At 38.0% G+C, this 144179-nt stretch overlaps 2 protein-coding genes and 1 long non-coding RNA gene across 3 annotated transcripts; 2 read left to right on the plus strand and 1 right to left on the minus strand.

Annotated features, from left to right (window-relative positions):
* The first annotated feature begins 2288 nt into the window (after nucleotides 1-2288).
* On the plus strand, nucleotides 2289-42907 carry frk.L (fyn related Src family tyrosine kinase L homeolog). Its single transcript, XM_018263287.2, has 8 exons — nucleotides 2289-3052; nucleotides 22081-22202; nucleotides 32146-32309; nucleotides 34327-34495; nucleotides 35523-35681; nucleotides 38841-39022; nucleotides 39624-39783; nucleotides 42124-42907. Exons 1-8 carry the CDS (start codon nucleotides 2670-2672, stop codon nucleotides 42336-42338), a joined length of 1554 nt encoding a protein of 517 aa, XP_018118776.1. The 5' UTR covers nucleotides 2289-2669; the 3' UTR covers nucleotides 42339-42907.
* An 8237-nt stretch (nucleotides 42908-51144) lies between these two features.
* cfap206.L (cilia and flagella associated protein 206 L homeolog) lies at nucleotides 51145-66593 on the minus strand. The gene is made up of 13 exons (XM_018263285.2): nucleotides 65741-66593; nucleotides 64642-64750; nucleotides 63885-63968; nucleotides 63054-63144; nucleotides 62401-62589; nucleotides 60460-60618; nucleotides 60063-60271; nucleotides 58935-59054; nucleotides 57682-57880; nucleotides 55317-55457; nucleotides 55031-55224; nucleotides 54414-54557; nucleotides 51145-51429 (listed from the first exon to the last, which is right to left on the minus strand). The coding sequence occupies exons 1-13, from the start codon at nucleotides 65773-65775 to the stop codon at nucleotides 51196-51198; spliced, it is 1908 nt and encodes a 635-aa protein (XP_018118774.1). The 5' UTR covers nucleotides 65776-66593; the 3' UTR covers nucleotides 51145-51195.
* A 56095-nt stretch (nucleotides 66594-122688) lies between these two features.
* Nucleotides 122689-125019, plus strand: LOC121393706. Its single transcript, XR_005961276.1, has 2 exons — nucleotides 122689-123624; nucleotides 124030-125019. It is a non-coding gene; the product is annotated as an uncharacterized LOC121393706 (long non-coding RNA).
* Nucleotides 125020-144179: the final 19160 nt, after the last annotated feature.

Consider the following 144179-nt stretch of genomic DNA (forward strand, 5'->3'; position numbering starts at 1 on the left):
TAAATAATGAATGTAAATTACAAAAGTGCTTAGAATAGCACCCTCATCAATTTTACATTCACTTATTATAAAAGTTTATTTATCCTTTTATTGACAATTACAAAAGTGCCCTCCTGGGGCCAACCAACTTCACCTATTTATATCTGTCCCTGTATACATAAAAACTCCTCTTACCTTGAACATTAAACCATACATATTTAAAAGGCAAATAATTACATTTTATACAGAGAAACAGGTAAAACAAGTAGTGCAATGAGGAACTAACATTTTTTTAATATCCATGGCAGGAACATAGCATGTACACAGAGAAAAAGTATCTTAAAGAGGCTGTGCTACAATTTAAATAATAATAATATAATCCAATTTGTTTCCTCAGTGATCTTCCTTTTTCCCCACCATCTTGACAATATTTGCCCTTACATTTGACTTCTCTCCCTCCCTCCCTTCCTTTACCTCCATCCTTCACCATCATTTCTTCTGCTAATGCGTTTGTGCTTCTAATATTAAAGCTATATGCAATTTTGGTAAGGGTCTTGTTAGTTATATAGAAGACTGGCATGAAAATGTGGAAACAAGGAAAAGAGATATATCGAGCAGCTGATGAATGGAGATACCAAAAGGTTGTGCCTTAACATGTGCAAGAATTGCTCTAGTCCAGTAATTCCAAGCAACAAGATACTATGTTAAATATTGGATTATTTGGTAATATTCTATGGGCAATGATCTGGGACTTTTCTGATCTTTTACCCTTGCTCTCTTGACAAGTAGGGGACATTGGGTTTAGGCCAAGGAAGCATTTATTTCTTTTATGTCACCCACCTCATGAAAAATTAAGGCTGTTTCGTAATGTATACAGTATATAGAGATGGGACAATATTTTTGCCTAAATCAGCAGCTAATAACATGTAGGGGGGAGTCAGTTCATGATGCTTTCAGGGTAACCCCCTTGCCCTAAATCAGAGTAGTCCACGTTTACATGAACTCCAGTATCTGCCACGTTTGCTTTATTCTGACATCATGGGGAAATCAAAAGGCAGCATGATGTCATGAAGTGGAAAACTCTCATCTGAAATAAAACGTTGGGATTAGGACTGTGAAAAATGAATCTGCTGCTATTTTTTCTCTTTATATATTGTGTTTTTCCAAAGAATCTGCTGCTTTATAAATAGAACCCTTTGTGTTTGTTTTGATGGAATATGGACTTTCTGATCAGTTACTTGAACAAAATGCAGTTGAATTAAACTGGATTGGTTAATCCTCTTTGACGCGACAAACATGGATTCATTTAATAAACACACAGTTGCCACTGTGCAAGATTTACCTACATAAGCACAAGCTATCATGAGATATGTATATGACAATTTCAATTAGCTTTCAGGTTGCTATGGTCTAGTTACCGTAGCAACCAGCCAGTCATTTGAATGAGAGACTGGAATATGAATAGAAATATGACAATAGAACTATAGTCTCTCTGAGCAATAATTTTTTTTGACTGCTGGGTTTGTGACCCCCATTTGAAAGCTGGAAAGAGGCAGAAGAGGAAGGTAAATAACTCAAAAACTATAAACAAATACCACCTTAAACATTTTTAAGAACAGGACATTCTATAGTATGCTAAAAATTTATGCAAATTACCCCTTTGATGCAGAAAGATAACTAGATTGTTAAGGAAATAATACACAAGTAAACTAGTACACACTGTATAATATTATGAAAAATGTTCATGTGAAATTGACAATTAATTTTGCTTATAAATTTGTACAGATGCAATTTCCCCTTTTTTGCCCCAGTTGAAACTTCTGGTTTTGCTTTTTACTTTACATTACCTTTTAGACTATATTCTTCTGGCAAAGCAGGTAAATTAACTGAACGAATGAATGTAATAGTGCGCATGATTGCTAAGCTATTGCCCTTTACACTATGTTTGTAGTCATAACATTGCCAGAAGATGTCACTACTAGATGTCATACTAGCATTCTCTCACATAACAGCTTCCAGGTATTTAAGCAGAATATCTGGAGATAAACTTTCAGGCTGCTTTGAAATCTGATATTCAGTTCTGTATGCCGGTTTTATATTCTGTTCTCCATTGTTTTCAGGAATAAAAGTATAGCTTTTCTCGTTTGTAAAGTTTTCTGCGCTGCTAGTCTGTCTCTACAACAGATAAATACCTGTGAACCTGCCAGAAGGCGTTGCCTTTTCTGGTTTGACAAGTGACACCACTTGATTTTATAATTATTCACTGGGGCGGGACTAGGAATGAGAGCAAACGTACCTTAACCAGGAAGTAAGGTAAACACTTACATCAGTATTCTCATACAGACAGCACTACGTGTTAGCCTGTCATTCAGTCAAAGAAGACGATGCAGCCAGATCCAAAACCCCAGCACGGTCTCCGCAAAGAAGAAAAATTAATTTCCTAAGAATATTTTCATTTGTAATCTTACTTTTTTTGTTAATAAAAACCAACGGCCAGATACATCTTTTTTTTTTCCCCAAGTGGATAGTTGCAGAAGACATCTGAACTCATTCCAAAGCCTGTATGTTTTTTTGTTTTATCTATGGACAGCCAGCACCAATGATAATACAATCAGAATGGCAAGAAATGTTTTTTAGGAATTTCTGCTATAACTGTACCAGAGGATTTACTGGAAGAATTAATCTCAAAGATGGGAAACTGTTGCAGGAAGAATTGCAGCTGCCTAAGCGGTGTGCTACCCTGTGTCTTTAACAATGAGAAGAGAGCGACTTCTTATACTACTAATGATATTGTGATTCAGAATATACATATAAATACTCAACATGATGGTCCACAGCTCCCGCCACGTTTTGAAAACCGGAGAGAACCGCAAATAAATACTTATGTGGCGTTGTACAGTTATGAAGGACGGACACCTGATGAGCTGAGTTTCAAGGCTGGGGACAAAATGGTCATCTTAGACACCACTCATGCTAGCTGGTGGAAAGCTAAACTTTCAAGGACCAGAGGAAAAACAGAGGGATATGTCCCATTCAATTACGTTGCTCCTGTCTCCAGCATTGAGTCTATGCCGTAAGTCTTTCCTATCTGTTATTAGAGAATGGTAATCTCATTCTTTGGATGGTTTATATATATATATATATATATATATATAGAATATATATATATATATAGAATATATATATATATATATATATATATACATATATATATATATATATATCGATATATATATATATATATATATATATATATATATATATATATATATATATATATATACTGTTATAAAAACTCCCTTGACCCCCAAAGCTCTGTAAAATAAACCTTGGCCTTTGGGAATCCTGGTGTTGACTTTGACTTACAGGCCCCTTGAAAAAAAGGGGCTCAGAAGATTTGTAGACCTATTTAACCCTGATGGTAGTATAGGGGTTCCCCCCTCAAAGCAGTTTATCTAATTGAGTGCTGAGATATGTAACTCGTATGTAATTCATTGGAAAAACTAATAAGGGGGAATTCTTAGTTTGCCACTTAAGGGGTAAATAAGTTACATAATGTCCCTAGCAGCAACACTGATGTGTTTTCCTTTAAGCATTTATTGTGCCTTTATTTGTGTGTCATTTAAATATTGTAACTTCACATTGCTGTGTTTTGGGCCATGAACATCTGCAGTCTGTTCATTGTTTTACTTGAAGACTAAAAGAAAACTTACGGAAATTACATTTACAAATAAGGTTAAAAGAAGTAAACAGTGAGATGACAGGCCCCTAGTCATTATGAGACCTAACAGTTCCTGGATTTTTGCATGATGCCTTACAGTTTCTTTTTATAGTTGCTGCTCCTTTTGCTAGGTTTTTAGAAAGACCAGCAGTAAGTATTTAGGTTTTCATACAAAGTAAAATGAAATTCCCAGTGTAATTAACACTGCCCTATTTAGAGCAGGTTTTATGTGATGCATTATCGTTTTAGAGGTAAAAGGTCAGACTCATTGGTCAAATTGCCACTGACACATTCTATGAGTACTTGGCCTGTAATCTGACCTCCTTAGGTCCCTAGCAAAAAAGATTTCCAGATCCCCCCCCCCCATGATGTATGACTGCAACCTGCAATCCCTCCACTCCCTCCTGTGCATATATTGTTATTTGGTAATATGGGTACAGGCAGGAACTGAGGTTAGTGGAGACTATAAGTCTTTACCAGGCTCCCCCTATCCTTAGACTCCCCTAAACTTATGGTATCTGCTTCCTGTATTGTTACACCACTGATGAGTACAACCTCTTTAAAGTCAGGCTAAGTTTATTGCTACTGGAGAGTTCTGGAGTTTTAGGATTTATTATTTTCTTTTATGTGGGAGAGTAGAGAACATGTAAAAATAATGCATTGCTTCGGGGCCAAATTTACCCCATGTAGCCAGTCTTACTCTATTTGTAAAGCCCTTTTACTGAAACACACAAGTCTTGTCTCAAGATGGGGACACAATCTGAACTTACATTTCTCAGCCTTCAAAACTTTCCAGCCAGGGAAAAAAGGCAAAACAGTTCACAAATACCTGGTAGGGTAGAAACTAATCAGGAGTCATACACTCAATGGATACTCAGCTGGTATTTGAATGTCAGGAGGAGGCAATTATATTTCAAAAATTACACTTTGTACCTGTGACCTTATTTCTCAGGAAATGTGAGGCGGAGCCTACATGCCATTTTTTTTATCTAAACCACATACTCATGGATGGAAAGCAAGGGGGTATCATATGCAGGGATCAGAATGTCAGTGCACTCTATGGTGAATGTGCAGTAGTTAATTTTGGGGAACATTGTGGGCTATGTAGTATTTTTTAAGGATGCTGTGCGATACTGTTTATGTAAAGTATTGTGATTAAATGTAATTTGCTATGTCATGCATTTTTGGCACACATGATGGACTGGTGCCATCTTTCCACATGGCTTTAGCTGGCCATACTATCCAGATTTGGTTGGGCAGGTCCCTTAATTTTTTCCAAACTGCCTGACCATGTGGGTATATACAGTATGGCCTATTGGGGTGGCATTCTGATCCTGTGATCCATCCAAGTGCAACGGGGATTATCTATTGTTCCTCCTCTTTTCTTTTGGTTGTTACAGTTGTTCAGGTGGCCTGGACAGACTTATCAATACAAAGGTGGCCATACCCCTGTATGACCTCTCTCAATCCATAAGAGGGTGTGGGTCTGATCTGCTGGAAAGCAGCACACCTTACAAATATATATATTAATACCATTGCTACATCTCAAAGTTTCTTTCCAACACCATTTTATTGTGTTTTTGGTGAAACTTTTTTTTCTTTTGAGTGTATTATCCACCAGGTAGGCACTACTGCAGGGGTAGCAAATTACAAGAACAGCTCCCCGGAACTCCCCCAGAGGCTGCACCCAGCTCCTAGCACCCCCCAACAAACTGCATAATGCTATGATCTGTAACAATTGGAGCATATTGAGCATTGCCAATCCACAAAGGCTAGAGCCCAGCCATTGCTGTGTGATGCTAGAGACCAACTGTGAGTTTATTCTGACACCCTGGTTCATTCGCTACCTACAGGCCTTTCCATGTGTTTGCTAGGTCATATGACTAAGGATAATATTCCCTGTCAGTACTAGAGCTAACTATAGCAGTGACCTGTAGATACATCAATAGAAAGGTCTTAACAAGTTGACTCGCCTAGTATTAGAAGGGGTCCAGGTGCACTGCCTTGAACCTTCAGCCAGGGGATCAGATCAATATGTATTATAGTTGAACAGGCACTCAGAGAACCTTTGTTGTTTCCAGGGGCGTAACTTACAGGGGAAGCAGAACCTGCTGCAGGGAGGTATAGGGGCTTGTCCAGGAGGTATAGGGGCCCCATGAGGCCCTAATTCATATACAATTTCAATAAATATTGGTAAAACAGGTCAACCTCTAGATATTTTGGGGACCTGAAAATATTATTTGCTGTGGGGTCCAGTAATATCTAGTTAAGCCACTGGTTGTACCTTAGTGTACCTAATGAACTACATTCTTAATTTTTGTGTGTAAGACTATTCTCTGAGTGCCTGATCTACTACAATACAGTATAGCAGTGATCTGTGACAAGCAGGGGCAGCCAGCACAGACAGGGTTGGTGAAGGTAGGGCTTCTTTCCCAGCAACATCAGAATTTACAAAAGCAAAGAAAATCTGCCTAAAATATCAGTTAAGTAATCCAATGATGCTCATATACGCGCTTGCTTGGGTATAAAACTTGACGGGTGGAATTAGGTGCAAGTAACATTCAAGAAAGCACTCAAGGGAAATTTAGATCTGGCACTGCAGCTAAGTAAAGTGTTTGCTTAAGGGAGTTATAAAACACTGCGTATCTTGTCAGCGCTATATAAATAAATGATGATGATGAACTCTTCCCTAAAAGTGTTGCATTACTCAAATATTACAGAAGCAGATCCACTCCATGCCCCAGATCCATTGATTTGCACTGAAAGTACAGCTTCCGAGCTTAAAACATTAGCATCGGAGCAGGTCAACTGGGGGGCTGCCTTGCTAGGGCAGCAAGCATTATTGCATTTGCTGCACTAGTAAAGCTGAATTTCTGTTTTAAAAACCAGAACCAGCGTACATTCAGTTCCAGTATCAATGTCATATAAAATCAAAGGTCAAAAGGAAGGATGATTTTGTTTCATCAGTATTACGGCATAAGACTGCTGATGCATTCCCTGAAGCACATGGAGAGGCTAAGGGCCACCTTACCTAAAAGGGATTAAACAGTGCCTTTGCCTTGTCAGCTTCGGTGGCGTAGCCTATATCAAAAAACTTTTTTGGAAAGCCCCCAGCTTGCCAGTAGACACTTGAATTCTGGTACCGAACCTGAGGCAGAGAACAAACCTCTCTCCCACCTGATCTGCACATGCACGTAGACCGCATTGCACTTATGACAATTGTGTAGGAGAGGAAGTTGAGGGTCTTGGTAGTACAAAACTAGGTAACGTTTCAGTGCTGGCTTAAAATCAGTTTTTATTCTTTTATTTCTGAATCCAGATTTACTTTCTAGGTTAGAGAGATACACAGTACATAATAGGCAAACAATTATAAAACCACAAAAAAATACCAAATACAAACTGATTCATAGCATTAATGTCTGTATCATTCTAAAAAAAAGAATAATTAAAACATACTAATTATTTCAGCTTGAAGTAGAAAATGCTAAAGAGTTTAGTTGAGGTGATACTTAAGTTTTAGTTTCAGCACATGTCCTTTGATGTGAAAGTGTTATTAAGCTCAAATGCACTACACACAATTAAATACAGGTAAACCTAGGAGTGGAAATGCAGTATAGCAAAATAATGACTAAGGTAAATGTGGGTGTATCGAGAATCCCTGTGTGTATATATATATTACTTTAATGTTTAGCTAGGCCAGACAACAGAAACTAGTTTGTTCATTTTATTAATGTTAGGTGCTTTCTCTATATGTCCTGTATATGTAAAATAAAATTATCCAAAATGAAATCAAAAAAGGTTTTTTATTTATCATTTTAAGCTATGTCAGAGGAGAGGGGAGACCTACATGCACAGGGAACACAGAGTTATGTGGTTAATCATTAAGGCAGGGTGCAAAGTGCATAAAATTAAGTAAATTGTGTCCATTTTTATGCACCTGGCCTTCCTGATCATAAATTAGCTTTTATGGCTTCCTATTGTTGCAAGAGGAAATGTTGCATATTATGTCATACAAAATGTGATTATCACTAAAAATATTGATGCTTGTACTTACACATTTAATGATGTTTACAATCCATTTAAATAACTAGCAAATTGTTCTGTCACTATTAGTGATGGACGAATTTGCAGAAAAATTTGCAAATTTCCTGCGTCTCGTTTTTCACTGGTGGCCGCGTCCATCTTTTTTTGACGCTGGTGAATTTTCGCGGGAATATGCGCCTGGTGAATAAATTCGCCGATCACTAGTCACTATATTCTGATCTTATATTATAAATATTTGAGGTAAGCACCAAAATGCACAAGAATTGTGGGATTATGCCCTTGTGGTTGCTCCTTCTTTGCAGTTGTTAGTCAACATATTCATTACAGTTCTTTAATCCTGCAGAGGATATGGTAATTCAAGCAACCCTTATTGTACAAAACAGGCAAATATATTAAATGCTGCTGTGTGTCTGCAACACCCCATACTTCATAATATTCCACAGATACATTTTTAACTAACTGAGCTGTAAAAATCCATGGTGGCAAAACAATTCTATTGGGTTTACTAAATATTTACCATTAATAGGTTTTAAAGAGACTTAAATACTATCATGGGAAAAAACATTTTTTTAAAAATGAATCAGTTAATAGTGCTGCTCCAGCAGAATTCTGCACTAAAATCCATTTCTCAAAAGAGCAAGTTTTGAAACAGCATTTTGAAAAAAAAAAAAAAATTCCCATGACAGTATCCCTTTAAGGTATGGTGAAATATAACAGGATAAAATTATTGTGCATGGAATGAGGACTTTTTATCTAAGCACAGTAAAAAGAGTACAAAGTGCACAATATTTGCTTTTGTTATCTCATTAAAATTGCTTGGCAGCTTATGAAACATAAACCCTGTTCTTGCATGGGAATCATTATAAACTGGGATTATTTTATTTTGATTTAGATACTTTAAAAGCTGACTCAGAAGCCATGATTTGGTGGATATGTTTTAAACACAGGACTAATCGGAATGCATCACTACTAGTCCATGCCAATGAATATGTTATGTTATATACAATTTTTATATTTTTCTATACAATGTGCAGGTGTATTTCACCAATTTCCTCATCTCTACCATGTTTGTTTCTACAAGCCGAGGTCATACCCTAATGTCATTAGATCACACCCTGAATTACTTATGATATTCCAGGCTGGTTTATTGTTCGTACCTGATCACACATCATGGACTGACAGAAGGGCTTTGTGAGGATCTCAAGAGGATTATAATACATATATGGATACTTAACTTATCAGTATCACTCTGGGTCAATGAATCAAGGAAAATCATTAAAATCAAGGGTAAATCCCCAAGCAATATTTCCATTAGATAAACTTAAAAGAATGGGGTAAAGATTTCGTAAATAGTTATATAGAATAATAAGAATATTAATGATAAAGGTGCAATTTGGTTGGGTTGCCTTTAAAACTAAAAGCTTCTCCCCTAATAATTATGTCTAGTGAACCTAGCCACAATTTAGATCTGAGGGGTTCAAGACTGCTACTCTACAAGTGTAACTGTATGTTTTGGAAGTTTGTCTGTTGCATTTATTACACCATATAGAACTAGCGGCTGTATATGCAGGGCCACGTTTGACTACAGGTATGGCACAGATCAAAGTGCGACCAGAAACATGTAATATTTGGCACTGGCACTAATTAACTTTGCAGGCAAGCTAGATTCTACCCTCTATGGCCAGGGCTGGATTTACATACCAGGCCGCCCTAGGCCCAGGCCTTGGTGGCCTTTCCACAAATCCAGGCCTGTCTATGGCACTAAAATAGTTAATTCTGTATCTACATTCCTATGTTCAAGAGTGCAGCAGCCCATGATGTCCTAGACTGGACATCTGCCAATAAAAGTATTTTTCTTTCACAAAAATTCAGTAGTCCTGCCAGATGAGCAGATCATTGCAATCTAACCATGGGATTGTGTATAGCTGCCTTAAACCAACTTCAGGGCACAGCCCCCTATTTTTTTTCTACACAATGCATCATTTTTCCCACAATTAATCAAGCCAATAAAATTGCGATGGACCTGATTCATTTGAGACACTTAACAGTATCATAGTCCCTCTATCTATCTATCTATCTATCTATCTATTTACTATATATAAATCTCTATGTATCTCTATCTATTCCCACAATTAATCAAGCCAATAGTCCCCCTCCCTACCCCATCTCATATCTCTCTGTCTCTCTCTTTTTTTTTGCCAGAGCATTAATCACATTGAATATTTCTCATATCAATTTTCATGAGAGTGTTGAAAGGGAAACACTCACTGATGAGTTCAACAACTTGTGTCAGCTGACAGTCATGTGGCTCCAGCCAATGTGCTTCTCCAAAATATTTATTTAACATATTCACAACTGATGGCTGATTCATTGCTTACCTGATCCTGGCATTTGTCATTTGTGTCTTTAATTCAATTATTTTATTCTTTCACACGGCCACACACCAGGGGTAATGTCGTAAAAGGTGCATAGTTTGCACCTAGTTTACTCTTCAACTGTTTGATTGCAACCTTCTGACTGGTTGGCATGGGTTAATAGATTTTGGCACACGTTGTGCCTTTTATGAAATTACCCAAAAAGCAAGCAGTGGTAAAGTAAGATATCTTTAGCTAAAAAAGTTGCTCTGAGAAACCTGTTTTTCAAGGAGCTTTCCATATTTACTGCTGCTGCCCTAAGGTATAAGATATTTAAGATGCTCCTTAAAAAGCTTTAGTCTCATATCTCTCTCTCTCTCTCTCTCTCTCTCTCTCTCTCTCTCTCTCTCTCTCTCTCTCTCTCTCTCTCTCCCTCTCCCCAATTGTCAAGCCAAACATGAATGTGCCATACTTGAGTCAATTTACTAAACCACTCCCTTCCTGGCAGACTTATCATAATGGTCTTATTTATTTTCAGTCCATCTCATGTGACATTTAATCAATCATCACAAAACAGTTTCTAATTTTATTGCCAGAGCATTAAGCACATTGATTATTTCTCATATCAATTTTCATGAGGGTGTTGAAAGGGAAACATTCACTGATGAGTTCAACAACTTGTGCCAGTCATGTGGCTCCAGCCAATGTGCTTCTCCAAACTATTAATTTAACATATTCACAATTGATGGCTGATTCATTGCTTACCTAATCCTGGCATTTGGGGTGCAACTTTTCTACTGTAAAGCTATATGGATCCTAGTCAACCAATTGTGTAACCATTCACAACTATAACAATGTAAAGTAGCATGTTCTGTTGGATTTGCTTCTCTTTAACTGCTTTGCTCATTTAGAATATACATTCTAGTTAGTTACTTAGTGTATTCTGTATTCATGTAATGACCACTGAAATATTGCCTCTTCAAGTGGCACAGATTTAAATGCAGATTTACTATTCACTCTGTAAACAGTTCATCTCCAGATGAAAATGCATATGCTGCAGAGAGCTAGTAAAAAAGAGAAAATCCAATTGTTTAAAGTCCAGAGATGCAGGAATTGAAAATCTAGAAAATATCAGTAATCAGTATAGGAAATGGTTCCTATTTCTAGCAAAATGTTCATATTATTTTTCCAAACTGTTAGGGAATGTGTGAGACGTTTGCTTTGGGGTGAAGTGGTTTCAGCATTAAAAGAGATAAAGCTAAAAGAAGTTATTGTAGAACAGGGCAGAAAATGTGCTTGATTATAGGAATGGTGTAAACAAAAGTTAATAAACCCCTAAACCTTGGAAAGGTGATCTGTTTTACGCACACATATTGAAATTATGCTCCAAATCAGTTATCATGTAACTTGGATAATCTAGAAACCACGTAACTTGCTGTTTCTGAGTCCCACTCCCTGTCCCCTCACACAAAATTTGAAGACTCTCAGGGACTGTGTCTTGGTTGAACAAGAGGGATTTGGAAACAGTCAACACGGCTTTAAAAGGGGAGGGGGGTTCAAGATCTGGTATATCAGGTTGTGTTTTAGAAATGAAAAGACATGAAGGTGGCTGATCAGTAACCCTATTCACAGAAGCACACAGGTAGAGGAACTTCAGATCAGTCTGCGTAATATATTCCCTCAGCCACAGTTTCTGGAAAAAAGCTGTTGGGCTTTTTGAAGGTGGCGTCATGAAACTCACATTCCTTTTTGTTCACTCATGCATGTAAGGAGCCTTCAGCGTTGAACTTTGTGCTTTGCATCCAATCATCTCTTACTGGAAAAGCTAAGATTCCGACTGCCACTCACCACTCACAAGCACTTAACACACCCCAGATCTAAGCCACTGAACTTGCTGGCCAAGTTGCTAATATTAGCACATTAACTATTTATTCCAAAGTCTGCTAGACAGAAAATGTGACACAAACAATGTAGGTTATACTGGTTATATTTGAAGATAGTTTTAATCAGTTGCACTGCTTACCTTGGAATGTTTCATTAAGTCTCAACAATTAGCAAAGTATGAGTCGGTAAAGGAAGTTTATACTGAGATGTTGCTGCAGGTTTCTGTTGACATGAATAAACAAGTAAACATGTATTATTTCTAAGTATAAAAGATGAATCCTGTCTGAAAAATAATCACTACAAAGTTGAAAGTGGAAGTAAGCATTTCATTTACATAAAACTCTTAATTTTGTACAGTTTTGTTCCACTGCAGAAAAGTTGCAGGTGGCAATATTTTCCCACTGCAATTTGACATGTAATCGTTAATTATTGTAGATATGAATTGCTTTTGTAAACTTTTTTTTTATTTTAGGTTTAAATTATATCTACATAGAGGAATGGGATCCGTTATCTGGAAACCCATTATCTAGAAAGCTCTGAATTACAAAAAGACCATCTTCAATAGACTCGATTTTACCCAAATAATCCAACTTTTTAAAAAAGATTTACCTTTTTTCTGCAATAATAAAGCAGCACCTTGTACCTGATCCAAACTAAGATACAATTAATCATTACTGATGATTTTCTAGTAGACCTAAGGTTTTAATTACGGAAAGATTCATTATCTGTAAAACCCCAGGACCTGCGCATTCTGGATAAGAGATACCATACCTGTATTACATTTTGATTACCCAATGCATAAAGATAGGACACAGATGAGGTTTTCATTTCTGATTACTTTACACTTTTTTCCAGTTTTTTGCTGAGGAAGCTGTTGTAAAAAAAACAAAACACATCTCTACCTTTATCTTGATGTCATTTTTATTTACCCCCAGGTATAATCACTGGGGGGTGGAGCAAAAAAAAGGGTCAGGCACCCCAATAGTGATTCTAGTTGATTAGTTCTAACTCAGTTTAATATCATATTTAGTTACATTCAACTTTAAAATCAAAGAATGTTCATTAATTTATAATGAAAACCTGCATAGAATGATACTTTTTAGGCTAATATGCTTAAAAAAACAATGTTTCATTGCAGACTATGAATGGTTATTTAAGGTTAGGGAAGAAGTATTACTGCTTCCAGTCATAGTGATAGATACAAATATATACAAGGTTCCAGTCCTATAAGTTTTACTGACTATATTGGAAAATAAATCCTGTTTATGGTGCCTTTATTTTGTAATAGCCTGGCTACAGAAGTCATCCCAGCAAACTTAAGCAGGGAAGAAAATAGCCACTGTTTTTATAACACAAGCACAGGAGAGACCAAGCAATAAAGCTTTGTTTCATTGTTGTGTGTTTTGATTGGTTGCATAGAGACTTTTTAAATTGTATTGCATGTGTACACAAAATGCTTTATGATGGTTGCATTCTGTAAGCAAATGAAAGGGCACAATAAAGAGATTGCCATCTCAGTGTACACAATAAATTAAAAGTGAGGGTGCCAACATTTCAGCAGTTGTTTAAGACACTGGGGAGCTTACCATAGTGTCAACACTATCACCCCAGGAAGCCAGAAACCCACTAAGTATCAGGCAGAATATGCAAGTAGTAACAGTGGTTTTTTGAACTAATGACAACCAATAAAGCTGGATGCAAATAAAACACACTGACTGGAAAACATTAAAGCCAGCTGCCAATAGAAACACCCTTGGTAACCAATCAAATTGTTGCATTCATTGTTCTACGTGCAGCTGACTGAAAAAAGCCATTCACTGATTGGTTGCTATGGGTATCTGCCCTCGGGCAAATTCGCCCAGTGTTGATAAACGAGCCACACTAACTGGCACTCCTGCCATTGAAACTTAAATTTTATTTCTTATGCAGAATATTGTATGCTTAGTATGGACCTCTCATTACTGCAATCTCACTTCGGTATAATGCCCCAATGAGCCCCCCAGGTGTACCTACACTCAAAATAATACCATTGATTTATTTACAACTAACTACAGAAGTTGCACAATTCTCTGTAGTGTCATTTTTACACTAAATTGAAACATATCTATGGCGCTGGGCACCTTTCTAGGCAAATCTTGTTACTAGAGTCAAAAACAATAACAGAATTAGGGTGAGGTCACATGGTACGTTTTTACTTTGTATTTTTAAAAACACACGGTCGAATCTAAATAAGCACAAAATGAAGCCCTACAAAAAATAATGGAATACGCACTATAGCAATTCCCACGGGGCTTTTGTGAGCCAACATCCGCTTCATGATGCAAGTATTTGTGTTTTTCATCAGAAATGCCAAGGAAACTCCATATTAATAAACATATGGGATACGCAGGTATGGAAATACATTTTGATTAAAAATGCTGCATATTTTCATTATGGTGGCAAAACTCTTGCAAGATGGATTGCGCATATACGTATTTGTGGAGTTGTATGCTGGTGATGTCATTACGTTTCATATTAACGATCAGTCTGGCTACATTTAATTACATTGGATAAGGAGGTAATTCCTGCAAAATGAAATGTTCTCCTAGCCACCAGTTTTCTGGACATCATAGATCTGTGTTGCAAATAAAACTATCATTGGATCATTTTAAATATATAAGTAACTATTTTACCAAATAAACTAAACAAATTTGCTAATGTTATTTTACAATTGACTCTGCTATGTTCAGCCATTTTCAATTTGTTATCAAAACAAAGTCCCACCTGGTTTTTGGTATTCAACTGAGGGTATCAACTTGCAGATGCCATATTTCTTTAGCACTTCAAGCTAACCAAGCATGCGCCATCTTTAGACTGCCTCTTCCTCTGCCCCCATACTACACTAAAGTCCCAGGCAAACAGGCACTAATAGAAACCCTATCTTACATTCCGAAATTAGGCTGGGTCAAACTGGCTGTACACAAACTGATAAAATTTTACTAAATTATACAGGTATTCATTTACATGGCAAAGCACTGTTTGGGATATAGAAAGTTTAATAATCTAATCTTCTGATCACCACATTCGCCTCACAGATGAGGAAGTGAAAAGGAGCCTCAGATAATCAGAAATATACTGTATGGTATAGACCATCTTTTTACACTATCCATCTTCTTAGCGCTTTGGCCAATCGCTCTAGAGCGAATAGGACTGTCCCACCACAACTGTGCATACCTCAACCCCCCCCCCCCGGAAGAGGAAAAGTAATATCAGACGAGCTATTGAAATGCAAGAGCAGTTTCTGTTGTAAGATATTGCACATACTTTTGCCAGTTTTTTGGAGCATTGTTGCTTATCTTGCTATAGCCAGGGCTCCTGTATTTTAATAGCTAAAATGACTACAGCATGACTACAGGGGTTCCATAAAATTGTAGGCTGACATCCTTTAAGTAAAAAATACATACAGGTTAATGCAATTTGGGCTTTGTACATTCCAACCCCACTACAGTTCATGACTCACTGGTTCTGTAGAAGGAGGTCACCACCTAGTACTATAGTATCAGTTGATAGTCTTATCTAAATATGTTCAAAGGCAACTTTTCTATTCCTCAGTATTTAAAGCTTGTGTTCTACACATACCTCATATGTAGTACATGCATACAGTGCACACAGTTTGCCCAGGTGCAGTAACCCATAGCAATTAATGAGATGTTTGCTTTGAGGCAGGTAATCAGTAAATGCTGCCTATTGATTTGATTTGTTGCCAAAGGTGACCTGCAGCAAACTTGGAACTTTTTCTAACATAACCCTATTTTTTGTTTTATAGGCCTAAAAATGGCTCTTAATTTGTACATATATATTATTTATATATTTATTCATGTACAAAAAGTGCAAGTGTTAGGGCATATACTATGGGGGTTAGTTATCAGAGGTCCAGTTTGTGAGGTTTTTTCAACCTCGAATAACTAGAATGTTTGCTTATTTATGAAAAAACCTGAATGTAAAAAAAATCGAATCAATACAATCGGGGGGGGGACTTGAATGCTCAAATTTCTCAAGTTATCGGCAAAATAAACTCGAATAGCTTAAACCACAGGAAAAAAAAAAACAGAAAATCATGAGGGCTAAACACATCTTCAAATGGTTCAAGGGACATCTGCCATTGACGTCTACATGACCTTGACAGGTTTTAGCAGAAGTATTTTCAGATTCCAGCTTTTTGCAGCTTTGGGGCAGAATGAACTGAAACTATCCTTGAAAACTCTCATTTTTCTGGCAAAAAACAACTCAACCTTTAATAAATAACTCTCCATATGTTTAAATAAGTGTGATGTAATTTTTAGGTTCGAGCTTGTACTTCCACACAGCTCCTGAACTGGTGGGGCAGTGCACAAGTGCTTTACCCTGTGGTAGAGAAAGAGTAAGGCCAGGCTGGAGGATTCTAGAAAGTATATGGAACAGAACTAGGACCTGCAACATCAGCTGTGAACAATTCCTGCCTTTTGTGGTTGGTTCAAAAGCCATTTACACAATAAAATTTGATGGTCCTTCATTTAGGCAAGGTGGTAGAACCCTCTTGCTCCAAGGCTAAGAATAAAGGGAGAGTTGCTCATGACACCATGTGTTCAGTTATTTGTGTTTATCACCTGCTCCCTCCTGGGTGTATTTCCGGTTTTTGTATTGTGTAACCATAATAGACGAACAGATATATTTCATGTATTCAAGTGACTTTTAGTTGTTGAAAGACTGGGCTGTGCAGTGGAAATCCATATTTGTTAGGTCATGTCACAGGTATTTTTGTGTATTTTGTTTTCTTAATGTTCCCCTTTGGCTTGCTCTCTTCTTTGACTAAGGGGCATATTTAAGATGTATTAGGTGCACATTCCTCAATCCCCCAAGATCAATTCAATTAAATTACCTATTATTTCAACAATAATTAAGATTACCTTATGAAACAAAAGGGCAAATTGCTGTTGGCTCTTGCTTTAATAACTTAATGATCTCTTGCTATGGATCTTTGTAGGAATTAGAAGTTAATGAGACACAACATCACTTACACATCACAGAGTTTTCTGTGCTACTGTGCCCCATGGTAGTTGTAGGGTTTACTGTGCCAATTGATATGTCTCGCTAAATTTCCACATCTTCTAGCCATAGCCTGTCCCTAAAAATTTTTATTAAACAATCTTTGTGTCCACTGCAATTCTGCCCAATGCAAAGGTTTACGTTCCATAAAGCATTTTCAAAGTGGAGACGCGTGATTGTTATTTCCATTCCATTCACTGGGCGCAAGTCTGGTGCCCCTATTGCAGAAACCCAATGTAGGAAACCCGAACTAGGTCCATGTTATCAGTAGCTCCAGAGTTCCCCAGTGTCAGTAGGCGCAGACCATATATCAGCAGAGTCAGGACGGATGCTAAATGTAGACCACCATAAGGAAGTGCAGGAGCATGTTTGGACCCAACCTTTATGAATTGCAAATCGACCCCTTAGACGTTTATAACTTTAGCTTCATTTCTAATGCATCTCAATTGGCATCTAAAACGATTTGCAAGACTGCTAGTAACAGGTAGTCAATCCAAAGAATAACTGGCTTTTACCCACTATTCTTCTGCCATTAATCATAAGCATTATTGTCCCAAAGCCATAAGAGACTACTATACCCACACAGTTGTGTTTAGCTTTAGTACATAGATGTCCCGGGGGCTTGATAGAAAGTAATATCTTTAAACATGCTATACAGGGAATTCACTGTTTGGCTGCCACATGCAAAAATGCTTCTTTTGATTAAGCTGGTTCAGTGGAAGCTATTTGGGGATCGTTTTAGTTGGCACTAAAGATGCATTTTGAATTTTACTGCCTAATGTATATGATATAAAATCAATGCTTAATTTAAAACCCTTATGTTACAAGCATTATTGTGTTTACTAATTGTGTATTATAACAAATAAGATGCCCCAAGCTATGAAATGTAGGGACATTAGAAAAGCTGGAGTTTAGTGTGTTCTGAAGTGACTTCTAAAACTCTTCTTTTTTCAAAGTAGGGAATGTATTATCCCTTGCATATATGTATACAAAACAAAAGTCTGCTTGTCTTGGATGAAATTATTGGGAAAGTTCACCTGAGCAAAAAACAAACAATTTAGAATGACCACACAAAGGTTAGCCTGTGATGCACAGAAGCGTCATTGTGCCACTTTCTGAATATCAATAATGACTTGCATTGCTGCCTCAGTACAAACCTGTCATTCTGGTTTAGGAGAGGAATCTCTTACTTCAGTTGGAATGAGGAAGTTTTTCTTATGTTTAGCATTCTTCCAGTAAGTGCATTGTAGCAGTAAGTACAAACCAGTTTTTTTCCCATTCAGTTTCCTGTAGTTCATTTAGTTCAGTTAGATCATAAAAAGCCATTTTTAGCCTTAAGATGTACTGTATTCACCTTGGGTTGAATATTTATATATGCCACTAACCATTCAGATCAAATAAAGTAGTTAAAGAACAGATCAGATAATGTTCTGCCCCTGACATCAATCGTATGAAAGTTATAACAAGTATTTCGAAGTGCTCTACCCTCCTATATTCACCTGTGTAGGTCTAGGTGCTAAACTGGAAGACCTTTGCCTGCAAGCCGGGTCCAAATTCCACATCCAATAGAGAAAATCCAGTAGCACACCAGTAATGTTGAAAAATCTTCAGTGTTTTATTTAGCCCATATAAACACACAAAGGGCAACGTTTCGGGCCCAACTGGACCCTTTATCAAGCCTCGATTGATAACCCTTGTTATCAATCGTATGAAAGTTATGTCTGACAAAGCTGGTGACAGTCTCCCACTGATATTGTCAGATCGGCAATACATGCAGAGATATTATAATTATATATAATTTTCTAACTTGTCCGATTAACTGAACAACCGAAACGGAGATTTGTACGATCAAATATTTTGGTCTATGGCCAGCTTAAAGTGGCCCTGTCACCCAGACATAAAAATCTGTATAATAAAAGTCCTTTTCAAATGAAATATGAAAATCCAATTTCTTTTTTTATTAAAGCATTCATAGCTGTATTAAAAATATCAGTTGTAAATCAAATATTGCCTGCCCCTCCTCTATACCTTAGGCATTTAGGCTTCCTAAATGTCACTGCTCTCCCTACATTCCCCCAGTTCTCTTAACCATTTAATTGTGTAGCCAGGGCATGGGGATGGACGATGGGTCCCCCATTCTGGTGCACAAACAAGATTCTGAGATGATGCAAGGCTTGTCTTAATAACAGTGTCCACAAAATGGCTTCTGCCTGCTTGCTATAATTGTGAGTTCCCAGACTGATGTAAACAAGATTTAAATCATTTATACAGTGTAATTAAAGTTCATTTTCCTTGACTAACATGATAAATTAGGATTTGGAATCATTTTTATAGGTAACCGGTCCCATTTAAGTCTACTAGAAAATAATTTAAACATTATTTAAAGCCAAAGGCTGGCTTTGATTCCAACAAGGATTAATTGTGTCTTAATCTGGATCAGGTTCTTTTTTATTATTACAGAGAAAAAGGAAATCATTTAAAAACAAATTGCGGATAAAATGGAGTCTATGGGAGTTTTCCCCTTAATTTGAAGCTTTCTGGATAATGAGTTTCCAGATAATATATATATATTATATATACACCTGTACTTGAATAAAGCCCTTTCCAGCATGTGCACTATATATATACATGTTTACTTTTTCTCTCTAAAAATAAGAGTATCTTTCACTTGATGGAAACTAAGCTGCATGAATCCATATTGGTGGCAAAACAATCCTTTTATTTAACGTTTAAATGATTTTTAGCAAACTGAAGATATAGTGCCAAAGTATGAAAAAATAATCTGTATCTGAAAAACTCCAGGTCCCAAGCATTCTGGATATCACAAAGGAGTTTGGAGCTAATAAAAACAACAAAGAAGCATTGATCACGCATGTGTGCACACAATTATATAATTTGGGTAATTGCTCTACTGCTAATATAGGAATGACATAGGCTCTGGCAATACATATACCGTAGGTTTGGGGGTTGTATTTCTGTGGCCACACTGTTTTTGTGCCTATTTTCAAGAAGCTGCAAAAATACAGAATGTCACTACTTAGAAGGGACACTCAACTACATGAGTTGTATACATGTCAACTACTCAAGTGGTGACCACATAAATGAAGACAAGAGGTGTATACAGAGCAGATAGGATTTTCACCTGAGAATCCCCTTGCATTCATTAGGGGTCATTTACTTACCCCATCTCAGTTTCTAAAGTGCAACTGCGGACACAGTCGTCATTTACTTTTATTCACAATGCAGAATGTCCCCCCATAATTCCAGTGTCATCATGGAAGCCAGGGGGAGCAGTTGTACTTAGATACAAATTGCATGCAATTGTGCTGAAAGTTTTAAATGTCCAGTTGGTATCATTTTGTGTATTTGGTGAGAGAATGATGTGTGCTTAGGGTTGCCTCACCCCTTTAAAACTGAACATATATTGAATCCACAGCCTGCATGACTAATTAGCAATTAATTTAGATGCATGCTGCCGACTGAACTGATTTATGTGCAGCCATGCATCATGCATCTAAATGAATTGCTAATTAGCCATGCAGGCTGTGGATTCCATGTGTGTTCAGTTTTAAAGGGGTGAGGTGGCAACCCGATGTGTGCATCCAATTTTCTGCCAATTCATCCAGGCCACTATGGGAACCCCAGAGCTACCACCCCGTTTGCAGGTAGATCATGGTTCCCACAGTTGCCTGAGTCAGTAGACACAATTGTGCTCAATTTGGAACAGGAGTCAGGAGGAAGGCTGCGGTGCTCACTGATTGGTTGCTACAGTTTTCTGCCCAGGTGCATAGTTTCCAATTGAGTTCCAAAGTTTTATTACAACTTTATGTAGAGGCATACAATACCCGGCATTGCACCCGTGGTGTGGTTCTCCTCAGTGGGGGAGAGAGATCTACCTGTAAGGACCAGTGATCTACTTAATACTCAGAACCATCACCACCAGTTATGTATACCTGGGTTAGAGTGGGGGGGATAGTAGGGCACAGGTGGTAGATGGGGTCCCACAAATAGTTTTTGAAAAGGAGAGGCAAGCAGGTCCAGTTACACCCCGCTTCATGTTTTTTAGCAGTGCAACAGAAGCTGCAATATGCATCAATGCTTTTGTTTTCTATAACAACAAGGAAGCAAAGTGAAAATATTTTCAGTGTATTTTCAGGAGCGCAAGGAAAGCAATTTTACTTGGCCTTTGTAGTTTATTGGAATGTGAACGATACCTTTTTAATGTCTTGCAATTGTAGTTTATATATAATATGCAAGAACAATGAATAGCCTGTAACGTTAAACTGTGCTTAGTGATGTTATCAGTTATAATTGATACTTTACTTTATCCTTTATTTATTAAGGGGATTTTCACCTTTAATTTAACTTTTAGTATAGTATAGAATTATTTACCTTCTTCTTCTAACTCTTTCCAACTTTGAAATAGGGTTCACTGACCCCCATCTAAAAAACAAATGCTCCGTAAGGCTATATACTTTTTTTTTTGCTACTTTTTTTTACTTTTTTGTGTGTTTAAGTGCTCCAGCACTTGCTTCCCTGCCCATAGTAATTGAGTCCTTTGTTTTGTCTGCTATACAAGTCATAGCTGATGCTGCAATTACTATTGTTATTGCCAAAGGAACTGTCAATGAATTAAAGAACCACTCTAAACAGCAATGATGTATAGTTATAGTAAAGGTATGGGATATTATCCAGAATGCTCAGGACCTGGGGTTTTCCAGATCATTTCATAATTTTGTGTTTTCATACCTAGAAAATCATATAAACAATAAATACACCCAATAGGCTGGTTTTGCTTCCAATAAGGATTCATTATATCTTAGTTTGGATCAAGTACAAGCTACTGTTTAATTACAAAGAAAAAGGAAATCATTTTTTAAAATGTTGATTATTTGGATAAAATGGAGTCTATGGGAGATGGCCATCCAGTAATTGAAAGCATTCTGGATGTGTTTCCGGACACAAGATCCCATATCGTTACTACATATTCTACATGAGCAAACAGTAGCCTTATTTTGTGAATTTCTTTTGCAGGTGGTTTTTTAAAGACACCAAGCGAACAGCGGCTGAAAGACTGTTATTGCAACCAGGCAATATAACCGGATCTTTTTTAATCAGAGAAAGTGAAAGCCAAAAGGGTGAATACTCTCTTTCTGGTATGTATACATTTTAAATCGAATTCAACTTTTGGTAGGTCAGGAGATGTTTTGCATGGACCTCAATTGTAATTGTAGATTATCCCATAACAATGTTACTGTATTGTTATATAAAAAAAAAACACATCATCTATAAATGTGACAGAAGTATTCATTTTAAATTTTCCAGTAAAAATGCTGTCACATAATTACCCCATTTTTTCACAGGAATTGGTATTCAAGCTGGGCTTTCAAAAGTATCTCAAACAGGCTACGACCATTGCTCCAAGCTCTTCTGTAGGGGAAATCCCCCTTTTGGGAAACACTCAATTAGATTTTCTTGACTAATTAAAAAAATTAAATTAAATTTTAAAAAAAAGTTATTTGTTTGTTCTTATGTAGCCACAGCACTTATCTCTTCAATGTTGCAACCCTGTGTAGTAAATGATCCTGCAGTGTCTTGCAGGATGAGTGCCCTGGTCCTGAAAGAATTTATAGAAGACAGCACCGCTGTTTTAAATGGCCTTTCAGTTTTAGACAAGCTCTGGATATCTGTTACCTAGAAATTCAATATTACAAACGTGTACCAGTTATAGGGGTAAATTTATCAAAGAGTGAAGTTCCGCCACTACAGTGAAATTCCGCAGCTCTCAATTCATTTCTATGGGATTTTGAAAGGCGTATATATCAATGGGTGAAGTGAAAGTTCACCCTTTGATAAATACGCCTATAAAAATCCCCTAGAAATGAATGGAGAGTGGCAGAATTTCACTCTAGTGGCGGAACTTCACTATTAACTTCACTCTTTGATAAATATACCCCATACTGTCTACATAATTCTAATACAACTTTTTCATGGTGCAACCTTGTAACCCTGAGGGGTTATGAAGGAGGGAATCAAGGTGATGCAAAGTACAAAAAATTGGCACGAATTGGAATGTTTTTTGTACACAATGCACATCCATTCCCCACTTTTTTTTTTTAGCAAATATTGTTGTGTCAGGTCTGTGTGTGCAGATAAGAGACATTCAAGGGAATGCCTGTATCCTATTGACATAATTACCATTACATTAAAAAAAAAATCCCCCCAAAAATATAGACTCATAACTCTTATTCATAAAAATTCTTGTGTACTTATACCACTACCATGTGACTGGAACAGGCACCAAAATGGTAAAAGCGAAAACTAGACATCACTCTATATATGGGAGAAGTTCAGGTCATTTTGCTCCATACTGAATCTCAGTCAGGGACCTGCAATGAGTGGCAGGATGCAAAGAGCAAAACACATGGCAGTTTGTATTTGTATTTTGCACCTTGCACTACAATTCTTACATGAGGTCTATTTGCTCCATTTAGCTTCTGTGTTGCCATTATAGTTCACGCTGTCTTGTTTTCTAGACTGTTTCTTTATCACCACCCTTGATCCTCTGATTATGTTATAAACCCCCTAACAAAAATCAAGAGGGGTATCATACCTCCCAACTGTCCCGTTTTCGCAGGACAGTCCTAATTTAGACAGCTCAACCCACAGTCCCAGATTGTTACTGAAATGTCTCGACTTTCTCTTTAATCTCCTGCACTGAACAGGCAGAAAGGTTACAACATTTCTAACTTAATTGGCTTTTGGCAGAGAGTACAGATTAAGTGGCAGGTGCACTTGGATACTTTTGTAATAATTTAAGATAAGCAAAGAAGCAATTGTAACAATTTAAGATAGGTTTCTTTGGGAGCTGCAGCTTAAAGGGAAATTTCACATTCATTAGCAAAACTGTAATAACACATAAAAACTATAGAAATGTGTTCAAATTACATAACCTACTAAATTTTGTAAAATTAACATGGAAATTGGACGGCGTGGCCACAAAATGGGCATGCTCTGTCCGACAAATCTTTTTCTATTCCAAAATGTTGGGAGGTATGGGGTGTGTGGCCTAGTAATCCAAAGGGTAGTTTGAGATTTGGGGTATGGCCAGTCAAATAGTGTTGTAAATGGAACTATGGAAGTATCCATAACAAGAAAAACTCTTTAATTTATCCATCACAGAGAGAGAGGCTATACAATTATGCCAATGTTGCTATTCTCCAGTGCTTAGCATTTTCTGCCGGAAAATGGGAAATTCTAAAGTCCTTTTGAGTTGGGACTTTCATTTTTTCACCAAATGAAGCAAAAACGTATCTTTTTTTCCATATGGCTGGCACAGAACAATATAGAGAACTGGAATTATGATACAGAAAGTCTAACTGAGGAAGGGATCCGCATGCGAAAGCTTTAGAGCTTGTTATTTGTAAAATCCTTAGAAGGGAATGATGTAAAACACACAATGCCGTTCTGAGTTTGCTGCTGAGCTGAGATAACTGCAGTAGAATACTTGTCTTGTTAATGAAGAACATTTTACTTACAAGAAATTCATCTGAGTATACAGAAACAATTAATGGAATAATAATTTCCTAACCTTGGAATGTAATAATTTAATTTAATCATTTACATGTTCAGTAAGAAAAAAATATAAAGATGGCAGTGATCAGATTTATTTTCAAGCCGTGCTAACACACCCGCTTACCGTGCTAATTAACAGTGTCTAATTGTAAACTGGCAAACGCAATGAAGATCTATTATAGACATCTTAATAATCTGAAAGGAACAAGTTGCATTTGGTTACACAAGTAATATCCTATTAAAACTCCATTCATTCATTTATGACTGAAAAAGTTTTCATTGAAAGATACCATTAATTCCCAGCCGGAGGCAAAACCAATAGGATATTTGGCTTTTAATCCTAAATTTCTTGTATTAAAATTGGATTGAAAATGAAATTCTAATTGTACGCCTATAAATAAACCATGACATAGTAATTAAAATAGCAAAATCCAATTTTTGTTGCCGCACAGTTATTGCAGCACATTTGTCATCTGATAAAATAATTTCCTTGCTTGGATAAGTAAAGGGTAATAAGGAGCTAAGTGCCATTTTGAGCAGCGACAAGCACCTTTCGCTAGCTTTTTATGCAACTATTTTAATTGGTATTTTGCCCTGTATGTCCATTTATAACTCTAAAATCGGTAGAGATAAGATGTTCACAATTCGAATACAAATAACCAATAGCAATTCCAAAAAGTAAAAAAAGACTTCTAAATGAAGTTTTCGATTTTAAGTTTTAATGAGGCGGGCTGTCTTTATCTCCTGTACTGGTCATTATTTTATTACCCTTCTTATATGTCTACTTCATAAATTCTTGTTAATCATAATAAACTGCAGGGGTCTTTTTAAGGATGATCTACCCTATTCCAGGTTCACTTTTATTCTTTGGACTGTTTTATTAGACTGAAAGTAAAACATCATTACTCCTCACAGCATTAAACTGCTGACACGTGCCATTAAATTAATAAAACAAACTGTATCAATGATAAAAAGCAGCATAGATAAACACGTCACTTATCTGCTGACCTTTACTTTATTAGCCAGAATAAACATAGTAAAAATATATCAGATCGGCTAAAAAAAAGAAGAGCGCCAAGAGCTCACATTTCATATTATAAGATCAATGAGAATAAAAACAAGGTGCCAGGGACTGTCTAATTGAAGATTTGCACTTTAGTGCTGTGAAATGTACAAAAAGCTATAATATGAAATATTAAACAGGGAAGAGCTGATAAGCATGCTACAATTTATAGCTGATGTTGTGTGGCTATAATCCAAATTGTACTGATTAACAACAAGTTATATTTCATCTAGTAAAAAGGAAGCACAGTTTAACTCCTTGTAACCCTTTTCTGGCACACCCTTATACAACAGAATCATACCCAGCATACACATGGCACATACCATTGGGAACCTTAGGAAAATCTCACTAGGAAACAAAGTACAGCATAGAACAACAACAATAAATGTATATTTAAAAAAATGCAGCAGGCATCTAATACAGTAGTACACCTGCAAAAGGACATGTGAGGGTCTGTCTAATTATAAGTAAACAGTACAAGCTGACTAACATAGTCTTTTAAAATGACAATCCCATAATTAACTCTAGTTGAGTTCCTGGAACAAGGTCCCTTCCCAAGAACAAGGTCCCTTCCCAAGAACAAGGTCCCTTCCCAAGTACATACAGCACCCTACCTGTTCTTCTGGATTGGCTGCAAGAAGTCCTTTATAGCCTCTGGTAGACCTGCTTCTTGTTTGGGCACCAAGACCAAATTCTTCCTGGGTCCTTCTTTCTTCCCAGATGTCCCTTACTTATTAAATATTTGCCAAAGGCTTCGTGTTCTAGGCATGTTTGGTATCCCCTAGTAAAGTACAAATTGTGCAGGTTTTAAATGGAATCCATTCCATTGCCTTGTGCTGTCAGGAGAGTGTTGTCAGCACAACACAATAGGTAGAATTGTGAATGAATTAATGAAGTGTTTATTTCTGTAAAATAGGTGCTAAGTACTAACAGGGATTAATGCACAGGTCCCTTAGGCTATAGCCTAAGGGCCCAGTGTGATTAGGGACCCATATATATATGAGAGTGTGTACAAACATGAATCTATGTGTGGCATGAATAAGGGTGGGCATAAGTAGTGGATATAGTACTAAATCACACTAGTGGCTTGCACATTATTCCCCATACATAATGAAAGGCAAAAGGCTTTTCCAGGATCAGTAACTCATAGTAGCCAATAAGATGTTCAGTTTTACACAGGTGACCAGTACATGCTATGCTATATATGATTAGTTATTGTAAGTGAAAATAACTGTAGCAAAGTTTCCACCTTATATCACATAAACCCCTAGCATGCTATTATTATTATTATTATTTTTATTAACAAGTATTTATGAACCGCCAACATATTCTGCAGCACTGTACAACAGAAGGGTGTATGCATCAAAATTACACATGCATATACTAACTAATACAGGAGTTGCATAAGGCCCTGCCCTGGCTACTTCATTGTTTCATGCTTTCTAAAGCATGACTGTCTCTTTCAGACAGCTACAGCACATCCACCCATAATATCTTAATGCTCCAGTAACATAAAATTTCTCTTTTATGTCTTGTGGGTGGCCAAAATGGGCATCTGCCTGTAGATGGCTGCTTTAATATGTTTCTTGCTAATATGTGTTTCATATTGTAGATGGATTTTATTGGCAGACATGGACTGGAGACTTCTCTTGACCAAGTTGGCGGCCTATTTGCCTGTGTATGTGCCCAGTGGGGGTCATTTCTAAACAATGGGCAAATTTGCACCTGGCAGAAGCCCATTCAGATGATTGCTTTCAGTGCTCAACCTGCAGCTGGCTGAAAAAATCGAATTGCTGATTGGTTGCTATGGGTTACTGCCCAGGTTCAAATTTTCCCAGTGTTTATAAATTACCTCCATTGTTAGCAGGGAGCCTGGGGGATTTAAGGGACATGACCAGTACCAGCCACACCTTCTCTGATGAAGCAAAATGGCAAATGTCCCTAACTTTTTACTTACCCCTCGGTGCAGATTCAGGGATCGGAGTTCATGGCAGCCATCTTCCAGGTCTTCGTGTCTTCTTCTGATGCTTCTGCAAATTTCCGTCAATTTTGTCGCATGCGCAGTTGTTGAGAACCGGGAAATTGGTCCAACTGCACATGCGCCGCCACACCGGTCTCGTTGTCAGATTACCAAAGACTCGGAAGATGGCTGCCGTGAACTCTGAATCTGCATCGAGGGGTTAGTTAAAAGTTAGGGCATTTACCCGTGTTAGCAGCTTGACTGGCGGGGGAGGAGGAAGGGGGGTCTATGTGGGGTAGAGGGTAGGGTTTTTTTTAATAAGGGGTTTGTTTCTCCTTTAAGGACACACATCTCCCATGCACCCTCTTTCTTTCCTGCCCCTATGGCGTTAGATTCATGTGCTTTCAGGCATAGAGGTGGGGACAGAGATAGAGTGCAATACAACCTGAAGAAGGGGGGGGGAGAATACTATTTGATATGGAAAATATCCTTTTTCTGATTTCTTTGATCCTTTTAGTTTCCATAGTAAAATCCAAAGGCTTATGCAGTCACTAACATTACAAACAACACATCTGTTTATATTTGGATATGGTAATTCAGCATGTATAGAAATGCCCATAAGCCATAGAATATTTTGTACTTTTATCTATAATCTTATAAACACATTCTACAAATAAAGTCATTTTCTCTGAACATCACTTCATAAACCAATATACCTTGTCGTATTTCAAATTATGAAAGGTACAATTAAAAAACAAATCAAGAAAACAAAACCATAAAGCACAAATATAAATTTCAATTTCTAGCACAAATGTACTCAGATTCTAATTAAAATGTTTATTGAAGCTGAACAACACCTTTATTGTATTTCTATATCTTTAGAAATGACTGTGTACAAAACTTTAGATTTTTTAGCCTCACTCCAGCAGAACTCTTGCATTTCTAGTCTATGGGAAAAGGATGATTAAAACGAAAACAAACACAATGGTCATAGAATGGTGGCTTTAAAATGAACACATAAAACTTTGTACATTAACTCTCCCTTTTATCCACTGAAAAGGTCATGGTCATAAAAAATCCATTTGTATCTGAAAACAGTGCTGAGTAATGTAAGAAAAGAATTGCAGTATATGCCTTTTATATACCATTTTATTGTGGTCGACATGAACTGCTCAGATAGTGTCGCTGTTGTTTTAGGGTTTTTTTCGGCTTTTGCAGCCCTGTGATGCCTCAAAGAGTAGCTATTAAGGTCTGCTCATTTAAATGAAACTGATGCAAAGCAGGGATTAATTTACCAGTTTTTTTTTAATACTTGCCTGTTTTCTAGTTTGCAAAACATTTATAAAAGAGTTATATCTAATATAAGTAATTCTAAAACAACTGGACTTACCAAGTAATCATTGAAGATGTTTCACTACTCATCCGAGCAGCATCTTCAGTTCAGCTTACCATCTTTAAATTCTTGAAGGGGTTCTTTCTCAAATAAAGAAAAAATACCCCACACTTTTTCACTGCTAGTACTTTTCCTTTTTATTTTTAGTAAGAAGGTAAAGTTTTTGCCAACCTTTATTTCAGGGAATTCCGCAGAAGGGTTTAGATCAACTAAGGGTTAACGGGGAGTTCAAGTTTATAGTATTTGTCTGCAGTTCAGTAACTGGCCAGGGGTTTCAGGGTTCTCTAATCTTTAAAATGTTAAGCCGCCACATGTCCTATCTCTTTTGTTCCCCACTTGCTGAAGGGGGTGGTATGCTGGGCCTGAGGCAGAGGTAGTTGCCTCAATAGGTGAAGTAGGTGCTAGGAAAGTTTTGTAAAAGCTCACCCTAGGAAGGCAGGATTGGGATAATTAGTAGAGCAGTCAGAGGCTTCAACAAGGAGGCCAGGAATGGTTAGTACCCTGCAGTGTTACCCGTCAATATAGAAAGTCAAATGGTAAGGCTCAGGAATGGGGGATTCCTGGAGCTTCATATAGCACTGGTATCTTGTTTACTGATCTTTGAGTAATACTTCTCGGATGTTGTGAACACGACTGCTATAATTATAAATTATAAGAGTAGCTTTCAAGTCATTAAAGTGTTTAATCATGAAATTATTAAGATTTTACCAGCTAACAGCACAAACAAAGAGATTGTGTAACATTAAGTCAATAAAGAGTTATAAATATTTTTTAATTTTAATCACTGGCACCCACATTATTTGGGAGATCAGCTATGGGTGTGATTTAGTGTGTTTAACCCTTCCTCCACAAGTACAGGAAGGGTCCATCTGAGTAAAAGTGTTGCACATAACACAGACTCTGCCTGAAGTTGCAGGGAGTTGTGACTTGCCTGGCCAAGTTTAAGGGTCTACATCTGAAGGTAATACAGAGTTTGAGCAATCCATCTTCAAAAAATATGTTACATAGACATAGCAGTGTCTTCAGACTATTTTTTAGTTCAAGTCTCCTTTTTAGGTATTAACATGGGGGCGAATTTACTAAATTCGCCAGCGTGACGTCATTTCGTTACTTCGCCGATTTACTAACGGTTGCAGGAGTAACTTTGCTAGTATAGGCGATAGACTCTATCGGTAATGCGCTCCGTTACGTCTGCCGAAGTTGCGCTCTGTCGAAGGGATGTAACTACGCAAATTCACTATGATGCAGATTTTAATGAACGTTGCCTCTTGCGCCAGACTTGCCTTCGCCACTTCAGACCAGGCGAAGTGCAATAGAGTAGATAGGAATTCCTCAAAAATATTTGAAAAGTCCCAAAAAACGCTGGTTTTCATTTTTCAGGGTGATAGGCTGCAAAAGATCGTAAATTTTTTCTGGAGTACCCGGCTTCCCCCCTATATATCCTTACATATGGCCCATAAACTATACACTGAGATCATGTGTAGGGCAATATTACAACTCTATTTTATTTTATTAAGGTTTCCTGGGCTTGTGTAGTGTAATGTATTGTCTGCAACATATACGTCAAATTAGCATATTATATATGCAAATTAGCCAACGCTAGTGCAACTTTGCTTTGCTTGCCGCAGTTACGCTAGCTAAACTTTGTCAGCGTTCGGCACCCTGAACGCAACTTCGGATTTTAGTGAATTAACATTGTCCTGTTGCTATGTGAGCGAAGCCGTCGCTGGCGAATTTTCCGTGTTTAGTGTACTTGCCCCATGGTCTGCTAACTGGTCATATATATGTATCTACTAGGTTTCCAGGGCTTGATTCTTACAAGAAAACATTTGATCGTAATAAAGCTAATAGGTAGTTAATGTGGAATAATATCTCTCTGGTTGTGTTTGATCAGCAAAGCTCTCACCTTATTCAAGCTGGCCTATGAGGAAGGCCTACTCTGGAAAAGTATCTGGTTGGAGGCAAACTTTAAAATCTGATGCTAGGGCAGAGTACTTTGCTCAGTGTCTCAAGGGATGCACATATAATAAAGTGCATGTAGGGAAATGCATGCAGATAATGATGGGCTGCCCTTATTATTGCCACTTCCATAGGAGCAAGCCTGCTATGTAAGTGCCCATTTCTAATGGGCAACTCTTTGGGCTCCATACAGGAGGTTACAATTCTTGACACCTTAAAAGGAAAGGAAAGCAAGGTGCATTTTCTAGTATGATCTTGAAAAACAAGTTCATCAAGACTGAGCTGAAATAAACATATAAACATATGCAATATATGGAACTGTCTTTTGCACTGGAATTCCTTCCACTGTGAAAGTGGCCAACCAGAGTTTTCCATGCTTGCATTTGTGCCACGTTTACTGTTTCTTTAGCTATTGCTAAATATTTTATTGTGCTCTAGGTTATACTACTGAAAATTTCGATTTTAATGCTATTTTTATTGGACTGGATATTTTGCCATTTTTTTGTAGTTAGTCCAGTTCAGAGTGGCTGGGACACACTGATTACAAAGCAAGTACAGGTATGGGATCTGTTATCCAGGATGTTTGGGACCTGGTGTTTTCCGGATAAGGAATCTTTCCATAATTTGGATCTTCATACCTTAAATTTACTAGAAAATCATGTAAACATGAAATAAACCAAATAAACGGATTTTGCTTCCAGTAAGAATGAATTATATCTTAGTTTGGATCAAGTTCAAGGTACTGTTTTATTATTTACAAATAAAAAGGAAATACATTTTAAAAATGTGGATTATTTGATTATGATGGAGTCTATGGGAGAAGGCGTTTCTATAATTCGGATCTTTCTGGATAACGGATCCCATACCTGTACAATCTTGGTTAGTTGGGAAGTGTTAAATCTCACTATGGGCTGGTAAAATAGGTGGTTTCCCAATGTGGAACCAAGGTTGTGCCTGTAGGACAGCGTGCCAGGTAGGTTGAGTGTGAATGGGTGTTTGTATACCAGTGCTGCTGGTAAACATTTCCACTTTGCATTGCATAAGTATAAAACAATAATTATATGTATAAGTAGAGCATATCCTCCTTCCTTGAAACATAAATGTGTGCATGTCTATAATAAATATACAAATATCATATGTATTTTTCAGTGTTCGATGGAATTGCTGTGAAACATTATAGGCTCAGAAAATTGGATGATGGTGGGTTTTACATAACTGCAAAGAGTAAATTTATATCTATGAATGAGCTTGTGGAATATTACGGTAAAAGAGAGGAAGGACTTTGCTGCAAACTCTTAAAACCATGTCTAAAGGTAACGCATTATTTAGATTCCCTCTGCTTTCTAGTGTGACATTGAGAAAGTTATTTTATAGGACTTAGCTTCCACTGGCCTGGCCCAGAGGAATTTTCGGACCCTCTTTATAGTACAACATTTTTAAAAAATAATGAACCCTTATGGGCCTTCATATTGGGAAATACAAAAGCAGGACTGGCACACAGATGCAAAGCACACTTCAGCAGTGATTTAGACGTCGGGGTGTGCCCCTTCGTCAGTTCCCCATGTTTGCTTTTCATCTTTGTGCCAGTACTGCTTTTGTTCAGCCTGTTAGAGGAAGTTGTTAATCTTTCCCAGCACTAAGCACCTGACTAGAATTGGGAAAAAGTAAATAGTGGAAGCACTGCCGGAGGCCACTTAAGGAATCCAGCTCACAACATTTAGGACTAAACTGTGCATATCCAGGTTGAAAATAAAAGAATAAGTATGATATGTAATATTTTTCCTATTTAAAGACAGTAGGGAGAGTAGTGCTTGCGCCTACCCTCAAAGCAGAATTCACTTTTCCTAAAAATGACTTGGAACAGAATTTCAAGAACATATAAAAAACTGATCCTGGTTAGGGTGAGATGGGCTAAAAGGAGCCAAACGCCCTTCACAAGCAGTCGTATGCAAAAGTAAATCCTTCTGAAATCAGAAGGTATTTACTTGTCTCATGCCATACACATAGCACTGCCTAGATACCAAAAACAAGAGTTTTAATTCTCCCATAAGGCATCATGAACAGAGACATGCAAATGACTCCTTTATGTCCCTTTGGCCAATCATGCATCCAGAACCGCTGGTTTTATAGCACAGATACAGCCTAATGGTTCAGAGCCATATATCCAAACTTGCAGACGCCTGTTTCATTCTTGTTAGATCTCATTAGTGCAAGTTATTGGAACATTGCTTGTGAGAGGTAGGACTTGGCGAGTAGCAAAATAGAGAAGGCTGTCTGCAATTTTGGAGAAAGCACATGCACAGTGTTTTCATTTTAATAGAATCATTCTATAGAAAAATTCTTCTTACTGCAGAGCTGATAATGTATTTGTTATGGGAGAAATCCACTGAAAGTCAAAGCTGGCCCCCTTGCGTTTAAACTCATTAGTTGCCAGTTAGTTCTTAGTGTGCCAGTAGTGCTATTTATCTTTATCAATTATTTACATAGTAAGGCCCATTTTATGTAACTGCAATGTGCAAGACAAAAACAGCTGCAAATAGGTTTTTACCCACAATGCATAGTCTTTCTTGCAATTCCAACATTATTGCCCCTGGTAGAGACGAAACACGTCGGCCCTGTTTCATGGAAGACTTTGGCAGGGTCTTGCTTATATGGCAAATATCAACAAAAGAAGGAAGGTTAAATTGAAAATATATAAAGAAATGAGTAATATTATAAGGTAAATAGTAACTTGTATGATGTGGATTTCCAACAGAAATACCATGGACAGTGAGGCTTATTTATAAACACTGGGTAAATCTGCACCTCGGCAGGAACCCATAATAACCCAAAGCATTGTCAACTAGCGCAGGTAGTACACTAAAGCAAACATCTGATTGGTTGCCATGGTTTACTGCTCAGGTGCAGATTTGCCCAATGGTTATAAATGACCCCTGTCCATATAGGCCCAGATTTGTGGCGAGGCCACAAAGGCCTGGGCCTAGGACGGCAAGTTGCTTACCAGACGCTAGCTAGACCGGTGCGGGTGGCGGTCGCGTGGCCTGGCGCTAGGACCGCGTGGCCTAAGGATGTCCACTGCTGAAACTCAGCCCCGTGTACATACATGTACAAGGCCTTTAAAAAGTTGTCTAAAAACAGAACATGTTTTCAATACCTATATAGTGAACTGACTTAGAGTTCTATGTGTTTGATGCACGGTAATAGAAGACATACTGCACTTTGAAATAAAGGATTTATATCACTCTGGCCCAGTATATACTGTACAAGTCATGTGGGCACCATTTACATAGTATATACAAGTCACTTAACATTTTTCCCTTTTGTTGCTAGACAGCAATACCTCTTCCTCCGGACCTGTGCTACAATACTGCCGATCACTGGGAAATTGACAGAAACTCTCTTAAGTGTTTAAAAAAACTTGGACAAGGGCAATTTGGTGAAGTATGGGAAGGGCTGTGGAACAATACTATACCAGTGGCTATAAAGACATTAAAAACAGGTACGTTTCAGAACTCCAAGGTGATTTCTGATACCCTTATATTTTTCAGTAGGTTGCATTTTGTACCAAACACACTTTGTCTGTTGTGTATAAAGATGCTGATCGCTAAAAGGAAAGTAACTGTTAGCTATTTTATACATTTTATACAGCCTGTTCACTGATGGCTACCGAGGGAAGAATATAATTGGTTTCATATCTTTATATGGAAATTAAATTGCCACTCTCTCTCTCTCAATGTTTTTCATTTTTTAAAAAAGGGGACCAAAATGGGTAATTCAACTTTAAATTAACTTCAATTGGACTTACTATTTTTTTTTTTTAAGTTTTTGAAGTATTTGCCTTTTTCTTTTGACTCATTCCAGTTTCAAATTGGTGTCACTGACCCCATCTAAAAAAACAAATGCTCTATAAGACTACGAATGTATTGTTATTGCTACTTTTTATTACTCATCTTTCTATTCAGACCCTTCCCTATTCATATTCCAGTCTCTTATTTAAATCCATGCATGGTTGTTTGAAATTGCAACAATATTTATAAAATAAAAGGTTGTTGAAATTGCAACAATATTTATAAAATAAAAGCTAAATAACTCAAACACCATCAATAATTAAAAAATGAAAACCAGCTGTCTCAAAAATATCACTTTCTACATCATACTAAAAGTTAATGTGAACAACCCCTTAAAGTCACAGAAATACTGTAGCTTTGTAGCTCAAAAATATGTACCACTGTTATTGACTATTTTATATTGTCGGTGAAAGTTTCATTATATTTTGGCCGAAGAAGCTGGCCCACTCTAAACAGCACGGGAACCCATTTTTTTGTGTCCCAACCAATAATGTTAAAAACCTCTGCCATACATCAAAATATTTAGCCTTTTTTCAGGATAGAAGGTTTGTGGTGCTCTTTATTTAGATTATATCAGGCAAATGAAAGTATTTACACATGACTGCAGTGCCAATAGTTTGTTATTATAAAGTGTTACTAAAACCGCTACTTAATTTCCTTCTTTTCTGTTGTTGTCAGGATCCATGAATCCACAGGATTTCTTACGGGAAGCACAGTTCATGAAAAACCTTAGACATCCAAAACTTATCCAACTCTATGCTGTTTGTACTTTGGAAGAGCCGGTATATATAATAACTGAACTCATGAAACATGGAAGTCTGCATACTTATCTTCAAAGTGAGTATTGGATCTGGAACATAACTGTACAGGTATGGGACCTGTTATCCAGAATGCATGGGACCTGGGGTTTTCCAAATAATGGATCTTTCCGTAAATTGGATCTTCATACCTTAAGTCTACTATAAAATCATTTAAACATTAAATAACCCAATAGGCTGGTTTTGCTTCCAATAAGGATTCATTAATCTTAGTTTGGAGCAAGTACAAGGTACTGTTTTATTACTACAGAGAAAAAGGAAATCATTCTTAAAAATTTTTTTATTATGGGGATGTCTCTTAAATAAGCAATACTATCTCATTAATATCTCAATTCAGGCAGTAGAAAAAATATTAAAGAACCAGCTTTGACTGTGCCTACTAGATGAACCAGTACCTCCAATTAGTCACAAAAAATAGGATACATACATTAATGGTATCTGATCACCTTGCTGTAACCCTAAAAACTATGCATGCTTCCTTATCAATACAAGAGTGCAAGATGGTTTAAAGTTATCACAAAGCAATAGCTATCCATCCTGGCTGCAGCGACCACCAATTTGTACTTTGGTGCAATCAGATTTCAAGCTCATAATCAAAGCTATTAATAATTGTAGATTTTCAGGGATGTGCAGTCCCTCTAGTCAGTAAAATGCACTGAAGGGCAATTAAGGAATAAATGTTGGCACAAAATTAGCATAATGGACGATGCTTATGTCAATAAGTTTAGGAAATAAGCAAGGATATGTGATTTTCTTGATAGATGTATGGCAGTGTTTAAGTGAGTGAAAACTAGTTAAAGGATAAAAAAAACTTACTTAAATCTCTACATCCAGAAGAGGGCCTGTCTAGAAGTATTGATGTCAATACAATTTGGTACTTTTTTTGTATTCTAGTCCAAAATGTAGGTGTATCTTGCAAAATAAATTTGAGACCATTCCTTGGTTTGAGCCATATGAAAAGTCATACAGTGATTTTGACTCATGCAAACTTAGCTAAAAATGTACTTAAAGCCAGCTATAAGACATGCTACATCGAAGAAAAGAGCAAGAATGTTTGAGAAGCAAGTTCATGTACTGCCTACCAAATATTATTGTTAGTGAAGGAGCAGAACAGTAACACTGCTGCACAGAGTAGATGCCCCTAGTTTTCTGTTCCATCCTGGAAAGAGCCACTGCTCTTTCTGAAGTATCACTTTTAAAATATACCCACTTTACCCTGGGCAGAATGCTGTACAAAGGCCTACCACATTCCTGTTTTTTTTTTTTTTTAAATGGTTGTTTTTCTTTCGTTTCTGTATAATGTCACAATTGGTTTGCACTGCACAAAATTCCAATAGCTAAAAGCTGTGGCATACTCTGTCACTGACCCATTAAAAAAATTGGACTAAGAAGAAGTGCTTGGAAGGAAAAGAATGAGTTTGCTGAGAAACTCCATTAAATATTTCACCATTATTGGACATGAGATTTTTAGCTAACTCAAAATATCCAGAAAAGGCCTTTACCTTGAGAAATGTTGATATTCTTGTCCAAGCTAAGGTCTTATTACTCAGTATCAGGAAGGTTGTGAAATATTGCAGTTTCAGGAAAGAAAAGTGAATACAATATAATGAATTGCTTTGGCAAAAACAGAACCTTTCCAGCTAATAGGAGGATACCGATTACTCAGAGCTTAAAATATAGCATTAGTCACAACCGTATAAACAACTGATTGCTTGCTGTGAATAACTTTTTTAATGTGCTACATCACATATAGTACATACTGATGAGTACCTGCAGCTCTAGAAATGATAAAGCCTACAATCTGTTAGTTCATTTGGTATAAGGAACTGCCTAAAAGTCTCATTCTTTAGTGTGTGGTATTGTGCTTAGAGACTGTGTTGGATTCCAATGTTCCCTCTAATGTGTCATAGGCCTTGTGCACAACTGTGGTCACTTTTAACCCGTGTCCACAAAAAAAATATATACAGGGCACCTTTAAGGCAATGGTGGGCTCAGGGCAAAGATCCAATTGGTCTGCTTGTATGCAAATACAGTACATTAACAACCTGAGGTGATCTGTACCTGATAGTATTAGAATCACCATAATCTGATACAGATAATAATGCAGATAACAATTTAGAAAAAAATGTAGAGAAGTGAGAACAAACTTATCTTGACAAAGGGGTGTGGTACCAAAACATGCACTTCCGCATAATTATTTTGCAAGGGTTTAACCTTCTTAGAGCTGCTTTGTGTGTCTGTGAATATCTGTTACCTAAGTGGTAAGAGCACCGAGCCTCTCTGTACCTGGGAAGGCAACGGTGTTCGGTAAAATCCTGTTCGGATTACCAGTAAGTGAGACCTAGCCGTGAGTTTATAGACAAGTACAGTGTCTGTAGTTATACATATATTTATATAGTTACAGTATATTTATATACATAGTTAGAATGTGCTGCAGAATATGGCGGTGCTTAAAAATTGTGTCGCTTTACAATATCAGCATTTTAAAAACTATTGCTATTTTAATGCAAAGTTGTAAACATGGTCACTTACTACTGAACCTAGGTAGAAAATAATCTGTGGCAAAAAAACGCACGCCATAAAGTAACCACCACTCAGTCTTTAACTTCAAGGGATAGTATAGTAAACAAAATATAATAAATATAATTTTCAAAAATTACATACTAATTTAGAAAATATATTAGTATTTATCAGTTACTTATCAGAAATATAAATTAGTTTAAATGAGCTAAACCTTCTGCTGCAGTTTAGGTGACCAACCCTAGAATATTTATTAGTAAACACATTCAACTACTATGCTTCAGGACTAACTAAAAATATAACAAGGCAAAGGCACTAAGCTGTAAACAATAGAGGACTATAAGTAGTGTTTAAAGTTAAGGGAAAGGAACAGATCAAGAATATATATATATATGTGTGTGTGTGTAAGTATAATTCAGACTAGAGTGCTGGAAGGAGTGAATGGGAGACAAGTGGCACACGAAAAAGGCAGATAACCATAAGCGAAAACAAAATAAAGAATGGGATCATGGATTAATTTGGGAATGGAGGGGGGAAATAAGGGAAAGCACATACAGTAGATAGATAATTAATAAGAAAATGATTAACAGAATAAAGCATTTTCTAATTTTTATTAAAGTGATCCCTAATAATAAATATGCTGGAATTTGTTTTGCAGATGATAATGGAACATCAATCCATATTCCTCACCAGGTGGACATGGCTGCTCAGGTGGCCTCAGGAATGGCTTACCTGGAAACACAAAGCTTCATTCATAGAGATCTGGCAGCCAGAAATGTGCTTGTTGGTGAAAACAGTGTTTACAAAGTGGCAGATTTTGGCTTAGCCAGAGTTTTTACGGTATTGTATATCTTAACATTTTAAGGGGGTTTCTAGGCACTACTGTTTCTCAATTGCACTTTTACTAAAATGGTTGCTGTACTACAATTCCCAGAATACTTTTCATAACATGTTATCAAGGGTTAAAGCATGCTGGGAGCTCTATTCCAGCAACATCAGGGATGTATTTTTAAAGCAATATTGCTTGTTAAAAATGTTCCTAGTTCTCTAGGGCCAGCAGGTCTGTTTATATCTGGCTCCATGTTCTTTGTTCCCACAACTTGAGCTTAAAGCTCCAAAATGTTCCTATCACAGATCAATGGAATAGCAGTTTGCCCTTCCTCTTGATGCTTAATTGTATGAAGCAAATGTAATCTCCTTATGTCCCATATCAGAAACAAGATATATATATATATATAGAAACACATTTTGGGAACCAATGAACAAGTTGGTACCTTTTGATATCTAATATACTGTGCTAGCCAACAGAACAACTATCCTAACGCACATTATATATTTCACGTACCAGAATGTTATGTGTATATTTTATGTTCTATAAGGTATTGCTAGTTTAAACATCGTCTATGTAACGTCCTAATATATTTTCTATTGAAACTTTAAGGGAGATGATGTTTACGAGGCAAAAAATGATACAAAGCTTCCTCTGAAATGGACAGCACCAGAAGCAGTCAAATACAATAAGTTCACTGTTAAGTCTGATGTCTGGGCCTTTGGCATCCTTATGTTTGAAATAGTGACATACGGGAAGATGCCATATCCTGGTAAGTTTGTGTTTGATAACACAGATATTTTTCCCCAGGTTTGTTTCTTGATCTCAGTTTTTTTAGAAGAATCGGCTGTAGTTAATTTTGTGAAGATGTGCACAATATACCACATGCAACTCATAAGCAAAGTACATTTCAGCTAGGCATGCACCAAATGGTTCGGGATTCAGCCTTATCTCAAGGCTTTTTTTCCAGGATTCGGAATTTGTTGAATCCTAAATGCATTGCCAAAGTGAATGCAAACCCTTAGGAGATAAAGGTGAACTCCACAAAACATGCAGACTTTTCATGATTTTAATGGTTTCTGAATGTTCCCTAAGCCTAGCCCCCTGCTCTCCTGCTGATCTTTCTGACTACTTTGCTGAGCTGGCTGACTACTGTTACTTTGTATCAACAGCCTGCTGTCCTCAGCCTGCATCCTCCAAATCCCACAATTCCCTGCATATGTGATTTAAATAACGAACAGAACATCACAGTGCAATGCATTGTGGGTTATGTAGTTCCTGCATGCTGTCTGTAAGCTGTGGAGAAGTTGTTACAATTTATAACATCAGTGTTTAGTCCCTCCTTCCCTGCCAGGATTTCAAATTATGCAGAAAGAGGAGAACTGCTAACTAGCTGGATTTCAGCATAGAAAATGGAATTTATTCATACTTTTTGAATAAAACAGATAACTGTGATGGGTATATTAGGGGTTTCTGTGTTATGTGGGCCTCTTTATCAAGAGTTCCCCTTTTAACTATGAATTTATCTGGTCAATTTTTTTTAAAAAAAAACTTGAATTTTTCAAGATTTATTGAAGCCCGATGCTGCAAAAAGCCAGAATCAGACCTGCTGAGGTTGTGTATAAGTCAATGGCAGAGGTCCCTATCCCAAGTGGAAGTTATTGTGGTCTGCACTGGGTTTAGCCTGAAAATCTGATCATAACGGGCTTTTGAGGCAAAAAACAGAAAAAAATGTACTATTGAGTAGGGATGGGGGAATTTTTTTGCCTTGTTTTGCCGCAAAAATGATGCCCATAGACTTGTATGGCGTTGTGTGTAAAAAAAAATTTTCGATGCGCAACAAAATTTTTGTTGACGCCAATAGACTTTAATGGGCGTCAGTGACATTTTGCCGACGGTGAATTTTTGGCGAAACGAAACAGGTCAAATTTGCCCATCCCTACTATTGAAGGAAAAAGCCGATAAAATTGCACAATACGATTTTTCATATGATTTTTTCAGGGTTTTCTCCGAACCAATTAAGTCAAGCTTTTTAAATAATAAAAAAGGTTTTTTAAATAAAATAATGAGATAAATTTGATTTTAGTAAATAACCCTCCCCATGTCATCGGACTTTAAACCAGCTATCCTATAGGCTGTAATTTTATGGGGGTTTTGTTTATATTATAATATGAAAATTAGGATTCGGATTACATTTGAGATTTGGTGTGATCTTTTGCGATGGACTCAGTATTTGGTTTATCTGATAAATATGGAAACATTTTTCTAATAGTAAAGACATAAAAACAGTCCAGTGCCAGCTAGGAAATAGGTTTCTCCAAGCTTGCCAACAAATAACTAACAATTACTAATAATTAAACAATAACTGTATTACAACTATAATAATTTAGAACTAATTATAAAGACAATAATGGGCCCGATTCAATTCAGTGAGAAAAAAAGTTGCTCACATGAAAACTCATGGACGAGATTCCATTTGAGATGCAATTCAGTTCAGAAAAAAGTGTCTCACTGTTTATCACGTGAAAACTCACGTGATCTATTCAAATCTATGTGAAAAAACTGGAACTAGATTAAGAGAAACATTTTTTCTCTCCTTGAAATGAATCTCATCCATAAATTTTCCTGTTATAAATAATGAGATCATTTTTTCTCACTGACTTGATTCTAGCCCAAGACATAAAAATGAAATTGTCACTTTTTTGCAGCACAGCTCTGCTGTTGTCAACATCAAGCATTATTGTTCCAGCAAAAAATATATTTTTGTTTGTTTCCCTTTAAAATGAAGTACAGGATAAAGAACTATTTTCATGACTTCCTAGAATTTTCTGATTTCTGTTTCATTTAAATCCCTTAATAAGAAACTCAGCGTGAGTAGAGCAATTACAAATGTGGCTTACCTGCAGTCTCTCTACAGTCTCTCTAGTTGACTAATTTCATGTTTTTTAATTGCTTATCAAGGCCTCTTCATGTTAACACAGGAGACCAGGTCATTGCTTAGTTAAAGGGATCCCACTGAGCATGTTGATAAAAATGATTTGCTTATGTAAATTTTAAAATTGCATGGATTTTTTAAACCTATTTGCTTTGTTTTTTTTTTTTAATCTTGCAGGTTTAACAGGAAGACAGGCATTGGATAAATTGGAACAAGGTTATAGAATCCCAAAGCCATTCACCTGTCCTCATGACCTGTACGAAATCATGCTCCAATGCTGGAATGCAAAACCAGAAGAGAGACCAACATTTGAAACATTACAGTGGAAGTTGGAAGATTATTTTGAAACAGAGGCTTCATCATATCTTGAAGCAAATAGCTTTGTGCGATAAGCTCCAGGGAGAAAGAAGACCATGTGGCCAAAGACAGTATAATAATCACGACATTACACACATGATAGGGAAATTGTGGCCCTCATTATAGTAGACTATGAAAGGAAATGACGGTCGAAACAAATATCATTTCAATGTGTTATTGGATTAGTACACAGCTGCAAGAATCATCTACATTAGCTTCTGCAATTTTTGTAACCAGCTCTTGATTTTAGGAGCTGATCCAACATCTTAAAGGAACATAAGTGGCAGCTACAATACCTGGTCATAGTGCACTTTTTGGAGCTTCCATAGCTGGTGCACTTTTGGGAGCCATAACATTAGGCTCATGGTCACTTTTGGGAGCTACAATATCTGCTCCTGGTTCACTTCTGGGAGCTACAAAATCTGCCCATAGTGTACTTTGTAGGTAGATGTAAGTATGAATAAAGCAATCTCATGTAAGCTTTTTTTCTCAGTGATACAGGAGAAATATGAATTACTTGTTAAAGACACCTTTCAGAACCCAGGTGTGTTGTTTACAGAGGTTCCAACTAATATTAAATCTGCAGCCTGGCTTTAACACTGAACACTTTATCACTTTTTATTGTAGAATCTTGGTTGATTACATTTTAAGGGTTTATGTAATAAAAGGCACTAATGGGGGAATTTAATGTTTCATTAGCGCAAACAACCTGCGCAAAGATGCTTGCGAATGTTAGCGACCATGTTTGCGTCCTTTTTGACTGATTAAAGACCTCACTGCAAAGTTTATGAAAAAGGGGCTTTTGAGAACATTTTGCAGTGTATGTACTAACATTTTGCAAGTGCAAAGTCTTTTTAGCGACAAAATATTTAACGCAACTCCAGTGCAGGTGTTAATGCTAAACCTTTGCTTAGTGAAAATGCACAATGTAATATTCGCCAGCGACTAATTTTACATTGCAAGCAGTGGTAAACATTCGTAAAGATGCCATTTTAAATAATACTTGCTGCTTTTAATCAGATTCCCCCAGGAACAGTAATTTATAGCAGCCGATAATCAGGTAGAATTTACTGGCCATCTGTTTAATAAGCAACATCTTATTGGTTGTTATGAGATACTGCTATTGGACAACTTAGCGCCTTTTATTACTTATTGTTTATTTTACATTTCTGATTATATACAGAAGAGTTGTCTTTGAGACTTTTCTGTGCCAGTGTGATATGTGACCAACTTAATTTGTTAGCATCTGAGCGCTGAGGTGTAGATTAATGTCTGCCAAAAATGTATATGTAATATTATCAACCATAATTATCCCACCATAGTTTTCTGTATAGTTTTAGCTGAAAAGTACAACTTTTTAAAATATTTTCGAATATTCACTATATTGTATGCATAAAGCCTAAAGTTCTAAATCATTTGCTTACTCTCTTTGAATAGAGGGTATAATGTATTTTCAGATAGCATTCAGAGTAGAGGACAGGATGCCTGATGGACACCTGCTGCTTTTCTAATGAAACCCCAGATAACTTATTGCCATTTGGTTGTTTGCCAAATATAAAATCCATCAATTACAGTCAGGCCCTGGGTGCAAGCTGTAGATTCTGGCAAATGCCAGAGGGGCTGCTGTAAGATGCCATAGACAGTAACTATTTTTGGGCCTGTGGGGGCTGTTTGGGCCTCTGTGTACTTAAAATGTCTGGACCTATTTTGCATCTTGGTCCAGGCCAGTTCTGCAATAAGTAAACCACTTGTATGTCTACCAACTGCACTTTGCTCATGGGGTATAGTGAAAAGACTCTCCAGGGTTCATCTACTATGACCAAGCACAGTAATCCATTGCAACCAATCAGAAAATGACTTTTATTACACTACCTCTATTAGACTGATCTAATTGCTGATTGGTTGCTAGGGCTTACTGCAAACATTGTTGATCTGTCACATTGTTGATCAGCATCACAGATCACAAGCAGGGCAAGTTCATTTCTATAGGGTTGGCACACAGGCTTGTGATTTGTTAAATCTGTATGCAGGAATGTAAAAACAGGAAAACATAAATAATAGAGAAAAGCTCAAAGAGCAGAAAAACCAAAATAGAGCTTTAGATTCTCTTTAAAGTTGCTATAAAATGAAGAGTGTATATCAGTCTTTTCTTTTTTTTATATAACAAGGAAACTTTATATCTCAGGAACATTATTTGTAATCATTAAATATTGTTATTGTTCAAAAATATAAATGGAAGAGTAAATGATATTCAGCATTGTATCAGCCCCTACTGGATCAGATCTTAAAAATATGTATTTATATATATATATAATTTCATTGCCGCTGCATTAATCTTTTTTTTTTATAAAGGAGTTTTTATTGGTGCACAGCAGGCCTGTGCATCAATATGTGAATTACTATTGCACTTGTTACAAAAGTGAGTGCATGACTGGTCTCCAGCCCACTGAAATTCATGAAAGGATGCAAGGATTTCGTACATTAGTGCCTTCACATAAACAAGTGGTAGAATATAATGAAACCACATATGTAATTAACCTTGCAAGAAGAATGCCTCCTGTGCTTTTGTATATTGAAAACTCAGTTTCTTTGTAACCTTAGTGAGCACTTGCTCCAGGTTCAAGGATTTGTATCTGACAGAACAGGTGGGTTGCATATGAATGCTTACTGCCTTAAAACCTATTCTTCTTCATAGTTCATTTGGCTGAACGTGGAAACATGTTATTTAACTTAATCTACATACATATAGGGTCTGAATGCTAAAAACTCGAAAACATTTTCGTCTTTTTCTATAAAATCCGAATGTTTCATGGAAAATAAAACCTCAAATTTTACGAGATGTATTATACCCAGAGGCTGCAAAAAAGTCAGAATCCAAAAATCCGTTATCTCAGACCTGCTGAAGTTGAATATGAGACATTGGGAGAGGTCACTATCTTATTTGGAAGTTTCTTTGGTCTGTGCTGGAATTAGCCTGAAAATCCTACTAGTTTGGGCAAAAATTCAGACTTTTTGGGAAAAAATTGTTCAATTCTGCCAAAAAATCTGAAAAAACGTATGATCCGGGTTTTCATTGAATTGTCCCCCGATCCGATTACATTGAGCTTTTTAATAAGGTCAAATTGTGGATTCTAGTTTGGTCAAACTTTATTCAATTAAATAATCAGAAAAATTTGGATTTTAATAAATAACCCCCATAGAGTATACACAATGATCAACAGTTTAATTATCTTGTGCAATGTGCTCATTTGAGTATTCTTATCTGCCTGTTAACTAATCATATGAACCAGCATGTTTAATCCAGTAGAGAAGTGTCTGTATGTGTGGTACCATCTCCCAATGACTTCAGTGTCACTTTTGATCTCATCAGGCAGCTATTAATCTGAAAGGGCTCTAATGGGCATTACAGAACAGCCTCTTGAAAGAACTGACTGGTGGCTTACAGAGAAGTCAAAAGAAGACAGCATAGGCAGTTTTGGTTGCTCCTTCTGACTGTTCCACGTGCCATTAGCCTAACACACAAATCCTGCTCATAATGTAAGAAAATTAAATTTGCTATCTCGCCCTTTAAGGGTAAGGTAATAAAAGGAACAACATTTGTCCATGACATGAGTAGTAACCTATAGCAACTAAAGAAAGGATTGGTTTCAAACACTTGACATATAAATACTATCTGCTCGTTGACTGCTATGGGCTACTAGACTTGTAGAAAAATGTACTTTTTATTACATTACCCCTTTTTACTGTTTGGTGACATGAAATATTGTATAACTAACGGAGTAAAACTGGAGGAATGAAAGGTCTAAGCAAAGGTAGTCAGCAGCATATAGAACTGATTTATAAATTATAAATAATTTAAACATGCATTGTATCTAAGTTCGCATTAGGTTTATCCAATGTGGGGTTTTTTGTGGTATCTCCATGTTGTGGGGCTGGTTGTTGACTTGATTCCAATTATAATTTAAAATACTGAAGGTTTGGTATTATAGGTAGCACAATAAAACCCGAAAAACTCAAATGTAAAACTTCGGCATCTAAAAGTTTGGCATCTAGAAGTCAATGGGAATTGTGTTTACGACATTTTTTCAATTCAAGATTTTTTCAAAGTTTGTAAACCGGTTGAGTACAAATTTGATGCATTTCCATTTTTATACAATTGAGTTTTTTTAGATCCATTTTTCTAAATAAATATTCAAGTTTTGTAAAATTTCAAGTTTATTTGAATCAGAAAAAAAAATTTCACAAATTCGAATTTTGATAAATAGGCCTCTGAGTCTTCATTAAGACACGGGACCCAAGATTTGTAAAATAAATGTGTTAATAGTCCTTTAATTTTTTTTATCTGCTAAAAGGGTGGCATAAAAACTTACTCAGTAGTGGGACCTGTTTTGAGTTCTCGATAACTCTGGCACAAACATTTATCTGGCTGTATACTCATCCTTTCAGCACACCTGTGATATAGTCTATAGGCAGATCTGTTAAAGCAAAGCACACCTTATTTATTAAATAATCTGTTTTGTGGTGAAGCTGCGGCACAGACTGCTGCTTACTGGGTCACAAACGAATCCCTGCAGTTGTAGAAAGTGCCGATATGTTGTGGAGTAGCAATCTTGAGCAAGCCACTGTGCTTCTGTGCCATCATTTGTTTTTTGCAAGGGTATCAACTGTGCATTTTGTCACACCAAAGCAGAAAAAACCCTGTTACCACCAATGCAAAGACTGACAATGATGACCCTCCTGTCGCAGAGCTGATTTCCGCCATCAATTGCGTTTTCTCCATGGGTGCCTTGTAGTAGAAAACCCTATGTGATGATAGCCTTAGACTGCCCATGCAAGTACCGATAGATCCACACTAAACAAAGTTTTGTATGATTTTCGGTACTGTATGGCAGTCATTCTATGGATATTGGTTGGTTCAGGGATCAGGCCTGTTTGAAAATATCTGCTAGTATACGGTGCATTGGCAAATGAGGAAGTGGAGCTGCTCTCTGTCTGTCTGGTTAGCCAAAGGGTTGAGCAGACTGATACCACACTATTAAAGAAAAGCCTAAACACAGACTTTAAAAACTTTGCGGGACAGTCACACTGCTCTGCTGCTTTTAAATACCAGTGTTCTTCCTATGCACTGGGGAAATTCTTAATCAAAGTAAGTTTTATATATATATATATATATATATATATATATATATATATATATATATATATATATATATATATATATATCAATACCAGATCTTATTGGATGAGTATACAGTATATAACCATTAACGTGAGGGCAAAAGAAATGGATAGAACTGTAAAAGGCCAACTTTGCTTACCATCCTCATAGAAGTGAAGGTTAGTGCTACTGCCACATAAAAATAAATAAATGTGGTACCACTTAATGAAAAAGTGTTAACTCAAAAAATACCAATAGAAGTAAAGAATGAAGGAGAAAACACTCACAGTTCACCTCAGTCCCGAGGTGCAAAATCAAAATCACTGTGTCCAAACGGAATGTGAGGGTCTCCAAAAAATACAAAAACAAATGTAAAAAAGTAGAAAATTTATTAGGACATGATACCTAACGCGTTTCGTGCCTATTGGGGCACTTACTCATAGGAACTTTACCATCCTCATAACCTCAATCCGTTTAGAAATGCAATATCCATGTTAGATATAAAATCATTTGAAATTTGGTTTGTATATGATACTTTTTAATGAGAATGCTTTCAGGCTATTTTTAATGTGTCTTTTCATGACTTATGTCGTTCAATATAAATGTGATTAAAAACAATCGTTACATGTGAAATAAAATCTAGTTTGTCTTTATTCCCTTGTGGATAGTGTTTTATCTCAGTGGGAGCATTTGGCCACCTTTCCCCTCAAAATTTCACACACTTGAAAAATCTTAAATGAGCTTGGTTCCTCCAGCTTTATTGTTTAGTGACAGAGCTCTATAGGCTTGTGCCTCTTGGCTAACATCGGCCATCACACCCAAAGATGTCAGATCTGTGCAAACAGGGCGTGAACAAGCCAACTAATTGATTGGAACTGTGCCACACACCTTTCAGTGCTGGAATAATTACATGCTGAATGCGGGCCAAAGTAAAGGGTATATTGCTGGAATGTAAATACAACAAGTTTCAGGCAATTTCACAGTGCTTGTAGGGCAAAAATAGTGCTGGTGGCATGAAGATTACCGTTTGTCTTTCATACATACTCCTGGAGGCAATTATGCGATATCTGCAGGACAGACAGGCAATAACAAATGGGTTTGAGAATGATATACGGCTGGGGGCAATAGCAACACTTCTTATGCTAGTGTGGAAAGCATATTTTCCAGTGCTTGTTCAAGATAAATACAATTACCCCATATTAAAAAAAAGGCTCTTAGTTTGCCCAGAAGCAGTAACCCATAGCAACCAATAATATTTTGCTATTCAACAGGTGACTAGTAAATGCTGCTGGTTGCTATGGGTTACTGCTCCTGGGCAAACACTGCTTTTTGTTATTAAAGGTAAAGTTGCTGTATCGTGTTAGCCAATAAAAATGTTATAGGGCAACCCTTTTAAAAAAAAAAAAAAAACAAAAGTGGTAAAAAGGTGATACTTTTATTGGCTTACTAATATAATCATAGCAAACTTTCAGAGCATTTTAGTTCCTTTTTCAAGCGGATTACAATGAAGCTGTGGTGTTCTCTGGTATATATACCACATTCAGCTCATAGGTCAAATGACCAATAAAAAGGAATATCAATCTATATATGTAAAGTGTCAGTCATTTATGAGGGGAATGCTTTTTGTTATAGAATACCTATAAGCCTCTAACCATTGGGTTAAAGTTTTCCCCAGATAGATATCAATTGATTAGTCATATGTGGTACGAGCTAGCTTTGTTTTAAAGAGGGAAAAGCCAATGCCCATTAATTAAAAGTTCTCATTTTAAACCAACGAACCTTATTTTGGGATGCCATTAAGCTTAAAAGAATTAAATTATTTTAAGAAAAAAAAGTTAGTAGTCATCTGTCCTTCCATCCCATTGAATCATTGTTTCTAATGCCCAATACAAATGGATGTACTGCTGTGCCCCCTTCAGTGCTTCTCTGTAGTTTTAGCAGACATAAAAGAAAGAAAATTAGATATCAACAACACCATATTCTCCTGCTTCTATGTGTGTTGGGTCCCCCATGGCTCTGAACTATTCCCCATAAAGACTTCTATCACAGCCAATCTACTCTGCATCTTTTTTACATACTTTCATAAGTTCTCCTTTCCTTCTTCTATCCCACCTCCACTTAGCCAGAAACATTAAGATGGCATCTTTCTTAACCCAAGCCATAATGTTTCATTATGAATCTTATTATAAAGGCTTTTTTGTTTTAGTTTATTTTCTTGTGATCTTTAGTTTATTTTTTTATGATCTTCTGATATTTTTTTGTATGATGCCCCCCTTGTGTTATCAGGAAGTGCTGAGCAGCACTCAACTAATGTCACATGTTTCACGTTACTGGGCCCCACAGCAAATTCAATTCAATGCCCCAAAACATTGACAAGTTGATCTAGTTAGTGGATATATATTGAAATTGCAAATTAATTACAGCCTTCCTGGGCCCTCTACATTCCTGCTCTGAGACTAAATGGGTCTGCATCCTTTGTAGTTACTATCCCTGATGCTACACTGACTAGGGATCCAGTGAATCCAGGATTTGTCCAGAAATCAGCCTTTTCCAGCATAATCTGGCTGAATTAAAGTGCCTGGGCAAACCCTTAGAATCAGGTTCAGCACACAAAAAAGTTGAGATTCTTTTTCCATGCCCTCTTTTTTTTTTACTATTTCTTTGTTTTGGGATTTAGCCAAATCCTTCATAAAAGATTTAGGATTTGACCCTAAATCTCAAAATAGTGGATTTGGTGCATTCCTAACACTAAGGGGCCGATTCACTAAATTCGAGTGAAGGATTCTAAGTAAAAAAACTTCGAATTTCGAAGTATTTTTGGGCTACTTCGACCATCGAATGGGCTACTTCGACCTTCGACTACGACTTGGAATCGAAGGATTCAAAGTAAAAATCGTTTGACTATTCGACCATTCGATAGTCGAAGTACTGTCTCTTTAAAAAAAACTTCGACCCCCTAGTTCGGCAGCTAAAAGCTACCAAAGTCAATGTTAGCCTATGGGGAAGGTCCTTTTGAATCGTTCGATTCAAAGGATTTAAAGGAAAACTATACCCCCCAAACAATGTAGGTCTCTATTAAAAGATACTGAGTAAAACCGCTCATGTGTAAAACCCTGCTTCATGTAAATTAACCATTATCATAATAATATACTTTTTTAGTAGTATGTGCCATTGGGTAATCATAAATAGAAAATTGCCATTTTAAAAAATAAGGGCCGCCCCCTGAGATCGTACGATTCACTGCGCACACATTCAAACCACATGTAAGGTCACATGAGCCAATTAACAGACAGAGTTCTGCCTTTTGCTTCCTCACTTCTTCCTGTTACAGTTAGAGTTGTAGTATTTCTGGTCAGGTGATCTCTGAGACAGCACAGAGTCCATTACGAAATGGTGGCTCAAGGCAAGAGATGTAAAAGGGCAATATTTATGTAAATATATATTCCAGTTTGGTAAGATTCTTTAATATGTCATTCAATTTGATATAAACTATCTGTTGCTTAAGTATTCATTTTGGGGGTATAGTTTTCCTTTAATCGTTCGATCGAAGTTAATTAACCCTCGATATTCGACCCTTAGTGAATCAGCCCCTAACATTTGTGTGACTGTGGGGGCAACCATGACACAGAGGATCCAGAAGGTAAGCATGGGGCAGATTGGATATACCTACAAAAAGAAGAACATGAGATGTCAAAAAGCCTTTATTGTCTTGTATTTTCACAGTATTCTGTGGTTTAAGATTCCTCAACAGATCTTGTTAAATTGACCTTAATCATCTTTGTAGGTTTTGACACCCCTGCACCACGGAGCCCTGCAAGAAAGATTTGTGGTTTCGGCACATTGCTTGTATTGTCCCTTTTAGTCTGAGTAGCAACTTGCTTTGGCAGATACACCTGGGTGAAGTTCTCTCGTCTCATGTGACTGCTATGTGTCTGCACTGAGTGTGTAACCTTCTGCCGTAAGTTTGTCTGCAAACAAGCAAGAAATATAGTTATATGGCAGACAAACCTTTCTGAATATGCATTCAGTTTTTAAGTTTACAAGCAGCAACCAGGAACTGATATTGTTTATGAGAGGTTACTTGAGAGGGTGGAACAGAAAACCAGGGACAATTTAAAGGGGTTGTTCACAATTAAATAAGCTTTTAGTATGATGTAGATAGTGAAATTCTGAAACAATTTGAAATTGTTTTTCTTTTTTTATTATATGTGGTTTTTGAGTAATTTAGCTCTTTATTCAGCAGCTCTCCAGTTTGCAAGTCCAAATTATCCTAGCAACAATGCCTTGATTGGAATAAGAGATTGGGTATGAATAGGAGAGGGTCTGAATAGAAAGTCGAGTAATAAAAAGTAGCAATAACAATGCATTTGTACCTTTACATAACATTTTTTTAGATGGGGTCAGTGACCTCTATTTAAAAGCTGAAAAGAGTAAAGAGAAGAAGACAAATAATTCAAAAACTATAAACAAATAAATATTGAAGGCCAATTGAAATAACATACTAAAAGATAACTTAAAGGTGAACCACTTCTTTAAGGTCCCAGTTTGCCCAAGTCAAAGATATAATTGGTCTGAATCTGTACTATACTTTGTGGGTCTATTATAAATCAAACCCACTGGCAGCCACATGTTTTCTTCCACTGCTGTGGGTGATATAATGTAGAGTTACATTTAGAATCTTAAGAATTCAACATTTTTAGTTCCTCTATATCTGCTCAGTTTTAACATGCCTAGAGCATCATATCACAGAAAAGTTTATTTCTAACACAATTACTTTAAACTTGTCATATCACAGTCGTAACACATCTTACTTAACTTAATGCCTGGTAATACTAAACATTAAGGGACATACTGTATAATTATAGCCACAAGAGACGTCTGTCCCAAGGGTACTGCATTGACCTAAATTAATGTAGAAACTTTGTTGGTTGTTACAGAAAAATCGTGTTTGACTCAAAGTTTTTTTAAAGGAATTGCTCAGTTTAAAAATAAAAACTGGGTAAATAGATAGGCTGTGCAAAATAAAACATGTTTCTAATATAGTTAGTTAGCCAAAAATGTTATGTATAAAGGCTGGAGTGACTGGATATCTAACATAATAGTCAGAACATTACTTCCTGCTTTTCATCTCTCTTGGTTTCCACTGATTGGTAACCAGGCTATAACCAATCAGTGACTTAAGGGAGAGCACATGGGTCATATCTGTTGCTTTTGAATCTGAGCTGAATGCTGAGGATCAATTGCAAACTCACTGAACAGTTATGTCCCACGTGGCCCCATTTAAAGTCGCAGAGTTAGAAAGTTGTGTGTGTATTAACTATATTAGAACATTTTTTTTATTTTGCACAGCCTATCTACTTAACTAGTTTTTATTTTTACATTGTTCCTTTAACGACTTTATGGCCATGAGGTCTACAATACATTTGGAATATATTTTAGGGGAATATCAAAGCAGCTTCAGAATGAATAGGTCTACCATGAACCAGATTTTCCTGGTGATGTAGATCTTAGAACAGTTTTACAAATAGATTAGTAATGTAACTTTCAATAGCGTTTAAACAAACCTGTTAGAGCATTAAGAGAGAAAAGCTATATCAGGAAATGAAAGTGGAAAAAATTCTCCATTCTTTCCCTAATCTTTTCATGAGATGTAAAACAGTAAAATGGGTAAGTGCTGTTGAATAAATATTCCACTAAATTTCACAAGCTGGATGCATGAATCTGGCTTCAAACAGAGGTGCCGTCACACATTTCTGCTTTTGTTTTTTTTTGTCTTTGCAGTTTGTCAGGCAACAAGTAATTGCTTTATTGAACTCATTAATTGGTTTATCAGTTGTGGGTGCAGAGTCTGAATATATTTTACTCCACTGTTTCTTAAATGTTCATTTATTAAATCTGAACTTTTCCAAAAGAGCGTGATGAAACATATTTCTATTACACAGCCAACTGCTGCCTTTTAATTAAAGGGCAAACCTATGCTTAGCATAACACATTAAATAGTTTTTATATTAAACATATGCATTTAAATAAAATGTTAAAGCAAAGCTCCAATTTGGTCTAGTTAGAGAGCTATGCAAGTTCAGTGTGTGTCGAGGGTGTGTCGATAGCTGCCCCTGGTGAAACAAATCGAACAATCCCTGTTTTCTCACAATCATAGCCTTCTTTCATGCTTCTTACGGCACTTATGTGCATGCTGGACATGGTGATAGATATTGAGGGTTCAGTATTTCCAGAACAAGCCATTATTATTGGTCAAATCTGCCCTTGATGACACTCACCTGGCCCCATATATTTATACCATTTATTGCAATTAGGGATGCACCAAATCCACTATTTTGAATTCGGCTGAATCCTTTGTGAAAGATTCGGCTGAATACAAAACGGAATATAAATTTGCTTATGCAAATTAGGGTTGAGAAGGGTGAAATAGATTTTCTTATTTTTTGTTTTTGTGACCAAAATTCAGGTGATTTTACAGATTCGGATTGGCCAGTCACAAGGATTCTGCCAAATCCAAATCCTGCTGAAAAAGGCGGAATACTGAACTAAATCCTGGATTCAGTGCATCCCTAATTGCAATGTTGCATGTTACAATATATCAGTTTACTTAGACCTGATGTTGGTTTAAATCTCCCTTGGAGCATGAAAAAATGATTTGCAATAATAACGAAGGACATAGATTGTAAACTCTAGTAATGTGATTAATCTCTGTTATAATAATAATATTATTGCTTACTTTTCCCAGAAAAACCGTCCAAGAGACATTTCCTGCCTTCTTTATGTAATATATAGATGATTATGTGCCATAGGCTTTTACTCCTTTTAAAAATAACCAAAAATGTTTTTGAACATTTTTTTGCTCACTTTTGGTTTGAAAATAATTGTTCCCCTTTGTGTACAGTTCTGTGTACTATAAACATAAATGTTAATTATGAGAATATCAAATACACACCAGTTTGATGGCTTTCCTTCTCAGCTCCCATTCGTTCCATTCATAGGATTTAACAATGTTTGTTTCCACTAAGTGAGTATCGGTCTGCGTGCTGCTATTGCATTTTGTGACTGGTTTTATGAACACTTTTTCATCAGATTGAGCCTAAAGAGAAATATTTATGATCACAAAGGATGCAATCACAATAATCACTGAAACACAATGTTAATCTAAGCTTTGAAAAGGTTAAATAAAACGACACTTCAAGTACTATACATTTAAATGGTGAATGCAACTGAAAAATATGTTTGTCATTTCCAAAAATAAATAAAAAACTCATGAAAAAAATACAGGTCTGTGGGTGGAAACAAGGAAAGCTGTGAAAAACCACCCTGAGAATAATGTATGGAGATTGAAGCATGACAGAAACTGCAGACTGAGCCAAGCTAGGGAAAACAAGAGCTAAATATGTATATGTCTAATTGATATTCCATTGTTACAGGATTTCAATAAACTCTTACATCACCATAAAGGTACAGCTGATCTTATCTATTTGATGGTATCTGTGAGGCTGAACAGGAAGCTGAGTACTGTCTGTGAAAAAAATATGAAAATGAATAGACAATAGAACCAATTACCTGGGAATGAGGAGTAATGGAAGCAAATTGTTGATGCAACTCTAATAACTGTATGAGCTCAGCACATTGCTTGGCTTTCTCTCCAATTAGATCAATGTAATGGTCTGGATCCTGAGCAAAAGCAGTAGCTGCTTCTTTGGAACTGAAAACATAAAATCTCTCCCTGTGCTTCAAGACACCAACATCTGGGTTTCCTAAACCAAATATATTGTTCTGTATCAGCATAACCCAGTACATAAAGAAGGACAGTTTACTAACACATATATGAATAGAGTTATTAAAGTACCAGGTATGAGAAGGCCATCCTTTGTAGCTACAGTAAAACCGCAAAACCCATGGTACTGAACTGGAAGTCTATCAAAATTGCCTGTGCTCTCTGGGAAAAACCAATCCTGAGTCCCAAAGTCAGAGGGATTCACACGACTACCTACAGTGGCAAAAAATAAACGCATGTTATGTACGAGCTCTGAATCCATTATTTTCATATCATTAACCTTCATTTATATGGTACCAAAACGTTTATACCGCATTTTACAGAGATTATTCATCGTTCATATCATTCTTTGCTTCTGCAGAGGTTACCATTTGAGGTCCCTGTCACATTAAAAACTTAAAGGGATCCTGTCATCGAAAAACATGTTTTTTTCAAAACGCATCAGTTAATAGTGCTGCTCCAGCAGAATTCTGCCCTGAAATCCATTTCTCAAAAGAGCAAACAGATTTTTTTATATTCAATTTTGAAATCTGACATGGGGCTAGACATTTTGTCAATTTCCCAGCTGCCCCTGGTCATGTGACTTGTGCCTGCACTTTAGGAGAGAAATGCTTTCTGGCAGGCTGCTGTTTTTCCTTCTCAATGTAACTGAATGTGTCTCAGTGAGACATGGGTTTTTACTATTGAGTGTTGTTCTTAGATCTACCAGGCAGCTGTTATCTTGTGTTAGGGAGCTGTTATCTGGTTACCTTCCCATTGTTCTGTTGTTTGGCTGCTGGGGGGGGGGGAAATGGAGGGAGTGATATCACTCCAACTTGCAGTACAGCAGTAAAGAGTGACTGAAGTTTATCAGAGCACAAGTCACATGACTTGGAGCATCTGGGAAATTGACAATATGTCTAGCCCCATGTCAGATTTCAAAATTGAATATAAAAAAATCTGTTTGCTCTTTTGAGAAATGGATTTCAGTGCAGAATTCTGCTGGAACAACACTATTAACTGATTCATTTTGAAAAATGTTTTTTTCCCATGACAGTATCCCTTTAAAATCAATTTTATCAGAAGCCTGAAATCTACCTGTGTGCTTTAGGTGTCAATGGAAACCCGAGTAACAAACACAGGGAGCATATACAGACTCCTTAACTATTGGAATCAAACTTAAGATGCCAGCTACATACTTCTAAATAGTAATTAAATATCCATATAATAAAAGGACATAAAAAGTATCCTCACTGATCACTTTTGGTTTTACAGAACCGTTCTCATGCCTAGTATAGTAACATTTCCAGCATTTAACCAAGTTATAGATATTGTGCAGAAAATCCACCGACAGGTGTGAGACAGGTTAAAGAAAGTAGTTTGCAAAGAAGCCAGGCGGATTAGGAAGTTGGAAGCTCTACTAGACCATGGTTTGAAAAGGGAATATGATCTATTATTTTTTTTTTAACAAGCTCAAAGCGTTTTTCTTAGTTTTTAGGTTTCTTTACTATTAATAAAAGGATTTATTAAAAGGATAAGTGGGATTTTAAACAATCCAATGTACATTTCTTTGTAATATATATACATAACTATAGTCTTGTTAATTGGATGTTGTGTTTCGTAACTGACCACAGGGGGGCACTGGTAAGTTGACTATAAAGTGTAACTTTGCGTAGCTGTTATTAGCTTGATAATGGCTCAATGTACTGTAAACTTAAAATGTTGCAAAGCAGGGTCTGTGCCATAAGGTACCAATAAAGGCATTTTAAATTCTTACAGTTGTGGTGGAGTGCTGTACAGAGTATGGAAATGTTGTTCCTTTGGAAACATGAATATGTTGATTTACTTGCATTCATGTACTGAGCCTGCTGCACGCCACAAAGACGATTCTATAATTAGGGGCATATTTATTAAAATGTGAGTTTAGAGCTTAAGAAATAAAAACTCACTCACGTTCTATTCATTCGTATGGTGAGTTTTAACTTTCACCCATTGATACAATTCTAAAAATCCCACAGGAATGAATAGAAAGTGGGTACATTTTTATTTATTAAGCTCTTAACTCACATTTTGATAAATCAGGCCCTTTAACCTTTTTTTTTGTCCGGCACACTCCAAATGTAAATGTTTCCTAATTGAATAATCCACAAGAGGAAAGATTTATATTGTAGGTAACAAAATAGCCTTGACCAGAACATTTTAGCTGATTATGAAAATTGATTAATGAAAATGTGATCATTTTGTATGATCTGATTACTGTGTGTGCAAACTATTTGTAGACACTTTTAATATGCTATTTTAAAACTGTATCACTAATATGCCAAGAAAAAGTAAAAGCGCCTGATATGGGGCACAGGATGTTTTCACACAGTCCTTTAGGAAACAGTTTACTTGCTTTTTTTCAATCAATGGTATACACAAAAATACTTATTTGTCTGTATGGTATTGAATAGATCACCTGTGCTTTCCTTAATCCTTTCCTCATCACTTTTCACAGTTGTCTCACTGAGGAGCGGATCAATGACCTGAGCAGGGAACAGCTCATCATGCAGTGACAAGAAAGGCTGCAGATTTGTAGTCATATTGCTTAAGACGCTCAGCAAAACAATCTCATCTTGGAAGTTATTCCACAGTTTAGAAAGTGAAATAAATAGTGGCTAAAATAGATAGGGACAAATACATTAAATTAGCAGTACAACAACCAGGAAAGCCCAGCATTTTTGTGTTTTAGTAATGATTAAGATGACGGCAGTGCTTTTCTATTTGACAACACTTCAGTGCTTGTTCCAATTCAGTGCCTGATTTCTCTATAAGGAATGCAGCTCTGGCAAAATTATGACCAGGATAAAATGTAAAGGAGTAGTATATCCCCTTTGTGCAGCAAGGATTTAATGAATAGTGCTTTTGCTGAATATACTTTTTGCCTATTATTCAGAAATATGTTTTTTTGTTACTTCATGAGCTAAAAAGGGCTTTCAGGGAATTTAAAGCTACTCCATGTTTGGTCCTTGTGAGGTATGTAAATACATTTCCAGTGCAAGATGCTTAAAAGACATTTGCTTATCTGTAAGCGAAAACAGACACAACAGGAAAGGGAAGCAGTTGTTCTATTTTCTAAGTTCTATTCTAAGTTCTACGTTCTCTATTTATTTTGCTTATGTTGAAAAAAGGTGTACCCTCTTTAAAGAAGTTCCAATACGTAGTGCTATCACATGCCACAGTGATATAACTGCAATATACCTCAGTTTCTCAGCACGTTCCCACCATGAATGTTGGTTAATTAGCAGTACTTAACGGTCACATAACTGATTGTTATGTTTTATTTACCATAGCCATACTGGTTCTCTAAATTGACTTTGTTGCCAGTGTGCTATCAGGCACTAGTTCTAGACCAGGCATACAGGGGTCTTGGAAATGGCTTAGCTTTCTTAACGTATACTGACTTTAACCGTGCACTTGACTTAGCATTGTGGAAAGTAACATTCATTTTTTTCCCATTTATAGTAAACTGTGTTCCTCTGCCATACTGTAAGATGGCAGAGTAAGATTCCCAATAAAGATTAAGACTTAAGATTCCTAATTAAACAAAAGCTAAACTAACCTTCTTGTAAAATCATAACTTGCTCTTTTAATCACTGACATAATGAAACATATTTTTAAAATGGAATCATTAACAACAGAAGTTATGCAAATGCATTTAATAGTACTTACATAGACCTGTACTGTGGGAATTGCTGTCTTTGACTGAACTGTGGTCTTTAATTGCTCCATCTGTGCTCCATATTGTTTGTCTGTTATTTCCACTTGTTGTGCAGAAGAGATAACATCTGACTGAAAACAAACAAACATCGACAAAAAGAACAATGAAATTATATAGAACTTTTTAATGTGTCATGCTCATCATATGTCTCTCCAGAGTAGGGGATGCATTCAAAATGCTTATTAGAAAAACCGTGTCCTACACTGATGATCAAACTGGGCAAAACTGTAACTGTTGTGGTTGTGCTTTATATCCCAGAGGCAAGCTTTAGCTTATCGGATATGCGAGAAAATTTTTTTTTGAACCCTGAATGATGTGCAAATTAGGGGGTTGGTAGGCAACGCCTTTGCGCCTCTTCCCATAACCCTTATTAATACAGTGATGCTAAATGCAGGCTGCACTGTATTCATGGAGAAAGAGCAGGTCCTTGCTCTCCATTTTTACTTTAAAGGGGACCTATCACCTTAAGAAACAATCCCAAATCCTATTTTATCATGTTATTTAAGCAAAATATACTTTACTTATACTATATAAATTATTTAAATCTTGTTTCCTTCAGCCTGGTAATTCATAATTATAGCAAGCAGGAAGTTGCCATTTTGTGGACACTGTTATTAATGCAAGCCTTATTTCAAAATCTAATTTCGGTGCCAGAATGGGGGACTTGATGACAATCCCCATGAAAAGGCTACATAATTAGATGGTAAGGAGGAAGGGGGGATGTAGGGAGTGCAGTGACATCTAGGAAGTGCTGAATGGAAACTGAAAGTAATTGCCTGCCCCGCCTCTATGCCTAAGGCATAGATGAGGGACAGGCAATATATGATTGACAGCTGAGATTTTTAAATGAGTTTACAACAGATATGGCTGTTTTAATAAAAAAAAAAATTTGAATTTCATGTTTAATTTGAAAATGACTTTTATTATACAGTTTGTCTGGGTGACAGGTCCACTTTAAATAATGCATGATAATTATTTAATGCAAAGAATAAGAAAACTATTAAAATACAGTTTATTTATTACTACACATTTTTGCATATGCATAGTTACATATACATTACATTATATAAGGCCCTTACCAGAATGATATTCAAGAAAGCCTCATGTTGCCTTAAGCTATAAAGAGCTTCTTTTAGTTGATCTAAATTAAGCAGGTTGCTTTTTTCAGGATTTCCATCCATGGCTTCAACAAGAGATGTATAACGGTATATCACCTCCCTAGATGCTTGAAGTTCACAATCAATATGTTTGGTGGTGACGGGAATAGCCTCCTTCAGGATAGCTGGCACTACAATGAAAAATTTGAATTGATTTTAAATCAAATTTGAAAAGGTGAATTTCAATACCTATTGAATAATAATTTCTTTAACATTAACCTAATTTTGCAAAAAAAATACAGTTGAATATGTAGCACTGAATTACACATTCTTTTGTGCTTGTGATAGACAGACACAATTTTAACTCGTAAGTACGTACGGTCATCAATGCCTTCTCCACCTTTCCCACAGTCCTTGTTGAACAAACGAATGCCGGTGACAATCATTGTAAGTTCTCTCAGCTGCCGTTCCTTGTCTTTCTTTACAAGAGCCAGAAATGTACCAAGTTCTGTGTGGGGGAACACACTCTGCAGAGCAGCTGGTGAATCATAAAAGTTACTTGCTCAATAATAAATGGAAAAATAATGACCAAATGATGCAAATGGGCAGGACGTAATGTGGGTGCCCAAGGGTCTTCACTAACTTGCACACCAATCAGTACATATATGTCAGGAAGTCTGGGTATACAAAAACAAAGGTTGCCCTGTACTTGGACTTTAAAAAGGTAGTTGATAAGTACAGGTCTTCTTTTACATTGTTAGATTTGTGCTTTTTTAAGTGACCTAATAGTTTATTTATATTGTCTCTGTATTTTCAACTTCATCGGTAACAAGTTTTATGTAGATACATTATTTAAGGACTTTATTCAAATGTTTTTGGTGTATTAAGAATTATTAAAGAAATGGCATTAAGTCAGTAATGTAAGACTGAAATTGAGAGCAGATATTCTTGAGAAAGTATGTGGCAGATCTGCTGAAAGTTTTGCTTAAAGCGCTGTTAAGGCAAGATAAGAAGTCTGGATGCATCATCATGTTAAAGTACTCTCTTCTGTTCTGAAACAAGAGCCCAGTGTGAGGCACTAAATGATCTGAATGTCTTGTGTATATGCCTTCTGTCTGGTGCAGTTATGTAGTGGGTTGTACACTAGGAGGGGATTCACAAAAGTGGAGATAGCAATTTTTCTTGGAGTAAAAGTGGTGTTAAAACTGGTGTACATATACAGTATTCTCCATAGTCACAGACATAAATCAACTCAATTTCTGAATTTGCAGCTTTCATTTTTTAGATGAAAGGAAGACAGTTTACAGACACTTTTGTGTATTTGTCTTTCAAAAGGCAAAACAGTGGAGAAATTCATGAGCATAGACTCTTTTTTATAAATACAAAAAAATTAATTTTATACCATATTATAAAAAGTAGCTCATTGCCGACCTAAAATAGGTGAAAAAAAATGTTTTTGTCAAATTTGTATTATTTTGCTAGTTTTTGCTTAATGTATGAGGCCGTATTAGCATTTTCAGTTAATAAATAATAAAGTAAAGCCTCCCTGGTAAGTTTTTTAAACACCAGATAACAGGCCCATATCTCCCACCCCTAACTTCTAATTTTGCACAAATTTATACAATAAACTGCTCAACAGTGTTGGCCACCATTTTTAGCTGTGTCACTTATTTTTCCAACAACTATCTTGGCGATCAGCAAGCAGTGCATATACACAGAAAGGCAAACTTTGATCTAGGGCTACTGCAGATGTTCCTAGTTGAAGTCATATGGGAATGGAAGTTATATGGTTAAAGATGGTGGCGTGCACTGAAGCTCTGGATTTGCAATGGGCCATAGTTAAGTTGGGGCAAGTGTAACTTATGTTGTTGGGGTCTTGGGAAGGGGGAATGGAGAACCTGTGCACTGGCATTAAAGCCAAAAAATTGGCAGATTTTACTTTCCCTTTAACAGGAGACACAACCTAATGGATATAACCAATGTGGTACTGCATTCATTGGTTGTTAACTCCAATGAAAGCATGTGTTAACCCATACTGATATGTTTTTTTGCGTGTTTTTGTGTATATATATATATATATGCCGGATGTGTGGACGTTTTTATTTCTATTCATTATCGCACAACTATGATTTAGAAGACCAGTAACAAAAGGAAAGAGGTTTTTAAAATAGTTATTGAAAGTAATGTAAGTAGATTGCGATGAAAATTCATCATCATATATTGGTTTGTTTACTCTACATATTTAATGCTTTAGCTTCTAAAACCAATAAAATGTTACTACTTTACTTTTACAAAAAAATTAAAAACTGTAGGACCTAACCTGTGGCTTCCCTGACAACTTTAATATCAGTAGGAGATCCAAGGCCTGAACGAAGCAGCACGTAGCTTACAATCTTGCGGTAAAGGCTTTCTAGTTCCTCTGCTGTGCGTGCCCGGGCGTCTGTGATTTCCCTGCACACTGAAGCAAGTCGTGATTCTAAGACGCGATGGTGTTCTTCCACAAACTCCCCTAAGCACAAAAACCAACATGAAAGCAAAGCACACAAAGAGTTTCTGGAATAATAAATAAGAGATTTGCATGAAGAGTTTAAAAAAAAATGGTTAAAAGACACATTATGAAATAATAATGAAGGTAATAGGTGCACATATCTACACTGGGAAGAGGCCCTACATGACATCTTACCTGTGACCTGCATCTTGAGATAGTTTTCTAGAATTTGCCTGACATTAGATTTTTTGGCCAAGCCACACATCACTACTGCACACCTTTCTGCCACAATATCTGTGCATAGGTTTGAGAGAGAGTTTGTTTTCCACATGGCAGCATTATGGTGTGGTTCATTTACTTGCATTATATCTGACCATGACTTTTTAAGGCCCAAGAATGCGTATTATTGTGTAGGATACCATGTTCAGTTATTTTTATACATTTAAGTTTGCCTTCATTAATACATTTTTAGTTTGCTTCATTACCTCTGCTTGTATAGTTCATATCAAAGTACACTTGCATCTTGATTGTTTCAATAGAAGGGCTTCTTGGATCAAGCAGTCTGTCCACGCAAAGCTTCAAATAAATATTTAAACAAGTTATATTTTTTACTATAATAAGAAGCAAATGTTCCAGGATAAAAATAATCCCCAGCAGCTAATACTTAAGCAAAATGCTAAAAGGGACATCAGTGCATTGCTCCACAGGCATCTATTGGTCACACTTTTATTGTTGATTAATCACTGTGGGAAACTTCCTTTTGTGCAGTGTAATTAAGGAGCACATTATGAGATAATACATCTACCTCAAAAGTACCGGAATCAGTGTTAATATAAAACAAAACAACTATCTTATGCATGTAATGAACAAAAAGACTTAAAAAGCAGGGGTCCCAACAGTGCTGGATAATGCCTTATGTGCAGTATGCCTAACTTACAAATCGATCCTGATACATTTTTATATACGTCCCAAATCTGCAACACTGTAATTGACATATAATTTAAATAATATGTGTTTACAGTTTTATACTCGTAAATTAGTTCATAATAACAGAAAGGAAAAGAGACTCCCTATGACTATCAAACAATCCTTTGCATGTGGAAAAGGTCTTGAGATCAATATATTAAATGTCTACCCCAGCTCCGATGAATGCAAGTGCAGTGGCCAACTTATAACCAGGCACAATTTATGTGTGCAAGAGATTTGCAATTTTTTAAACTTGTAAATACAATAATATTTTACCAAAGCCTTAAAGGTCACTCTAAAAGCCTGGAGGTGTAGGTTAATGCATATGTTCAATATCACAATATTTTTACCTTTATGAGCTTCTGCACATCATTTTTTGTTAGTGTTCTGTCTACATTGAATCCATTTCTTGGATCAAGAACAACAGCTTTAACCTGAATTTTACAGGGAAAATAATCAGATAGGAAGAACATCAATTAAGAATTTAATGGCAATATAGGTTTTAAACAAAAAACATTGATGGCCTTAATTTAAAAATGAATGTACACAGGAGAGGAGGCAGCCCACTGTTTCATTCAGGGCCGCAATACCAGAAATATAACCAAATGAAAATCAAAACGAAGGTGAATCCCTGGAATCCAAGATGGTGATTTGGGACAGTATAAAACATTACTTCTTATGGATGTAAATTATAGTAAAAATCATACATTCATTTGGTTGAATTTGGTGTGAGCGATGGATCATCTAAGGATATAGGGACCTTTCTAAAAACATGGGTAGAGTTTAGTTTTCCTTTAAAGGGTAGATGAATGGGCATATGGAATACTGTCCAAAAAGATTTAAATATCCAACAAATATAAAAAAAACAATTAACTGAAAGCACTGATACAAGTGTGCCACTTTGTTTATAGTCTCCTCAATCCCCAAAGTAGGCACTCCAAACTTAAAGGGGAAATAAACATTCTATAACTGTGCATCTACACCAATATGTTGCTGAACTACTCTCAGCGTTGTTAAGCATTATTATCAAGGTTTAACCCATGATGGGATCTGCATGAATGCTCTTTTTCTGAGACAGTCTGTTATGACACAATAAAATATACATACCACAAAAGCCACCAATGTTTCAGACACCGTATGTCCCTTCACCGCACATTCCTGGGCAATTTCCCGAATGATGTTCTTTATAACACTTTCAGCTTGATGTTGTGATTTTCTGACAGAAAAAAGGTCAAAGCCATATCATGGAAGTAGTTTAGCATTCTAACGGTGTATCACACTACAATGCATCAGTCCATTAAATTAGAAGTTATGAGCAATATTACTCTTACCTGTTTGTCATTTACCATTTTGCAACATTTTATGCATCAATTAAAAGACACAGTTGTTTAATCCTCCAGGATAGTAAACTGGCTCTCAGAATTTTTGTACATCATTGCTCGCTCAAACCTTTGTTTTGCTTTAGGGTTTTTAGCTTTTTGAAGTAAAGTAATAACATTTTGCCAATGCACCTAGTACAAAATGTATCTTTTCCAAGAACTTTATATTTATTAAAACAATACAGATGGATATATACATTGGTTTTCTTCACAGACTAGCGACAAATACATTTGTTAGTTACCCTTCACAACATTGAACCTTGTCTGGATTACTTAAAAGGGAATACAAACCTTGCCTTCAGCTCTTGCACATAAATATACATCTATATGGTGGGTTACAGCCAAGATGACTTGTAAGACTGGTATGAAAGATTTTCAGTGCAGAATAATCTTTCTAATTCAGATTGGGGTCACCTACTTTTAAGAGCTAAATAGCAATGAGGGTAGGCGCAAGATACCCTTTAGCCCTAAAGTTATTGGGTGTGCTGGGGATTTTTAAAGTATTTTTGTTGTAATATCAGGATAAAGTCCATTTAGTCATTAAAAAGGAAAATCATATTCATTGATTTAAGTATTGTTTTTTTAACAAGAACCCTATGCAAACAATATAAAATGTAATCAGCACTTTAGAAATAGCATTTGAAGAACACAATGCACACTGTCTGGCTGTGACCTGATAGTATATTTATATATATTTATTTATATGGCTCTCTGTAATTCTGCCTTATCACAGTGATCAGACCCTGGGAGCTGTAGGACAGTAAAGCAGCATATAACCATTCCTGCTTCGGCCCCATCACATACTCAATATACAGTATATACCATACCTTGCTGTAAATGCGAGTGACCCAGCTAGGGACATGGTTTTGTCCTGTTAGGACGACAAAGTTTCTTTCAACAGAAGCAGAGAGAGGTTGGTGCTAGAGTTGACGATTGTTTATCAGCGCTGCTAATAAGTGCGCTGTAGCGTCTCGTTGCCACAGCAACAGCTAGTCGTTCTCTTTGGGACGGACTGAAGAACGTCACGTGTGACGTCATTTAGTGTGGCCAAGTGCCCGGAAGGGGTTGTTCTAAATCCTGATTGCGGCCTTCCGGCTTTGTGAATTTCAAAGAATGATAGTTTTTAGCCTGCGTTACTATGGGTAGTCAAATTGCTACGGGTAGAGAAATGAGCTGGGCCGCAGAGGGCAGGTGGGAGTGCGAAATACAGCTTTGGGACGCCATGTTGCTATTGGCAGTCTTCATATCGGAGTGCTGGGGTGGGGGCTGTTGTAAAGGGGGATTGTGGGAACTGATAAATAAACTTTAGGACAGGGCGCACACTGAGATGGGATCGTGGTTAGGAAACATAAGCTTGTGGGTAACTGGTAAACGGTGCAGAGCTGCCCGGCGGTGTGATTGGGATGAGCGGGAACTGTAGCAAGCTGCGGAGGAGGTGGGAATAGAATATTTTCTCTGGGCAGACGGATGGAACAGGGTTGCAAGGAACTCAAATGAAGGCACAGGGAGATGTGAGGCATGGGGGGAGGGTTGATGTAGTACAGGATGGACTCTAGGGGACTTGAAGGCAAGAGTACGGTTGGTGATAAGTAGGGGCAAAGCGCCATTCCAAAAACTACAAATTCCTTTTGTGGAATCTTGCAGTTTGCAGACTGTTATTATTACTGAATATTTTGTAGGAACTATGGAAAAATCAGATGGCACTAGGGTTGCCACCTGGCCGGTATTTTACCTGCCTGGCTGGTAAAAATGATGGTTGATCCCAATGTTATTAATAGGGAAAAAAGATTAATGTATAGGAAGGCTGGTATTTTTTCCAGAAATGGTGGCAACCCTAGTTGGCACTCACGGACAGAAGCTGTCCTATGCAAAAGAGCTTCCAGATAGAGCACCACATCATTCACCACACGGAAAATGGGACTATATTATTGTGTGGATACTAAATATTTTCTCTGGGGCAAATGGAGATGTGGGAAACCTAACGGCACGAGGAGGGTTGATGGGGAACAGAACAGACCGTGGGGAACCTGAGGGCATGGGGATGGTTGATGCAGAGTAGGATGAAATGTAGGGGACCTGAAGGTGTGGGAGGGTTGGTGTGGAACAGAATGGATTGCAGGGAATCTCAGGGCATGCAGAGGGTGGAGTGGAACAGAATGGACTATGGGAAATCTGAGGGCATGGGGAGGGTTTATGTGAAATAAGGGGACCTGAAGGCCTGATGAGGGATGATAGGCTAGTGGGAAGTATGGGTATGTCATCATTCCAAACATGCCTTTGGGGGAACTTGCAGACTGTAGTTATTCCTACTGCGTGGTGTTTTAGAGAGGAGGTAATTGTAAGGGAAGGATGGTGAGGATTATTGGGATCATGGGAAGGACATGAGCTGCTGGGGGGAATGGTAGACTGTGTTGTGCTGCCTGGGGTGTGACTGGGATTGGCTGTATCTGTAGAAAGCCAAGGGGTGTAGAATACAATATTCTGTCTGGGGCAGATGGAACAGGGTTGTAATGCAAAGACCTAGAGTGAATGCAGAGAGATGTGCAGAACCTAAGGGCAAGAGGAGGGTGATGTGGAACAGAATGGACTGTGGGGAACCTGAGTACATGGGGAGGGTTAATGTAGAACCAAATGGACTGTTGGGAATTTAAGGACATAGAGAGAGTTGATTTGGAATGGTTTAGAGTATAGGGGACCTGAAGGCATTATGAGGGTTGCGATTCCCCATTTCAAAAATGCCTTTAAAAATAAAGGGCTAATGCTTTTGGAAAAACGGACAGACTGTAGATATTCCTACTGCGTGGAGTTTTAGAGATAAGGTCATTTGTAAGGGAAGGAAATAAATACTATGTAATTCAATTTAGCTTGTAGCAGGGTGTTGAATGACGGGTGCATATTGTAATACACATACCAAAAAGTACCCTCAGTGTGCAAAATCGAAAGCAGACGTGGCAAAAGAGAAATGTTGATATTTTGGATCCACGTCCTTTATAAAGGGAATTGTAATGTGTTTAGACTGAGATTATTTAAATGCCTTAAGTTAAAATGTTATCTGTGCCGAATGTGTGCAGCTTGTTGTGACATCACTTCCACTGGTGCAATGACAGCATTTACAACTGGCTATTGGCTAAGTAAAAATATCTGTTCACAATAGACAATAAAGTATCTGATAGGGTAAATGTTAGGTGTTACCATAGAAACCAGAAAGCAATATGTTTCAAACATGCAGAGCTGCCAGCCTCTTCCTTGATGGTATAGAGTACAGATCTGTATAATTTGTTAAATGTTATACTTCTATTGTGTTAGTGTGTAATGCAAATGAATGACACCACTTGACAAAGTATAAAACAAGAGTGAAGACAGACATTATCTTACACTGTCAGGTAAAAGTCACTAGGCATTATAGAATTATATTTTTATTTTATTGTTATTATAGAACAAACATATTGAATCAATACACAACTATAATAGGCAATCATTTTTCCACTTATCAAGAAGGCATTTATTTCTAAAACTCACCCGTTGATATTTGAAAAGCAACTATAATTAAAACAGAATTATATCACAATACTACAACAAATACATTAGGCAATGCAAGTGTTCATTGCTCAGGTGACAACAAAAGTAAATATGACGTCTCGTTGGACTTCTTACTCTCACTATGGCCATATTTTTAGTTGCTCACTTGGTGAGCTTTAGTAGTGAAGTGCCTAGCTACACTCAATATGACCAATATAAGTCTAATATGGCCACTGTGTTCTCCAGTTCATACAGTAAGGGATTTTTTTTTACAGAAGGGACACTTCAAAATGTATATAATTAAATCTGACAACTGATGTAATCATTAATTTTTTTGGGTATTGACCCAAGTTAGTAGGAATAGATCTGATTTGGAGAAGTTTGTTGAATTGATTTAAAGCTTTCAAAGTAGACACTCCAAGATTGATTTTTGACCAGATCAAGATAAGTGTCCAGTCTTCCCTATAAATGCTATGTTGATCATCTTGTGTTATATAATAATAATATATTGGGATTACTTGTAATATCTACTTGCAAGTATTACACTGTAATCCTACTTTCCAAAGGGGAAGAGACTGCTATTTAGGTGTTTAAAAGCTAGATAGACAGAATACTTAAGAATTTATCTCTCACCAAGCAGCAACTGTATCTTTTACATCTAATGCTTTAATTAGATATATTGCTATTAATAAATAGTGCTATATTAACTTCCAGATTGTTCATTTTAAGAAAGGAAGAGAGGAGAAGAAAAGGAGATTGTGGAGGGTAGGGAGTATAGCCGCATTTTCTGTGAAGGTCCATTTCTACTTATGTACTCTGTCCGGGGCAACCATTCCACTTCACCTTCATAGGCCCTTATCGAGCAACTGATTTCTTATGGCTTACCCAGTTTATTTTTTCTAAGCTGCAGTTCTTTATGGCTGAGATTGATGCTTTATAGAAGAGATTCCATAAAGTAGTCCAAGTCAGAAATCCTCTGGAAAAGCCAATTTTGCATTTGTGCATCCTTTTCAGGAACACTAGCATTTCACTTTAACAGTGCTGTCATTTTATGTTACTCTAGAGATTCACATTTTTAGATATTTCTATAGTTAAGTATGGTTTAATGCATCTATCAACTGCCTGTGCTAAGCTTATTTCTTGCACATTCATTTCTATTATTAAATCAGCCACAGGTATCTTCGAGTAGCAGTTTTGTAGTAAATGTTAATGCGCCTTTTAGATAAAGGTTAATTGATCCCGCTTTGTAATTTGCTAAACTGGTTCTGATTCTGAGTATACAGTATATCTAGAATCCCTGCCAGAAAGCAAGACAGGATATCTGTTATTTGCATGAGAGGAAATGGAAATACAGTATCCATGAGTCAGGTAAATAAAAATAACATTATAATTACAAAACCAGTTTTTTTAAAAGGTATATCTCAAGTTTAAATGGACAATCTGGATGCCACTTTTATGAATTGCACCATTTAGGAATTTCTTTGGCAGACCAATTTATGACAATTTGTATTAGCTAATTTTTTTTTGTTGATTTTTGAGTTGATTTTGCTTTGGTTAATAAGTTTAATTCGGAAATATGCAGTTGAATTTGGAAATATGCAGTTAAATTGGGTGAATCCTGTCAACTTTTTGACATTTAACATTTTAATGCAGGGTAGTGTACAAAAATTGGAGTTACTTTTGCATTAGATTATTTTTTTATATAAATATTTTATTAAAATTTCTGGGTAACTGTACTTTTTGTGAAATTCCCCCCTGTTTCCTGGGAGGTAGAGTGTGTTCTTTGAACTGGCATGATGCCTACATGTAGACATCTAGTCAAGACCTTTATGGACTTGTTGTGTATAGAATCTAGTGTGTTTCCACAAGGGCTACAAAAATCAATGTTAAAAAAAAAAAAACCTTTTATTGAAAAGTCCATTAAAAAGCTCAGAATTAACAGGATATACCTGAGCTCACTGAGTGGACTGGGAGGAGTGCACAGCAAAAGCATATCATTTCCTGATAACCATAAGGGACAGACTGATACAGTTCAAGACACTCCACAGATTGTACACCGCGCCATTGCAACTCAGCCAAATGGGAGAGACCAACAAAGCATACTGCCTCAAATGTAAGAAGCATAGGGCCTCCTTCATACACATGATATGGTCATGCCCCAGCTAGGTTCTGGGACAAAGTCACTGGATGTATACAGGACAAAACAACATTCCCAAAAATCCATTCCCCACAAGTCTGCCTACTAGGCATAATAGACAAACTTATACACACCAACGCCAAGCGAGATCTCTAGCGGTCCCTACTTTACTATGCTAGAAAGACACTGATACTAACATGGATGAGTGCGATTCCCCCCCTCTAAAAAGAGATGGCTTAGCCTGATAAATAGCAATTTGCCACTTATACAACTGACTTATTTAGCTTGAGGCTGTCCTGACAAATACAATAAAATTTGGGATGAATGGATTGAGGCATGCTCTTGAAATGGATGTAGGTATGGGTGCATCTTAGGAATAATGTCAGGATACATAAGAGAACTGTAAATAAGGAAACTTAATTCTGTATTTCATACTCCTGATTCTGTACCCCCTCCCTCAGCTCTTGCCTTCTGTACCCTACCCTAAGCAACAAAATGATGAATAAAAACTGTTAAAAAAAGCTCAATCTCCATTTGCCCTAAGTGTTTTGTGTCCCAATGGCACTTAATCATGGGCTACAGTGTCATGGGCCTCTCATATCTTTTTATAAAGTGGACATTTGTACTTTGCTTTTTAGGATTGTTCTGTGGAATATCTTTAGTCATTTTTGTGTATTATTCCACTGCAAACTAAAATAAATACACATGCAAATAACATAGGATTGTTAGTTTCAAAAAATTTCTGGCAGAACTACTGCATCTGTTGAGAAAAGTGCAAAAGTTAGATGTTTGGCCATGATTGTGCATTTGTGTGTAAATATAATATACACACATAAACACACAAACATGCACGCCAAGGAGATGAACAGAGTAAGTTGCAGTGTATGTATGATCGACAATGCTTCTCTTGTGCATTCTTAAATCATAAACTATGTTCTGTTGTAGAGCAATCAATAAAACATTATCGTTGAATAGGCCTTACATATAAATCTTGTACATCTAGCAAAAAGTAACTGCGGAACAGAAGAGTTATTTGAAATCATTTCCTTGTTGAGGTACAAAATTGTAGCCTGTGCATGCTTATTAAAAGGAAGCAGCTGATCAAGGACAATATTATGAGACATCTGTAACATGATTTATTTAGCGTGTATTTTTTCTGCAGTTTTTTTGTGTTTATTATGCAGCTTTCTTTATGTACTATTATTCAGTCTTTGCAAATAAATATGACTTGCTGTAATTAAATATAGGTGTATTTTTATTCACAAAGGAATCTGGGAAAATGAAAAATCTTGCCCGAAAGTATGTTCTTACAAAACAATCCCAATAAGCAGTAACACATTCTGGGAAATTATATGTTTATCTGAAAGGGAGGGCTCAAGTATCTGTGCAAACAATTCTTTTTTGACTTGCAATTATTACTTTCCAGAGTCATGACAGAACAGTAACTGCCACATGATGGAGCTATGAAACCTGAATTAATCTGAGATTCTTCCTACACATTTACCAGGTCTGAAAGTTGAGACTTGAAAGTGGTTGATATAAAATAATGGCAATTGTTTTTAATATGCTTGAATCATTCCAATTATGAACAAAAATCTAAATACCTAAAATTAAAACATAATATAAATATATTAGGAAAGTTATCATATGCACAAAAAATACAACTGACTTGTAAAAACTTTTTTGCAAACTTAATACATGATTTTATAAAGATTCCTGACCTTTTGTGGAGCATATCAGAATTTTCACAGCACTGCACCAGAAATAAACATGCATTAGATTGCAAGACCAGATATGTCCCAACATTAAGCTAACTGCAGAATGCCATATATTTTTTAGAATATACACATTTTGACACACAAATGGTATATATGTCTTTTTACTCCAAACGCCAAAGCTTTGTTATAATTACTGGTCTGTTATAATATTTCTGAAAACTGATTCAGAGCCTGCATATCTTCCCACATGTATTTAGATACAAATTTAAAATATAAATGCGAATGCCAGGCATCCTCTAAAGAGTTTGATGCACAATAATAATAATATAGCATGTAGAGGCAATTAGATCAAAAGTGCTTAGCCATTTTTATGACTGACACTTCAGTACACTACTATCCTTAACAAAAAGTGGAATCTGTAAAATCATATACTTAAAAGTAGAAGGAAAGCTACCGAAGCAGTATATTGCCTATAGATTAGTCACAATAGTGCAAACTATAAAACTATTTATTCTGCAGAATGCTTTACCATACCAGATTAAACAGCTGTAGAAGCTCTCTATGTTTGTTTTGGATAGCAGCTGCCATATTAGCTTGGTCTGACATCTCTTTCTGTCTCAGTCTCTCCTTGCTTTCTCATAGCTCTGGGCTCATATTACAGCAGTGGGGGGTGGGGGGGTGGGACTTATCTGATAAAGCTTACTTAATGTTAGCCTTTCCTTCTCCTTTGAATAAAGTAAATATTCTGACAAATTTGTCTTTATACTCTATACTACTAAACTGAACTATACTCTACACTACTAAACTAAAGCTTTGCTTAAACTTCTGAAAATCTTGCACGTTGCATAACCCTATCTCCTACATGTTCTTTGGTAGAAAGATAAACATTGTTACTGTATGCTAACTACCCAACCAACGTTAGAAAGTTAGCGCTCAAAGTTTTTAGACTACAACCCTGATGTTGGTGGACTGCATATCCTATTGTGCTTAACCTTTTATAATATGTTTGATTATGCTAGGAATCATAGTTAAAATGGGACATAAATTGTTTCTAATAATACTGCTGTACCATAATGTTAGATATAGAGTTCAATTGAATATGTAATGCTGTAAAGGCAAACAAAAGACAAAATTACCAATTCGGTAGCTTTTTCCACTGGCATGTATGCCCCTTGCATAAATATATGCATTGTCCTAATGCCATTTTATCTTGTTTGAAGTATTTCTTTGTTCTGTCCTAGATGGGGCACATATGCCTAATACAGTTTTTTTTTACAAATTTACTGCACATGAGCCCAGCTTTAATTACCACAAGGGATACAAAATGCAAATATAATATTTTAAAGAAGATAAAATATGATGGCACAGTACTCTGCAATAAAATATTGTGTGAAAGAGATGCAGTAGTATCAGAAAGTTTAGGATACAGAAAACTGGCACTAACATAGGTTTAACATTTGGATGCCTATTTATCAACAGTCTCATTTTTGTAGTGGTTTTTGAATATCATGAAATTTATTACAAAATCTAAATAAAGTAAAACTGTAAAAGTTGCAGTAAAGTAGCAAAAACTGCAACTTTTCTTTGCATTGTTGCACAAAAGCCAGTGTAAAAAATACACTAAATACACTTCGCTAAAACAACACATCAAAGAAAAATATTCCAATTGTAAAAGGAACATCTGTCATTGACTGCTACAGGTTTTAGCTGGAGTATTTTCATATTTGGAATTGTCGCAGTTTTGTAGCATAATAAATCCCGAAAAAGTCAGATTTTTTCGGATTTTTTGAGTTTTAAAGACCTGAACCTGAAAAAGTTGCAGCTTAATAAAACAGCCCCTTAATTTCCCATTAAAATAAAGTTAATTTGTGGCTTTAGTTCCCCTATTGAGTTGGACTCCCATATATCTTATTGGTAAAAGAGACGTCCAGGCTATGTACACTTGCATTACATAAACTGATATTAGCTGACAACTCTTCTTCAAGTTAGAATCTTATTGGACCATATGGAGTCAAGATGAAGGCATTCTCAACCAATATCTGATCAGGGCTTTGCTATTAGTAGATCTGGTAGAAAAATCCGTATGGGTGAGAGCCACATCAGGACAAGAATGACGTCCTTTCACAATCACCTGCCCAGGGGCCACATGAATGAGACAACAGTGAACCACTTAAGAGCCTGTTGAGAAACAGAAATCCTCGTTTCAAGAAATGATATAGTACATTCTGTAAATCAAAAACCATTACATTAAACACTGTGCTGGGATTTCCACCACTAGTGCCATATTATTTATATTTGTCTCTGTTGCATTTAGCTTACTAGTTAAATTATTCAGTGTGTTTTATAATCTCAATTACGTCTTTGCTCCTAGGATTTGATTTTTCCCAAATGTTTGGCTGTTAATATATTTTTTGCTACAAAAAGCTGAATACTTAATATGTTCTCATGGAAACGTAGCTGTTGAGAAGCAGTGTTCTACAAATCTAAATACAAATGTAGCATTTTATTCTGTCACCATTACAATGTATGTTTTTTCGCTATAAACTTTACAGTGATTTCTTTACCAAAAAAAGATGGAATTGTACAATTTTTCCTAAAACGCTCCTTTTGGCATCACCTGTTTTTCAAATTAGGCATCCCCATCTTAATATAAATGTGCCAAAAAATCATCCCTGCCAGTACTGTATCAAGTCATATTGCCAGACACTATGCAATTTCCCCTTGCTAATATGTATACTACAATTTAATATAAGAAGGGGGAATATAGTACTGCTTAAATGTTATGAGCAAGGGTATATGGAACATTCCAGTTATCCAGAATGCTCGGGACCTGGGGTTTTCCAAGTTAGGGATCTTTCTGTAATTTGGATCTCCATGCCTTAGGGCTATTAAAGAATAATTTAAACAATTAAACCCAATAGGATTGTTTTGCTTCCAGTAAGGATTAATTTCATTGTATCTTATTTGTATCAAGTACAAGGTTCTGTCTTATTTTTGCAGAGAAAAGGGAAATCTTTAAAAAAAATGGTAATTATTTGATTAAAATGTAGTCTATGGGAGATGGCCTTCCTGTAATTTGGAGCTTTCTGGATAACAGATCATATACCTGCATAACATTGTCAAGCAACTGAAGGTCAATCTCAATATGTTAGATAGTAACATGAAGACTGTCATAGCTGTTGCTGTAGTTGGTAGAGAAACCTCTTGCACGTGGTATTAAGCTAGGGGCATTGGTGGGATATTGGATATCAAAGGTCACAGAAGAGTTACTTTAGGGAATATTCCTCTTATAGATACCAGCATTAATGATACTAAGCTACAGCTCACAGCAAAACTAAAGCTTTGAGGATATGTTATAGCACAATGGAAGTTTTGCTCTGTGTACAGTTGGCCCTCTGTTCTTTGTCCATGAGATAAATTAAATTATCATTAAGCACCTCTCTTCTGGCTCCAAACATGGAGGCAGCATTATAGCTACAATTATATTACATTATAGTTTGATATTAACAAGCAACACTTGCACAGTAATCTCAATATATTCGATAACATTTTTTTTTACCAAGAGCTTGTCTTTTTTTTTTAAATCTGGATAATTTATTTTCTTCATTGTAAAATGAAGTACCAATGTTTATTCATTTACTCATGAGACAACACAGACAATGGTTTTTAAACATTTTTCATATCAATTTACACTGTTTACTTTGTAATGCATACTTCTTATTGTTGGAGAGAGAACTACTGTATATTTTGCCTTTTCTGTTTATTTAGGGAGGAAAGTGGTGAAAATTTTCAAGTTAAGAAGAGATAAATTTTTCCCTTTGTATGAATGCTTTATGTGACACCCTTTTGCAACCCCATAGCGCTTCAAAATAGGCACCCCAAATGTAATCCATGATGCTAAATGTGTTGTCATCCTTTACCATGTTGACCATCAGCAATGTCTTTTTTAGCAAGAGAATTCCAACATTCCTCTTTCATTTCCCATTATGAATGCAGACTGCAGGTATAGAAGGAAGGTGCGGATACAAGTTTATACTGTGGGGGGGTTGTTACATATCTTCACTGGTCATTGCCCCCCCCCTGCAGTCTGCTATATTACAGCACTGAGAAACATCCCCTACCAGCATAACACCAGTCCTCTCTTTTATTCAGCAAAGTTTGAGATCACTGTGTAATATTTCACTTTTCACAAGCAAACAATAGATTATGGAGCGCATAGGAGTCAGTTCTACTTTGGAATTCTATTTTTAGTGTGTTAATAACAAAGTTTAAATGTTTCAGAATTAATGTTACAAGATGCACAACATAAAGCAAAAGGTGAGTTGTGCATGGTTGTATGAGCTACAGACTAATTGGAATTCATTTGAATTTAGAGACACAACCAATGCATTTTTACATTTGCTTACGGTATACTGTACATCTCTATTCCCAGTTGGGATCTCCTTTTGGTGATGGGTTTGGACTGTTAGACCCTTCCTACTACATCCACTCGAGGGTAGATAAAATATGTGTATTTTTATTGCTATCATTTCCAATCAATAGATGCCAGTGTGAGATAGGGAATCCCCTTGGAGAGGGTTCTGTGTCAATCGGAGGATGGAGATTTTCCTGGAAAGGACTAACTGAAGTGAATAGTTGGTCCAAGTCTCTTTAGCTAAGAATTGAAGCGAAGGACCTTAGAAACCAATTTTTATTAAAATACTTTCTTTATGATATATAAAGTATATAACAAACACATCTAACTGAACCACATAAGACATGCCTTTGCATTCACAATAGAGGACAAGTCCTTCACATACCTAGGGCTCAAGATAGTAGCATAGACCGGACTGCATATCGGACAATATTCTCCTGATACTTAAGGACACGCAAAAGTTGTTTCCGATTGGGACAGACACAGATTCTCTTGGTCGGCCACATCAGTGTAGTCAAAATGGACATCTTACCCTGCTTTGTTCACCTTTTTCCAAATTATCCCCTATCATAGTCCGAAACACTGCACTCTATGGTCTCTTTATTTGGCAAAAAAAATTTGCGTTCCTATCCCAATCCAAAAACTGGGGGGAGCAGGGGCTTGGTGCTACCTGATTTTCTTACATATCATCGAGCGGCCACGCCTCATAGAATGCTTGACTCCAAGACCTCTAAGTTATGGATAGTGATACTACAACATGATGGCAGCCATACCACTATATATACTTCCATGGTTGGCCAGAGACAACCAATCACATCAAAATACAAATATTTCTATAATTATATCTCAGAAGTATTGAAAACATGGGATAATCTGAAATACAAAGCAAAATTGAGATCACAAACTACTCCAAGTAATAGTTTTTTAAAATCTGAGAAATTGAGATATTCAAATCCAACAGATTGAAAATGAAAAATCAGGCAGAAATGGTACCAATGGCTCCTTTTCACAGAATCATAGAAATCTAAAGGGAATTATATACAAATTTGTTTTACAGACCACACGGTTGATACTTGCTTTTTTTGATACTCTTTTCTATTTCTTTGTATTATTATTATTATCTAGGCAACATAATAATTGCTTGCTATTAAAAAAGAACTGTAAATACCCTATCATGCTTTTTCTCTGAACAACTCACCTTCTTAGCAATGTATACCAGACCATTATAAACTCATGTTTGTATGTTTCATATATAAAATAAAGTATAAAAAAACCCACATCTTAAAATGCATTGCTTTTTTTGATGGAGCTCAAAAATAAAACTATAGGAGGCGGAGGTGGATGGGGAAGCGAGCACAAAGCTTTTAACTTCTTCCTCAGGGCGCTGAGCAAGCTTTGGATAAACCTGCAAACCTTTAGTAACCTGATAAAACTTTTTTATTGAAAAAATGTATTATATGTAAAATATAAAAAACAAGACTTTACAATATACTGTGTACACAGTACAATACTACACATAAATAAAGCTATGTAGGGAAGGGATGTAGATGGGGGAAATTAGAGAGAGGAAAGGGTAGTGGGGTTCACTGGGCCAAAGATTTATTTTCAGATGAATTTTCACCTGGGACGGCCACATTTCTAGCCACTCCGTCAGATGTTAACTTGCATATGCTCATTCATCAAAATGCAAAGTTTCACTAGTTTGAGTACGTCAGTGCGAGCATTTCATAGCGAACTTTCACTAATGTTCATTTCTGCCACGCTTAGGTCAATTTGAATAGGGCGGGTACATGTAGGTCATAAATATGTCTTTATTTATTAGTGATGTTGGTTCAAATGCTTGAAGTGACCACTTATAAAAAATGTCCAAGGAAGCAAAATAATGACAAAAGAGATCCTCTAATGTCCTAGACATGAGCCCACCCTAAAACAAATGTGGCACGCCCCTCAAATGGTTAAAAAAAAATTAAAACAAATTTTTAACTTCCAACTTTTAAACACAATCCCACTTTAAGATATGAAAAAATTTCAGCCTTTTTATAACTTTTCGGAATACAGGATATGATGTGACTGACATAAGATTGAGGAGGATGTAGCTTCATCTTATCAGTTCGCCAGGTCTAAGCTGGCGAAGGAAAATAAGCAGTTTAGTGAATTTGACGTGTAACGATCGTTCACCTGAGTTCCTCTACGCCTGTTAGTAAATTGGCGATGTCCCAGCAGATTCGATTTCTGTCGAATGGCCACTTTGCCCTTTAGCAAATTTGCCCCAAAGAGGGAAGGATGGGAGAAGGAGAGGAGGTTTACTTCTTTTCTTTCTCAAGACTGCGTCAGATGTTTTAGTCCCGAAGCAGGCTGTGGACCAGTCTTGGATTGCCATCATTTCATTCCTCAGAATGAGGCGTTTCCTGGAAAACCACAAAACATCTTTAACACAGTTCATAAGGTGCCAGACTTCCAGGATTGTCCATTTCATATGGGTGCCCTGAAACAGTCCATAAAGCACTGTGTGGTGTGTAAGAAAACTGCACACTTTCTCTGTACAAGTGGTCACACTGTTGTTTCTCCTTCAATCAGCACACTAGGCTAAAGCAGTTTTTATTGAGTTTCATGTAGGCATCTAGGTAAGTATATGTATAGCTGGAGTACAACTTCCACCATCCACTGTGATTAAAGTACACCATTAATACTTGAGAAGTTTGGGATGCCCATAAGGCATATATCAGGGGACTCTTTATACAATCGGCCTCACGAAAGAAAAAAATCAAGACTTGCGGCAATCAATACGATGGCCAATTTGAATCTGCAGAACACATTCAAAAGTATAATCCCACCTAAAATAGGTATGTCCTCTTACAACAGAAGGCCGAGTGGTCCCTTAGATGGTCATATCACAACGGCACTAAGGTTGATGCTCTATTGGCAAGGAAACTGCACAACAAATTTTTGAGAACACCTTATACTAGGATTAGAACTGCTAATAATGTCCTTACTGCAAATCCATGCACTATTATTTCTAATTGTATGCATTTCTATAAGAAATTATATACAAAACAAAATTCCTCCCTACATTGGCAGACTCTCTCTTTTCTGCAATTGAGTAGCCTAAACTAACATCAGCTCAACAAACCTTACTTCCATACCCTATTAATTTTATGGAAAAATAAGATGCCATCAATGCATTAGAACCAGAAAAAGCTCCAGGGCCAGATGGTCTGACAGGGGCATATTATAAGAGTTTTAAAGACATCCTTGCCCCCAGCTACTCAATATTTACTAACCCTTCACAAGAACAATGTTTGTCACCAGAAGCCTTAGCAGCCTACATAGCCTTATTGCCCAAACCAGGTGACTCAATGTGGGAATTATAGGCCAATTATTTTCTCCTATTTTTTACCTCACTCATGCTCTATGTCAAAATGTGATAATTGTGTTAAAAAATAAAAAATGCAATGCAACCACATCCTCCACCTGTTCTGTGTAAATCTGGATCCGCATTCTTTGGTCCTGAAGGTTTTTGACAGAGTTTTGCTGTCACAACTAAACAGCAGTATGTTCTCTCTCCTGATGTTTGATTTACAGTCTTGTATCATGAAGCCCAAATAGCACAATAATGTATATAAGATAATAGCATGATGAAAGCACCATGTTCACATGTAACACCGAATAAGATTTTGGTCAGCAGTATTCTTTTTGGTGAATTCTCTTACATTTCATATTTCAATCATCTACTTTAGAGAACTAGGGATAAAATATCTATAGAGGGTTTACATCTCTTTAAAGAAAACTTTTTCTACTATACAATGCAAAATCCTCACAATACTCAATACTGCGTACATTGCATGCAATTTAAACTTTTTTCTTTTCCTCCTAACATTTTCCAAGATACTTTGTTATGAGCTTGCCCTTCTTGTGCAGGTATGGGATCCATTATCTGGAAACCCATTATTATGGGAAAGCCATCGCTCATAGACTCCAAATAACACTTGCTTCAAAACAATATTATCCTTTATTCTGTATTAATAAAACAATACATTGTACTTGATCCTAAATAACATACAAGTCATCCTTATTGGTGCGAAACAATCCTTTGGGTATTATTAAAGTTTAAATGATTTTTAAGTAGACTTGAGGTATGGAGTTTCGAATTACAGAAAGATCGCTTATCTGGAAAATCCCCATGGTGCATACATTCTGGATAGCAGGTACCATACCTGTATTTATGTACTGTATTGTGTTGCTAAATGTAGCTAAAAATAATCATAATGCTTTAGAAATATTGTACTGGTATAAAGTGATTTTTTTATTGCACTAGTGTAATTTTTCACCTATGTTAAATAATAAAGTCCAGTACTAGAAAATAAAAAAAAAATTACAATTATTATATAAAATATTTACCTGAATTCACATACTATACAGTATATGAAGATATTCATTTTAATGATTGGTTTTTAAAGCTTTGACCCAATTCTCGTCTGGCATGGTAAGCCAACATTATGTGCTCTGTGTTCGTGATTAGTATTGGAAATAGCTAATTTGCTATAAATATTATATACTGCTATGGCTTTCTTGGGTACATAACAAGTATGTTAATGTATTTATTTTTCAGATCAATGTAAGCATAGTTGGTAATTATCGTTTTCCTGTAACTGAACACAAATTACTTTGCAGCCTGGCCAGACACTTCCTCTTAATTCAAATTGTCATAAGCAGTTCTGGCTAACTTTAAAATCTATGTTCAGGTGAAAGGGTAGAAGAGTAATATGATTTATTTTGCAACTGGAATTTAGTAACCTGGTCAAGCAAAATGTGATTATTGACATTTAAACAAATTAAAAAATATATTGTAGGCTACAACTTTGTAGCCTACAAAGTTGAAGAACCAACATGCTGGTGCCATAAATTGTACATTTATGGGCTGCAGTTTAACTGTTGGGGTGTCTGGTACTGCACAGGAAAGTTTAAAAGCAATGCTGCCTGAATTGGACAAATGCTCCTTGGCCAGTTAAACAAGTAAAGGAAAATACCTTCAGAATATTACATATATATATATTATAACATCTCATAGTGGAAGGAAGCAGTCACCAACTTACCAAGTACTTGTAAGTTCCTTGCATTGGCTGATGTAACCTTTAATATATGTGTGTCCTTGGCTTGTGTGTGAGCACAGTGAATCATATTCAGGAGATGGCCTTTAAATAACAGGTTTTCTACATTGGAGTATCTAATGAAACATGCTTTTAAAATACTAGTAGATGTATATAAAAAATGTTTATTAACCTAAATCAGTGCTTTACTAATGGGCTGTTTTAGAGGATGAAATACCTTGTCTACTCTGTTTATAAGTGACTGACATAGATTCAGTTATTGGGAAAAATTGTCATGTTTAGAACAAAATACAAAAAAGGGGGGTTGTGGGTGCACTCCAAGGCTAAGTTAAAATATGTTTAAATACAAAGGAAATGCTACTGATTTGGCCAATTAATAAATGCACATTCCCTGGTCCCCTGTCTCATAAGTAAATCAGTATAAATGCAAGTGCATGTGTTTACAAAAACAAGGGTTTTTAGTTACAAAGTTATGATCATAAAGTTAAAAAAGCCACCATAAAACGTCAAGGAAAATCCCACAAGGTGGTCCCTAACTTGTTTATCTCTGGTCATAGTATAAAAAGGCTTGTACTTCTCTGCATAGAAGCATTATTTGGGATAAGTGCCTCCTGAACCTTGGTTTCAGTCTGAGGGCTAGATCCTACCCCTCCACTAGCTTTTGCGGCTTTTAAGAGAGAGAGAGACTGCCCAAACCAACATCCATTTTTTAAAAGCATAGGACCACCATTTGTTTAAAGGGGTGGGTATGGGGTTGCTACAAACCACATGAAGCTTAGCCTGCAGCTTCTGGCTACATTTCAAAGCACAAAAAAGCGGGGTTGTGGGTGCACTCCAAGGCTAAGTTAAAATGCGTTTAAATACAATGGAAGTGCTACTGATTTCGCCAACTAATAAATGCACATTCCCTGGTCCCCTGTCTCATAAATAATTCAGTATCTATGCAAGTTCATGTGTTTACGATCATCAAGTTGATAAGCCAGAGTAGAAAAATATCCTCCCCAAATTGTTGGCATAAAGTTGATATTCTTCATTGTAATATTGTATGCTGTGTTATTAAAATTACCCTCCACTAGAATTAAGGGACCCAGCTCAAACCATGAAAAAGCATCCCACTCCATTATTTCTCCATCATTAAACTTTACAGTTCACACTATGGGGCAATGTACTTACCTCCGAAAATCCGCCTGCGCTGCTTTGTGCACATCGCAACACTTAGCCAGGTGTAAATTCGCCTGGACAACGCTAGTTGCGCACAGGGTACCGATCGCTTGAGAAGTTGCGCTAGCGATAATACGATCAGCAGTTCGAAGTTACGCTAGCGTTGGCTTATTTGGATACCGCATGCAGTTAAAGTACAATGGACGGATATGTTGCAACAAATACATTACACTACACAAGGCCCGGGAACCTTAATAAAATAAAATAGAGTTGTTATATTCCCCTACACCTGTGCCCAGTGTATAGTTTTGGTGCCATTGCCATATGTTAGCAAATGTAGGGGGGAAGGAGGTTACCCCCAAAAAAATTTACGATCTTTTTCAGCCTATCACCCTGTAAAAAGGAAAAGACATCAGCGTTTTTTGGGACTTAGAAAAATATTCAAATTTTTTTGAATCTACTCTATCTATCTACTCTATTGCACTTCACCTGGTCTGAGGTGGAGAAGTAAACTCTGGCGCAAGAGGTAACGTTCAGGAAAATCCTCATTTATTAGCATAGTTACGTCCATTTGCCAGTGCGAAAATTCGCCTGCCGTTAGAGTGTGAAGTAGCACTACAGTCTATCTCCTTCGCTAGCAAAATTATAAAAATACATGTAGTCACTACCAGCAAGAAAGGGTTAACGCTAACTAATGTACCTGACGTTGTCCAAGAAATGTCAGGTTACAACTTTAACTAAAAAGTACTCTCCAGTGCAAAACATTTGCACTGCTTATATTTTATCCAGTGATATGAAATGCTCAATGACGTATGTCAAAAAAGACTTGTTCCGTGATGTTATGGAATAATACATTCTCATTGGTGAGAAGACAAGTGTGTCAACAGAGGAGTCAACAGATGGCAAATTGAACTTCCATAGGTACTGTATCTGTTTGCCTTTTCCCCAATGCTCTTCTAAGTAGTTCTCTAATCTCTGATTTGAGGGGGAAAGACTATAACGTCTGTACCTTTGAAAGGTGCAAGTTTAGTGCTTTGGCACAATGTTCTCGGAAATAGTTATGAAGCAACCTGATTGCTCTGAAGGGATATGTATGTTTTGGGAGTGAACAGAGGGCACATTGGACCTCAACATAACTGTAAACCCCAAGGTGTATGATTTATCTTTTAAAAATAAAAATAATAGAAAAATTCCAAGGTTCTGTAGTTCACTCTCTTTGCTGGTTCACTGAAAAATCTGTTCTCCTTCGGATGGATAATAGTTGTGTTTGTGTAGATAAACCAGCGCTAATAGCTTAGGATAGACAGAGAAAATGGTAATATATAGTGTAGTATTTCTTAATCAATTGTAACACCCTCCATGAGGTTGAAACTAGTTTAGGCAAACTGTGTCTGTTTCCCTTCGCCTGTGTGGTTAGCTTTACACTTTAACCAGCCTTTATAGATTGTACCATCTGTGATTCAATTTTATATTCACAGACGTTTAGGCTAATGCTTGCGTTGTTACACCTTTCTACACGTAGTGGATGTCCATCGGGATGTCCAACTTTCTAGAAACCGTTGGACATCCTCTACGTGTAGAAAGGTGTAACAATTACTTACAATGCAATGATTTACCTTTTGCCACAATGTGTTGCTGAGTAGTACTGCAATACTATAATATGGTGTAGAATTATTGATTATTTCATAAATTGTACAGAATTTTGATTGATTCTATTTAGAAGTTGTTTATTTCCTATGTATAAGCTTATGTTAACAATTTAATGTTTTATCCTGACACCTTAAATAAGTGTACACCCGTAAGCACCATATAAAAGGGCTCAAAAACTGACTATATTGGAATGTTAACCATTCCTCTGGTAATTTCATCTAAGAGCAGCTATCAGATAAATAATAAATGAGCCAGTGTATGAGCATAGGAGCAAAATCTGCCCATACTCCCAATGACATTGTGTCTTGACCCTTCTGACTTCTTGTAAAGGAATTATAACAGAATAAGGGAGCTAAGGTTAAACATAAAGAAGTTTGTGTCGAGATTGCTTTCAGCCTATGCAAAAAGACTCTGTAACACCTACACATGCCCTAAAAGGGAAAAGAGATTTGCAAAGATAGGTGCTAATTTGCACCAGCGCAGTTTCCCATAAAATCAATCATAAATTTGCTTTCATATTCTCATTTGTAGTAAACTGTTCATAGGTGGCTGGTGGATATTGGCAATTGCATTTGTAAACATTTAGCACCTATGTAAGGGAATTTGCCCTATTGTGTGAACTGTTACTAACATAAGCAAAATACATCTAAATGCATGGTTATTAAAAAGAGAATAAAGCTAAACTGTGGTATAACACAGCAGACTGTTGAAACATATGCTCAAAGAAGTTGCTGTGTGTCATCATGTAATGTAGTGCCCAATTTGTAGGCGATTCTAAAAAATATGATAATTTTCTATAAGTAATCAGCAGTTCATCCATCTGACATTTACTGGAAGCTCTCTGATCATTTTATTTTTTTTTATAGCTACACATAGATTACTAATTGCCCTTTCCATGTGTTCAGTGAAATGAAATAAGCTGTCCATAAAACAGGCTGAAAAAAAGTAGTAGCAGACATATTGGTATAACATTTAATATATCTAGGATTTTATGGCATGAAAACGATGAGCTTTTGCTCACTTGGATAAAATACTTGTCACTATAAGTAAATTCAAGACTGGAAATTTTAAATACTGACATACTGATGTTCTTATAACTTGCCTGTGCATAGTGTTATTATAGAAATATAATGATTCAATTAAAGTTATATCTTATTTGTGAATTGACCAATTAACTTTAATATAGTAGGACTCAATTGGGATGGGTCATGTCCCAGTGCAAACCTGGACTGACACAAAAGGGATGGGGCTTGCTGGGAAAGGTATGTGGTTTTGACAGATCATGGCTGGGTCTGGGTGTAATGGAGCATGGCAAATGAGGCTCCATGATTTCTCGAGGCTCAATGATTTCTCATGATTTTTCGTGGCAGATTTATCACTGGTACAGGCACAAGTGTTCTGAAGCACTAAGGGGAGCAAAATTGTTTCTTGTTCCTTGCATTAAAAATCCTGTGCAAGAAAGCCTTGTACTAAATGCCCAAGTGGCTGTTTATAAAGGCAAGGTGAAGAACGGACTCGGCTAGCCATGTTTTCAAAACTTGCATACTGCATCATAAAGACTAGCGTCCCCCGAAGTATACAATTCTGAATGCATTTAGTAGTTGAACTTAGGAGTGCAGGTGGGCACAATCTACACTGGACCCCTGTGTTTACTGCCTGCCCTATGGCAGGTGGGAGGGCATGGCTGCCTTGTGTCTATCAGTGCTGCACCTTGCAGCACTGGGCCAGACTTGGGAGCGGGCCCATAGGCAACCTTGGGCAGTCTTTGCGCCGAGTCGATGTGTGCACGAGCGAACTGTCCCACACAGCCGGCAGCTTGAGGAAAGAGGAGACCTGACTAGAGGTAGGATGCAGAGAAGGTACATGCCTGACACCCCCCTCCCCCCCAGCGTTGCTCCCTAGGCACGTGCCTACTCCTAGTTCCGGCCCTGGCACCTTGTGCTGGATTTTCAACCTGGCGCCAGGTGCAGAGTGCGGCAAGACCTGGGATGGAAGTTCTTTTAGAATTCTTTTTTGCCTATGATTAAGGACTAGTGTAGTCCAAAACGCGTCAGGCAGTGATGTGTTCTAATGTTCTTATGTAACTTTTCCAATAGTCAAAATAAAGGATATGTTTTTAATGGAGGTGTGGTCTACATTCTTCTACTTTTGTTCTTTTAGAATGAGCACTATTGCTCAGGTGTGGGGTTTCCTTAGTGCACTTGCACTTGCCCCTTGAGTTTCTGTAAATCACCCCTCTAGAGTTGTATTTATGAGTGGCATGTGCAAAGGTGAAAAATGCAAGAAAAAAGGTTATCTCTGTATCATACTAAAGTGTTGGCAAAAACTATTTACATTTACATCAAAAATAAAAAGTAAGCATAGTGTAAAGTATTAAACTATGCATCTGGTAGCAAAATTTTGAACAGAAAGCAATCTGCTAACTTGCATCTTTCATGAATTACTAAAATAAAATGTCTGGATGGAAGCTTACGTAAGGCTTTACAATATATCAGTTGCAAAAGAAGATTAAACTTCTTTGTGTATTCCAGCAGCATTAATGGTACTATCCATTTCAAGCAATATCTTTTTTTCAAACTATATAATGTATGCCACATTCTAAGCTTTCAATCTATTATGGTTTTCCGTGAGCATTATGGCTAAAGTAATTTTATGCGGTAAGTTAGCAATAAATGCATTATCTACAGAGGTGACTAAACAATTGAAAGTGACAAATAATACATCCTCATGATGATTAAATGGACTTTTTGGAAATAGTTATTATGGGCTTCCAGGCAAAGGCAAGTTAAATCTGTCTGTCTGTCTATCTCTCTAACTGTTTCTTCACCCGTTTCGTTATATTCCTATCTGTCTAGTTTTTCTCTTTTTCTATCTACTACACAATTAGCCAGCGACCGATACGCACCCATCGCTAGACTTCGCCAGGCGAAAATTCGCTCAAACTCACATGCCCAATTTTAGCTTATTTATTAATAAAAAACTTGATTGAATGGGATCACGGAAAAACTAGCTAAATCGAGTGAAGACTCAAATTGCTCAAATTTTTCTGGCTTTTTTCCCCCAAATCGCTCAAAGTTTTTGAGTTTTTGCCCAAAAAAAGTCAGATTTTTGGACTAAACCCAGTGCAGACCACAATAACTTCAAATTGAGATAGCTGCCTCTCCCATTGACTTAAGCTGACCATAGACACAAAGATCTGATTGTACGAATCGAGGATTCGTACGATTTTCGAACCGTGTGTGGAGGGTCCCGACATTTTTCGTCTGGCGGAGATCGGTCGTTTGGTCGATCGGACAGGTTAGAAATTTTCTGTCGGCTGCCGATAATATCTCTGCGTGTATTGCCGATTGTACGATTTTCAGTGGGAGACTGTCACTAGCTTTGGTTGGACATAGATATCGTACGATTGCTGTCAGGGGCAGAACATTGCTGATCTGTTCTTTAACTAATCTGACTGGTAAGACTTTGATCTGAATGGTTAGTGGTGGGTCGGGAGATGGGAAAGTCCGATCGTATGATGATTCGTACGATCGGATCTTTGCATCTATGGCCAGCTTTATACAGGACCTGGGCAGGTCTGAGATGGTGGCTTTTCAGATTCTCGCTTCTTGCAGCACCGGGTTAGAGTTTTTTTTCCTCTAAAAATTAGAGTTTTCTAGTGAAAAAAACGTTAACATTCGGATGTTAATAAATAGCCCCTATCTGTCAAGTAAGTTCATTGTAATAACCAGAGAAGAATAATTCTGACTTGAATTTCAATATTTAAATAAATATATACTGCCCGGATCTGATGTTTTTTTGGCAGACCGATTAAAGCAACCCAAGAATATGTCACTGTCTTAGGCTTTTTTGCAGTCACTTTATCATCACCTAGTCATATCAGTAGATTATTTGAAGGAAGACTTAATTGAACAGTATACAACTATAAATAGAAACAGCAATAGAATGTTGTGATTAAACAATAGGCAAAGAAAAATGTTGAGCACAAGCCCTATTCATTGAATTCATGTTGAAAGGGTGATTTCACTTATATACAGTATCCACATACTGCACTGCAATGATTTATTGTTTACTTCCTTTTAGCTTGATTACTAGTACAGAGAATGGTTAGAGACAACCCAAAGATCACCTCCAAAGACCTGCAAGAATATCTTGCTGCAGATGGTGTATCTGTGCATTGTTCTACAATTCAGCGCAATTTGCACAAAAAGCATCTGTATGGCAGGATGATGAGAAAGAAGCCCTTTCTGCACTCATGCCACAAACAGAGTCATTTGTTGTTTGCAAAAGGTCATTTAGACAAGTCAACGTCATTTTGCAACAAAGTGCTTTGGACTGATGAGACAAAAATTTACTTATTTGGTCATAACAAAAAGCGCTTTGCATGGCAGAAGAAGAACTCCGCATTCCAAGAAAAACACCTGCTACCTACTGTCAAATTTGGTGGAGGTTCCATCATGCTGTGGGGTTGTGTAGCTAGTTCAGGGACTGGGCACCTTGTTAAAGTCAAGGGTCAGATGAATTGAACCCAAAATCAACAAATTCTTCAGAATAATGTTCATGCATCAGTTACAAAGTTGAAGTTACTCAGGGGTTGGATATTCCAACAAGACAATGACCTTAAGCACACTTCGAAATCTACAAAGGCATTTATCCAGAGGGAGAAGTACAATATTCTGGAATGGCCATCACAATCCCCCAACTTGAATATCATGGAAAATATATGGGATGATTTGAAACAGGCTGTCCATGCTTGGCATCCATCAAGTTTAACTGAACTGTCCAGAATCCAGACACTCATCAAAGGCTATAGGAATTGTTTTATGTAATAAAACAATTTACAATAATAATCATCAGTCCTTCCTCTGTCCATTATTCTCACCCAAAAACTCAACCATGGCAAAGATCAAAGTCTATAGGAAGCGTCTAGAGGCTGTTACATTTGCAAAAGGAGGCTCAACTAAGTATTGATGTAATATCTCTTTGGGGTGCCCAAATGTATGCACCTGTCTAATTTTGTTATGATGCATATTGCATATTTTCTGTTAATCCAATAAACTTTATGTCACTGCTGAAATACTACTGTTTGTCAGGGGGCCTAGCGGCTCCCAAAGGGAGTAGTCGGGACCAAGGAGGAAGCCCAGGAGCAAGAGTCCAAGTCGTGGTAGCCAAAGGGTTAAACAGGAGTCGTAGACGAGTTACAGGCAAGGGATCACAAGGCAGGCAGCGAAGGGTCAAAAATCCAGAACAGTCAGGAGTCAGAAAGCAGGAATATTCAATGGAAATAACACCCAGGTTCATATAGCAACATAAACCTATACTTGGGTAAAGATATAGTGTTTCAGGCGCCCTTTTATTTGAATTTGGTGCCGGGTGATGACGTCATTGCGCCTGCTTCACCGCGCCAGCGCTGAAACCACGTGGGCGGCATGGGCGCCGCGTGGAGAAGACTCGCTTCTGTGTGCTCCCGGCAGCGGCGTTCCTGACTCTGTTTCCATAAGCCATGTTATATATTAAAAGGAAGTTGCTATTTTGAAAGCTCATCCAATGATAAACAAAACTCCAAAGAATTAAGAGGAGTTCCCAAACTTTTTCATATGACTGTAAATATTAACTGTTTGCCTTAAAGGAGACATTTTGTATAATACTCATCTTCTACTATAATATTCCCACTTCCTAACAATAGGTAATGATGCAAAAATAAAAACATTTTGAAAGTATTTTACCTCCTAAAAATTTCATTATATTAGAGTTGCAGAGTGATTAGTACAGGACAAAAGCTAGACTGAAATGAGGGGTGGCAGTGTCTCTTCATTCTCTTACAGGAAGTGGTCACAGTACTGACTGATAGGCTGAACTTTGCTGTTGCAAGGAAAACCTCTCCCTCCTTCCTGTGTACAGTGGGGGTGCTGAACAGGGGGGCAGGATAGTTCTGAACAGGGGACCAATATTGTGGGTGCACAGGGGGAAAGATAGTGCAGGTGCTAAATGGTAGAGGGGGCAAATGCGTGAGGGGGCGTCGGGTAGTGCCGGTGCAAAATGGGGGTGGGGGGGCGGTGGTTGCCAAGTAGGAAGAGAAGGCAGTGCTGGTGTCAGTAGGGAGGAAGGGCAATGTTGGTGCTGATTCTAGTCGGGTTGATCTATCTTCAAGGAAGCATGATAAAGGGCAGAATGGAGTGTATCAGTGATCTTTAGCAGGCCATAATGACATAATCAGAAGCTCCTCCTAAATCTGCCAACCCAGTCCTCACTTTGCTTTGGCCCCTCAGAAAAATATCAAAGTTTAGACCGGAAGTAAGCGTAAGGAGCAGAACTGAAGAGGTTCTTGGGATTTTTTATGAATAGTTGACCCGAAAAAAAATTCCTTCTATTTTATTGTACTTACAAGCTATTAGAGCAGTATGAAAAATGATGGTATATGTCCCCTTTAATACGAGGGAATGCTGCCATTATTTATTACAATTGGTTCATAACGGCAAAGGCATCATTATTATCATCTAAAGGTTACTTGCTTGCTATAAATGCCACTTTCGCCCGAAGTGGGTGTTGCAGCTCAGCAACATCTAAAGGGCAAAAAATGAATAGCATAGAATACAATTTAAATAGTGCCTGTAATCAATGCACTGATATCAGTGCAATTTCACTTTCAAAATCATCTAGAAGGAATAGAAGCACAAATATACTCAACTTATTAATAAGTAAAGTAAGTCTAATCCTGTGGTTATGCTCGTCAATAATCATTAGCAACTTTCTCATTTCTTCTTCAAGGGTTTGTGACCCCAGTTAGAGAACAAGTGAAATCTCTGAGGTGGAAATGTACTTTTCAAAACACTTTTAGGCAATGGTATAATATTGTCCATTATACTTGCCCCTCCTGTCAAACATTTTATCATAGGTTAATGACTTTATCAAATATTAAACACTTTTCCATTTTCAGAATGTCTTTTCAAAAGATTCCCTATGACCTCATTCATTTTTTTGCCACAAATGCTCTTCTCTGATTTCTATTAAACTGAGCATTACTATACTTTGGAATAAAACCAAGTTTTTGTCATCATGTAAATGAATTAAATGCAGTCTGGTTGGCAAGGATAAATTATCTGATGTGAATAATTGGATTTTCTAACAATATCATATAAAGTAGCGTTATTGTCTTAGCTTTTGCTTTGTGCCTGATAGACCTGTTGATGATCCATTGCACCTATGTAAACCTGTTTAATGTCCATTTGATTGGACACAGTTGCAATATTTTAGAGGCCACAAACAATACAGGTACATACAAATGGAACATTTGTTCCAAAAAGGTTTAGAGAAAGTAGCAGATGACTCACTTGTGTACAGTGTGAAGTGGTGTCAAGCTGAACTACATGGGTATAAGCATTTTCTTTGATATACCGGAAGAAGGTAATAGAATTAAATATGCTTTTTTTTAATATGACGTACAGGTATGGGATCTGTTAACCAGAAACCCATTATCCAGAAAGCTCAGAATTACATGAACGCATCTCCCATAGGCCAATTTTTTTTTCAAATAATTTTTTTAAATGATTTCCTTTCTGTAATAATAAAACAGTACCTTGAACTTGATCCAAACTGCGATATAACCAATCCTTACTGGAGGCAAAACCAGCCTATTGGGTTTATTTCATTTTTACATTATTTTGTAGTAGACTTAAGGTGCGAAGACGCAAATTAGGATCCAAATTATCTGGAAAACCCCAGGTCACAAGCATTCTGGATAACCGGTCCCATACCTTTACCTACTTGATATATCATTGAAGTTTGCAGTGAAGTAAAAGTAAAAAAATAGTGGGGGGCTGCCAAATTGTTAAGCAACTCCCCCCCCCCCGGTGGCCAAACGCACAAGAGAGACCCAAGGTTCCCTGCAGATTGTGGCTGTGCTATTTTACTGTGCCCATACTGCCGTGCATCCAACTCAAACAACCACTGCCGCTCTCCATCAAAGTACAACAGTCTTTAAACATCATGCACAACAGCATGAGGCAAAGTTACCGACTGATCACTGAGGAGTGCCTTATAACTTTATTTTTTCTTTACTGTACATGATCTTTAATTACAGGGCTCCCCTTCTCCTGTGCCCTGGGCCAGATGTTCAAAGATTAATATCTGTCTGCACCTCAGAACTTACCATACCAAAAGAGAGATATGGGAGTTTGTGGTAACATGCTGTGGTGCTGCTTTACATCATCAGGGTCAAAGAATCTTCTTAAATGTATGTTGTAGATGTTGGATCTATGGCCAAACTGATTGATTAAACTGTGTGTCCCCGGGTAAATACATATATCCAGAACCGTCTGAGAGAATATTATTAACTGCATCATGTGGTCCTCTCCAAGTGAAATTCGGAAATGTGTCCAACAGATATTTGTGTGACCCCCAGTGTAATATAGTGTAATATAGTGTAAGATGGGCAGAGCATCATTTCTGCTGCATACATGAGCCAAAAAGCAGCTGTCTAGAATGAATGTGCTGGGAGACAGCATCATCCTGTGTATTTAATTCAATGTTTAAATCTTTTGCAACTTAACAACATAAGTGATATTTAAATTGATGCCCTGTGCATAATGAAAGCAGACACTAGCTCAATAGACAGGAAAAACCCCACAGAGCAGAATGACATTAATAAACACTTGTTTTGTTGTGAGGTGGAATGCACTCTATATGTAAAGCACAACTAAAGAAAAAGTTTAAACAGCCGTGAATACCTACAATGGTAACTATATGATAATTTTTTTTCCTTTCCCCAAATCGGATTTTTTAGTGCTAAAAATTGTGGGTTATAATAAGGAGCCCCAACCCAGAGAATAAACTTATTAATTAAAACCACTGGGTGGTGCCAAATATATTGGCACCCCCCAGTGATTTCAACTTTCATTTTCCTTTAAACAGCTTGAAAGTACTACCCATCTTATTTAGAATAATGTATACAGTGTATAAGAATGTGACTGGAATCCATCCATGCTTGGTACTAGACACTGTATTTTATTTAATCCAGTACTTCTAAGACTTTATCCACTGGAGAATTCTTGCAGTTGTACTCCTTTATTGGTCTGAACTGCAGCTGTGTTCCTTGTTGTTTGGATTTGTGTAGCACCATATCTATAACTTGTCTAGATGAAGGAGATTGAAGGAGGTTGACTTTTGTCATTTTATAGAGAGTGCCAGCCTTTGCAAGGGTTGTTAATTTCATAAGTAATTTATGGCAATTGGTGGGAAAGGCATCAAGGCTGTAAGTCCTTTTGCCTTATTTGCTACTTCTTTCATTGCTTTTGCTGTCTTTCACTATTGATTCTTGTTTTATATTGAGTTTAACCATGTTGATCATATCATATGCACTCGGATACTGAGCTTTTCCTGGATCTGTCTCTTTTTTTGTCCCTAGTTTTTTCACTGTAAACCTTCGCTCTTCTGCCACCTTTGCTTCAGTGGATACAAACTCTTTGTGTGTCTTTCCCAAATTAATTTCTGCATCCTCTTATTTGGGTATCCCCAACCTTTTTCACCCCCCGGAGCAACATTCAGATGTTGCTCACAGGAAGCACTTTGGGGAGCAATGCAAGCATAAATTTCTATTCGGTGGTGCAAATTAAGTGCTGCTATTGGCTATTTGGTAGCCCTATGTGGACTGGCAACCTACAGAAGGCTCTGTTTGGCAATACACCTTGTTTTCATGCAACCAAAACTTGCCTCCTGTCAAGGATTAGGGGGTTCTGAGGCAGCAGGAGGAAGGTGAGTCCTTTAGGTAAGAGCTGGCTAAAACCATGGGACACAGACAGGAAATAAGCAGGAACAAGATGACGAGGGCGGAGTCAGACTGGAACAGGTGCAGAGCAGGACAGAGACTAGACGGAGAAGATCAGGACTGGACTAGACAAGATGAAGAGTGCGATGAGTCAGGACGGGGCAGACTGGGTAGGAGCAGGATGGAGCAGGTGTAGAACAGGAACAGATGGGGAGAGACAGGTCGAAGCGGGCTTAGAATCAGATTAGACTGGGGATAGAGGAGCAGAAGGACTGGAGCAGAAGGACTGAAGCAGAAGGATCTGGAGCAGAAGGAACGGAAAGCAGGAGAGGACAGGATAGCAGGAGAGGGGACTAGATGGCCGGAGAGGGGACTCTCCGGCCTGCTTACCTGGCCCAATGGGTAAGGTGCAGAGCCAGAAACCTAAAGGTCCCTGGCTCGAATCCCAGCAGAGCCTGACACCTCCAAACCAAGAATTCAAAAATAAGCACCTGTTTTGAGGCCACTGAGAACAAAATTCAAGGGCTGGTGAACAATATGTTGCTCACAAGCCACTGGTTTAGGATCACTGCTATTATCCATCAATGCTCCACTCAGCAACCAACCACTGCAGGCAGGCCCGGACTGGCCATTTGTGAATACGGGCAAATGCCCGTTGGGCCGCTGCCTCTGTATGGGAATTGGGCCGCACGGACAGTGTGCTCTTGTGCGCAGGGCCATTGCGCTCAGATGAAGAGAGTCCCCGCATGTGTGCAGCGCGTGCAGAAATTTAATTTAGCAGGACCCGCACTAAAATTTTCTACCACTAGAGGGCGTGCAGCAGAAGTGAGCCGGAAACTGAAGACCTGCACAGGGAAAACATTAGCACGTTTGCAGTGCTTTTGAAACGCCCCATTAGTTCCTGCTGATGAAGGGAGGGATGGAATTTTCTGCTGCTGTTCTGCATTTCCCCCCTTGCCCCCCCCAACTGTACAGAGAAAGGGCAGGTAAGAACAACTACTTTGCTGTTAAAAAAGTTTGGAGTTTAATTTTGCAATCTGTTCTAATCTGCCAGCATAAATCTAGCTTCTCAGCACAATCCCACATGGAATAGCCCAAGATCATGCTGCTGTAAATAGTTATAGTAATATTATGGTGTGTTAAATAGATCTTTATGAAAATCCTGTTTGGATACATTTTAATGCAGATTTATTTATCCCATTTGGGATACTTGTCATAACTGTGTTATGTCATCATACTGATACTATCACTGCACAGTTTAATTATTCACAGCAGTCTTGCCCTGCTTTATGACAGCTGAGATTCTAGCTATCTATGTGTAGTTTTCTATGCAAGAGTCCTCTGCACTCAGCCCATTATCAATATATTAAGGACATTGAAACATTTTGTGCCTTAAGCTACTAAAAATGCCTTATCCTTTAAACAAAACAGGGATTTTTTGTCCATATATTGCAATATATTTAAGCTGAACAACTACGTCACACTCATCCCATATCTGGCCAGTTTTCTATGCAGGACATGGCAGGCTTTGGGCATCTGTTGACAGGTTTTTATCTAATATTCCCCTGTATAATTGTCTCCAAGGAACGGATTAAAAAAAAATTTGCTCCCAATAAAGACTTATTATGTATTAGTTTGGCTAAAACTACTGTTTTATTATTACAGAGAAAATGAAATCAATTTTAAACATTTGGATTGTTTGCATATAATGGAGTCTATGGGAGACGGCCTTTCCTAATTTGGAGTTTTCTGAAAAATGGGTTTCCAGATAACCAATCCAATACCTGAAGTGGGCTGCTTTAATTTTTTTTGCCAGGGCTGCTTTTTTCTCCCAGTCCGGCCCTGACTGCAGGGCATTAGGTAATGTCACAAACCCCTTGTATAATTGTGTGTTTGTATCTAAATGATGAGATGATTAAAGCTGCACATGTAGTTCCAGCTCTAGCATAGCTTCATACACCCTTCTAATCTTCCATATTACCATTCTCCTTACAAATGACATGTGAACAATGATGGTATCAGTTACAGAAAATATATTAGTTTAAACACTTTATGTGCTGTGTTGAACTTTACATTTTAGTTTTTGTAGACGTTGTTGCTGCCCTGCACATCACAGCTTGAAGCATGATACTCATGTCTCGACTGCTTTATGTTTGTTTTAAAAGCATCCAGTGTGGACTGTGGTACAAAACAGTTTTTCCCCTAAACCAAAAGCCTTCTTATCATGTTTAAATACATCCAATTGGCTCTTTGACTAAATAGAACAACACTGAAGATTTTATCTTTTTTGCATAAAATGTATGATTTACTTAATAACTTCTTCTTATGCAGTTTGAATTTCAGTTTCTGTTTCCCACTTTCCCCTACTGCAATACAGGAGATAGGGAAATAGACATAAATGAGAATATTGAATTATTTTATTATTTCTAGAATATTATATCAATCTGCCGACAGCCAGCTTACACATTCGAAAGCACTCTCAGAACATTTTATAGATAGTTCTGTGATCATCGCCTGCAGAATTTACAAACCAAGTTTATCAGCCAAAACGTAATAATGTTGGTTATATCTGCTCTTAGGAATTTAGAACTCATTTCATGGCAATAATTTGCTAAGCAAGCATGCCTTTTGCTACTGTCGCAGGAAGTGATGTGGTTTGTGAGACATCCATTTAGCAAGAAAGGCAGCCTCTGTGTCCAAGCTAAATTAGGCCAATCATTCAGTTACAAGTGAATTCATTAAAATTTACATTCAATCACTAAACATTAGCAGGCTCCGAGAGTCATTGCAACTTTGATAGGAATACATGAAAAGGTTTAAGGTTTATTTTGCACATTATTGATGATGTTTTAGGAACAGAAAGTAAATGGGGACACTTTTTGGAAAATGGTTTTAATGACCCATAATCAGGTCTCATAAAGCAGCCACATTAGGCTGCACTCTGTTGCCTTTATTTTATTTTTTTTAATTTAGCCCTGCTAGAGTTTTATATTCACAGTGTTGAAGTCATGCCAAGTGTCTATAAAAATTAGAAATCTCACCATTTCCAAGGCTCCAGTTGTGGAAAAGAAAGCCAATAGCAAATCGTCTTACTTTATTTGAAGCTGAGCATTGAAAAAAAAACCACTTAATTAAAGATAGCGCTGGATATCAGAAAGTCTGAAAGGATTTGTGCCTGGGGCTTATTTAATATACAAAAAATCAAGTGTCATATATACATGGTTATGATAGTTATGCAATTGAAATGTAATTTCTATTGGTGATAAGATGATTAGAGATGCTTTTTCTTAACGTCTTATAGGCATATAAGCAAAGGTTTCAATTAAGAAACAGGCAGAGTAAATGTTTACAGCCAAAATCCTCTGTTATAAAAGGTGGCAAAACATATTACTTTTGTTGAATAGAACAGCAGTTGTGCATTGATCCTGTTGGAATGCACTGACTTATTTTATCTATTTTTACCTTTAAATAAAAGCTAAATACTTGATAATATATTATGATAACAATACATGAGCTAGATTTAGGAGATAGGATGCATGTAGAGAGCTTAAGAAAGATTAATTAGGAACAGTGCCTTATCCTGTGCATATTCCTCCCTTTGAATGCACTGACTTATTTTATCTATTTTCACCTTTAAATAAAAGCTAAATAGCAGTTGATCTAAGATTAGGACACATTTTTAGGTTGGAGGTGACAAGGACATTACATGTGAGACAGCTCATAAGAGTAAATGGCTTGAAAGCAGCCTATATCCCAATTTCTGGTTAAGCAAGTCGTTTTTCCATTTGCCTTTCAAGATACATGAGACATACAGTACTGAATATATATTTAGTGAAACTGACATGCCAATGCCCAGTTCCGATCATGCAGTGGTATTCGCTTTAGCGATATATAATAAAGCTACTACAATGTCTTGTATGTATACCACACCATTTTAGCCAGTGTCAAAATTAAAAGTCAACAACATACATGATTTTCTTTGATTAAGTCCACTCTTAATGGGACTCCTCCCATTAGGGAATTTGGGATGGGCCATTACTAAACCATTTGTGCACTTACTGTATATACCCTAAAAAGTGGTCAGCAGGTTTCAATGGACCCTTGAGAGTCAACACTGCACCAGATACGGTGTGGGTGTCAACAGGGTATTCAATACTTTTCCTATATAGTATTGGGAGAATTCTGCAGAACTGCCAGACAAAATAAATAAATATATGAATATGTAAAGAAACTATTCATCATAATCATCATCAGTTATTAAAAACAACAAAGTTTTTTACAATAATTGCACTAGTAGGGGTAATTTATTATTTACAATCCAGGGTGCAAACTGCAAAAAAAACAGTCTCAATCCACCATGTTTTTGCATTTTTCTCTCTACCTTGCACATAGATCAATTGCAAGGTAATTAGCACATAGACCTACATGTGTTCTGTAAATACAGTCCTGCCTGCTTTTGACGTTTTTTTATTCACATGGGCATATAGGCATCCCTCATCTGGCCCCTACCTGTGTGTGTTTGCCAAAACATTATGCATAATAGAGATGATGTAACTAGGCCTGAGAGCACAACATTAATAAAATCAGCTTGGAGTACATTCATTTCTTGTTTTTGAGTATATTTGGTAAAGTTTCATGGTCTTGTTTTTGAGGTAGTACTACTAATAATGTAGAAATAGTGCTTGCCAAAGTGTCCTGTTGCTTAGTGAACAGGATTCTGAGAAGTCCTTGGGTTATTCCTGTGTCCACAATGTTGTCCTGTTCTGAGTTTGGAGTACAAGTAGCAGTTGATCTTTTTGTTCTTTATTGCGTTCAATTAAGCCAGTAAATCAAGGAGCAAATATATTTCTTTTCAGGCAGACATATTGTCGAACCCCCAAGCCTTTAAAGGAGAAACACATAGACCCACCTCCCTCCTCCCCCCCAGCCTAGCTGCTACCTCAGGCAAATGCTCCTAAGTCTTTACTTACCCCTCGGTGGAAATTCTGTCCAGCGGAGTTCACGGGTGCCATCTTCAGCCACTTCGGCTGACTTTGGGTCTTCTCCCGGGGGTTTGGTAATTTCAGTGTCTTTCGGCGCATGCACAGTTGTCATTTACTAATTTTAGGTTTTGTATAATTTACAGTACATTTTTTGTTGTACAGCTCTCAGGCTTGGAATTTTAGTTAAATTGTATCTAGTACTTAATTATCAACTAGTCAGCTGGCAAATTGTTACTTCGGAAATTCACTAAAGTGCTAATTTTACAGAATGTTACCTCTTTCGCAGAGTTTCCTTTGCCACCTTAGACCAGGTGAACCGATAAGATGAAGCCACATCCTCTTCAATCTTATGTCAGTTACATCATATCCTGTATGCAGGAAAGTCATAAAAGTTATAAAAAACTGTGGCGTTTTTTTCATATTTTAAAGCGGACTTGCCTTCATAATTCCTAACTATTAAAGATTTTGTGTGAACAATTCTTTCCCAACCATTTGAGGGGCATACCACATTTGTTTTAAGGTGGGCTCATGTCTAGGGTAGTAGAGGATTTCTTTAGTCTTTAATTATGCATCTTTGGACATGTGTAATAATAAGTGCCCACTTCAAGCATTTGCACCAACATCTTTAATAAAGACATATATATACAACCTATTTGTACCTGCCCTATTCAAATTGACTTAAAGCATGTACTAAGTCAATTTTTTTCTGCCTAAGTTTCACTAGGCAGAAAATAACGTTAACTAAAGTTTGCTATGATATGGTCGCACTGATTAACAATAGCGAAACAGCGTTCGGCTGCTGAGACGCATCTTCGCATTGTAGTAAATTGTGATGGTCTGCGAATGGCGAAGTACTTTGCCATAATTTAATGCAGTGATTCAACCTATTTGTTGGGGGCTGCATTATAACATGATTACAAAATGGGACGAATCTGACCTTTTTCACTTCGCCGAAAATTCCCTGAAATTCATTGAATTCTATGGGTGCCAAAATTATTTTGTTGCAAAACAATTAAGTATATTGTACAAAGATTTCATGTATAGTTATATATATATATATATATATATATATATATATATATATATATATATATATATATATATATATATATATATATATATATATATATATATAATATATATATATTTATATAGGTATATGTACCACTGAACATATATTGGGATCAAGCAATACACATAGCATTTGCACATAACCAGCTATAGAATTGCTATGCATATAAGGCTGACCACAAAGATTGAATATATAAGATGGAATGCTCAGTTACAGTCCTAATGCACCAGTAGCAGTAACAGTTCAGAGCCGGAAAAGTTGTAATAATATTTTCAAGTCTGAAAAATCTTTATCATTATAGCATTCCTTTGGGTTCCACCCATAGCACATAAAAAGGCTGCAGTTATTCCTTGGTGTCAGATAACAGGGTGTGTTTAATATATCTTTTTACGCCATAATAATTACTACAGGACTTCCAAATATAACTCCTTGTAACATTAACTAGAAGGTCCAACATGTGTATACAGGACAACCAATGTGAGGTTTGCTCATTGGAATTTCTTTATTGTTTATTATAATTCTTAATAACAAAATTAATAACAAAATTAGTTGCAAATTTTATGGGATTTAATATCAACAATCCAAAATATTGGTATCAAATACTGAGTCTGCTTTTGCATACTTACAATAGCAAAGGGTAAACTATGGGTGTATAAAATTTCATTTATGAGTAGTTGCAAGATGGTGAGAGGCTACTAGAGACTGTCCGAATTGTTTAGGATCGACCCATCCCTCTAACCAAACTGGTTAGAGAGATGGAAGATTTAAATTATGATGGTAGACTGTCAAGGTTGGGGTTGTTTTCTCTGGAAAAAATGCATTTTACAAGTACATTAGCGAACATTATAGACAAATAGCAGGGGACCTTTTTACCCATAAGGAGGATCACCGTACCAGAGCCACCCCTTTAGACTAGAAGAAAAGAACTTTCATTTGAAGCAATGTAGGGGGTTCTTCACAGTCAGGACAGTGAGGTTGTGGAATGCACTGCCAGGTGATGGCTGATTCAGTTAATGCCTTTAAGAATGGCTTGGATGATTTCTTGGACAGACATAATATCAAAGGCTATTGTGATAGTAAATTCTATAGTTAGTATAGATATGGGTGTATATAATTGAAGGCATGGAGGGGTGTGTGTATGGATGCTGGGTTTGATTTGGAGGGGTTGGACTTGATGGACTTTGTCTTTTTTCAACCCGATTTAACTAAGTATCTATGTAACCCTAAAACAATTTGCTGCATGGACATCAACGTGTTAGAATTGGAATGAAAATTGGATCTATTAAATGACAGAGCTTCCAGGATCAGTACTGGTACTGTAATTCAACAGTAACAGTGTTCTGTAAAGAAAGCTTTTTTTTTTATAATGTATCAATAAGTACTGTGAATGACTTTTAAAAGTGAAATCTATTTGTATGCCTTCTACTATATAGCATTGTGTTAAAAATAAAACTGAGCGTTTTGAAATTTATGGGAAGAGACATATATAAAGGCACATAAATACCCTCTGATTGCACAACTCACCTGTACCTTTCTGGGGAATAATTTATCAGTCTCTTGCAAAGCAAGGCATCATGATAAAGGTGTCACAGGATAAAGTATGGTCACAAACAGGTTAATTAACACACTAATTGGCTCTAAGTGACATTCCTACAATATAAGAAAGGTGGTTGTAAGGGACTGCTTCTTTCAAAAAGTAATGCATAAATCAATGTTTTTATTCAGCAGATTATTGACTCTTTCAATAAGCCTTTCTGATACCGATTGAGGACTTGCTTGCAACATCAGTCACAGCAGTTGTGGAGCAATCAATGCAGCAGCAAATAATGCTGCACACAATGAAAAATGTAAACAAACAAGGCTCCTGAATATGTTGGTGAATGTGCAACTTTTACATTTTAAAATCTGATTGTAAATTATTAATGAAATATTTTTGTGCCCTTCTACTACTTGAACATAAGAATTTTTAAAAATGGTCATGCTTGGATTAGCTACATTGACAAGTCACCAAACCTGATTTGGCCACCCAAGTGGTGGACCGACATTGATTGTTTCTACCATTGATCTGTAGAATCAACCAGCCAAGTTGGCAGCTAATATCTGCCACTTTATATGCACCGTTACACAGTGAAAACAGAACTACATATCTGCACATATTTATTGTGAGACACTTCTGTCCAAGTCAGAGACCTTCAAAGCATATTTACATATCTGCACATGTTTATTGAATTGTGAGACTCTTCTGTCCAAGCCAGAGACATTCAAAGCTGTTTGTAAATTCTGTATATAGGAGTTGGATCTCCAAACAGATGAGGACACTGACCAGAGGAGTTTAGGCTTCCTTGGGAGTACATTTCTAAGATACTTATTGCTGGATTTAAATATAGCTTTTATTATAAGCATTTCTTTAGATCTTAGGATCACATTTTTCTATTACTTGCACATATTTTTTTTAGTTTAATACTGTAAAGGCGTTACAAATCTGCATTTACTGCTGTAATAACTACATACTTAATGGTCACTAAGAAACATATGCTGTATATCCTTATTGTTAGCCGTCCTTCAACTTTGTTTCCAGGAAAAGTGCCCATTATTTTCAGATATTTCTAAGACACATTTTTTAGAATTTTAGTGACAGCATGTTAGTCTAGCATTAGTCTGACAGAGGATGTTTTGCTTAATAATACAAATGTCCTGAAAATGCTTTCTGAGAAATAGCTAATAATTCTGCTAAAGCCACAGATCAATGCATTCTATGCTCTAATTTTCATTATTAAAATGGATGTTTGGTGCAATATGACTGACGGGCACATTGAGGCAAACAGCATCTTCAGTGCATGGAAAGGATATTGCTTGCCACTTGGATAGATGTTTGCTATGGTCTTTCAGCAATAGACAAGACAAGATGGTGATGGTCTGCTTATGATACGATCACTTCCATTCACTTATTGCATTCAATGCTGACCTGCTATTAGTGAATTTAATTTAATTTCTCCAGCATTGGTGTCATGGGTTATTTCTTCCATCACTTAGAAGATTTAATTTGCTTGGTAAACTCTATCACTTGAGAAAGGCATATTTGTAATTGAATGGTTCTTTTGTGCCTTTTCAGGATCCTAATTTCTCCTGTTATCTATCATAGTCATCTTCGAGGCCAATAGTGCAAGCACCACATTGAATTATAATACACTGCTCAGTTGAGACTAATTTGACAGTAACTAAGTGGATAAGTTGTTTTTTCCACAATATGTAGCATGCCAGTTGTCACAGATACATTTGCAAACTGACATTTTAGTACATATTGTTCTAGAACGCCAGTTATATTTTTATTATAGATTGCACTTTAACAATCTATATATTTTCCCCAAATTTCAAATTTTATTATGTTTTATTAAGTGTTATTTTCTGCAAAAATATTGTTCTTAAGATTTTTATTTAAGGATGGAATCCCTTATGCGAGAACTCGATATTCAGAAAGCTCAATTTGATATAAGGCCATCTCATATAGAGTTCATTATAAGCAAGTAAGTAAATTTTTAAACTGATTTCTTATTTCTCTGTAATAATTAAACAGTGCCTTGTACTTGATCCTAACTCAGCTGCACAAATTCATAATAAGAGCTGCTGAATAAATAATTACATCTAATAACTAAATCTAACATCTCGGTAAAGAAGAATAATAAACCACAAATAATGAAAAATGAAAACCAAATACAGATTGTCTCAGAATACTACTCTCTAGTCTACATCATACTAAGGGGCAATTTTACTAAAGGACGAAGTGGCTTACGCTAGCGACTTTTCACCAGAAATCCCATCCGCAGGGACATCGCCAATTCAGTAACAGGTGCAGAAGACAATTCACTAATAAAAGAGACAGTCGCTAGCGTTCATTCACAATTTTTGCTCTTGGTTGTTGTTCTGCAACTTTACTAAATTGCAGATTTTACTGAACTTTACCTCTTTCGCCAGAGTTTCTTTCGCTACCTCAGACCAGACGAACTGCTGAGACGTTATCTTCCTCAATCTGATGTCAGTGACATCATATCCTGTACCCTGGAAAGTCATAAAAAGTGTAAAAAAAACAAAGGTGACTTTTCTATTTTTAAAGCGGGATTGCCTTCATAAGTCCGAACTATTAAAGATTTTATGTGAATTTTTTCACATTTGATAGGCCAGCCACATATATTTTAGGGTGGGCTCATGTCTAGGGCATTAGAGGAGCTTTTATGTCTTTATTAAGCTCCCTTGGATAAATGGACTAAAAAGTGGCCACTTCAGGCATTTACACCAACATCTCTAAAAAAAGATGTGTATACGACTTTTATGTGCCTCCCCTATTCAAATTGACCTAAGCGTAAGATTACTACCAAAGTTTTGCTAGGCACAAACGAACGCTAGCAAATATTCGCTATGAAATGCTTGCACTGAAGAAGTATCGCTAGTGAAAACCTTGCATTTTAGTGAATTAGCGTAGTGGTAACAAATTTGCGCCTGGTGAAGTGGTGCGAAGTGTGCAAAGCGGTCGCTTGCGACAATTCGCCCATTAGTGAATCTGCCCCTAAGAGTGCATTTAAAGGTAAACAGCCCCTATAACCCATCAGTAACCTATATACCTTACATTCAAGATCTCTGATTGTACACTTAATTGGCATTTCTCAACAGGTAGTTTTTATTGGTTTAGTGCAGCTGTAGTGATTTAAGTGAACAACCGTTTGGGTGTTTTGGCTTACTGCACTATTATAGTGCCACCTATGTCTGTGAAGTCTTCAAAGTTCCAGGCCTTGTTAATTTTGTCTTGAAGGATGTCCAAGCTTGAAGTGCAGTTTCAGCTGCTTCATGTACTTTTCTAAAGTCTTTCAACTCATAGCAGTATTTGACGAGGGTATCACATATAATAAACTCCTGATAAACCCTTTCCTTGATCTGATATACATTACGCAATAACAGTTTTTAGCCAACTTCCTTCAACAGTGAAGAAATATACTCTTTTTAGTTCTTCATTTTACTAGCATTACAAAGCTCCACAAATCGCCTATTCAGGATTATAAATCTTTTTGCTCTTTATAACTTATGTTATGTGAGATGAAGAAAACAAGGGGGGAAATACAAATTAGTGATGTAAAGCGAAAAGAAAAGTTGGCGAATAAGAACAGCAGAGGGAAGGAACTGAGAGGGAGCAGCTGAAATGAGGAGGGATGGACATATATTAGTGGATATAACACCGAGAAGTGGAGTGAAAGGAAGAGAAGACAAAGGAAGTATTGGAGAAAACATTTAAAGGGTTTATGTTAGAGAAGTATACTCAAGGGAGTAGCAGAGGGGATCCAATACATGGACAGCAGACGCCACAAATACCTACCTTCCTAGTTTCATTTTGCAACCAGCAGATTATTTAATATCACAGTATTCAACCCGCACACCATCTTTAGTATATTATTTTGGTAGATAATATCTACCCATTGTATAATGTATGTCATGCCAACTTTCATTAAGCAAATTAGACTGCATCTATTTAACATTTAGAAGACTCGGGCAGATTTACTAAAGGGCGAAGTGGCCGTCACTAGTGAAAATTCGCCAGAAATCCAATCCGCAGGGACATCGCCAGTTCACTAACAGTTGCAGATGACAATTTGCTAGCGAAAGAGACTGTCGCCATTGTTAGTTCTGACTCTATCAGCAGGCGTCTTTTCGCTCAGGCGAATGGACGTTGCTCTGCAAAATCACTAAAGTGCAGATTTTATTGAACGTTACCTCTTTTGCCAGAGTTGACTTTGCCACCTCAGACCAGACAAACTGCTAAAATTAAGCTACATCTTCCTCAATGTTATGTCACTAACATCATATCTGTCTGCTGAAAATGCATTAAAGTAAAAAAAAACGCTGGCGACTTTTCCTTTTTTAAAGCGGGATTGCCTGCAAAAGTCCTTACTTAAACTTTTTTTGGGTTAACATTTTTCCCCAGACATTTGAGGGCCATGGAACATTCATTTTACAGTGGACTTATGTCTAGGGCATTATATGATCTATTGTGTCTTTATTAAGGTTCCTTGGACATTTGTAACAAAAAGTGGCCACTTCAAGCATTTGCACCAACATCTCTAATAAAGACGTCCATACAAATTTAATGTACCTGCCTAAGCGTAAGATCACTAGTGACTTTTCGCCAGGCATAAATGAATGCTAGCGAAACTCCACTATGAAATGCTCGCACTGAAGAAGTATCTCTGGCGAAAAGTCGCCAGCGTTTGGCGCCCAGGACCAGGACGCAACTTCGCATTTTAGTGAATTAGCGTAGTGTTAACGAATTTGCGCCTGGCGAAATGGTCGATGTCGGCAATTTGCCCTTTAGTAAATCTGTGATGCAAAATCAGAAGTTTTGTTCCCTGCAAATTTGGGAAAACAGAACTTTAATCTTACGGTAATCCTAGCCAGTAATAATATTTGGTATATTACACGGGACGCTGATATTTTTCTTGTACTGGGACCCACAAATGTTGTTGTTTCATACTCTGAAACAATGATGAGATTAGTTGTATACGTATGTCTATGGCAGTGCTGTCCAACTTCTGTGGTACCGAGGGCCGGAATTTTTCTAAACTACATGGTGGAGGGCCGATAATGGAAGCCAGTGTTAGCCACTCCCTGTTTTTAGATCACACCCACTTTAAACCACACCCTAGTTACTGCAAGACCATGTCCACATTAATAGCACACCAAAAAAACAGATGGTTGGTGCTCACTGCAGGGATCAGGGCCGGAACTAGGGGGTAGGCAGAGTAAACGGCTGTCTAGGATGCCATCATTGAAGGGCGCACTTTTAATGGGGTTTTTTTTTTCAAGCGTTTATTTAATCATTTGTTTCAGTAATGATGGTCACTCATTCGGGTGGGATCCCCCTTATTCACCTTCTCCCTCTTGCCAGCAAGTAATAGCTCCTTCGGTGCGGTGAGGCAGTGCAGTGTGACGTGTATATATGCGTCAATCACGTCACTAATGCAGTTGGGTGACAGAGAGAAGCAGAGAGCTGGTGGCCTGCTTGGTGTGGCTCGCGCTTGCTGCTCTCAGCCTTGCACAGTTGCACTGAACTGAAGACATTCTTTCTATTACTGTGAAAGTGTGAAGCTTCCTGCTGGCACAGCCAGGTACAGATTTGGGGGCCATATGTTTGTTGTTGCTTCTGAGCTGGGCGCTGGCACAGGTACATAAATACTTGGGGGCAATATGATGTGATCAGATTTATTTTTGGCTGCTGCTGGCACAGGTAAAGATTGGGGGCAATATGATGGCTGCTGGAAGGTTGTATGATGGATGGCTGCTGGGCTTGCTGGCACAGGTATGGGGGGACAGTAGGATGGATGGCTGCTGAGCTTGCTGGTACATTTATGGGGGGGCAGTATGATGGATGGCTGCTGGGCTTGCTGGTACCGGTACAGGGGGCAGTAATTTAAATGAAAAAGTGTTGTACATTTTCTTGCTTTCTTTATTTAAAAACCATCATGGTAAGGAGGTAAATGCTAATGCAGGACTGATTGAAGCTCTTGCCTAGGGTGCCGAACTACCTTGGCCCGGCACCAGCTGGGATGTCACTCATATGTGAAAAATATTAAGACATACCCTTAAATCCATATGCCTCCCTCTCCTGTGTATAATACAGTACCCCAGCATATGATTAAACATCTTAGGGGCCCCTAACAATAATTTTCAAATGCTAGCAAACCCCAAGAACAAATACCAGGCTTATGTTCCATAGGGATCATAGGTCAAGCAGAGTATGGCAAACAAATGGGTGCAATGAGCAGGCAAAGTATGGCAAACACAGGGAAAACAGAACAGAGCAGGAGACAGGAAAATCAGGACCAGTCTTATATATACTACATACAGTGACACAGTGCTGGTGCCCCATTAGCATTTTGAATAAAGTGTGAACAATGTAGGCAGTTTCAGTCTGGGTCTCAGGTGTGAACAGAACAGGCCTTTAGGATATAAACAACAGAGGTGTCACAAGTGTGAACAATGCAGTAGGATCACAGGTGTGAACAATACAGGGTATTACAGTGTGAATTTGAGGTTTAAACAATGCAGGGGTCAATTAATCTCTGTAGTGATACCTTTTAAAGTTTACACAAGGTAAGCAGACACAGCAGGCAGACTTTGATATGGAGGGCCAGGGTGAAGTTAGAGATCGCCACAGTCCTCTAGAGTGAAATTCCACCACTCTCCATTCATTTCTATTTTGAAAGATGTATTTATCAAAGGACAAACTTTCACTCACTGATAAATACTCTTAAAAATGCAATAGAAATGAATGATATACCAATATGTCTGCTAACAGTTGATATTTGGACACATCTCTGCTAAAGTCCTTTCCATTTGTCATGCACATGAGCAAATAAAACATAACATAGAACAGTGCTATCCAACTGGTGGTCCGGGGCCATATATAAACCGCAACCCCTCCTTGTGTGCCCCCCACATGAAAGTCTGGCTGCTGTGACTGATGACCTTGTGTGTATCAGTACTGAGATTAACTGGCCCCTGCATTGTTTACACTTAAATTTAGACTGTAAACAAATGCAAGCCCTATACTGTTCACATCTCAGACCCAAACTGAAAGTGCCACATTGTTCACCTCTTCACACCTCATACAAACTGCTGGAGGGGAACAAACATTGTGTCACTCACTGTATGTAGCACAGTATGAACTGTCAGTCTCCTGCCCTATTCTGCCTTCCCTATGCTCCCTGTGTGTGCCATATTCTGCCTTCCCTACTCTGCCTTTGTGTACTATACTCCGCCTGCCCTACTCTGCCTGTGTGTACCATACTCTGTCTGCACTATACTCTCTGGGTGTACCATATTCAGTGCTGTGATATCCACAGGGCGAGGAGGTGACATATGGATTTAAGGGTATGTTTTAATGTGACTTACATTTTTCACATATGAGTGATGAGTGATATCCCTTCAGTGATCACCAACCATCTGGTTTTTTGTGTGCTACAAACATTAATGTGCACATGCTCTTAAAAGTTCTTGGGCGTGATTTAAAGTAGGTGTGGTTGAAAAAAGGGAGTGGTCAGTACCGGCTTCCATTATCAGTCCTCCATCATATAGGCCAGAAAAATTTGGTCCTTCGGTACCATAGAAGTTTGACAGCACTGACTTAGCAGAAAAAGTGGAAAAAGACACAACTTATTTAAATTATTCCTTATTGATTTCTGGCTGATCCCGAACTCATGTAGAAAATTTGCAGACTGGCAGAAATGCTGCTGACTACTGCAATCCAACAGCAGTTTACTGCTTTATGTCATTGTGTGGCTTTTGCTGCATATATGTAGTGGCTGGGAATCGGGCATTGATTAGCAGATCGTGGTTTTTTTTTTTTTTTTAAATATTGTGCTTTAAAAACTGCATTGCAGCATAAATATAGCACATTTAGGCTTTTTCTGGCAAAACATGGCTGACTTTTCTATCTGAGCAGCTTTTGATTAGTGTTCCTTGTGAATCTGATACTCTTCTCATAGTTTTTTTTCTGCTCCTTTTGCCAGAACATCAGATGTTACAGTAATCTTAGCTACAAATTTTCTACAACTTTATTAGGCTGGGACATAGACTTGTTTTGCAGGGCAGATGACCTCTGCGCTTGCCTTGTTTTGTTTTTGATGTGCATGTGTCAGGGAGCACAAGAATCAATCTATGTTAGAGATGTTAAGTCTTTCCCTACAATAATGTCACAGTTTTTTGTCAGACAGAAAAACTTTGCGGGAAATGTTATTCATTACAGCAGCAAATCTGTCACTGGGGTTGGCATGGCTTGTTAATGACAACATTTATTTCAAAGAACTGTGTTTCGCTTTGTTACAGGAGAGTTGACTTTGTGATCGTAAAATGTAATGAAATGCCAAGATGATAGAGTGAAATAAGTTTGCCAAAAATACAACTAAAGCGATTCAGATCTTCTTAAAAAAATTACAGCGCTTCCCAAGAAGATTTAGTTATACAATGGTGACTTGCACCAGTGGCAATACGACTTTATTTGTTAAGTCATCAAGTAACTTTTAGAATAAAAATTAATGTATGTTAACATTGGGTAAGCTTTCCTATACACATAGAACATTAAGGAGGGCATTATAAGGACAGAGAGAGAGGTACCTGTCCTATGCCCCCTCTTAAATCCTAGGCCTGGTCAAATTATTTTTTCACTATGTATGCATTTATACTTTGTAGTTGGTTAATAGAAGAATTGTTAAAAAAAATTTAAACCTAAAAAAGAAAGACCACTCACAGCTTTGAAATTCAGATTTAATAAAATTATTGGCCACAGCTTTATTGGACATTAAATACAATCAGAACATTTGTAACATCTCTATGAACTAAAGATTTTATCCATCAGTGCAAGAAAATAATACGATACCAGAAAGTACAGTCTGGATACTTTATTGTTACTTAATTGAGACAGTTTTGATCACTGATTGAGCCTACCAGCATTGTGTCACCTTTTAGTTACATGTATACATATGGATACACTATTGAGACTTATTGGCTAGAATTTGATACTTAACATTCATTACAATTATTGCTGATTTAACAGTTTGTGTTCTAACTCTAAGGATCTAATTTTCCCCTCAATGGAAGATTTGGCTAGCGATTGAAGGTCGGCCTTGAGCCTCTGAGCAGGAGTAATAGAACCCTGGCTGGACATGTGGTTATACACTTGTCAGAGTGCCGAATACAATACCCCAACATGGCCTTGAGGATGGATATGCTAACCTTATGATGCCTGTCACAACCAAACTAATTGACCATACTCTATACTTGCGAAATATGTACCCTATGGATGGACTGAGAGGTTCGGAGTATAGGTGCCTGTTGGTATCCTGTGCTGCGCACCATTCAGCTCAGAGAATAGGAAGGAGGCTGGAGGTCTTGGTACAGCGGCACAAGCAATGGCTAAGAGAGCCACTGAGATCAGTGCAGGCTTGTTGGCGCTGACATACTCTGGCACTGATCATAGGTACGTGTTCCACACATAAGGCGATACATCACAAAGATGCAGTTGATGTGGTCCAGAGGGGTAAGGAGCTATGTTTATGCGAAACGAGCTATGCAATCTTTTTATGTACACACAGTCACGAAGAGGATATTTATGACATAGGGGCACGTATGATATACCTTCTTTAGACACTTACCATAAAACAGGTATGTCCTGTTGATGCTGTCACTACTTTTAAGTCTGTCACAGGGTTTGATTTGTCACTAAGGGTGTACACCCATTCACTGTTGGGTCGTTCACCTTGTAATATGATCACCAATGAAAAGCACTTCCTGATGATGACGTCATGATTTGATTTTGGCACCATCTTATGGTTTAAATATGTGTGTTGTTATCACTTCCTGAGGACGGCTTGAGTTAGGAGCCGAAACGTCGAAATAAATATGAATTGATTTTTTCACCTAAAAAGACCTGGAGTGCGGTTTCTTTGCTATTTGGATGTATATTATATAACCTTCACCCAGGATATTTGACATATTTTGGAGTGCTTCAGGTGGATAGTGTTGTTATATGATATGATATATATATATATATATATATATATATATATCATAATAACTGAACGCTAAACTTCAAAAGATCCCACTTCAGCTTCCCCATGGGGGTTATCCCAATGTCATTCCCTCCCACATGCAGTATGAACGTGTCCGGCACCTCTTACAACTCAGACATCCTCCAACTTTGAGAGCACCTGGCCCCACAACATACCTCTGTACTTCCACCTCCTGCAACCGGATCCCAAAGTGAACTGCTATCAATAACTAAGACTATGGCTATGCTATCTAAATAAAAGGGTCACCTTTCTGTTGGCCAGTATCTTCATCCAAACAAAGCCACCATAATCAGGAATATCATCAGAGAGGCAGTATTCTTTCTAAGGCCTGCTACACACCAGTTCTGTGACCAGTGCAGTAATACAGAAAGTTTGTGCACAACGACCACAAATGCACCATCAGCCCCTAAAGAAGGCTCCAAAGCCAACCATCCAGGGTGTATCCATAAACATATCAAACTTGATGTTGTATCAAGGCTGCTGGTGCCACACGGAACAACCATTGTATACTTCCAGAAATGTTTTCAAAGCCCTCAAAATCACCTTGTGTACTCTGTTCACCAAGGCTACCCTTCTGGCGAAGACAGATGTGATTCCAGCCTAGCAGGGATTGCATCTGTCTCAAGGTGTCTGTAAAAGACTTACCCAGGGGACGGCAGGGACGCCTGCCGCCCCCTCGACGGGGACGCCCGTCTCTCATCTCCGCCGCCGATGCGGCTAGGCCCCAGGCGCCGGCTCCTATGGAGCGCGCGGCGCGCATGCGCTGGAATTAAAGGGACAGGTGCGCTGACGTATTTGCGCAGGCGCTGATTCGCCAGCGTCCAATGGCGCCAAATTCAAATGTTTAAATGGCCATCAGTCCTTTTGTGCCTTGCGCAACGTAGGTTCTGAATATTGTTCCTGGGTGCGATTTTCCTGTGATTCTTGTTGTGACCTTTGGCTATCCTTGATTCCTGTTTGATTTCCGCCTGCCCTGACCCTTTGGCTCGTCCCTGACTACTCTTTGGATTCCGCTCTGTACTTCGACCCTGTTTGTTGCTGACCTGTGACCTCGATTACTCTCCTGCTTTCCGATTTTGTACTGCATTCCCGATTGGTTTCGACCCGGCCTGTTCCTGGACTTTGATAACCTTTACATTAAGTTCCCTTGCTCGCCCAGAGTTCTTCCCTCAGTCTCCTCACTATTAAGTCCTGGCGGCATCCGAGTAGCAGAGGGCCCCACCCGACGTGAAAGGCGGCGGTTATAGGCCGAAGCGTGAGCCGAGCCCGGGACATTGGGGTTTACTCTGGGTTGTGGGATACTAAACGTTACATTACGTTGGGCCCAAAAAACTAAAGAAGATGGAGCCAGCTGAAGCTACTACTTCCACCACTCCTTCGGAAGCGATTCTGGCGAATCTTCTACAGAGGCTTGGTGAAGAAGAGGACAAGCAAGACTATATTGTGCAATGTCTTCACGGTCTTTCTTCCAGACTTGACATGATGCAGCAACAGCCTGTTCCTGGTCCGGGTAATACTACTCCTCAGGCAAGCACTTCTCTACCTCCACCTACGGGTAGTACCTTCCATGAGCCCAAGGTTCCTTTCCCCGAAATGTTTGCTGGGGATCGAAGTAAGTTTTTTACTTTTCAAGAGGCATGTAAGCTACATTTCAGTTTTTTACCCTATTCTTTCCCTACTGAAGAATCTAGGGTGAATTTTGTAGTTACGCTCTTACAGGGTGATGCCCAGCTCTGGGCATTTAGTTTGTCTCGAAGGGATCCAGCCCGGCACTCTTTAGAGGCTTTCTTTAATGCTATGGCTATAATTTACGATGATCCTGATCGTGCCGCTTCTGCCGACGCAGCCATACGTGCTCTTAAACAAGGCAAACAGCGGGCAGAGGATTATTGTACTGAATTTCGCCGTTGGGCGGTAGAGACGGGCTGGAATGATACGGTTCTTATGAGTCAATTCAGGGTTGGTCTGGCTCCGGCTATTAAAGATAGTATTGTAAATTTTCCCACACAGTCTTCTCTGGATTCTCTCATGCATCTGGCCATCCAGATTGATCGAAGGCATAGAGAGAGACTCCAGGAGGAGCAGGTTTCTTATGTTACACCTCCTTCTGTAAATGTCTTTAACACCCCACAAGTCTTTCCTAGATCCTTAGAAGAACCTATGCAGATTGGTTCTACTCGTCTCTCTTCCGAGGAGAGGGTTCGTAGGAGGAATAATGGGTTATGTCTGTATTGTGGGGATAAGGGGCACTTTCGCAACACCTGTCCCAAAAGGCCGGGAAACGACAAAACCTAAGCAGGTCTGAGGAGTCTTGCTTGGGTGATGTCGTTTCTACTCCCCAATGTTCTCAAATTTAAATTCCGGTTCTTTTGAGTTGGGACAGTGGTTGTGTGCAGAGCTCTGCTTTTTTGGATTCTGGGGCAGCGGGTAATTTTTGGGATTATGGGTTTATTCAAAAACATGGTATTCCTTGGGAACCACAGGTTCCATCTTTCAGATTATCCGCCATTGATGGTAGATCTTTGGGTTCCGGAATAGTATCTACTCGATCTAAGATTATTCACATGTCCATTTCCGATCATTTTGAATCCCTTTCATTTTTCATTACTGAGTGCCCACAGACTCCAGTCATTTTAGGTCTTCCCTGGTTACAAGGTCATAATCCCCAGGTTGATTGGCCCTCTGGTAAAATTTTGAAATGGAGTCCTGCATGTATGTATTCTTGTGTTAAGTCTGTCCAGACCATGGCCGCTACTTCTTTAAAGAGTCTTCCCCCTTGTTATGCCGCTTTTTCCGATGTTTTCTGTAAAAAGCAGCTGAATCCTTACCCCCCCCATAGACCCTATGACTGTGCTATTGAATTATTGTCTGGGTCTTCTCCTCCCAAGGGTAGGACATATCCTCTTTCTCTCCCCGAGTCTTTAGCCATGGAGGAATATATTAAAGAGAATTTGGAGCGGGGGTTCATTAGACCTTCTTCTTCCCCTGCGGGGGCTGGGTTTTTTTTTGTCAAGAAGAAGGATGGGACTCTTAGACCCTGTATCGATTATAGAGGGTTAAATAAGATCACGGTCAAGAATCGTTACCCTCTTCCTTTAATCTCTGAACTCTTTGATAGAGTGAAGGGGGCTGTTATTTTTTCCAAATTGGATCTAAGGGGTGCCTATAATCTAATCAGGATAAGGGAGGGGGACGAGTGGAAGACCGCTTTTAATACCCGAGATGGGCATTATGAATACTTGGTAATGCCATTTGGTCTGTGTAACGCCCCCGCTGTTTTTCAAGAACTGGTTAATAATATTTTCCGTGATCTTTTGGGTCGGTTTGTCGTTGTGTATTTAGACGACATTCTAATTTTTTCTTCGAATTTGTTTTCCCATCGTGCTCATGTTCGGGAGGTTCTATCCAGGTTAAGGCAGAATCATTTGTATGCTAAGCTTGAGAAATGTCTCTTCGAAGTCTCTGCTGTACCTTTCTTTGGATATATTATTTCCCAAACTGGTCTTGAGATGGAGCCCACTAAAGTCCAAGCAATTCAGCAGTGGGCACAACCTCTTTCTTTGAAAGTGATCCAGAGATTTCTAGGGTTCGCTAATTATTATAGGCAATTCATTCTGAATTTTTCCAAATTGGTGGCCCCAATTACTGCCTTAACTAAGAAAGGGGTTGACCCTAGTATTTGGTCTGCTGAGGCTGTTGAGGCCTTTGGTCTCTTAAAAGAGGCCTTCATTTCTGCTCCAGTTCTCCGGCATCCAGACTCATCTTTGCCTTTTATTGTTGAGGTTGATGCGTCTGAGATTGGTGCCGGAGCAGTATTATCTCAAAGACATCCTGTCTCCGGTAAAATTCACCCATGTGCCTTTTTCTCAAAAAGATTTTCCTCTGCTGAGATCAATTATGATATTGGCAATAGGGAATTATTGGCCATTAAATTGGCATTTGAGGAATGGAGACATCTCCTTGAGGGTGCCAAGCATACGGTTTCTGTGTTCACAGATCATAAAAATTTGTTGTACATAGAATCTGCTAAACGGTTAAATCCTCGTCAAGCCAGGTGGTCATTGTTTTTCTCACGTTTTAATTTTCTCATCACCTACATGCCTGCAGAAAGGAATCTGAAAACAGATGCCCTTTCTAGAAGTTTTGTTTCCAAGCCTAGGGAGGATTTGGAACCAGTTCCTATTGTTCCTAAGGAGGTGATTGTGAGAGCCTTGAGTCCGGATCTCTCTACCTCCTTGTCGAATGCCCAGGTAGATCCCCCTCCTGATATTCCAGTGGGCAAGTTATTTGTTCCTAGTGATTTACGTGAAGCAGTCTTTCACGAGACTCATGATTCTAAAGTGGCTGGTCATCCGGGTTTTGTGAAGACTTCCGATTTGTTGTCTCGTACTCTCTGGTGGCCGAATTTAAGACAGGACGTTGCCAAATATATTGAGTCATGCCCAGTCTGCCAACGATCTAAGCCATCTAGATCTTTACCTCAAGGGTTGCTGCAGTCACTTCCTATTCCTGAGAAACCTTGGACTCATATTTCCATGGATTTCATTGTAGAATTACCTCCATCTAATGGGTATACTGTTATCTGGGTAGTGGTGGAACGTTTTCTACCCTTCCCTCTGCCAAGACTCTAGCTGAACTTTTCATTGTCCATATATTTAAGTTTCACGGGGCTCCTCTCAATATTGTGTCTGATAGGGGGGTTCAATTCGTGTCCAAATTCTGGCGGGCTTTTTGTTCATTTATGGGTACTGATTTGTCTTTCTCTTCCGCATATCATCCCCAGACCAATGGTCAGACTTAGAGGACAAATCAGACTCTGGAACAATATCTTAGATGTTATGTCTCCTGCAATCAGGCACTTTGGGTTAATTTTCTTCCGTGGGCTGAATTTGCCTATAACAATGCCATTCATTCCTCCACTGGCAAATCTCCTTTTTTCACAGTGTTTGGTCTTCATCCCAGAGTTTTTTCATTCTCAGGTTCATGTGATCTTCCTGCTGTTAATTCCTTTGTGGAAGATTTTTCTAAGACTTGGCAGGAGGTTCAGAAGTCCTTATCTTCTGCAGTAGCTGCTCAGAAGAGGGCTTAAGACAAACATCGGAGAGATTCTCCTGTGTATCAGGTTGGTGACAAGGTTTGGCTGTCCTCCAAAAACATTTCTCTGAAAGTCCCTTCAGCCAAACTGGGTCCCAAATTTATTGGTCCTTTCTCCATATCTGATGTTATCAACCCATGTACTTTCAGGTTAAATCTTCCTCCCGAACTCAAGATTTTTAATTCTTTCCATGTATCTCTGTTGAGACCTGCTAGAGTGGTACGTCAGAATTCTCCTCCTCCTCCTATTTCTGTTGAGGGCCAATCTGAATTCTTGGTTCACAGGTTGATTGACTCTCGTATCTCTAGGGGTAAACTCCAATATCTGGTTCATTGGAAGGGTTATGGTCCTGAGGAGAGATCCTGGGTTTTCCCTCTGATGTTAAGGCGGATAGGTTGGTGAGACAGTTTCATTCTAAATTTCCCAACAAACCTAAGGGTCCAGTGGCCCCCTCTGGAGGGGGGGGTAATGTAAAAGACTTACCCAGGGGACGGCAGGGACGCCTGCCGCCCCCTCGACGGGGAGGCCCGTCTCTCATCTCCGCCGCCGATGCGGCTAGGCCCCAGGCGCCGGCTCCTATGGAGCGCGCGGCGCGCATGCGCTAGAATTAAAGGGACAGGTGCGCTGACGTATTTGCGCTGGCGCTGATTCGCCAGCGTCCAATGGCGCTAAATTCAAATGTTTAAATGGCCATCAGTCCTTTTGTGCCTTGCCCAACGTAGGTTCTGAATATTTTTCCTGGGTGCGTTTTTCCTGTGATTCTTGTTGTGACCTTTGGCTATCCTTGATTCCTGTTTGATTTCCGCCTGCCCTGACCCTTTGGCTCGTCCCTGACTACTCTTTGGATTCCGCTCTGTACTTCGACCCTGTTTGTTGCTGACCTGGCCTGTGACCTCGATTACTCTCCTGCTTTCCGATTTTGTACTGCATTCCCGATTGGTTTCGACCCGGCCCGTTCCTGGACTTTGATAACCTTTACGTTAAGTTCCCTTGCTCGCCCAGAGTTCTTCCCTTAGTCTCCTCACTATTAAGTCCTGGAGGCATCTGAGTAGTGGAGGGCCCCACCCAACGTGAAAGGCGGCGGTTATAGGCCGAAGCGTGAGCCGAGCCCGGGACATTGGGGTTTACTCTGGGTTGTGGGATACCTGTAGCTTCACTAGAAATTATACAATGTATAACTGAGCGATTTTCTGCTTCCTCTTGTATCACCCACTCCAAGAATGAGCTGAACTCCTTGAAGTGTACACATGATATAGAGCAGCCTAATTGCAAGCCCTAAAAAATGAAAGCAGTCAGGATGAACCGGTAGCAACCTAAAGACTGACTCGCTCTCAACCTTTAATATCAGTGCACCTGAGCTGTATTTTGAACTAAATGGACTACATTGTCAGAGGAGGCATAGGAACCCTTGCCATTGCCTTGTCAATGTCATCATTAACCGAAGCACTGCTTGGATGGAAATGATGGGAACTTGTCAAGAAGCCATAGAAATTGCATCTTCAGCATTCAAGCCATGCACAGAAAAAATCAAAAAGTTTTTTCATACATATTCCAAAAATATTGATAAAAAAATCTTGCATTGACCTTGCATTGCTTTGCAAAGGTCTCATGCCATTTTCACAACCAAGTAGTAAAAGATACATAAAGTAATATTGACACATTATTAAATAGATAGGAACTAATCTGTATTATAATGTAAAAAATTGGATACTTAGGTCAACACTTTGACATGGCATTGATTCAAGAGAGTGCAGTATCCATACTATGACTCATGTTGGGCTTTAAGCAATATTTTTATTCAGTTGGCACCTGGGCAGTTACCCATTGCTACCAATCAATTTGTTTTTATTGTTTTAGTTGCAGCTGGTTGAAAAAGCTAGTTACTGATTGCAGGTTATTGCCCAGATGCAGATTTGCACAGTGAATCAGCTGAAGTGATAGTTGGAATCACCATGGTAATTCCACACTCCAAGTTGCCATATAGGTCATATTGGGTTGTCAATTGTGGGACTAATAAATAATATTTGTAAATATCGTATTGTTTGTTCCTTTCTATACTATATAACATTGTTGTTTTTGTTCTTTTTTGTACATATTTAGGGTGGTTTATCAAAGGTCGAATTTTAGAGTCGAATGAACTCACAACTCGAATGGTTTCTAATTTAAAAAAAAATTAATCAGCGAGTTTGGGGTTAACAACACGAAAACTTGAGTTGGTCAAGTTGTCGGCGGGAAAAAACTCTTAATTGAACGAGTTTTCGCGCAAAAGCCTCTGAAAAAATATCAGATATTATGAAGGCTATAACCATCTCCAAATGGTTCAAAGGACCTCTATCATTGACTCCTACATGACTTTGACAAATTTTAGATGGTGTATTTCCAGGGTCGGGGTATAATAAATCTTGAAAAATGTTGTTTTTTGAAACCCAAAAATGGGACTTTTGACCAAAAATCAACTCGAAATCTTCAATCTTAAGCTTCAATCTTAAGCTCGATCCTTAATAACCCCTTTAATTGGCCCATTTTTTTCTGGTAAAAAAAAGAGGATATAAGGGGAATGATGAGATATCTGTATATTTTCTCATCTTTTATCTTGTTCTACTGCATCTTCTCTTCCATTTTGCTGCAATTCCATTAGTTGTCGATAATTGTTTCAGTGAAAACATTAGGCGTTCCCCTGCCTATCATTCTTACATCAGTCTATTTCAGCAGTATAAAATCTCCTGTCTGAAAGCTAGCCTTTGGCATCTGGCAAGGGATCAGGGACTGTTCTGGACACCAACATGGACCCTGTTTGTTTGATGGATGGCAGACAGACTCTTTTTCTGTGTTTATCTTGTCCCAAAAGAGCCTTACATTTTAATTTTTTATTTTTACAAAATTCTGTTAGAGAACAAAGGAAAAGCTTACATCTGTTTACGATTGTTGACACAGCTTTTCAATCTACAAGAGCTAGCTGGCGTTATTTATGTATGAAAATAAAGAGCCCAAGTTGAAGGTAATGGAATGCTATACAAGAACTTGGATAGACTGAGAGGGAAGGATTTTTTATGATAAAAATCACAGCCTTCAAAAGTAAAACCTGCACAATAAAAATGTCCTCGGGTTATCAAAATGTTTCTCAGTGGCCTCTGTTCTCTGAGATTCCACCTCTATAATCTGTAAATGTTACATTGTGCTCCAAGGCACAGTTACTGTACATTTTAAATATGGGCCTTAAGACTTATAACTGTTTCTCCTTGCAGTTCTGATATCATTGTTTATTTATATAGCGCTGACATATTCTGCAGCATTTTACAGAAGTTATACATGATTCACAGCAGTCCCTCTTCAGTGGAGTTTTCAAGCAGTTCTATAATTTAGGTAAAAAATGCAATGTATTGTTTTTTTCTTTATGGTTTTGTTCATTGAGGATTTAAATTTCTTCCTCTTTCCCTCAAAACTGGCTGCCCCCTCAAATCACTGTCATGCACCAGTACAGATTAGCCAGTTATTGCTATGGCCATAAAGCATTCTTATAGATCTTCAAGTCAGGACTATAGGCTGTTGATGTTTGGGGTAATTTACTTTGCCCCACAGAAAAGTGCTAGAGTGTTAAGGGGCAGAACAGGGCTCACTTAGCAAGCACCTGCATCCTGGGGTAAACACTGCATGAGGAGCACAGCATCGTGTCAGGAGGCACAGCCGAGCCCTGTGTATAATGTGATTTATTGGGCAGGTGGTAAGGACAGAGCCCCATTGCAGATTATGCTTACTGATGCTCCCCAACTTGTACGTCTGACACGCAAGTTAAGGAACAGTAGGGGACACCCCTATTGGATAGAGCAAGAGCCAGAGCTCTAGTTAAGAAGAAAGCAGCAGCTCCATTTTGGACCTGTGGCAATAGGGGAGATGCAGAAACTGCCTCTGGCCCTTTTGCAATGTGAATTACCCCTAATGTTAGTAAGCCTCTCTACTGATCAAAATTTAAATACAACAAGTGCAACCCAGCGCAACCCAGCAATTAGCATCAGAATTGTCTGATGTTTGCTGAATTGCACTCACTGAAAAATTGTTATTACTGTCCCAACTCCCTAAGTGAAATTTAAAGAGCGGGTGCACTCAAACGCTTGCATAAATCTCAGCCACTTACTCAGCCACTGGCACCATCACAAGTTATGTCTGACTTCTGATTCACCTGGTGGAAAGAGCAATTTTCAGCCGCATGTTTTTCCAAAAGCTTTCCAAGACTTACAGCATAATTAAAGATGCATACTAAATTGCAACCATTGCAATTTGTATTGCAATTTTCATGCAATGCAGTTTGGTATATTACTGCACAGTGTCAGTAATAATAGAATGTGATTCCCTGGGCATAAGTCAGTTGCTTGTGTTGGCATAACCAGATAAGGGAACGCTGAAAGTAACACCTGCTCATGAATGCCAATTATTCTTTGGTTCATTCTAGAGTTTCCTCATGTTTGTGCACCTTGTCTTTTGCATTTGTACACAACCACTCACAGCTCATCTGGACATGCTACACACAAGTTGTAAGGACCACGAATGGTACCTTAATTGTTAATAGTGCCCTAGTGAAAACTTGCCCTTGCACATTAGCCCTTTTGCTTTATAAAGTCTTTAAGCAAATACCTGTAGCTTCTTCATGCATATGATCTTTGGAGGTTTGCTTAAAACACGCAAGTATTTTTATGACCCCTTAAAGTTAAAACAGTTTCTATTTTTTATCTTATCACTAGGAACCATTTACTGGCTTGTTTGAAAGATAACATCTTATGCTGTGTTGTGTAGATATGGGAATATGTGTTTGAAGTTACTGTATTTGCACAGAGATTTTTTTTCTATATGATAATGAACAAGGAAATATTCTGGATGTATGCAAAACACAAAATTATAAATTTGTTTTATGGCTTTGTAATACGCAAGATTCCAAAACACTTGCAACTCAGTGTTTAATCATAATGCCATTACGGAGCCATTATCTAGTTTGTGAATGTTAGCACTTCTGCCAATCCATTTGTAAAATACCAAATGTAAGCACATAAATAACATTATTTTTTACCTTGACATAATTTGCACAAGTGCTGATGAATGGAGGACATGCTGCTGTGTTCAAGCTGTAAAACAGTGAAATAGCAATACTACATCATCATTTTATATTTATGATTTGCTTTGAGAAATGCTGTATAATTTCAAGATGTTGCAGATAAACTTATAGGCTGCATCAGTGCCATATATTTTGAAAATATGAAACATAATGTCTTCATCAATTTGTTTGATACTTATTGCCCAGAAGATGTTAGAATTATGTAATCGTGAAAGTTTTACACAACGCATATATTGGCCTTTCTTTGATTAATGGGTTTAATTATGAATAATATTAATTGTGGAAAAAAAAATAATAATATATAATATATATATATATATATATATATATATATATATATATATAGACAAATACAAGATTCCTCTGCACTCAACCCATTATCAATATATTTAAGACAGAGACATTTTGTGCATACTGCTACTGAAAAATGCCTTACCCTTTAAATAAAACAGGGATTGTTTGTCCATATATTGCAATATATATGGACAAGTGATGCACGAAGGGCACCTATAACATCCATTCTTGGCCGCCGTTAGCCACGTACTTGTTCCCCCACTCTGATAACAATGTGTAGGGTCAGTTTTTACCAGGAGATCCCGTAGGTTTCGTCCCCTTTTATATGAAATCCGTGGTTTGCATCGAAAGATAGGCGGTAAAGTTCTATCTTTCTCTAAAACGGACCAATGTGTATGTATGGCATCTACCAGCGGTTTATTATCCGGGGTGAAGGTAGTTATAAAGGTCAATCGCCTCTCAGTCTCCTCATCCACCGCAGTCACTTGATAGTAGGACCTTCCTTTAACCATCCACACACAGGGAAGAAAATTGAGATTAAGTATAGGCTTACCTGTACATCTAAATTTTTGATTTACTTTATTAAATGCCCCTGCGGACTGTTTTATGTGGGGAAAACAATCACTAATTTACGAGACCGGATGGCTAACCATCGAAGCTCAATACGACAGGCATTAGAGACTGGCAAGGCTGAAACCCCTGTGGCATCCCATTTCTTGAAGTATAAACATACCCTGGCGAGTTTTCGATGCATGATTATTGATCATATTCCAACACCGGCCAGAGGTGGTGATCGTGAGAAACTACTACTGCAAGCCGAATTGAGATGGATTCACAGGCTGAACACGATCAGCCCGGGTGGACTCAATGAGATGGTGTCCTATTCTCCTTTCTATTAGGGGGTGTTCACAATATATGATTTGAGCTTAACTATGAGGGGGTAAAGTGATGTTCTATGATTGAGCGCATAGTGGATATTGGATTATTTTTGAGCTATTTGTCTGTATTAACACATTCCTTTACTTACTAGGTACAACGACAACTGCAGCAGATGGTTTGCTAGGTGATTCTAGTAATATAAGAATGTAGGTACTGTTTTTAACATAGGGATGGGTGTTGTCCCATGCAGAGATGTATCTATGTAGAAATTTTTTTTTACCGAATGGTTATATTATTTGTTTAGTACAGGTCCACACGGGGGGACAGTGTTAAACCGGACAGAGGGGTTATACTAATATGGAATACTGACCCTTGACCCTAATTGGAGAGCGGAGTAGTATGGCAGCGAGTCCACTCCCTATTTTTTATGATAGCACCTCCTGGGGTTTCTAATATGACTCTGGTTACAATAAGTTTTAGGATATTTAATACCGATTTAGTATATGTATACACATTAGGTATTGGGAATTAATCATGTTTTTAGTTTTTTGGTGCATTGGTTGTTTGTTCTTTTTGCTTTTTATTATTCTGTATTTGTTTCTCTCTTTTAGTGACCTCTTCCGATGGGGTTGGATGGGGACACGTCAGTATGGGTGATTTTGGAAACGTTTGATACGGTGAACAATTATATACATGAACTTGATAGATCCACTACCTATGAGCGTTACAAGATTTCTCGTCTGATGACACGGCAATATGGGAGACGGGTTGTTTCTGCAGTTCGTGTAGATATCTACAGGAGCTCGCTGGATACGTTGTGAGTGTCAGCTGATGGATTTACAACTCCACATTGGACGGAGTTAACGCCCGTGCAGATCCAGAGGAATGAATGAACTTGATATCCTATTGCATGATAGCACGCGATTGACGCACTAACAGTGCGCGCAATGTCTCTGGGGGTAGCTCTGATAAAGGGAGCACGGGGTTAGGTAATCTGGCACTGGGTGATCCGATGAATTTTGGTCCAACTGAGATCGTGGGATTGGAGTGGATTTCTTTGCACACAGCGGCATTAAGCAGGGTTGACACTGTAATGGCTTGATATACGGTCACGGCGGTGATGGCTACACAGGAGCGGTAAGCTTGTTTTTGATCAGCCCTTTAAGCTGACCAGTAGTCTTTTAGGATCTGTATTCAACGGTGTTTTACTAACAGTATATAACATGATCCACGACAGGCATTATTTATTACTAGTGGGCGGACACTTGGTCTTATCACAACACTGTATCGGAAGGGCACTATTGGAGGCATTGATGTGTCTCTTACTTCGATACTTTTTACCATATAGGGTTTACTTCATTGACTAAAATGATACATATGTTACAATTGTTTATTGAAGTTTTACGGAGTCTTTTAGGTGGGGGAAGTATTCTATTAGTATAATTACAAGTATACACGTCAGAGTTGGAGGGTTTGTGATATTTTCGCGCCATGGGTGGGGTATTTATGGGCAAATGTTTAAATGTTTTGTTACTTTGACAAAGGCTGGTGTGGCAGCCGAAACGTTAGTGTGTCCTAATAAATTCATTACTTTACTATAAGTCCTGAGTCGTGCGGCTTCTTTGGAGGAGGATTGTATGCAGTGCTGCGAGGCACGCACCCAGGCCCTGAATGAACATTTTTCGTGAGTGCTGTGATTTCGGGGAAGTATATATATATATATATATATATATATATTATGTATAATTCTGAAATTATCTTCCAAGTAAAATACAAAAGAATGCGCTTTTGAAAATAATTAAATAAAGAAATAGGGTATATTATCTAAAATGTTTGGAATCTGGGATTTTCCAGAAAGGGAGGTGTCTTTATGTCATTTGGATCACCATACCTCAGATCTTCTAAAAATCATTTAAACATTAAATTAATCCAATAGAATTTTTTTATGGATTTGTCCAGCTTAGTTAGGGTCAAGTACAGTGTACTTGTTTTTATTATTACTGAGAAAATAATTCGAAAAAAAAAAAAATATAATTATTTAATTAAAATGGATTCTGGAATATAGCCTTCCTGTAATTCAGAGCTTTCTGGTTAATAGGTTTCCAAATAAAATATTCCATACCTGTGTATTAAATTATCTCATCGTTCCCCACGCTTTCAAGATAATTAGCTACCTCCTCTTTTCTGTCCAAAGATACATTTAGTGCCACATTACATATAATTATAATATTAAGTTTGCCTAATATTGTAAATAGAATTGGAAAATTTGAATATCGATATTTATCATGTACTGTCTCTTTAAGAATTTAACATCGACCATTCGCCATCTAAAACCTGCCGAATTGCTGTTTTAGCCTATGGGGGACTCCTAGAACCTATTTGGAGTCAATTGGTGGACTTTAATTATCAACCTTTTTTTGGGGGGAAAACTTTCGAATTCGAATTCGTTCAAATGCGATATTACTTCGATTCACATAATTCAAATTTGGATGAATATGGACCTATTCGGCCAAAAAACCACTTTGACTTAATTTTGGTTGGTCTTTTTTAATTCGAATTTCGACTTTTTTCAAATTCTAAATCCGACCCTTGATAAATATGCCCCTAAAAGGGGCAAATTTTTCGAGCTTAATAAAAAAAAACTCACTCACGTTCTTTTTATTCCTGTGGGATTTTTGGAACCATATTTATTAAATGGTGAATTCTAACTTTCACCCATTGATAAATACAAATTTAAAAATCCCATAGGAATAAATAGAACATAAGTGAGTTTTTATTTACTAATCTCTTATGTCACATTTTGATAAATCTGGCCCTTAGAAGCACATTTATATAATGTTTTCTGCTTTTTACATTTCATGTGCATCTAAAATGCAATTAAACACAAAATAGGAGCAGAATGGAATGGCGTTTGTAAATATAAGCCTTTCATTGCAAATTAATTTGCTGCTGATTAGTTTCTGCACTATGAACAAGAGAGCTAAAATACTTATTGCAGTATTTTTAAGCTTACACACATAACTTGTACAAAATCAATAAATGCCTTCATTTAGACATTAGTTCATGCTGGTTTTGTTAAATTAGTTCATTATTGTATTCTAGGGCAAACATAATGCACTATTTATCATACCACAGTTATTCTGATAAGACCAGCAATTTCAAAGCCAATATTTTTTGTTCATTATATGTGAATGTTTTCCAATGACTTTTTTTTGTTTTTCAGTAGTTTGTTTCCTTTGTCATGGGGCCATGGATATAAAATGGAAAGGCTGAGAAAGCATTTAGCATTTTTTTGTTGTTGAAACATCACTCTACATTTGGCTTAGTTACGTAGATTGACCATTATGTACAATATGTGTACATATAAGATCCATTTATTTAACAGGTTCCAAAGCAAGATGGCTTAGTAATTAGCATATTTGCTTTAAAGAGCTGGGGTCAATTCTGGCCTGGGTACTATCTGCTCTGGTTGCATCTGATAAAACTTATTGGTGCTATATAAATAACAGATCAATAAATCATTAGAAATGTCTTGTTTTATGCAGGGACTCATATATATTTCAAGTCACGCATTAGATTTATGAGATCATTGCTCTAAATAAGGAATATCTTCTGACACTATGTCAACTGTAAGTTTTATGTGTATGTCACTGCAGTTTTCATGCCTAGCCTCTTGATTTGGCTAGTTGATCATACATACTAATATTCAAATTTGAGATGAATCAAAACATTTCATCATCTATGAAACCTTTTTTTGAAAAAATTAATTAATCTTCATCACAAGATTTCCTGAGCTATTCCATAGTTATGTGAATATTTATGAAAATTTACAAATAGGTTAATAATGATCTTGTAAACTTGTGTTATTAAGCTATTTGATACATCACAATTGTTTAATTTCTGCAATTTTTCCACTTGACAAAATTCTGAGAATGTACTTACCAGTGACTTTAATTGCATTTCAACGGGTTTAATCTGGCCTGATTCCTTTTTTCTATTCCTAAAGATTCAGCTCAATCTGAATCCTTAAAAAAAACATTTAAAATTGGACTTTAGAACAATAGCAACCCCCTCTTCTAAATTGTACAGTTATATGAAAAAGTTTGGGAACCCCACTTAATTCTTTGGAGTTTTGTTTATCACTGGCTCGGCTTTCAAAGTAGCACCTTTGTTTTAATATATAACATGCCTTATGGAAACAGTAGTATTTCAGCAATGACATAACGTTTATTGGACTAACAGAAAATATGCAATATACATCATAACAAAATTAGACAGGTGCATACATTTGGGCACCCAAACAGAGATATTACATTGATACTTAGTTGAGCCACCTTTTGCAAATGTAACAGCCTCTAGATGCCTCCTATAGCCTTTGATGAGTGTCTGGATTCTGTATTGTGGTATTTTTGACCATTTGTCCATACAAAATCTTTCCAGTTAATTTGATGGCTGCCAAGCAATTTCTCATCAGTCCAAAGTACTTTGTTCCAAAATGACTGTGGTCTGTCTAAATGAGCTTTTGCATACCTGTTAATGCTACTCTGTTTGTGGCATAAGTGCAGAAAAAGCTTCTTTCTCATCACCCTGCCATACAAAGTTTCTTTGTGCAAATTGTGCTGTATTGTAGAACGATGTACAGATACACCATATGCAGTGAGATGTTCTTACAGGTCTTTGGAGGTGATCTTTGGGTTGTCTGTAACCATTCTCACAATCCTCCGCAATGGCCGCTCCTGTATTTTTCTTGGCCTGCCAGACCTGGTTTTTACAGCAACTGTGCCTGTGGCCTTCCATTTCCTGATTACATTCCTTACAGTTGAAACTGATAGTTTAAACCTCTGAGATAGCTTTTTGTAGCCTTCCCCTAAACCATGATACTGAACAATCTTTGTTTTCAGATTTGTTGAGATTTGTTTTGAGGATCCCATGCTGTCACTCTTCAGAGGAGAGTCAAACAGAAGCACAACTTGCAATTGGCCACCTTAAATACCTTTTCTCATGATTGGACACACCTGCCTATGAAGTTCAAGGCTTAACAAGCTAATCCAACCAATTTGGTGCTGCCAGTAATCAGTATTGAGCAATTACATGCATATAAATTAGCAAAATTACAAGGGTACCCACATTTGATTTAATTTCATACAACTGAATACTGCTTCACTAAAAATCTTTGTTCAGAAAACACCCCTGGGTAAATGAAAGACATACCACTGTTATCTTTTTTGTTGAAAGTGGAGTAAATTATTATGCAGGCTGAGACGGGTTCCCAAACTTTTTCATATGACTGTATATGGAAAATATTTACCCCATATAAAAAAAAGATAATGATAAAACATTTTATAATCAAATAACAGCAAAAATATACTTTCAGTTTTCAATCTAAGCTAAATTATTTGTCATGTGTTGAACATAGGTATGTATATGTGTGTGTTGAACATAGCTATGTATAATTTGGTAATTATTGTTCTATTCTGAAACAGAACAAGTTGGCATATATATTATTTACAATTTAATTTCTATTGTTTCAGATTGGGAATAAAAATTTAGTAAGCAGCATAAAGAAGTCACAATCTCATACAAGAGTGGTGATAAAAAGCTTGTTTGAAGCTGAGAGGGATAAAGTGACATAAAAAAACAACTTTTATCCCTGTATTATTTAGTGTCCCTTGCATGTAGTGTCACTGTGTATTTCCAGCCAACGCAGTCTTCATATTTTCAACTGACAGGTCCTCATGAATTTTAATGTAATAACTCCATATTCATGATTGTAATGCAGTAACGATAACAAATAGAATAGTGAAATAACTCTTTACAAAACCATCCTCTGCTTTCTTCTGCTTAAGTTTTCGCCTTAAATCCTGTAACCACATGACTTCATCAGTTGTTTTTGTTTCATAATATTGTTTAATCCCTTAGAAATATAGTAGGGAATCAAAAATATGTTCTTGTTAAATCTTGTTATTAGGTTTAATTCTGTTGCTATGTTGAATCCTTGTCAATGTAAGGAAATGCTAGGTCAGTGCCATAGTATAAGGCTGTTTTAGCTGAAAATGGATCATGGGTCAATTTGAAAATTAAATGTAAAAATCTATTTAAAAAAATGTATAATACAATTTCACTTAAGTTCTTTTTAAGGGTCCAGGTAAGGCCACGTTTACATTACTTATTTGATCTATACAATTTAAATACAACATTATTTTAGGCATGCAGATGTATTTGGTGTTTTTGCCCACTGTACATTAAATATAAGAAATTCTAGTGAGATTATTTTTATTTTGTTACAGCTATATATGCATTACGTAGTTGCCTGCAGTCAGCTTAACTTTGTTTGGAAAAAAACACTGGCACTGAGACCTAGCAGGAAATTAAATGAACACTAACCAGGCAAAAACTGCATCATTACACTGTATGGCTACAATTTAAAACAGTTTTGTAATATTGAAAACTTTTTGTGGTAAGCAATAATTCGCTCATCTAGAACATAAACTAATTCCTAAACAATAAAATAGGTAATATACTTTTCAATAGTACGTACTGTGCGAAATTATCACTAAATGTTTTTTAAACTCTTCATAAACATTGGGAGGCCCATTTATCAAAGGTCCAATTTCGAATTTATGTGAATTTTTTTTTAATTTGAATATACTGTCAATTCGACTTTGAGGGTATTTTAGAAAAAAAATATTTGAAAGAATTGTTCCAACACGAAAATTCGAATTGTATTCGATTTGTACTCGATTCGTAAGAATCAAGTTTTTCTCCCGAAAAAAAACTTGAATGCCAGGAAGGCTATTAACATCTCCAAAATCCTGTTTTTTTGCTAGAATTGAGCACCTGATGCCCATTACCATGTACTTACTACACAATTATGCTGTGAGGAGTGCAGATACATCTAGGAAATGCTGAATGGAAAGTAATTGCCTGCTCCGCCTCTATGCCTAAGACACAGAGGAGGGGCAGACAATATATGATAGACAGCTTAGCCTTTAAAACAAGTTTATAACAGGTATGGGTGTTTAATTTGAAAATAACTTTTCTTATACAGCTTTTTATGTCTGGGTGTCAGATCCCTGAAAGAGTTGTTTATCTTGTGACCTCAAAAACATGCATGTTAGCTTCTGAGTAACGAAATTCCTATTAACATGGATGTAATTAGATGTAAACATAAAGGTCATTTAATATAAATGAATCTACAGTGGCAATTAGTGATGGGTGAATTTATTCGGCAGGCGCAAATTCGCAGCGAATTTGCACGATTCACCGACGGCAAATGAATCCGCAAAAGGGCCGCGAAAATTCGCTGGCGTAAAAAAAAAAATAGACGCCGGCGTTCGTTGTTGAGCAGCGTTTTGCGAATTTTTCGCCATTTTGTGGGAAATTCGCACATTTTCTGGCGAAACGGCGCAAATTCGCCCATCACTAGTAAATATAATAAATAAATATAATATATAAAATCACCATTATCCTGCACCTTCTATACTGCGTGTTTACTGGCAAGACTTGGTGCCAATAGATCATAATACTGAAAGGACTAATTCTATGACAAATTATGTTTAAAATTGTTGTTTATTTCATAACTATATCCGGTGACCATTTATGTTTGATTAATATTTAAATCAAACATATAACTGTTATTACATGCACCCTAAAATCATGCACAGAAGACCGAAGTTGCCCCATTGTTTATGCTTTTTTTTTAGTTTTTGTCTATCCATCATCATTACAATGGTTTACTTAAATAAAAGAAACAATGTGAAACTCCTAACCATGTCTAAATATCAGACCCACCCTTGCCTGGGAAATAATCTTGAATTTAAATCAAAGCCTTATAACCCATTAGACACATAATTGTTGCTATGCTCTTGGAACAGCCCATTAAAAATATACCTCCCTGACCTTTTATAAGCTTTTGTATACAGATCGTACTTTGTTATACAGTTTATGTCAATAATCAAAACTCAGGTTTAAACAAATGATTTGCTTGACTGTAAGTTAATTTACAAATGAAGGTCAATACCTTTTAAGAGACCGTGCTTCTATCAAATGTTGGAGACTTTTTTAATAGTTCATTGTTATACTGACCATCTTGTATTGCCATATCTTAAATATTCATCATGTTTTATGTATGATTCTATTTCTCAGATTAGTTGCATGCATTTTCTAGAATGTCCTGAAATATTTATTAGAGAGAGTATATTATTTTGCCCTAGGAGAGACATTAATAAATTAATATTTGATTTAATTTTAAATTGCACATTTTTTGATTTTTAGTATTTTGCCTTTGTGTTCACATATCTGATCCCTGCTATCCGAGACAGGTTATTTTCGAACTTATAACTCTTACTACCCACAACAATTAAGTATTATTGCTTTATTTCTTTTATGTATTCAGATTTTTATGAAGTCTGATCTTTTTTTTCAGTCTTCATTTTCCATAGTGTTGAATTCCTGAGCTGGAAAATGAAAACTGCATTTAACCACAACATTTCTCTGACTAAATAATGTAGGTATGGGTCTTTAGCAACACCTGAGAAATATAAAGTCATTGCCTGTAAATCAGAAATGTGAGACTATAGACTTATTTGCCAAATCCATTCTTATGATAGTTGCCTGAATGATCAGAAAAGGCAGAGGAAACATTGTCTGTCTTTCCATCATTTACACATAGACCCAGGGCAGCCATCAGGGGGGGGGACAGGGGGGAGAGTTGTAGGGGGCCTCGAGGGTAAGGGGGGCCCGGCCACGCCACACTTACTTGATTAGCCAGGTCCCCCATCTTTCTGAGAGCTGCTGACTTTGGGAAGGCATGGACGTTTAAGGGGCCCTGGCCTCCAATTTTCTTATAACGTGGGGGGGGCCCTGGCCACCAATTTTGACCACCAATTTTTTTTTCTCATGTGGGGTTCTAGCCACCAATATTTTTTAATGGGGGGGCCCTGGCCACAAATGTTTATTTATTGGGGGCCCTGACCACCAATATCTTTTTATTTTTTTATTAACATGTAGGAACCCTAGCCACCAATATTTTTTTTTAGTTTTTTTACTGTGTGGTGGGGGAGACCTGTATGTAGGGCTTGCGGTGGGCGCAGCCCAGGGTGCCCAGGAAATTTTGTCGTAAGGGGCCCTGTGATTTCTGATGGCGGTCCTGCATAGACCCTACATATATCAGCTATAACCCTACTTCTGTCATTCAAAATTTGCCAGTAAACATACTAGCAGGTATAGATCTTGCACTGTAGACTCAAAAACAAAGGTAAAAACATTTAGGGACTGATTTACTAAAACTCAAATGTATCTAATTTTTTAATTAAAATAAAGTTGACTTAACGCCTTTCCATGAGTTGAACTCATTTATAGATTGTTCTTGAAAAATCAGAGCAACAAAACAGTACGAAAAAATTGAGTGTCAATTCATAATGTACAATTGATGCTCCAAAAACTTTTATCGGACGAAAACGCTGACTTCTTTGGATTATCCAGCGAAAATCTCAATTTTAAGAAACAACTTCAGAGACATCTGCCATTGACTTCTACATGAGCTCAACAGGTTTAAGATGGCATTTTTTTGGATTGGATTTTTAGCAGCTTTGGGGTATGATACAAAATTCTAAAATTTACCCCTAAAAGCCTCAACCAGAATAAATTGAGGTTTAATAAATGGGCCCCCAAATATAGGTTGCTCTAACTGTAGTTCACTTTAACAGGCATATTTATAGGTCAAATGCAATATGCCCATAATTATTATCTAATTAGTCATATATTGAACAGACCAGATAGAAAATATGATGTTGTGGATGAAAAGCCTTTTGTGTGATTGAATATGTATCCAGTGAACCTGGAAAAATAAGGGTTAGTGTAAGGAAATCTGTTTTACCTGGGATTGGGGGTGCTGTAAATCGGCCGCGGGGATGCCCGCCACGCCGGCCGCGGGGACGCCCGCCTCGTGGTTCCACCATCTTGCCTCCTTAGGACGCGCGCGCCCGCGTCTCGTTTCCTTTATTGACGCGGACGCGCGCGCGTCGATCCTGAAGCGCGTGTGCGCCGATTTTGGCGCGAAAACCTTGGCGTCCAAACAGGGTATAAATAGGCCACTTCCACTCCCAGCAAACTGCCCGTGATAGAACTTGTTTCTGGTGCTCTGTTCTGAAGCCTTGTGCTATTTTGTCTGTTTGAATCTGATTATCCGTGTTTGACCCAGCCTGTACCTTGACCATCCCGAATTCTGTATCCTGACCAGTGCCTGATATCCGACTACTCTTCTGCTTGTACCCTTCCTGCTTAATACCCGGTTTTGACCCTTGCCTGCCTGACGACCCTTGCTTTCTGCCTGCCACGACCCAGCCTGTCTGACGATCCTTCTGCCTTATCCTTGTCTGTTACCGTGATCCTCGGTCCCAAAGACTCTAGCTACCAGCCGTGCCCCATTGCCTGCCAGAACACTTGCTTGAACCTCTCGTAAGACCAGGTGGCACCCGATTAGGCTGAGGGCTCCTCCCGAAGCTCAAAGGTGGTCACACCACTGGTGAAGCTTAGCTCAGACCCAGGATTCGAGCACTTGTTCTGGTGTTGGGTGCCGGCCGTGACATTATCACGGGCCATGGAGGACGACGATCACACCGAAGTTGCTGCCGCTGCTCCACTTCCATCTTCTTCCGAGCTGTTGCTAACTACTCTGCTGCAACGCATGGAGGAGCAGGAGCAAAAGCAGAACTATTTACTCCAGGGGTTTCATAACCTAACACGCCAGCTGGAACCCTCGCAGCAGCCAGCCAGTTCTGTTCCTACTCCTTCTGTGGGTTCCCTGTCCGATAGGGGTGCTGTATACAGACCTCAGGAACCCAAGATTGCATTTCCTGCCAAGTTTGGTGGGGACAGAACCCAGTTTTTTGTTTTTCAAGAGGCCTGTAAGCTGTACCTCAGCTTTTTCCCCCACTCATTTCCCTCTGACGAGGAAAAGGTCAGGTTCGTAATGACCCTATTAGTGGGTGACCCCCAAGTCTGGGCACTTAGATTGCCAGCCACTGACCCTGCCCGTTTCTCTTTAGATATTTTCTTCCGCTCTATGGCCATTCTTTACGATGACCCGGATCGCGCCTCTTCGGCCGATTCCGCTATTCGCAAACTACGCCAGGGTAAACGGGAGGTGGAGATTTACTGCACAGAGTTTCGTAGGTGGGCGGTGGAGACTGGCTGGAACGATGCAGCTCTAAGGAGCCAGTTTCGCATCGGTCTAGCCAAATCTGTCAAAGACAGCCTGGTCAATTACCCCCTATCTACCAGTCTGGATGACCTAATGTCTCTGGTTATCCAGGTAGATAGGAGACAGAGGGAAAATCGGGAGGAACAGGGTACTTCTTCTTTGTATAAGCATAATTTTAGTGCTAAGTTGTCAAACCCCTCTGTGTCTCAACCTCAGGAGGAGCCTATGCAGCTGGGCATCTTTCACCTTACTCCTGAGGAAAAGGCACGGAGGCGGTCTCTTGGGTTGTGTTTGTATTGTGGGGAGAAGGGTCACTTCCTCAATCAGTGTTCCAAGAGGCCGGGAAATGCCCTAGCCTAAATGGAGAAGGGGAGCTCCATTTGGGTGCAGGCGTTTCCTCTCCCCAATCTGCCTCCAAGGTCCTATTATCTGTTAAATTAACCTGGCCTACGGGCACTGTTAAATTGTCAGCCTTCATTGATTCTGGGGCGGAGGGTAATTTCTTGGACGCAGCATTCGCTGCTAAAAATAAAATTCCTTTGGTTGCCCTCAATCCTCCTTTGAGAATTCTGGCTGTCGATAAAAGACCCTTGGGATCAGGGGTGGTTTCCCAAAAGACCACAAATCTTTCTATGTGTGCTAATAATCTACACTGTGAGGAGATAGTTCTATACCTCATTGAGGGAGCTTCCTCTCCTCTTATTCTTGGTTTACCATGGCTCCAGAGGCATAACCCTCTGATAGACTGGGTTTCTAAGGGGGTGACTCAATGGGGTACAGGATGTAGTGGGGTTTGTTTTCCCTCCGTAGTAGCCACTACTTCTCTTGAGGGGTTACCCACAGCATATTCTGTTTTTTCTGATGTTTTCTCTAAAAAAAGCAGCTGAGACCTTACCTCCGCATCGGCAGTATGACTGCCCTATTGATTTAGTTCCTGGGTCAATTCCTCCACGTGGTAGAACCTACCCTCTTTCATTGCCCGAAGCCCAGGCAATGAAAGAGTATATACAAGAAAATCTTGACAGGGGCTTCATTAGGCCCTCTTGTTCCCCTGCGGGGGCAGGGTTCTTTTTTGTGGGTAAGAAAGACGGAGGTTTACGCCCCTGTATTGATTATAGGGGGCTTAATAAAATCACTGTAAAAAACCGCTACCCCTTACCATTAATCTCCGAACTATTTGACCAGGTCAAGGATGCTAAGATCTACTCCAAGCTTGATTTGAGGGGTGCCTATAACCTCATTCGGATCAGGGAGGGGGATGAGTGGAAAACGGCTTTTAATACTAGGGATGGCCCACTACGAGTACCTTGTTATGCCGTTTGGTCTATGTAACGCCCCAGCAGTGTTTCAGGAGTTTGTCAATGACATCTTTCGGGACCTGCTGGGGATATACGTAGTGGTCTATTTAGATGACATCCTCATCTTCTCTGCCAATCTGTCTGATCATCGTCTTCATGTTTGTGAGGTATTGCGTAGGCTTAGAGCTAATAACCTGTATGCCAAATTGGAGAAGTGTACTTTTGAGGTTGCTTCCGTACAGTTCTTGGGATTTAATATTTCTTCCAAGGGTCTCGAAATGGATCCAGACAAGGTAAGAGCTGTCCTGGAGTGGACCCAACCTTATTCTTTACGTGCAACCCAAAGGTTCCTAGGTTTTGCCAACTATTATAGGCAATTCATTAAAGATTTTTCACTTATTGTGGCTCCTATCACAAATCTTACTAAGAAAGGTGCTGACCCCAGTATGTGGCCTCCGGAAGCTATCCAAGCTTTCGAGTTCCTCAAAAGGGAGTTTAGTTCTGCCCCAATCCTCCACCATCCTGATACAACACTACCTTTTATAGTCGAGGTAGATGCTTCTGAGGTGGGAGCAGGGGCAATTCTCTCGCAAAGGCACCCGATAACTAATAAGTTACACCCCTGTGCATTTTTCTCTAGAAAATTTCTTCCTGCAGAGGCAAATTATGACATAGGGAATAGAGAACTGTTAGCTGTCAAGTGGGCCTTTGAAGAATGGCGGCATCTACTAGAAGGGGCTAAACACCAGGTTACGGTCTACACTGACCATAAAAATCTGTTGTATATTGAGTCAGCAAAGCGTCTAAATCCCAGACAGGCAAGGTGGGCTTTATTCTTTTCTAGATTTAACTTTACCTTGACGTTTAGGCCTGGTACAAAGAACGTCAAGGCAGATGCTCTTTCCAGAAGCTTTGACTCAATATATTCTGAAACTGATGACTGTTGTACAATTATTCCGGGTGAAGTCATTGTGGCTAGGGATGTAGCGAACTGTTCGCCGGCGAACTAGTTCGCGCGAACTTCGACTGTTCGCGTCCGCCGCAAGTTCGCGAACGTCGCGCGACGTTCGCCAATAGGCGTTCGCGTCAAAATCGGTCGCCCATTCGACCATTCGATCGCTAAAATCGAACGATTTTCGTTCGATTCGAACGAAAATCGTTCGATCGAACGATTAAAATCCTTCGATCGTTCGAATCGAACGATTTTCGGATGATCGAAGTTCGCGAACAGTTCGCGAACAGTTCGCAAATTATGCCGGTGTTCGCGAACGGCGTTCGCGAACACATCGGCGGCGGTTCGCTACATCCCTAATTGTGGCTACTTTGGAATCTGACCTCTCTTCTTTGTTATCCCCTGTTCAGACAGACGCTCCCTCTAACACTCCTGTTGGGAGATTTTTTGTTCCTGAAGACCTTAGAGAACAGGTTCTAAGAGAGGTTCATGATTCCAAGATGGCAGGACATCCTGGTGTAAGTAAAACTATTTCATTACTTACTCGAAGTGCTTGGTGGCCGACCTGTAAACAAGATGTTAAATCTTTTGTGGATTCTTGTCCTGTCTGCCAACGCTCCAAGACTTCTAGAAATTTGTCCCAAGGGTTACTGATTCCCCTCCCTATTCCTGAAAGACCATGGACCCATCTTTCTATGGATTTTATTGTGGAGTTGCCTGTGTCCCAGGGGAAGACAGTAATTTGGGTGGTGGTGGATAGATTCAGTAAGATGGGTCATTTTATTGCTCTTCCTCACCTCCCATCTGCCAAAACTTTGTCCGAACTTTTTATTCAACATATATTTAAGTTGCATGGTTTTCCCAGTAATATTGTTTCAGACAGAGGTGTTCAATTTATCTCTAAGTTCTGGCGCGCATTTTGCTCGTTAGTGGGGATCGATCTTTCTTTTTCAACCGCCTATCACCCACAAACCAATGGGCAAACCGAAAGAGTGAACCAGTCTTTAGAGCAATTTTTAAGATGTTTTGTGTCCGAAAATCAATCTTCCTGGGCAGAACTGTTACCCTGGGCAGAATTTGCCTACAATAACGCTACCCACTCCTCCACTGGGGAGTCTCCATTTTTTATTGTTAATGGGTTACACCCAAAAGCCTTTTCCTTCTCTAATTCTGGTTCTTCTGTCCCTTCCGCTAATTCCTCTGTCGAACAATTTTCCATGATTTGGTCCCAGGTACATGATTCTTTGTCTACTGCTACTTCTGCTCAGAAAAGGGCTGCTGATAAAAGACGTAGAGAAGCACCCCAGTATAAAGTGGGAGACTTGGTGTGGCTCTCTACCAAAAACATCAAGTTAAAGGTTCCTTCCCTTAAACTGGGTCCCCGTTTCATTGGTCCTTACCCCATCACTACTGTTATCAACCCTTCGTCTATTCGCCTTAAGTTGCCTGTTAATTTCAAGATTTCTGATTCTTTTCATGTTTCTTTGCTTAAACCTGCCGCTAATACTCGCCTTACTTCTGTTCCCCCTCCAGTGCAAGTTGACGGTCAGCCTGAATTTGAGATCCAGGAGTTCCTTGATTCCCGAATGGTACGTAACAAACTCCAGTACCTCACTAGGTGGAAGGGATTCGGTCCTGAGGAGAACTCCTGGGTCTCAGTTGATGACATCAAGGCTGATCGTCTTAGGAAGCAGTTCCATTTAAAGTTTCCTGGGAAGCCTGGGGGTCCGGTGTCCCCCCCTAGAGAGGGGGGTAATGTAAGGAAATCTGTTTTACCTGGGATTGGGGGTGCTGTAAATCGGCCGCGGGGACGCCCGCCACGCCGGCCGCGGGGACGCCCGCCTCGTGGTTCCACCATCTTGCCTCCTTAGGACGCGCGCGCCCGCGTCTCGTTTCCTTTATTGACGCGGACGCGCGCGCGTCGATCCTGACGCGTGTGTGCGCCGATTTTGGCGCGAAAACCTTGGCGTCCAAACAGGGTATAAATAGGCCACTTCCACTCCCAGCAAACTGCCCGTGATAGAACTTGTTTCTGGTGCTCTGTTCTGAAGCCTTGTGCTATTTTGTCTGTTTGAATCTGATTATCCGTGTTTGACCCAGCCTGTACCTTGACCATCCCGAATTCTGTATCCTGACCAGTGCCGGATATCCGACTACTCTTCTGCTTGTACCCTTCCTGCTTGATACCCGGTTTTGACCCTTGCCTGCCTGACGACCCTTGCTTTCTGCCTGCCACGACCCAGCCTGTCTGACGATCCTTCTGCCTTATCCTTGTCTGTTACCGTGATCCTCGGTCCCAAAGACTCTAGGTACCAGCCGTGCCCCATTGCCTGCCAGAACACTTGCTTGAACCTCTCGTAAGACCAGGTGGCACCCGATTAGGCTGAGGGCTCCTCCCGAAGCTCAAAGGTGGTCACACCACTGGTGAAGCTTAGCTCAGACCCAGGATTCGAGCACTTGTTCTGGTGTTGGGTGCCGGCCGTGACAGTTAGATTGACTAGTTGAGCTTTATAACACAAGTTATAAAATAAAAGCAAAAATCTGACTAGTTGTTATAGATAACTGCACTGGTGACATATAACACCTATGTTAGTTAATCAACCCCTGCTTCATAACAGTGTTGTCTCATGGATCCCCGTTATAGGGGCAAAGTGGCTAACGCTAGCGAAAATTCACCAGCGTGACGTAATTTAGTTAGCCGATTTACTAACAGGTGCTGGCGTAAATTCGCTAGCGAAGTGGACCTACTCTAGCGCTACTTCGCACCCTTACATTAGGCGAAGTTGCGCTATGGCGAAGGGACGTAACTACGCTAATTCACTAACTTGCGGATTTTACTGAACATTACCTCTTGTGCCAGACTTGCCTTCGCCACCTCAGACCAGACGAAGTGCAATAGAGTAGATAGGGTTGCTTCAAAAAGAGTTTAAATTTTTTCTAAGTCCCAAAAAACGCTGGCATCTTTTCCCTTTTTAAGGATGATAGGCTGAAAAAGATTGTACATTTTTTTGCGGGTACCCTCCTTCCCCCCTACATTTCCTAACATATGGCACCTAAACTATACAGTGGGCACATGTATAGGGCAAAAAAACAGCTCTATTTTATTTTATGAAGCTTTCCCAGCCTTGTGTAGTGTAATGTATTTGCTGCTACATATACGTCCATTGTACTTTAACTTGGTGCCGTATGCAAATTAGGCATCACTAGCGTAACTTCGCTTTGGTTGACAAATTATCGCAAGCGCAACTTCGCTACCTTTCGCCTCCCTGAGCGCAACTTCGGATTTTAGTGAATTAGCAGCGCCCTGGCGAAACTTCGCCTGGCGAAGTGCGGCAAAGCCAACGCTGGCGCAACTTCGGAGGTAAGTATATTTGCCCCATAAAGTTTATATACTTAGAAGTAGGTGGACCAGTGGTCATCATCTGTGGCTACACGCTACTGCATTTCTAACCTTTACTTGAGCCCAAGTCCCAGTGAGGTGCTGAACATTCTATCCATAAATGTGGTGTGCAGGTTTCCTACTCACAGCTTTCTTAATCTACACTGTGAAATGGCTAGGAATTCAAACCTTTTTACTAAAATGAACTGAAGCTTGCAACCAACCCAAATAAACAGCTGTGTGCAGCATAAAAGACTCAGTAATCATAAATTCTATCAGAATGCCCATCTACTGTAAACATGTGCGTTATGAACTATGAATGTATAAATAATGGCTTCATATTGAAGTAATTAGAATTCACTGCCATTAACAGCAGGATGTCTGAATAATTATATTGTAGAATGAAATGTCTAGGAAAACTCATTTTTGCTCTTGCAACAATTATACTGATGATTAATGTTACAGATAATAATGTTTAATATAAATACGGTACAGCAAAAATTAACTTTATCCATCACCTGTGACAGTATGAAAATTAGATGGCATCAGTAATCTTTGGTGAGTTCTTGCAAAATGTTGCTTAGTTAGTAATGAGATATTGTTTCTTTAGCTCCACAAACTGATCAAATCATATTAAGGGGGTTATTTACTAAACCTCAACCTTATCTGGTTGGGCTTTTTGGTACAAAAACTCAAATTTTTAGTGGAAAAAAACATCAAATATTTCGAGATTTTTTTATACCCCCATGCTGCAAAAAGCCAGAATCAGAAAATCTCAGACCTGTTTTGGTCCTGTATAAGTCAAAGGGAGAGTCCTCTATTCCAATTTATCTTGGTCTGCGATGGGTTAAGCCTGAAAATCAGGCAAAAACTGAAAAATCGTGCAATACGGAAAAAAGCCTGAAAATGTATTATGATTCAAGGCTTTCGCTCCGTTTTATAAATTTTTTCCCACGATCCGATTAAATCTAGTTTTATTAATAAATAAGCTAAAACTGGGCATTAGTGATGGGCAAATTTATTCGCCAGGTGCAAACTTTCGCTGATTTTCCGCGATCCGCCGACGGCAAATAAATTTGCCGTAAAAATTCGCCTGCTTCCAAAAAAATGGACGCTGACGTCAAAAACAATGGACGCTGACCTCAAGAAATAGACGCCGGTGCCATTTCACGGGGCAAATTCGCCCATCACTACGGGGCATGAGAGTTTGGTTGAGTTAATTTTATTGATATTATGAGATAAATTTGGATTTTAGTAAATAACCCCTTAATGTTGCATTGTCCGTATTGATGTATACTCACCTATATCAGTCCCTGATCCTTGTGTTAGAGTGTTGCAAAAAAATTCACAACCTGGTGGCACACTGCCTGAAAAAAATATTACTTGATTTTCCGATGAATTTCCAAGGTCTCAACTTTACTAATGGCACCCTTAAAGAATAACTCAGTATAACTATCATATAAAAATCATAGATAAAGGGTATCTAGCCAGAGGGTTGGTAATGAAGTTAATGTACATGCCCACACATAAACTGCTTTGTTTCAAAATGCTTTATAGTTCTTTAAGAAGAAAGTCACATTGCTAAAATGACTCCTTTGGGTAATCTCTTCCATAATTTTCTCATTAACTTTTTGTAGCACACTAAAACCAAAGAAAAATGTATATACTTTAATTTTATGTATGAGGAAAGATAGTATAAGAATTTAATGGAAGGTGCAGGCTACAATACAGCTAATGAGAGGATGATAACAGGCATCCTCTAGGCTAGAGTAACTATTCCTAATTAAGTCTAAAGTGCAGTTTGCCATTTCTTACCCACATTGCACCATTCTTTGCTAGATTTGCACCAGGTAGTAAACTGGAACCTGCATATGAAAAGTAAAAGAAGGCACATTTTAGGCATTAAATAGGCTCTCAATGACAAAGGGAGTAACTCATGTTAGGTGCTGACCTTTGCATCGTGTGCCTCATGCACAAAAGCAGGCACTGTGGGCAAATGGAACCACTACAACTGTACTTATGAAGTTAAGGTTTTTAATAAAGTGTTTTAATGGGTGCACTGGCAAGCAGAGAAGCATTGAAAGGAATTTGTTATAGTTATTGTACTCCATATGTCATATGATTGTATCTATTTTTTGTATTACTGTCAACAGCTCAATTAAAAATTTGAGTGTAAAAATGGAAAGAAATGTCAAAACAGCTTTATTGCTATGCTTTATGACACAAGTCACAAAGAGAAATGACAAGACCAATGACCCTCTATAATTTGGGGTTCATTTATAAGCAGTGTAAAAATTGCAGCTGGGCAGTAATTCATGGAAACCAATCAAACAGGAAGCCTTTACTGACTTCTTCAAAAAGCAAAAATGTTGCTGTTGGTTACTTGCACCTACTATTTCACTCTCCTTGTAGTGCTTTACTACTGTAATAATAGTGAAAGAGTCTTATTGGTAATTTAATAAAGGTTGCAAGAAGCAGTATACTTAGTATACTTAGTATACGTATGATTAGTGTGTTGCTCTTGAACTCTACCATCATTATTAGCAATAGCTAAGAAAGTATCTTGAACAAAGATTGGTGAAGATGATGATCTCACTATTTCATTTTATAAAGTTTGATACAGCACTGGACATTATTTATCCAGCTCAATGCCACCCTACATCAAAATTTTAGCTTTATTCTTTAAATTTTAATGAAATTGATTGAGACTGGCAGTGATCAATCATCTTAACTTAGCAGTCCAGACTTACTCTTATCAACATTTATCATCATCACCACTACTACAGGAATTATGTCATTTATTTTGACTAGCCTGGGGCTATTACTTATCAAACACTCTATTATTTTAACATTTTGCTAAATCAATATGCATATGTGGTTTAGAATGTATAGGTAAAGTTAGTTTATAAGTGGTGGTGTAACGGTTGGCACCCTGAATCTAGAACCAATGCCAAGCACCCTGGTCTTGGCTCGTGCTTCTGCCTGTAACAGCCGCCTTTGGCCTCGGGAGGAGCCCTCAGCTACTCAGATACCGACAGGTCTTAAAACTAAAGGTGCAAGGCGAAAGGTTCTAAACAAGCGTACGTAAGCAAAGTCTTTGGGTAGAAAGTCGTGGTACAAGGCGTAAGACAGAATCGTAGTCAGATGAGGCCGGTCGAGGCAGGCAGAGAATAAGCGTAGTCAGGCAGGCAAGGGTCAAAACCAGGTAGTCAATCAGAAGGATGAGGCAGAAGAGGTAGTCGGCATTCAGGCAAGGGTCAGGATACAAGAATTCAGGATAGTATTAACGGCCAAGGTCTAGGAGCCCAAATGAGCCTTTTATAGTGGTTTGAATTTTGCGCCTTTGCACGCCTGCGTCATTACGCCAGAGCATCTGCGTCTATTTCAGAAATGAGACGCAGGCGCGCACGCCCTAAGAAACAAACTGGAGGAAAAAGAAGCACAATGGCGCGGTGGGTGTCCCCGCCGCACCACTGGACCACCAGGGCAAGTACTTTTTATTACATTACCCCCCTCTCTAGGGGGGGCCACTGGACCCCCAGGTCTCTCAGGAAACTTAGAATGAAACTGCTTCCTGAGGCGATCAGCCCTAACATCACCAACAGGAACCCAAGAGTTTTCCTCAGGACCGTAGCCCTTCCATTTGACAAGGTATTGTAACTTACCCCACACTAGGCGAGAATTGAGGAGCTCTTGGACAATGAGTTCAGGCTGACCCTCAACCAAAACTGGGGTAGGAAAGGATTGCTGGTGCACCTGTGTGCAGGAGGGAAACATGAAAAGAATTAGAAATTTTTAAATTATCAGGAAGAAGGGTTGATTACTTCAATGATGGGATATGGACCAATAAACCTGGGCCCCAACTTGAGAGAAGGGACCTTAAGCTTAATGTTTTTTGTAGACAACCATACAGAATCTCCTATCTGATA

The sequence above is a fragment of the Xenopus laevis genome, chromosome 5L (assembly GCF_017654675.1).
Source record: "Xenopus laevis strain J_2021 chromosome 5L, Xenopus_laevis_v10.1, whole genome shotgun sequence".
Taxonomy (NCBI): domain Eukaryota; kingdom Metazoa; phylum Chordata; class Amphibia; order Anura; family Pipidae; genus Xenopus; species Xenopus laevis.

Excerpts from the sequence above, each read along its gene's own strand:
- frk.L (XM_018263287.2), top strand. The coding sequence starts at position 2,670 with ATGGGAAACTGTTGCAGGAAGAATTGCAGCTGCCTAAGCGGTGTGCTA. Across the intron at positions 34,496-35,522 it reads TATAAAGACATTAAAAACAG|GATCCATGAATCCACAGGAT; the intron begins GTACGTTTCAGA and ends TGTTGTTGTCAG. Across the intron at positions 39,784-42,123 it reads CGGGAAGATGCCATATCCTG|GTTTAACAGGAAGACAGGCA; the intron begins GTAAGTTTGTGT and ends TTAATCTTGCAG.
- cfap206.L (XM_018263285.2), bottom strand. The coding sequence starts at position 65,775 with ATGTCCCTAGCTGGGTCACTCGCATTTACAGCAAG. Across the intron at positions 63,969-64,641 it reads AAACATTGGTGGCTTTTGTG|GTTAAAGCTGTTGTTCTTGA; the intron begins GTATGTATATTT and ends TGTAAAATTCAG. Across the intron at positions 60,272-60,459 it reads TGGAGAAGGCATTGATGACC|TGCCAGCTATCCTGAAGGAG; the intron begins GTACGTACTTAC and ends TTTTCATTGTAG.